This window comes from Poecile atricapillus, chromosome 7 (genome assembly GCF_030490865.1).
Source record: "Poecile atricapillus isolate bPoeAtr1 chromosome 7, bPoeAtr1.hap1, whole genome shotgun sequence".
NCBI classification, from domain to species: domain Eukaryota; kingdom Metazoa; phylum Chordata; class Aves; order Passeriformes; family Paridae; genus Poecile; species Poecile atricapillus.
Window position 1 is genome coordinate 7,696,603 of NC_081255.1, and position 142,082 is coordinate 7,838,684.

General features: G+C 48.0%; 4 protein-coding genes across 6 annotated transcripts in view; 3 read left to right on the forward strand and 1 right to left on the reverse strand.

Moving 5' to 3' along the window:
- The first annotated feature begins 1,389 nt into the window (after positions 1-1,389).
- QSOX1 (quiescin sulfhydryl oxidase 1) lies at positions 1,390-12,713 on the forward strand. The gene is made up of 12 exons (XM_058843144.1): positions 1,390-1,790; positions 3,921-4,021; positions 5,357-5,405; positions 5,510-5,612; positions 6,391-6,481; positions 6,699-6,844; positions 7,265-7,402; positions 7,528-7,657; positions 9,479-9,601; positions 9,711-9,855; positions 10,099-10,278; positions 10,633-12,713. The coding sequence occupies exons 1-12, from the start codon at positions 1,523-1,525 to the stop codon at positions 11,361-11,363; spliced, it is 2,205 nt and encodes a 734-aa protein (XP_058699127.1). The 5' UTR covers positions 1,390-1,522; the 3' UTR covers positions 11,364-12,713.
- Positions 12,714-17,191: 4,478 nt separating this feature from the next.
- On the forward strand, positions 17,192-27,878 carry LHX4 (LIM homeobox 4). Of its 2 annotated transcripts, XM_058842929.1 has the most exons (6): positions 17,192-17,282; positions 22,895-23,066; positions 25,839-26,041; positions 26,177-26,331; positions 27,219-27,390; positions 27,481-27,878. In XM_058842929.1, the coding sequence occupies exons 1-6, from the start codon at positions 17,207-17,209 to the stop codon at positions 27,876-27,878; spliced, it is 1,176 nt and encodes a 391-aa protein (XP_058698912.1). In that variant the 5' UTR covers positions 17,192-17,206. The 2 variants fall into 2 exon arrangements, with proteins under 2 accessions (XP_058698912.1, XP_058698911.1); XM_058842928.1 differs by lacking the exon at positions 17,192-17,282 and having other exon boundaries at positions 22,743-23,066.
- Positions 27,879-31,491: 3,613 nt separating this feature from the next.
- On the reverse strand, positions 31,492-113,086 carry ACBD6 (acyl-CoA binding domain containing 6). 2 transcript variants are annotated; one of them, XM_058843091.1, is made up of 9 exons: positions 112,847-113,086; positions 106,415-106,479; positions 105,819-105,915; positions 87,178-87,263; positions 77,744-77,849; positions 71,393-71,482; positions 63,434-63,574; positions 35,900-35,930; positions 31,492-32,098 (listed from the first exon to the last, which is right to left on the reverse strand). In XM_058843091.1, the coding sequence occupies exons 1-9, from the start codon at positions 113,042-113,044 to the stop codon at positions 31,944-31,946; spliced, it is 969 nt and encodes a 322-aa protein (XP_058699074.1). In that variant the 5' UTR covers positions 113,045-113,086; the 3' UTR covers positions 31,492-31,943. The 2 variants fall into 2 exon arrangements, with proteins under 2 accessions (XP_058699074.1, XP_058699075.1); XM_058843092.1 differs by lacking the exon at positions 63,434-63,574.
- A 14,365-nt stretch (positions 113,087-127,451) lies between these two features.
- Positions 127,452-142,082, forward strand: part of XPR1 (xenotropic and polytropic retrovirus receptor 1) — a 100,366-nt gene continuing 85,735 nt past the window's right edge. The window contains exons 1-2 of the mRNA XM_058843331.1: positions 127,452-127,759; positions 134,571-134,622. Coding sequence (XP_058699314.1) covers positions 127,691-127,759; positions 134,571-134,622 — 121 coding nt within the window. The 5' untranslated portion in view covers positions 127,452-127,690. The remainder of the gene's footprint in view (positions 127,760-134,570; positions 134,623-142,082) is intronic.

Sequence of the window (142,082 nt, forward strand, 5' to 3'; positions counted from 1 at the left end):
CCCTCCTGGTTAGACAACGAGGCGTGATAATCCCTTAAGGACTTAATTATAGCTGACAGGGCTGGAGCAGACCATCTTCAGCCCCATTCCCATCAGCCTGGACCCACAGAAGACGCGTGGGAGCAATCCCATGGGTTGTGTCCACCATGGTCCAGCCCCCCAGGCCAGGCTGTGTGAGGGAGCTTTGTTGTTTCCCGGAGTTTGCCCTGTGTGGAGCCCCTGCCCTCCACTGCCCTGGCGAGCCTGGGCTCTGGCAGGCTTGTTTTTCTAGCATGGCGAGTCCGCCTAAAATGCCTAGGTGGGGCCCAGCATGGATAATGGCCTTCCTGGGGACAGAGCCAGCAACAGGCCCTCAGCAGCCATGGGCACCCCAGTGCCAGAGGTTCCCTGGCCTCAGGGGCTGGGGAGGGAGCAGAGAGCTGGATTTTGGGGCTGTGTCCATCCTGGCAGTGCCTGGCTCTGCCCCGGGGCACTGAGCAACGGGCACCTTCCGTCTGGGAGCCGGTGACGCGTGTGCGTGCGTGAGTAAAGGCACGGCTGGGCCTGGCCGGGAGGATGGAATCACAGAATCCTGGAATGGTCTGGGTTGGAAAGGACCTTAAAGAACGTCTAATTCCATCATCCTGCCGACCCTTCCACTAGACCAGGTTGCTCCAAGTTCCATCCAGCCTGGCCCTGAACATTTCCAGGAATGGGGCATCCACAACTTTCTGCTCGGCCTGTGCCAGGGCCTCACTGCCCTCACAGGGAGGATTTTTTTGTTAATATCTAATCTAACTCTGAGTTTGAAGACGTTCCATTGAAGGGGCCACTGTGGGTGGAAGGCAGCTTTTTTTTAGATGTAGAGCTGGATTTTGTGGGTGTCACTGGATATCCTTGCTGGGCATCCCTGGCAGGACTGGGGAGAGGAGAGGGATCTCTGCAGGGTCCCCATTCCGCAGGGTGTCCAGTGGTGCTGGCTGATGTCAGGGCGTCTGACCTCGGGGTGCCCATGGTGGTGACAACGTGTGTTTTGGGGCTGAACCAGCTGCCTTTTGCCATTGCAGAATCACAGGTTCATTTAGGTTAGAAAAGACTTAAATCATCGAGTCCAGCCTGTGACCCAACATCACCCTGTCAAACAGACCACGGCACTCAGTGCCACGTCCGCTCTTTCCTTAAACACCTCCAGGGACGATGGATTCCACCCTGGCAGTCCTCACTTTATCAGAATCGTACAATTTGATGCCGTTTGTCCCCTCACGGAAGAGGACAGCAGCAAAGGGGGGAGGAGGAGGAGGAGGAGGAGGGGAGAACTGGGCCCCTCCCCGTGACAGGGGGGCGCTGAGGGGGGGCTGGAGGCCTGCTGTGGGCCCGCCGCCGGTGGGTGCTGTGGCCGGGCGCTGCGGGTGGGTGTTCGTGCCCGGTCCCGGTGTGAGGCTCCCCGCCTTGTCCCCGCCCCGGCCCCGCCCCAGGGGCGGTGCTGCGGGCGGCTCCGGGCGCTAAAGGCGGCTCCGGGCGGTGCCGCCCGGCCTGGCGGGCGATGTGGCGGCGGCGGGCGCGGGCCGGGGGCCGCGGGGGCCCGGCGGCTCTCCCGCCGCTCCTGCTGCTTTTCCTGCTGCTCCGGGTGCCCGCGGTGCGGCCCGGCCCCCTCTACTCGGCCTCTGACCCCCTGGAGCTGCTGGGGCCGGGGGCGGAGGGGCGGCTGCTGGGCTCCAGCAGCGCCTGGGCCGTCGAGTTCTTCGCCTCCTGGTGCGGGCACTGCATCCACTTCGCGCCCACATGGCGGGCCCTGGCCCACGACATCCGCGGTGAGTCCCCAGCCCCGCTGGCTCCCCCTTCTCCTCATCCCCGCCTGCCCGCCCCATCGGCTTCCCCGATCCCTCCCTCTGGCCTTGACCTTGTTAACCCGCACCCCTTATCCCTGTCTCCGTCCTCTTCTGTCAGCACCCAGTGGCTCTGCCCCTGCGCTCTCAAATTCCCACTGCATCTCTGTCTGTTCACCCCTAAATCCTCCTTGCTGTGCCCCTGCGCAGGGGGTCCCGCTTCCCCCAAGACCAGGAGCATCCTGCAGTCCCTCCTGCGTCCTTTCCCCGTCGTTCTCCTCCTCTCCGCCCGCATTCTTAAACCCCCCCCCTGCATCCCGGGCTCTGCATCCTCGTCCTCGTGAGCATCCCTTCATCCTCTCTGTGTCCTTCCCACCGCCATCCCTCAATCCGCTCTGCCCTTCCCTCTATCAGCTCCCCAAACCCCCCTGCGGCCCATCTCCAGCCTCCCTGGAACATCAGCCTGGTGGGAAGGCCCAGCTCCCTCCCGGTGTCCAGGTTTTCTCCCCCGCTATCCAGGCCTGGCTTAGCAGCATCCCTGGACCTCCTTTGGCAGGGAGAAGCTCAGGCTGAGCCCGCCCCAGCCATGGGGGGGTCCCGCTGCCCCCCAGACCTTCCCTCAGCCCCGCTCCTCCCGGTGCCTGCAGGGACAGGGATGGCAGGTTGCTGGGCACTGATCCCAGCTGGTTTGTTCCCGGCTTTGACCTTGATGGCTGGCCGGTGCCAGCCCTGCCTGGGGACCCGCACACCCCGCCGCTGGGCCCCTCGTCCTGCCGGGACTCATCGTGCCTTCCCCGGCATCCCGGGGTGCTTCTCCTCCCTGTTATTGCCCTAATTGATCCAGCGCGGTGGCTGCCGCATGAGTCAGGCGGGCATTCCGTCCCTCCGAGGGGATGCCGTCCCTCCCTGGGGATGCCGTCAGAGCTCCCCAACGGGCAGGATGTGAGGAATGGGGTGCGTGCCCGGGCCCCGCGGGGTAATGCCGGCTCTCCTGGCCCCTCTCCAAAAGAGGGCTCCCCCAGGGCTCCCCGCTCCGGAGGCCGGGCTGTGGATGGTGTGCCCATGGAGGCAGGGCAGGGAAACCGCCCCCGTGCTGCTCAGCATCCTCGCTGCCATTCCCACGGCTGGATTTTCGTAGGAGTGGGCTGGACGGGGAGGATGCTGGGGTGACCTGCGGGCACCACGTGCAGATGAGTGCAGAAACGTGCCTGGCTCCCTGCAGCAGGGCTCGTCACCAGTCCTCTTGTGCCACGAGTGCCAGGGCAGTGGGAAGGAGCTCACCTGTCCTGTCACCTGAGACGGGGACAGTGTGTCCCTGCCTCCAGCATTCTCCTGCCTAGGGCAGCATGGGCTCCATCTGCGTGCCATGTCCCTCCTTGTCCTACTCTGAGGATCTGCGGGACATTCTCCAGCTTGTGTCCTTTACACTAAAAAGAAGCCATTTCAGAGCTTTATTCTCCGTTTTCCTGCTGCTGCTTAAAATGCCTCCATTCCACCTTTTGTCCATCTGTTTTACCCCAGGGGCTTGCTGGTCTTCACTGGGGAGTCAGAAATGGGGAGTGGATGCTCAGAACTGGGGCAGGCTCTGCTGCAGTGCCCTGGCCTGCCTGCTGGTTTTGGGTTATTCCCTCTTGGTTATCAGCTGTGCCCTTGGTCTGGGGTGAGACAAGCTGGAGCCAGTGTTCCTTGCTCTCCCTGAGCTGTGGCTAGCAATCTCTCTCCTTCTCCTGGTGTCCTCTTCCCAGGAGCTGGGGCAGAGGCTGGACAGGCAGAACCAGCCAGGCAGGCAGTGTCGGGCAGAGCTGTCTGTGCTCCTTCACTGGCAGAGCAGGGCGTGCAAAGCCGGCTCCCGCCTCGCACGGTTTTCCCTGTGTTCCTGCTGCCTGGAAAGTAGGGCACCATGCACCAGTACAGACCACAGCCCTGGGTGTTTGGGCTTGGAAACCATCGGTCACTGTCCTGCGAAGGGCAAGCAGTGATTTTGGGACAGGAGGATCTCTGCTGCTGGCACAACAGGAGATCCCTCCTGTCTCTGCAAGCGCTCCTGGGGAGGAGGGTGGTTTTTGGGGCCGTGGGGGTGCTGAGCTGTGCTGTCCTCATCCTCTGTTCCCACAGAGTGGAGGCCTGCAGTGATCCTGGCGGCCATCGACTGTGCTGACGAGGAAAACCAGCAAGTGTGCTCCGATTTCGGGATAACCGGCTTCCCCACCATGAAGGTGAGACTGCGTGTGCCGGGTACTTGCTGGGTTTCACTGTGCTTTGCCTTTTGGCCAATCCCTCTCTTGCCCAATCAGATTGACAGGGGTATTGCACCAAAATACTCCCCTTGGGGCTTTGCAGGCTGAAGCTGTTTCACCCTTCCCCAAAACAGTGCTGTGTCCTGGCTGCAGCTGGTACAACTGCTGGGTGATGGAGCAACAAGGAGGGGGGAAAAACCAAAACGGTGTTTTGTGGCGAAATACAGGGGCTGGATCTCTGCTAGGATGAGGGAGAGTCTGAATCCTGAGTTGGAAACACTCAAGAAAGGCAGTTTGAGTGCAGAGAGAGGTTGCAGGCACATGTTTTGGAGGAGGGCATGGGGATGCTGCGGGAGGTTGCAACTCCTGGGAGCCTCCTGTGGTGGCTGGCAAGGAGCCACCCCTCCTCCTCCTGGGCCTGTGCCCAGCCCTTTAGCTGTGTCAACACACTGTTCTGCAGAGCTTCCCGCTGCAAACAGAGCCTTGCTCCAACACAAGCAGTGAAGCCAAAGCACTCCAGGTGCCACAGTCAGCAGTTAAAACCAGGATTGCCTTGAGGTGGAATGGGTAGGGATGAGGGTTTTATCAGACATGCCCTCAGTCCCAGCTTGCAGGCTCTGCTCCAGGTGAGGTCAAAATTGGGGTTTTCCAAGCAGATTGGCTCAGCCCCAGCCCTGCCCTTAGGTCTCACCAGGTGCCCACTGCCCGGGGACTCTGATGGAAACATCTCCTGGGGCAGGGAGGTGTTGCTGTGTTGTGTGGCTGATGTGGCCATGCCAAGATGCCACTTGCTTCACATCCCATGTCCCTGCCGAGCACCTTTTGCAAACAGCCCCAGCTCCCAGCCCAGCCTGCAAAGCAAACACCTGGCTGATGCAACCTGGTGTTGCTGCTCTGGCTCTGCCCTGGTTACTGGAGACACTGTGGGAGGCTGGGAGTGGGGAAACCCCCTTTTTCCTGCTTTGTCAGAGCTCTGGAGCAGGGAGTTGGATTTGCAGGACTGGGGAGGTTCCAGCTGCCTCCCTGGAACCCCTGAAGACACCTGCTGCACTATCTGCCAGTGCTCAGCCCTTGGCTGGATATGGCTTCCAGCCCATACCTGCATCCCTCCCTTCTGGGGATGCCCCAAAAGATGGGGACATGGCTGGGGGCTCCCTCTGTGCTCACTGATGTCAGTTGGTATGCTGCAGTGTTGTGGGGAAACTGAGGCAGAGCTGATCTACAGGGAGCCCCAGCATGCTGGGTTGCACTCCCTCCTGTCCCACTCCAAACACTCACGCCAGTTTCCCCTTGTGTTTTTTTTTCCCCTTTCAGTTCTTCAGAGCTTTTAGCAAGAAGCCAGAGGATGGGATAAGGATTACCAGTGAGTATCCAGAGCTGGGGGGCAGCTCCAAGCAACTTCCCTTGGCTCAACCCCTGGGATTGGCTTCCCCAGGACTGACCCCTCGGTGTCCTGTCCCCCTGCAGATCCCAGTGCCACTGTTGAGGAGCTGCGCCATGCCATCATCACCAACCTTGAGAAGAGCCAGGATGCCTGGCCACCTGCCTGTCCTCCGCTGGAGCCAGCAAGGTAGGGGCAGCAGGAGGCCAGGATGGCCTCTGTCCCATGGGGAGCAGATTTCTGGGGAAATCCTGATCCCAAAATGAGCAAGGAGCAGCTACTGCATCACCCACGTGCCAGGGGGACACAGATGACCTGGCCAGGGTAGAGATATTTCCATGCCCAGATGAGGATGGGCCATATTAATACATCTCCTAACAAACCTGCTCATCAGCCTTACTTGGAACAAACAACTCCTGGGCCCCAAATCCTTTGGGACATCGCAGTGTCATGCCATGCTGAGTGAGGCTGCGTTAGAAGCTTTCTCCTGTCCTGAAAAAGGGTTTTCTTGATTCTGTACAATTTTGCTGGTGTTTGAGTTGTCCTTGCTGGATGCAAGCAGTTGCTGCATTGTCATGAGAAGAAGCCTTTGGATTTCCCAAAGCAATGGTTGAGCCAGGTACTCTGGTGCCTCTGTGTCTTAGCCAAAAAAAACCTCAAGCCCTGGTTCAAATTCTTTGCTGTTTTATCCCCGGGCGTGCGTACAGCTCCCTCCTGCCCTGCCCTGCCTGTGCTTTGTTTTTAACCTCCTTGGCCAAGCGCAGTGGGTTTTCTCAAAGCCTGTGAACCAGAGCATAAAACTAGGCTGGAAACTTCAGCAGGAGGAATTGCCTGCTCAGTGGGGCTGATCCTGCACCAGCATTCCCTGCCAAATCCCAGTGGTCAAGGATCAAACCCCTTGTGAGGGGGAGGGCAGAGCATCCTGCTGATGCCGAGGCACCTGCTGCTGTCCTCCTGTCTCTTGCAGCGCCGAGGAGGTTCGCACCTTCTTCCAGAGGAACAAGGACCAGTACTTGGCACTCATCTTCGAGAAGAGCAACTCCTTTGTGGGAAGAGAGGTGGGCACTGCTGCCTTTATCCCCCACTTTTCTTGGAGCCTGTGTCCCTGGTGCCTGATAACTCCTGGGTGCCTTTGGCGGGGCAGCTCTCCGGGAAGCCTCCCTGCTTAGCTTAGCCAGTGCCAAACATTACACAGGGCACTGAACAGCTCTGCTACCTCCCTGATGGGGCTGGGGAATCCCTCTGCACCCCCCCATCTGACCCTGGGGTTTGCAGGTGACCCTGGACATGCTGCAGTACGAGAACATCGCGGTGAGGAGGGTGCTGAGCAGCGAGGAGGAGCTCGTGGAGAAGTTCGGTGTCACCTCCTTCCCCTCTGGATACCTGCTCCTCCGCAATGGCTCCTTCTCCCGCCTGCCTGTGTGAGTGTGGGACACATCCCACATCTGGGGATGCTGGTGGGGTGTCAGCCTTGTGCCCCATCTCTGTGCTCAATTGTACTTGTGGGAAGGTGCATTAGGAAGGAGACAGTGGCTGGGCAGGGGAGGCTGGTGAGAGGTTGCTGGTGGTCATTGAGCTGCACTGCCAGCCCTGGATGGAGCTGAAAGAAGGGAAAATCCTTGTGACTGAGCCATTCCCTTCCCACACCTGCCCAGAGGTGACATGATATGACTACCTGGGGCTCAACTCTGCTCCAGGATGCAGGAGGAGACTATGGAGCACCCCACACTCCCTCCCCAGGCTGAACTACCCACTTGGCTAAGCCTTCATCTCCTTTGCTTCCTTCCTTGGGGTCAGGGTTCGTGAGGGAAGAGGCACTTAGGGCTTCTCCTTCCTGGCAGGCACATGGAGGCGCGCTCCTTCTACACCTACTACCTGCGCACGCTCACGGGCATCACCCGCGGCTCCTACAAGCTGAACGCCACGGCCAGCACCTTCAACGAGACCGACCGCGTGTCACATCCTCTGCGAGCCGACCGGTCAGACCCCTCACCCTGCTGGGCAAACTGGGCAAACTGGGGAGGCCAAGGGCTGGGACCTGGGAGGACCCTCGGGGTGAGGATTAAGGGGCTGACGGAGCCTCGTGTTGCGCTGCCCTCCCCAGCTCCAAGCTGTACATGGCCGACCTGGAGTCCGCGCTGCACTACTCGCTGCGGGTGGAGGCTGCCCGTGCCTCCTCGCTGTCGGGAGCACAGCTGGCTGCCTTCAAGTGCTACGTGGCCACGCTGGTGAAGGTGAGGAGCTCTGGCTGTCAGGAGAGGAACTGCCTGTGCCTCCCTTTGTTTGTTTATCAAGTGCAAACACACACTGCGAGCCACCATGTCCCAGTACTCGCAGGCAGTGAAGCGTGGCAGTCTCAGGTGTGGGCCCTATGTCCTGGTTGCTGAGTGTATCCCCTGGCTGCTGCCAGGCAGTCCCCATCCATGTGGATCTCCAAACTCAGCCCAGAGTCCCAGTGGGATCTAAGAGGGAGTGCTGGACTGCTTTAAATGCTGGCTTTGGTGGCAGTGGGACCATCGCTTGGAGGAGGTGTCGAGGCAGGAGGTCTTTTCAGAAGAGAGGCAGTCACCTGCTGGGGTGTCAGAGATGGTCCCAGGGGTTTGTCACTGATCTGGATGCTCAACTCAGGGAGCCAGTCTCTGCAGGCTCCTTTGGTAATAGTCCAGGAGAGGAACTCCCACTCCGAGTCAGGCTCCAGACAAGCCTAATTTAAGGTCTCCTTTTTTCTTCTATGTTAGGCCTGGCACAGCTGAAGTGACTGAGAGCTTTGAGCCAGCACAAGCAGGGCAGTTTAATTTCCTGCTGTGATGGAGTCCTGCTGCATTTGGCTGTTTCCTCCACTGGGCCAGCAGGAGCCCTGTCTCCATCCCAGTCCTTGTCACAGTCCAGGCTACTTGGCAGACGGGGGCCATGAGCTCCTTCTTTGCTCCCTCCTTTGTCACCAAGGGTCTCACGCTCAGTTTGGACCTTGCATGGCCCTCACTGATGTACAAGACACCCTCTGCTCCCACCCCCATCTGCTCTCCCCCAGGAAAGAGCTCCAGACACATGCCTAAAGTCCTCAGACCTTCATGTGGCTCCTCTGCCTGCCTCCAACCATTGCCCTCATTCTTTCTCCCTTCAATGTGAACTTCAGAGAAAGGGAAATAAATCCCTGTGGCACCAGCTCCCTGCTCATGGGTACAGCTGTGCTGGGGTGGTGGGCAGCAGCAATGGTTTTATTTGATCCATTTTTAATTCTTCCTGCAAACCTTCCCCTGGGTGCTGCTGCTTCCCCGGGGACGCTGAGCCAGCACTGCCATTGCCCTGCTCATCCACAGGACGGAGCAGCATCCCCAGGATTGCCAGCCCAGGGCTCAGCCTGGGGGAGCTCAGCCAGCAGGTCCCAGCCTTAACTCTTGCATTCCCAAGAGGTATTAAAGGAAAGGAGGGGGGGGGGGGAAAGTCCTAACGTGGAAAAAAGTGGAGGCAGGGAATCGCACAGCAAAGCCTTCTGTCCGAGGAGTTGAGAGACACTGTTTGCAGCACAACTGCTACTTTCCCCTGCAAATTTGGGTCTTTGCATCTGGTTCACCTTGGGCCTGGGAGGAAGAACAGCTCAGACTCAGCAAAATCCTCCTTCTTTTCTCTTTTCCATCACTTCTCCTGTGTGCTGGTGTTTCCTCCTCCCCACAGGTCGGTCCCTCTGTCTGTCTGTCTGTTGGTGGCACAGGCTGCCAGGCTGCTCCTCTTCCAGGAGTGGTTTTAAAGTGCAGCTGCTAATCGGCTTTGCCAGACTTATGGACAGAGTGGCTTTTTGCCTCCCTCAGTTGGGGCTGGGGTTTGAAGCCTGAACATACACACAAGGGACTTGTCACCTGGGGGTGGGTGACAAGCTGCAACCCCCAGCCCCTCGGAGATGGGCACCAAAACCTTGCCAGGGCCACGCTGCTCTCCAGCAGAGAGGATGCTGGTGCTGCCTGGTGCCTGTGCTGGTGAGCCAGGGGTGCCTGTGGGCTGCTCTGTTGCTCCCAACGTGGAATCTGTGTTTTCTCACCCCTCTCCCTGCTCTGCAGTACTTCCCAGGGCGCCCCTGCGTGCAGACCTACCTGCAGACCCTGGATGCCTGGCTGAGGAACTGGACAGAGCCTGAGCTGCCCCGCACAGTTTTGAAGGAGGCCATGAAGAATAACAGAGATGTAAGATGCCCATGGGGACCCCCAACCCCTGCTCTCCTTACCCCTGCCCCTTGCCCCCCAGCTGGCACTGCCTACCAGCCCCATCATGCCGTGTCCATCTGTCCACCAGGCCTCCCACCCCTCCGTGCTCCCCACCAACGTGACCTGGGTGGGCTGCCAGGGCAGTGAACGCCACTTCCGTGGTTACCCCTGTGGGCTCTGGACCATCTTCCATCTGCTGACTGTCCAGGCTGCCCAGAATGGCCCTGACAAAGGTACTGGTGTCCCTGGGGGCGTCAGGGGCTCAGGGAGGGAGTGTCCAGCTGAGCTCTGGCATGGGTAGGGATGCTGTATGTGGACAAAGGCTTGTTTCTTCCCCTTTCTTCATCTCATCCAGGAGTAGTTTCCATGGGGTAGAGGAGACGCAGAGCTGGGGTGTGGGGTTGCTAGCTCAGCTGTGGGACTGTGGTGGTGGCACTGGGGGGTCCAGACTCACCCCTGTGCTCTGCCTCCCCCAGAGTTACCCCTGGAGGTGCTGAGCACCATGCGCTGCTACGTCCGGCACTTCTTCGGCTGCCAGGAGTGCGCCGAGCACTTTGAGGCCATGGCAGCCAAGTCCATGGACAAGGTGGCGAGCAGGGAGGAGGCCATCCTCTGGCTCTGGTCCCACCACAACGAGGTCAACGCTCGCCTGGCGGGTAAGGGGGGGAAAAGGGGAGGTGAGGTGGAGGAGCATCACTCCTCCTGGATGAGTCTGGCAGCTGGCTGCAGGCTGTAGCAGTGGGGACATCCTGTTGTCATTGTCCCCCATCCCAGGGGACAGCAGCTGGTCACACAGCATCAGACTGCCCCGGAGATACAGTTGGATCTTAGATGCTCCTTACAGGGAGCTTCCCAAAGCTGCTGTTTGCCCTCAGAGAACCCCTCCTCCCGAGGTGGCTCATCCAAATGTCCCCATCCTCAGCTGCTGGATTCCCCAGGGTGTTTATACAGGGGGAGGGAGCATCACGTGTCCCCTCTAACCCCACCCTCGCTGGCTCCGGTCCCTGCAGGAGGTGACACGGAGGACCCCAAGTTCCCCAAGCTGCAGTGGCCTCCGCCGGACTTGTGTCCCCAGTGCCACAAGGAGGAGCGGGGGGTCCATGCCTGGGAGGAGCCGGCCGTGGTCACGTTCCTCAAGGCACACTTCTCCCCGGCCAACATCTACATGGACTTCGCCGAGCCCGACCCCATCCCCGTGGCCAGGGAAGGGCCGGGAGCCAGGCTGGGCACGGAGGGCCCGCGAGAGGAGAGGGGGAGAGAAGAGGAGGAAAAGGAGCCAGAGGGAGAGGCGAGAATCCCGGGGCGCCCGGGCTCCCCAGAGCCGCGGCGGCCCAGCATCGTGCGGCTGAACCCCAAATTGCGGGAGGGGGGCGAGGACATCGTGGACCTGGATTCCTTCAGCGAGCAGCACTTCAAGAGCCAGGCGCTGCGAGCGGCCGCGGGCCGGCGTCGGCGCATCAGCAAGCGGGACACCATGGCCCTGCCCCGGGATGCTGCGGCGGGCAGGGAGCGCCGGCGGGCCCCCGGCGTCCTGCTCCGGGAGGAGGAGGAGGAGGATATTGGGGAGGGCCTGCGGAGGAGCCCCTGGCTGCGGGTGCTTGGATTGGGCTTCTCCCGCCTGGACATCAGCCTGTGCGTGGCTCTCTACTTCCTCTCCTCCATGTGCCTCCTGGGCATGTACACCTTCTTCCGCCTCCGCACCCGCGCTCGGAAAGGCCGCCCCGGCTTCCCCATGGCCTGAGAGGGGTTGGGGGGCCTGGGGGTTTTTCCCAGGGGTGGGTGGGCTGCTAAGGCAGGACACCCCTGGAACAGCGTTTTGTGCCACAGCGGGCAGGGATCTGGCACATCCCCCCTCCAGGGTAGGGGGTTGAGGGCTGTTTTTGGGAGGAAGGAGGTGTCAGAGCATCCCCCTCTCGAGTCATAGTGCCATGTTTCTGGGTGTGTGGGAGCCGGGACATGAACGGTGGTTTGTGTTTTGGCACCCAGCTGCCCTCGGGAGCTCCCTGGCACGGGGCTGGTTTCAAACTGGGAAGCCCAGTCCCGGGCTGGAGGGCAGCCCATTGGGATCCAACCACTAGTGGGGCCAGGAGAGTGGAGGTTTAGCCACCCCCAAAAAGCGGCCAGTGCTGGGTGGGGGCAGCACTCATGGGTTCAGATGCATTTTCTGTCCTCTCTCTTTGAGATGTGGCCCAGGGCCTCCCCACCTGTCCTTGCCCCTTCTCCATGCTCTTGTTCGTTCTCTGCTTGTCTTAGTGGAATAAATTATTTTTGCCGATGCCTGCCCTGCTGTTTTGGCTGGTCCCTGCCACGTGGTCATGCTGGACTACCACACCCCATTCCTGATGTCCCTGTTCCTGCTTCCACCCCACCGTGAGAAGAGCACTCAGTTTAAAAATCCTTTCAATATTTTTTTATCATTACTGTATGTTTTCTCCTGCCTTCTGCTTGGGGATGATGCACTTTTGGGCAGCTGCCCCCCTGTACAGCTGGTACATCCCCAGGCCTGGGATGGCTCCTGGTTTCTCCTCAAGCAGGGGGAGGCAGAGGGAGCATTTGGGGGCCAGGAAGCTGCTGGAAAAAAAGTTGGCAGGAGCTGTGGAGCTTCAGTTCAGTGCTGCCCATGCCCGTGGTCCGGAGCAGGGAGACACACGGCAGCATCCCTCGGGACCAGGACTTCCGTGGGTGTGGGCCCCCTGCGCCTGTCCCCGATTCTCTCTGCCCTTTTATCCTTGTTAGGAATCATTAAGGAAAATGGTTGTTTTCCAGAGCCAGGCCCGGGGCCATCTGCTCTCCCAGCGCTGTCTAAATCCCCCTGTAACAAATTCATTGGGATTACGCTGCCCTCCCCTAATCCTGGCCCATCCCCCCGCGTGGGGGATTTAAAAGGATTAGAGCCCGGCCGATAATAAACTTTATTAAGGGGGAGGGGGGGTGTCAATCCGATTTGGAGCCTTTTTCTTGATATCTTCACTTTGCCCAGGTGGGAGGCGAGGGCCGGGCGGGATAGGGAGGAGGGTGCCCAGCTCTGCTGCTGCTCTGGCTCCTCCAGCCCTTCCTCCCTTACCTGCCCGTGAAATAAATTGTCTCTCTCCATCTTTCCTTTAATGTTTGTGTGTGGTCACGCTTCTAGGCGTTGTGGGGCTGGCACCCCTGTCCCTCTCGGCCTTGGCCGTGTCCCGTAAGCCGGCGCTCAGCAGCCTCGTCCCAGCCCAGAGCGGGGCTGGGTCCCCCGAGCCGGGGGCCGGCCCTGCCCATCTCCGGGTGATGGATGGGGAAGGTCTCATTGCTGCAGCCCTGCTGCCTCCTTCTCCGTGATTTCCCTGGGGGATTCACCCCCAGCATCAATAACCCCGCCCCGTGCACCCCCTTCCTTCCCCGCCAGCTGCTCCTCCGTGTGGGACCGAGGGACTGCGATGTGGGGCTGCCCGCCATCACCTCAGCCCCAAAATATCTCCGTGGGGTGGGCAGGGGGTGCAGCAGGTGGAGGGAGAGGGGGATTAGGGCCGGGCAGGTGGGCTCTGCCGGAAGGGGGTTAGCGGGATGCCCAGATTAGCGTCCTTGACAGGCCCGCAGCCTAAAGCTGCTGTGCACCCAGGAAAAAGAGAGTCTAGTAAATAGACTTTCCGTAATCCTGTTTGGTGCAGTCCCAATCCTCCCGGCCCCGGCTCTGCCGGCCTGTGGCACCGGGGTGTCCCCCTCCAACAGCTGGGGAGCCCCAGCGCAGGCACAAAGAGGCTGCTGCAGGGTTTGGAGTGTCCCCATCATTGTGTCCCCCTCTCGGGATGTCCTGGGGACAGGTCCCCCGTCAGCCTTGCACTGCGGGAGCATCAAACTGCTGTGGCCACACTCACAGGTGGAACAGGCTGTCCTGGGGGCCCAGCCCGAGCCCCCGAGCTGCCCTCCCTGATGGGGTCACCCCTTCCCGGCACTGCCAGGAGCCCGGGGGTCCCTGGGGCTAATTACCCAAATGGCCTCAGGCTGCCGCGAGGCCGCCGCTATTCCCTAATACAATTTACCCTCAAGTGCAATTTAATTTTCCGCGAGGCCGGTGGCCAGCCCCCCGCACACCCAGCCACCTTCCCACCCCTTCAGCGCTCGCTCCTTCCAGCCTTGCCCCTCTTCCCTTTCCCTCCTCGGCACACGGAAGAACATTTCTCCTCCGGCATCCCCTCTCCACCCGCGCTCCGGCCATAAAATCACCGGGGGTTCGCTGAGCGCCGATTAATTTTCAATTACGATTAGCAACGCCCCTGCCTGCGAGGGGAGAGGCTTTCCCTGGCTGCTGGTGAGTACCCGGCTCTCGATGTGCTTGTCCTCACTCCAGGCCGGTCCTGGCAATAGGGATGTCAGTGGGAGGGGGAAATTATTGGGATAATTCAGAGGTGGGGAGCGGGTGGGGCTCAGGGTGCTACGGCTGATGCTGCCGAGGGGAGGTGGCTTCATGCCAAAGGGTGGCTGTGGCAGCTTTGGACTTGCAAGGACGTCCCCACCTCGGTCTGGGGGAGCTGTTTTTGTCACACGAGGGGACTCTGGGAGCTGGGCTGACACCTGGCAAACTCTCTGCACGAGTGGCACAAAGCCTCAGCTCCCTGGCACCTCCAAACCCGTTTGGGGTTTGCTGACTGGGACAGAGCTGCACTCGCAGCCCCCAGACATGAGCCAGGAGTAGGTTTTCCTTAGATTTCCTTATATTCCTTTACATTTCCCCCAATTCTGCCTTGAAACTCCCTTATTGCACCAGGGGACAATTCACTGATGTCCCCCTCGGTGACACAGTGTCCAAGCCAACCCTAATTCCAGTGTGCCCCAGGCTGGGCCACACAAGGGGAGGCTGGGTTTGTATCTTGTCACAGGTTCTGGGATTTACCTGCATTTTATTAATGATTAATAGCAGGGAACGTGTGGGAGCACCATCCCTGCTCATCTGTGGGTTTTGCATCATCGCCTGGTGCTGCTCGTGTCTTCCTCTGGCTGCAGGGCCAGAGGGCTCCAGGCAATGCCAAGAAAGGAGCAGGGCATCTGCAGGGGGCCAGAGCCCCCCAAAAGTGCCCCAGAAATGCAACCTGATGAAAATCGACATTCACCCTTCTGCAGGCTGCTCACCATCGAGCCTTAGCTCTGGTTTAGCTCTGGGAGGAGGAGAAAGGCTGGAGGGGGGCATTTCACACCCACCACACATAACCCCCCCCCTCTCTGGGCGCCAGCAGGACCCAGCAGCGTTTTGGGTGGCACAGAGAGGATTTGCTGGGCAAGCACCTCATGCTCATCTCAAGCACCCTCTCCTTCCTGTGAGATGGGAAAAACAAACTCAAAAGAGACTCAAAGAGCCCAAAGTGATCAAAAAAATCCCTAAAGAGACCAAAAGACCCCCACCAACATAAGGAACAGATGGACAGCAGGAAGGATGGAGGGGAACAAAGCAATGCTACCAGGAGAGGAAGCCCAGGAGGGCTCTACTGGGAAGATGTGTGAGCGAGCACGGGGAAGATGCTGCTGGGGTGTTTTATTTTGGATGGTGGCAGCCTCTCAACCCCCTCCCTCCCCCCCTGACAGCATGATGCTTCCCCAAGGTGAAGGCTCGGTGCTGTGTGGCTCCCTTTGCCCACTCACCACTTCCATGAGTGATCCAGGGCAGGGCAGAGGGGGCTGGATCAATCTGGCAAAGCAGAAAAATGAATGAAAATTGAATTCCCCGAGGAGAAGGGGGTGGGGGGAGCTGTTATCCCGGCTGAGAGATAAATCAGAGCGTGCCAGAGAGCTGGGAGACCGCGGTGACTCCCAGCAGCGGTGGAATAATTAGGGAAATAGGTTGGAAATGCAGAGCAGCAGAAAAGGCAGGCGACGGGGCAGTGTCCGTCTGTCCGTCTGTCCGTCTGTCCGCGATTCCGGCTAAACTTCTGCCGTAAATCTGCTTTAGGGACCTGCCTTTCTGCGTGTTGGGAGCCACGCTCTGGCTGCCTGGGGGCTGGGGGGACACGGTGGCCCCTCCCCAAGGGGCTGCGGAGCGCAGGTGGCCGGGGCCGGCGGGGGTCTGGCGGTGCTTAATGCACTTAATGCGTGATTTAGGGGATGGGACGGGTTGGGGTTCACCTCCCTGCGGTGGGAGGCAGATTTTGGCGCTCCGTGAACTGCAGGGTTGAGCTCACTCCTGTGATGAGTGCACACCAGTCTCTCTACACAGAGCTGCGATATGAAGGGGACTGGGGTTTGCTCATAAAAATGAAGCTTCGAGGGATCAAACCTCAGCATCTCATAGAAAAACTTTAATTTTTTCCCAAGGAACCATCAGGCTTAATACATTTCTTAGGTTTTATTGCTTTTATCTTGAAACAGTTTTTTCCCAGTTGCTGGCTTGTCCCACCCGCACATTTCCTGACGAGGCAGGGTTTCAGCTTTTTTTTTCAGGCGGGAAAATCCTCTTCCTAACAGAGTGGAAACGAAGGCTTGGGATGGGCACACCTGAGCTGAGGGTGGCCGTGCTCTTGGCTGGGTGAGCATCCTCCCTCACTTGCCAGAAGCTGCCGTGTGCCTCGGGGGCCTCACCCTGCTCTCTGAGCAGAGCGGGACGGCCCGGCACATCGGGGCTGTTTGGCACTGTTGTCCCCAAGCTGGTGACACGGTGAGCATCGGGAAGGGCGATGCTCGGGGCACCCCCTGTCACTTCAGCTCCATTTCAGGGAGTTTCCGTGCTCAGCCCTTGGCTGCCAGGCGCCGCCACGAGTTTCCCGGCGTTGTCCCAGGGTTTTCCCTCAGCAGAGCCTCACGGGGATTCTCATGGAAGCCGCAGCCACTCCGAGCCCTTTCCCCCGTGACTTTGGCATCGCCACCCTTGTGCCGGGTGTAGGGCTGGGCACGCTGCAGCAACGCCGAGTTGGGCTGGCTCTTTGCATGCCCAGGTGTGTCCTTGGGGAGGCAGCACTGGGATGGGCCCCAGGGATGTGTTACAGCGCCCTGTGGAAGCCGGGTGCCAGCTGGGCAATAACTCATCCCGGCGCGGGATGCGCCGGTGTCCGCCGGAGCCGGGGAAGTGTCCCTTGGCTAAGCCTCCATTCCATTCTATTCCATTCTATTCCATTCTATTCCATTCTATTCCATTCACGCCCCATGTGGGGACTCTCCAACGCCTTCCATGGAGCGGGAGAAGGTCCTTGAGCCCCGAGAGCGGAGCCCGCCCGCGGCCTTGGGCTCGTCCCTCTCTGTCCCCAAAGGCACCGCCGGCCACAGCCCGGCCCGGCCCCGCCCCTTCCCCGCAGGCCCCGCCCCCGCCGCACAAGCCCCGCCCTCCCCCAGCAGGCCCCGCCCCCGGCGGCGCGGAGCGGGCGCTGATTGGCTGCGGGGGGCCCGGCCCGCCCCCGCCCCCCTGCGGGCGGTGACGTCAGGCGCGCTCCCCGCAGGGGAATGAATGGGAGGCGGGCGGCACCGGCGGGCACCGGCACCGGGACACGGCACCGGGACACGGCACCGGGACACGGCACCGGGACACGGCACCGGGACACGGCAGCTCCCGCCGCCGGGCTCCGCCGGCCCGGCCCGCCGCTCTCCCGCCCCTCTTCTCTCCCCTCCGCCGCCCCCCGGGCCAATAAAATGATGCAAAGCTCCGCGCTCGCTGCCGAAGGGGCTGTCAAGGGGCTTCCCGAGATCCTCGGTGTGCCGGTGCAACGTAAGGACGCTTTTCTCTTCTCCTTCCTTCGCTCCGTGCCGCAAAGGCGGCCCCGGGCCGGCGGGGCAGCGCCCTGCGGGTGGGCAGGTGCCTCCGCTCCCGGTCGCTCCCGGTTCTGCACTTTCCGTTTATTTTCCCCAGTGTGTGGCACCGTTCACGGATGTGAAAATGCGGAGGGTGCGGGAGGGAGAGCGGTGGCCCGGGGCGGGCGGGCAGCGGAGCGATGCGGGCCCGGCCCCGACGGGGAGGACGGCGCGGCTCCGGCTGTGTGTGAGTGTGAGTGAGTGTGTGTTTGAGTGTGAGTGTGAGTGAGTGTCTGTGAGTGTGTGTTTGAGTGTGAGTGTGTGAGTCTACGGCCACGGCACCCCCGCGCATCCCCGGCCCGCTTCTATCGTTTATCGCGACAGGCGGCGGAGCGGCGGCGGTGGGAATGGAGCCGGGGCCGTGGTACCGGGCTGGCGAGCCCGGCTGGGCCCCCGGAGCGATTCCGCCGCATCCGCGTCTACCCAAAAATCCCTGGCGTGTCTCTATGGGCGCGTACCTGCCCTGCAGCCACAGGTAGCGCGTCCGTGGGGGTGCGCACAGGCGCGGCTTGGGGGGCGCACCCACGGCTGGACGGTGCACCCCGAGGGGGGATGGTGCACCCCAAGGGGGGACGGCGCACCCCAAGGGGGGATGCTGGACCCCAGTGAACCCCAGGGGCACTCAGCCCCGTTCCTATAGTGCCGAGCCCCACGCGGGGGCGCATCCCGTGGGCACTGTGGATGGTTCCTATGGATGGTGGGGGTCGGCCGTGCCCCAGCTCGCCCCCGGCCCGGTGCGCCCGGAGGCTGCGCGGGGGGGGCTCCGCGGGCGGCCACCTGCGCGGGCATTGCTGCTGTTGTTGTTGTTATCATTATTGTTTTTTTTATTATTATTATTATTTCTCCCCGTTTGCAAACGGTTCCAGGGATCCGGGAATGGGGGGGACCCCAGCGGGGCCAACAGGGCGATGCTCGCCCCCCCCCCGCCCCCCAAACAGCGGCGCCGAGAAAGTTGAGGGGAGGGACCTCGGGCGGTGGCGGAGGAGGGGCGAGACGGGCCCGGACCGCGGGACAGGGTCCGGCCGCACTTCGGGGGACACGGGGGGACACGGGGTGTCGGCTCCGGGACACGTTCCCCCACCTGTGGCCGCTGCCCCGCGGAGCCCCCGCTCCGCTCCGCGCCCCGCACGGGGCCCCGGCCCCACCAGCGGCTGGAATTCGTTTTCCGTGGGTTTTTCGGTGGTGCCTCCTCCCGCTGCTCTTTGGGGGACCCCGTTATCCCCCGATATCCCCCTTTATCCCCCGTTATCCCCCGTTTCGGTCCCTTTGCCGAGCTGCTGGGGGAGGCGGACGGGCCCCTTGAAGCAATTTCACCGCAGCAGAGGGGAGGAAAAATCCCGGTCGGGAGCACAGAGCCGGTGCAGGGACAGGGACGGGGACACGCAGGGTCTGTCCCACCACCGTATCCCGAGTCACGCCGCCGGTTCAGGGTCGCTGGGTCACTTCTGTGGCCTCGGAATCCCTTGATTTAGGAAAAAAAATGAGGTGCCTAAACCACCGTGGAGCAACATTGCCCCAGAACAGCTCCCTGCTCTGAGAGGGGCCACCAAACTGCCTTGGTCATGACAATGTCATTCCTGTACTGACTGATGGATATCAAGAATTAGCAGGAAAGAATCCTAGGAGAAATAATTTATTATTATTATTATTATTATTATTATTATTATTATTATTATTATTATTATTATTATTATTATTATTATTATTATTGCTATTTGTACATCTATTAATGCTATTATTAATAATAATTATTATTATTATTATAGTTATTTATGCGCAAAAATTGGCAGAAAGAAAAATAAATGAGGCTGGGCTGCTGAAATCCATCCTTCAGTGGTTTTCCCGCTGCCCCAGCCCGAGCCCTGCCAGCTCTCAGCCGCCTGCTTTCATGTCGTGACAGATTTGGGACCTGATCGTGCCTCAGTGACACAGAACACAGCCCCCTCCGAGCCAAAGGAAATTGCTCCTGGGCAGGGAACCCCTTCCCAAGAGCCAGCCAGGGTCTCTCCCCATCACCCAGCAGCACCTCGATATTTCATCGTGTGTGAGAGGAAAATCCGTGACATTTCAATTTTTAATCACTATTAAATCACAGTTTTTCCTCTCTCTTTAGCCATCAGCCTCCCTGTTTTAGCAGAGGCTTTTCCAGCATCTTTTTTTCCTGCAGGATTTTGGGGAGCCGAGCTACCTCTCCCCGCACCCCCGCCCCGCGACAGACCTTGCTCAGCCTTGCAGACGGGATGGTTAAAAATAAAATCCCGAATATTATTTATGAATATTGTTTTGCAAATCTCACCGAAGTCAAAACTTGTGCCAAAGCCTGCGGGAACAGTGCCCGTGTGCCGGCAGGCTCTGGCCAAGGGGCTGGAGAGGGGGGAGTGATTAATCGCCGCCGAGAAAGTCGTTTGCCCGCAGCAGAGAAATGAATTGCAAGGTTTTTTTGCATGTGAAGGAATGAGGTTTCCTCCCCGCAGAAAGACTTTTGAAGGAAGCCCAGCACTGATGCTTTGCTCGGGTTCGATGCAGGCTCCGGTACCGGCGGACCGGGGCCACCTTTGTGATCCCCTTTTCCCCCCACATTCCCTGGCACCCGTTCCTCAGCATCCATCCCTTCCCCCCAAAAAAGCAGAACGCAGCCCCAGCATCCATCCCTTCCCCCCAAAAAAGCAGAACGCAGCCCCAGCATCCATCCCTTCCCCCCCAAAAAGCAGAACGCAGCCCCAGCATCCATCCCTTCCCCCCAAAAAAGCAGAACGCAGCCCCAGCATCCATCCCTTCCCCCCCAAAAAAGCAGAACGCAGCCCCAGCATCCATCCCTTCCATCCCTTCCATCCCTTCCATTCCTTCCATCCCTTCCCCCCAAAAATGCAGAACGCAGCCCCAAAGCCGGGGGTGTTTCGGAGCTCATCCCCCGGCGCTGCCCCCGCTCGCTTTCAGAGGGGGTTTTGCGGTCTCAGGGATTGCCGAGTTTGTTTCGTTTCAATCGTTCTTTCTTTAATTTTTCCCGTCGGGGAGAGAGGCGGGGGAATGGGGAGATGGACCCGCCGCTAATAAATCACGGTGCTCAGGCCAGAGCCCCCGGGCGTGGGAGGGGAGCCGGGGGATTGCGGATCTACCCACGGCCTTTAATGGGATCGGGCCAAATCCCGCCCGGGAGGCTGCCGGGGATGCACATGTGCCGTCCCCTCCCGGGAATGTGGCCCCGGGACAGGGGGGGACACCCCAAAACTTCTCTGCCGAGGTTTGCACCGAGGCCGCTGCACCGCCGGGTGGTCCCCGGATGGAGGGGGGGGACCCCGCTGCTGTGTCCCCCCCACCCCCCAAAACATCCTCTGCACAGAGCCAGGAGGGCAAAGACAGAGAGAGAGCAGCTCGTTCCTCATGTACCAATTGTCTCCATTAACTTTATTCCCGCTCTATAAAATAATTCCGTTCAAACGAGTGCAATACATGCGAGGCAGGGAGGGAGCTGCCGGCGTGGCAAAGCACAAAGCGGGGTGCAGGGCTTGAATTTTAGATGTTTTTTCTCTGCAAACCACAGAGACATCTCTTGGTTTCCCTGGCAGTTCCCCTTTTTGTTATTATTGTTATTATTATTATTATTATTGTTATCCCTGTGTGTGCACAGAGGCATCATTGCACCCACAGGCGCCTGTGCGTGGGGTTGGTGCCGCGCATCTACAGCGAAATTTGAGGGAAAACCGGTCTCTTCTTTTAAAAAAATTACAATTTTTCTTTGGAAATTTGAAGGGAGATGTTGTATTCTCGGCTGCAGATATTTACTTGTTGAAATTGAGCTGCGTCGCTGCTTTTTTTGGAAAGGACAAGCTCTTTGTTGGCTTGTAAGAGTGCAGGATGGGTGCATGGAAATCCACACGTGTTTACATAAATAACCATTTAGACACAAAACCTGTTTCCTGAAGGTGCAGGAGAAGGATTTCGCGGTGCTCTCAAACCAAATTTAACAAATCCAGCATGGAAAACGTGGCTGGTGGCGACCTGCAGCAGCTGGAGGGAAGGGAACGAAGCGTCCAGATGTTCCCAAAACAAGAAGGGGAAGAGGGACCTCTGGAAGCCGTAGAATTATTATTATTATTATTATTATTAATTATTTTTAATTTCTCGCCTGGTTAATGCTGCAGAGGCTCGAATGGCAGCAATAGCTGTGGTGTGAGGGTTTGTAATGGATGGAATCAGCCGCCTTCACGTGAGGTTCGTGGCAGGACCCCAAAGGATTTTGGAATAATGGTGTTTGAGGCTGTAACAATATGAGATTTTCCTGTGCTCTTTTCCTCCTTCCCCCCACTCCTCCCCCCTTTATTTCCTTCTTTGCCCGGTCGTTCCTCTTCCCCCCGCCTTTCTTTTCTATTCCCCCTCTTTTTCTTCCTTTCCTTCCTCTTTCCTTCCCTTTCTCCCCTCTTTCTCTCCCTTTTCCCTTTCCCTTTTTTTCTCTTTCCTTCCCTTGTACCATTCCTTTCCTCTCACGATTTTTGTTTCTCCTCTTTTTGCTATTTTTTTTGTTTGTTTCTGCTTTATTTTCTCCTTTTTCCCGTTTCCTTTTTGAATCTTTCCTTCCTTTCCATTTTTAAAAAATATTTTTACTTCTTGTGATTTTTTTCCTCCTTAAATATTTTTTCTTTTAAAAAATCTTCCCCCTTTTTTTGTTTTCCTCGCTTTTTATTTATTTTTTCTCTTTTTAATATTTTTTCATTCTATACCTTCCTTTCCTTTTTAAAGTACATTTTTTCTTTTTAAATAATTTTCCTTTTTCTTAATCTTTTTCCGTTTTCGTATTTTTTTATTTTTTTCTATTTTTTCTTTTTAAAATCTTGCCTTCTTTTAAAATTCCCTTCCCCCCCCTTTTTTTGCTGCTTTTAAATTTTTCTATTTTTTCTTTTTAAAAATATTGCTTCCTTTTAAAATCCCTTCCATTTTTTTTGCTGCTTTTTTTATTTATATTTTTTCTTTTTAAAAATCTTGCTTCCTTTTAAAATTCCCTTCCCCCCCGCCTTTTTTTTACTGCTTTTTTTATTTATATTTTTTATTTTTAAAAGTATTGCTTCCTTTTAAAATCCTTTCCCTTTTTTTTGCTGCTTTTTTATTTATATTTTTTCTTTTAAAAATATAGTTCCCTTTTAAAATTCCCTTTCCCACCCCCCCCTTTTTTTTGCCGCTTTTTTTTTTTTTTTAAGTGTATTTTTTTTCCCTTTTTTAAACCTTTTCCATTTCTTTTTTTTCCCCCCTCCCAAATCCATCTGATTCCATCTGTGCGGGGCAACCCCTGCTCGATGCTTGTGCCATTCCAGTGGCAGAGAGCAGGACACGGCTTGAAAAACGGGATGCAGGGATGAAAACAATCCCTCGTGCGTGCCAAATATTTGCAAAGCGAGATGCGCTGGAGCACCGAGGGGTTGAGAAGTGGCATCTCCTCACCCCAAAAACCCCCAGAAAGTGCCGGGACAGAGCTTTGGGAGCCCTCCGGGTGGTGTCGGTGGCTGACGCTGCTCTTCTCTCCATCCCCCCGAGCAGAGATCCCCCAGTGCGCCGGCTGTAACCAGCACATCCTGGACAAGTTCATCCTCAAGGTGCTGGACCGCCACTGGCACAGCTCCTGCCTCAAGTGCGCCGACTGCCAGATGCAGCTGGCCGATCGCTGCTTCTCCAGGGCCGGCAGCGTTTACTGCAAGGAGGATTTCTTCAAGTGAGTATCCCCCCCTCCGAAATCAGCACCTCCCTGCCCGCCCAGCAAGCGCACAGCCTGATTTTATGCGTCGTTTCTTCAGGATTCTTCCTACAACTTGTTGTTTGTTGTTGTGGAAATGAAGGGAATGTCGGTGTTTTGCAGCTGCTGCTGTTTGGATGCTGGGAGTTGGGGTTTAAGCACGGGGAAGCTCCAGATCTCCCTGATGCTGCTGTCCCTGCCCTGTGCTGGTGTTCAGGTCCCCGGGGATGACATCCTGCTCCGCTCGGAGCTAGAGGGCAGGAGAAACCCGTGCAAGGCTCTTCCTCCCGAGTGTCTCCCTCGCCTCCTCGGGATTTGCTGATGCTGTTTCTCTCCCTTCACCTTTTACCTTTTTTTTTTTTTTAATCTATCCTTTTTTTGCTCCCATTAGTGTGAAAACCTCATTTGGTTGCCTTGGCAGCTGCCTGTGAGCTGTGCGATGCCCCAGCCTTGGCATTTCCCTGCTCCCATGAGACAGGACAACCCGTTCCCCATTACAAAAATGGACTTTGCCTTTAGGATGCTCTGGTCCTTGGCTGCCGGTGAAATTTGGGAGTTTTCCCAAGGGATAGGGAAGGTTTTTTGCTGGGATTGAATTACAGTGAAGCAGAGGGGTTGGATCCTGGCCGGTGGGTGCCTGGATTCAGGACTCAGCCCTAAGGCAGCTGCTGCCCCTCGGGGACTAAAGCCACCTCCTCTTGCCACCATCTCCCCTCCGAACCAGCCCCACGGGCTGTCCCCACCGGCCTAAAGCCACCAGGATCAGTCCCTAGACAGGACTTCCCCTGCCTTCCCATCCCCAGGCTCTCCCAGATCCTCACCAGGACCAAAGATGCAGCTTGGATTTCTCCTTCCCGGAGCCGGTCAAAGCGGCCACTCCAGCCTGGGTAATAACACTTCACTTCTGATATTTTCCAGCCTATTAATCTCCGAGTCATTTAAATAGTCGCCCAAAAGGTGCGGGTAATCAATGTTAATTGGAGTTGAAAGATCAGCGACTTTCTCAGATGAGGTCCTGCCTGGATTATTTGGTGCCAATCAATAGCAGCTCGGCGCTCACACCTCACCTTTCCTTAACCGCTCATTGATCTCGGGGTAGGGAACCTGCAGGGGACGTGAGGATTTTAGCCCAACTTCAGAGGCACTTGGCAATGCAGGAGCTGCTTTGGAAAGGATCAGATCGATTTTGGATTTTTTTTTTTTTTTTTTTTTTGTTTTCTTTTTTTTTTTCCCTTCCCCCAAATTGCAGCTCTTGGTCCTCGGCTCTGTCCTGGGTCCTCTGTCCCCAGATGATGTGGGAACACCCCAGGGTTTCAGGACAGTTGTTAAAATGGCTTTTATAGCGTTCTGGGAGAGGGAGTGGATGGGCTGCAGAGAGGGCACCAGCTCAGCCTTGGGAGCAGAAAAGCATCCTCTGTCCATCCTATCCCTCTCTCACGCTGCCTTCCTCCTTCCCTCCATTCCCACCCTGCCTGCATCCCTCCCTTTATTCTCCATTCCATCATTCCTCCCTCCTCCTCTCTTGTCCATCTCCTCTCCACCCCTCTCCCACTTCCTCCCTCCCTCTCCCTCCTTCCCTCCCCGTCTGACTCCAGGAGAGCTGAGGTGTCCCCAGCAGATGTCCAGGGACTCTCCCTGTAGGATACAAGTCCAGAAAATGAGACAAACCGGGTTTTTCCTTCTCATTTTCCGCTTCCAACACCCCGAAAATCGTGCTGGCACCACTCGTGCCCAGTACCACCGTCCCTGGGTGACACCTGCGTGGCTCAGGGACAGTCTCAGAGACCCAGCTTTGGCGGCTGTGCCCTGGATTTCTGGAGGGGATGGGTGGCCACGAGGCTTGAGGCTGATTTTGCACGACTGGGGGATTTTCAGGCCTCAGGGGACAGTGAGAGGTGTCCGGAGTGGCTGCAGTCCCTGGGCCACTGCCTGTCCCTGCAGCCTTGGGGCAGGGGCCGGAGGGATTTGGGGGTTCCTTCAAAGCAGATGGGGGCAGATTTATTCTGGCAGCTTTGTCACCTGGGCTGCTGCAGCAGCACGATGGCTCTGTGGGCTCTGGGGTGTTTGGGGCTGCTCTGGGGAGCAGGGGACACCTCACAGAGCCCTGTGGTGCCAGTGGGAGGTGGGGACCTGCCCCAGGTCAGTCCCACAGCATCTGTTGCCAAAAGCACCGGTGGAATATCCACTTCCTTTTGACTTCTCATGGCACATGTCACCCTTGTGCCATTCATTCAGTGAATTCTCTTCTTGCACACTTCCTGCACCATTCTTGCACGCTCCTTGCACACTTCTTTTCCCACTCTTAACCCTTGCCTTGCTGCCACGCTTTTCTCACGTCCCTTGCACACTCCCTGCAGCCGTGCTGGTGGCTTTGCTGGCTCCCCACACCCCTGTCAGGCCGTCCTTATGGTGTAAGAGCCCCATCATTCTGCATTAATCTGGGATTCATCATGCCAGAGGGGCGGTGTAATTAATTTATTTGGTATTAATGTGGATGAAATATGTACTGTCCTTGCAGGGGAAAAAATCAGGCAGCCTATAAGCATTAGTTAAAAGAATCATTAAAATCAAAACCTTCCTCGGCTCCATTAGGCCGGTCTCTCACTCTGAGGAAGATAAACCCCCGCCGTGTGAAGTGTCATGCATAATAAGGTTGATTGCTGGTTTAAACTCTGCCCTGTCTCCTGCTCCCCCATCCCGGCAAACCTCACCTGGCCGCGGGGCTCAGGCTTCTCCCGCTTCTCCTGGCAGGCGTTTCGGGACCAAATGCACGGCGTGCCAGCAGGGCATCCCCCCGACTCAGGTGGTCCGCAAAGCCCAGGACTTCGTGTACCACCTGCACTGCTTCGCCTGCATCATCTGCAGCCGGCAGCTGGCCACGGGAGACGAGTTCTACCTGATGGAGGACGGGCGGCTGGTCTGCAAGGAGGACTACGAGACTGCCAAGCAGAACGGTAGGAGCCCCAAAAAGGCTGCGAGGGGCAGGGCGAGCGCAGGGTGCCCCCGTGGGAAGGGCGGCAGCTTTGGGGAGATATTCCCCGGTGGTTTGTGCTGCTGCTTGGGGCTGGTACCGCTTCCTTCGCTCGCAGATGACTCCGAGGCGGGGGCGAAGCGGCCCCGGACCACCATCACTGCCAAGCAGCTGGAAACGCTGAAGAACGCCTACAAAAACTCCCCCAAGCCCGCCCGGCACGTCCGGGAGCAGCTCTCCTCCGAGACGGGGCTTGACATGAGGGTCGTGCAGGTGAGGGTGCCCCTCTCCACCCTGCCCCAAGAGAAGGGAGACAAAGGAGCTGCTCTGGGCTGCTGGGGTTTAGGGGGGACAGGGGTTATTGGGGTGATGTGGGTGCCTGGAAGCTGGGCTGAGGGAGTGATGGTGGGGCTGTGGGAGCAGGGGGGAAGGAGTGCTGGCATGTGGGTTTGCAGGGGTTTAGGGATGCCGGGTTGCATGGGGGTGTAGGTGTTGGCATAGCAGGATGTTGGTGTGCCAGGGTGCTGGCATGCTGGGATGTAGGGCTGCTGGGATGGATGTGGGGCTGCTGGGATGGATGTGGGGGGTGCTGGGATGGATGTGGGGCTGCTGGGATGGATGTGGGGGTGCTGGGATGGACGTGGGGCTGCTGGGATGGATGCGGGGGTGCTGGGATGGACGTGGGGGCTGCTGGAATGGATGTGGGGGTGCTGGGATGGACGTGGGGGCTGCTGGAATGGATGTGGGGGTGCTGGGATGGACGTGAGGGCTGCTGGGATGGACGTGGGGCTGCTGGGATGGATGTGGGGGTGGTGGGATGGACGTGGGGGTGCTGGGATGGATGTGGGGGTGGTGGGATGGATGTGGGGGTGTTGGGATGGATGTTGGGGCTGCTGGGATGGATGTGGGGGGTGCTGGGATGGACGTGGGGGTGTTAGGATGGATGTTGGGGCTGCTGGGATGGATGTTGGGGCTGCTGGGATGGACGTGGGGCTGCTGGGATGGACGTGGGGGTGTTGGGATGGATGTGGAGGTGTTGGGATGGATGTGGGGGTGCCAGAATGCTGGAGCACAGGGTTTCATGGGCGCTGGGTTACAGGGGTGCTGCCAGCGTGGCGGGGGTGCCGTGGTGCCACCCGCGTCCCCATTGCCTGCTCCAGGTGTGGTTCCAGAACCGGCGGGCCAAGGAGAAGCGGCTGAAGAAGGACGCGGGGCGGCATCGCTGGGGGCAGTTCTACAAGAGTGTGAAGAGGAGCCGCGGGGGAGGGAAGCTGGAGAAGGAGAGCTCAGCCGAGGATTGCGGCATCAGCGACAGCGAGCTCAGCTTCCGCGGTGAGCGCGGCGCCCGAGCGGGGCCGGGGGGCCGCGGGGCTCCCCCCGCCGCTGACCCCCCGCCTCCGCTCTCCCTCCTGTCCCCGGCAGAAGAGCAGATCCTCTCCGAGCTCGGCCACAACAACAGGGTGTACGGCTCCGTGGGGGACGTGGCAGGCGGACAATTGCTGAACGGCGGCTTCTCCATGGAGGGCACGGGACAGACGTACCAGGACTTGCGGGACGGCAGCCCCTACGGCCTCCCGCAGTCGCCCTCCTCCATCTCGTCCCTGCCGGCCCATCCGCCCTTGCTCAACGGGCTGGACTACGCCATGGACGGCAGCCTGGGGCTGGTGGCCCACGGGGCGCAGGGGGTGAGTCAGACGCTGCGGGCCATGGCCGGGGGGGGCCCCACCTCCGACATCTCCACGGGGAGCAGCGTCGGGTACCCAGACTTTCCCACCAGCCCGGGCTCCTGGCTGGACGACATGGATCACCCCCCTTTCTAAGCGCTGCTCGCCCCCCGCCCCGGCCCCCCCCGCGCTCCCCCCGGCCCGCAAGAGCAGCACTGAGGGCGCCCGCCGGCCGCTGACCTTTCCAGGATTTTCCCGAGGGAATTGGCCCTGGAGGGCTGGAGGGATGGGGGGACAGCAGCGGCGGTGCTGGGGGGGCTGTGCTCGGGCGGGGGGCACGGATGCCTTCGGGTGTAAGCACAAGAGAGGTGGCGGCGCACGGGGACCCCGGCGGGAGGGCAAGAAGGACAATCAGGGGTGGCAGAGTCCATCCCGCACCCCCCCTGCCGAGCACCGCTGCTATTTTCAAGAGTTATTTTTCCATATGGTGTTGAAACGCAACTCGGCGCTGCCCGGAGGCTCCGCGAAAAGAGAAGTCTATATTGTAGAAGGGTTTATTTTGCCGGGAACACGTCCGGGGCAGGGCCATTGCGGGAGCTGCCTGCTCCTGGCTTAGTGGCCGTGATTTATCCCTGGGCACGCAGGAGCATCGCTGCTTTGTACCGTGGTCACGCGAGGGGAAGGAATTTTAAAATAATCGCCTCCGGCCCGGGATGCCCGGGGCTGGCACCTGCAGGGCAGCCACGGGAGAGGTGGGTGAGAGCAGCCTTTGCTCTGAGGGAGATGCAAAAAAATCCCTCCCAAACAGGGGAAAGGGAATTTCGTCAGCTGCAGAAGCACCCGCGGGGTGGGAAGGGGAGGCGATCGGGGCGTGAGATGCTCCTGGCATGGGTCCCCCTCCTGCTTTGGTGCCGCGGGTCTGATGGTACCGAAGGGTGAGTGCAGGCGGCCAGGAAGGATCGCGGTGGCTTTGGCACATCCCACAAGGCCCATGGGGTCTGCTCCTGGCCAGGCTCACTCAGCACTAGCCCTTGCTCGAAACCCACTTGCCCATCTCCCCCAGCACAGCCGCACCCCTACCCTCAGGCATTCAGCCCCATGGATGAGATCCAGCTCCACACTCTCTGCCCGGGGTGCCCAGCTCTGCCCCAGCCCCACAGGGATGCCCTGGCTGTCCCTGCCATCCTCTCTGTCTCTGGGGTGATGCTGATCCTTCAGGGAGGGCTGGGGGTGGATCCAGTTAGTCAGCTCCTTCCAGAGGTGTGGAGGCTCCAGAAGCAGAGATAAAAAAAAAAAAAAAGAATAAAAATTAAAAAAAAAAAAAAAGCCACACAAGAAAGCACATCACTGGTCTGTCCTTGTCCTTCCTTGCCTCCCCTGCCCCCAGCTGGGTGCCTTGGTGCTGCAGGAGCTGCCCCAGCTGCATCCATGTGCCTCCCCCCTCCCCAGCCTTGGGTGCTGCTTTGTGCCAAGCTCCCGGCCCTGCCGGTGCTGGTGGGGAGGGGGACGGGGGAGAGCTGTGCCTGCTGCTCTCCATCCCCCCTCGACAAGGCCAAATGCCTCCTCCCCTCGCTGTGTAAATTTTGTACAGTTCCAGAAAGTGAGAGTCTTGTTTCCTGGGGGAATAAAAACAAAATAAAACCCAACAAATAATAATAATAATAATGATAATAATAATAAATTTTAAAGAATTATTTATTGCCATGTCTCGGGGAGAAATGATCTCCCCAAATTGCCCCCGGATTCGGGCTTAGGGCGTTGCTTTTGTACCCTGCCTCTGGTGTGTTGGCATGAGATGTGTACAGTCACCCCCTCCGCCGCGAGGGAAAGCGATGGCAAATAAACTCGGGATGCTCTTTAGCAGCTGCTGTCTTTGAGATTTTCTTCCTCAGTGGGAGGGCAGTGGGTCACCACTGGCATCGCCTGCTCCGGCACCGCTGGCTTTTTGGGGTCAGGATTCCCTGGATGGTGGAACTGCCATCCCTGGCTGATGGAACGAGTGCCACCGGTCCTGGTGTCCTGGCCTCCTGCTGGCACCCAGAGGTTTGGGGTGGGGATGTCTGTGGGTGGCACCCCAAGGTGGCACAGCTTTCCTGCCACCACGCAGGGACAGCCTGGCTGTGCCACCACAGGTGAGATGGAAGGGCCATGCCAGGCAGGAGGGGCGAGTCCAAGCCCCTCCGTGGGCACCGGTGTGTTGGCTTTCTGTATTTTAATCATTTTAACATTTAATGCTTCTCAATTAAAGTGATTTCCTGGAGTAGATGCCAAGCTTAGGGCGAATGCACATTAACCACTTTCTGTATCAGTAGTTAAAGGCACCGAGGGATTTAACAGCAATCCGCAAGGCTGCTGGGGAAAGGTTTGGCTGAATAAAGCAGATTATAAACAATAATATATGTCTTTCTCTCCTCCCGCCCCCCACCCCCGCTTTCTTTTTTTTTTTTGGAAAGGCTCCAACCTCACAAACAGACCTAAAGTGCTATAAACATCTCAGGGCTGAGCGCTCAGGCCCCAAATGTGCTCTCTGAAAGCACCGGCACCGCGGCTGCTGCTTTTCATCCCAGCTTTAACAGAGATTTTTTTATTACCCAGCGTGTCCATCAAGCCAGGCAGTGGCTGTGCATTACAGCCCTGCACAGGGGTGGCCTTGCTTGTCCCCAACCTTGGTGCCACCGTGTCTCCCTCACAAAGTCGACTGCAATATTGGGGTTGGCATCTTTGCGTCCTCTGAATCCAGATGTAAAAGTGCCAGGCTGTGATGAGCCCGGCCACTGCCAGCCTGCAGCTGCCCTGGGCAGGAGCAGGGGAGCAGAAGCCATTGGGGGAGTCTTACTTAATATTAAGTTAATGGAAAATAACCTGTCCAAGCTGTTTTGTCCCCAGCACAGAGCCTGGCCTGTGACTTTGTCAGCGTCAGCGAACGCTGGCAGGAGCCACAGACGCTGTGAGGGGCCAAAACCCACGTGTGCCTGCTGCCCAGCCAGTTAGCCAAGGGAATGTTCCCATTTATTCTCCTGAGGCTGGATGTGCTGCAGAACCTGATGGCAAGCAGCTTCCTGTCACAGCCATGGAGATTTCCTCTGCTCCCCCCAGGCTGTAAATCTCAGCTGGGAAAAGCAAACTCGTGGCAATATCCTGCAGGGCAGCCACATTCTCCTCTTGCACCCAGTGCAGCAGCCTCCCTCGCAGCTTGGAGCTATCCCACGGCACAAACCCACCCCTGGCAGCTCCCGTGGGCACAGCTGGGATGCTGAAGAGGAAACACTAAACCCCCATGATCATCCCACATCACTCCAGCACCGGGGCATGGCCACGAGGCACATTTTTCCCCCCTTTCTGGGTACTTGGCCAGCTGAGAAGATCATGAAGTGTCTGAGCCAGACCCAGAGGGGTGACAGGGTGGGTGCAGGTTTATCTGAGCTCAGCTGAGCCCTGAAGGAGCCGCTCCAGGGATGGACACACAGCGGGAGGCCCTGGAGCCGCTGACAGAGGTGGGGTTTAAAGGCATTTGATTCAGCAAAGAGGTAAAAGTCCTGTCAGCTTGGAGAGGCCGATTAGCAGCGTGTGTTGTGTGAGAAGCAGAGGGACAGACAGACACCTGTATGACCCTGCTGTCTTTGCAGCTCTCCCTCCCCAGGACAAGAGCTCAAGCAGAACTTCCCAAGCCTTATGGCTGCACTGAGCTGCCTCCCATTCTTATGGCTTCCAAATCACCCCCTGCAAAAAAACCCCAAAAAACCCCAAAACTCAAACAAACACACCGAGCCTCAATCCCAACACTGTGCTTTTATTTATATTATTTGTTTGGACCCAGGGGGGGAAAAAAAAAAAAAAAACAACCAAAATTCAACCTGAATGGGAGAGATGAACATCTCACCTGGCCCTGCATCCCCATGGAGGACCCGACTGGTCAGCCCATGCTGCTCTGGTGAGACAGCCCATACAGTACTCGTGTTTGAAACCTTAAAAGAATACCTGGGGCGTCTTCCAGGCCCTCTCCCCTCTCCCCCTCCCCCCAAATACTGATAAACCTCAGAGCATGCCAAACTCTGATGCCATCCTGCTCAGGGCATGCGCTTGGCCCTCGTGCTGGAGAGCCCAACCAGACCCTGTGCTTTGAAAGGTCCCCTCGAAGCCCCGGGGTGTTTGGGGAGGGCAGCAGGGAGGGGAGGGGGTTAGAGGTGTTATTGCAGAGCCTCTCTGTGCCCCTCAGAGGGCTCAGGGCTCGCCGGTGCCGTGCTGCTGCAGAGCAGAAGTGATGGCTTTGGAGTCCGTCACCTCCTCGGGCAGGCAGCCCTCCTGGTCCCGCAGCCTGGGGTCGGCTCCCGACTGCAGCAGCAGCTCCACGATGTCCAAAAACTCGCAGGTGGCAGCTGTGGGGGAGAAAGGGAAGGGTTAGTGTGGCGATGCTGGCCCCAGGAGGCGGTGACAGGAGGTTTTGGAGCGGTGGCTGTCGCTGGCCAGAGGCAGCAAACGCTGGCTCAGCTGCTGGCCCGGCAGAGCATCCCTGGGACAGCGCTCGGGACACACCGGATCGCTTTGGATTTAATAGTGCCAAGGAAGGAGAAAAGACAGAGTGACAGCAATGCAAAGCCAGAAGTCCTGAGGGGGTGCCACTGGTGCAACCAGAGCCCACAGCCCAGTCAGAGGCGCTGGGAGGGATCTGCAGGGACACAGAGGGACCTGGGACACAGAGGGAGCTTGGGAACAGCTTGGCTAAGGTTTCTTCACGTCCAGGACTGGAGACTGACCCTGGGAAGGGCCCCAGAGTGTTACTGCAGCACTGCAGAGACCCCCAAAATGCCACCTGGGAAAGCATTCCCTGCCTGCTTTTGTACCTGGGATTTATAATGTGTTCACCATCTATGATGGATCTGTGAGCCTTTGCCCCTCACCTGCCCCCCGAATCTCCCAGGGAGCAGGCAGCACATCCCAGGCACAACAGCTTCAGTGCTCCTGACTTTTGTCCATTGCTTCTCTTTGGACAAAATTCAGATGGTTTACAGCTGCTGGCCACCACTTCCTCCAGCACCAGCTCCAGGTGACTGTGCCCATGGCCTGGGACAGGGCACACATTTTATTCCTCACACCTCTACTAGGAACTGTTTTTGCATCCCTCATTTCCTCTGCCAAGATAGTCAGGTTTGACCTGAGCTCTTCTCAGTCCTAGGATGTCTTACCTAAGGATGATAAAAAAAAGAGCCAGGAAAATTAGGAAAACTCTTAATGCTGGACTTGGCTGACAGCGGCAGAAGTCCCAGATCCTGGATTTTCCCTTCAGCCTCTGCAACTCAGACCCTAGTGAAGCCAAAACCTGCTTTACAAGGCCGTGAAGCTGGCAGCTTCCTCTTGCGTTGGTAGCAATTGGTTTTATTCATATTTTGGGTGTTTTTATAAAGCAACCGACTGACTCCTTTAGTAATTAAGTGTCTTTTGCATTACTCTGCAGTCTTCTACTGATCCAAAAGGACAAGCAGTAATGTGTCATTAAAATAAATTCAGTGTGTGATTGGAGTTTATATTAAAAAGATAAAAAAGGGGTCAAAAAGGGGAAACAGTTTGGTGAGGAAGCAGGTGGGGGTGTGGGTGAGGCTGAGCTGAAGGGGGGCACATCCCTCTGCAGAAAATAGACTTCCAGAGGTGCCGAAGAGGGTATGGTGGCAGCTTCTAGGGATGGGGAGCTGGTCCCCACAGGGAAAGGTGGCTTACTCCTCCGGTGCTGTGTCCTTGAGCAGGCTGGGGACATCCCTGGGGACAAGCACAGCTGCTGGATTTATCACACCCTGGGACCCTCGATTTGTCAAGGGCCAGAGCGGCAGCCCTGACACTGGCACGGGTGAAGATGAATTTCCATTCAGCGCAGTTTGCCTCCCGACTCCATTAATCCTCAGGGTTCAGATGATGAATTTTTTTTTATTATTTATTTTCCTTGCAGCATCCCCTCCCACTGCCCTGCCAGGGCGCAGACAGAGCCGAACAGATGGTGCTTTGCAGGGAAGCAGGAGCGCCCAGGAGGATACAGAACCTGCCCACTCCGCGGCCACGTGCTCGGAGAAGCCTTGATTTCCTCTGGGAGAGGCAGCAGTGATGATTTCAGTATTCCCAGTGGGTGGGTGGATGGAGAGGAGCTGAGAAGGGGCTGTTCAGCAGGGACAGTGTGCACACAGCCGTGGGTCCTGGCGGGCCGTGCTGCCGCTGGCCTCCACTTAACCCCCGATTAAAGCCGGGGTCAGCGGCGATCGGAAGGAGCCGGGATTTATAACCCCCAGCAGGATGCGGTTTGACACTGGCTGTAATCAGGAGAGCTGTCACCACAAGGACAGCTGTCAGGCCATGCTGGCTCATAAAAAGGGATGCAGACACCCTAAAAAGCAGGGGCTGCCTTGCTGATGGGATTTAACCCTTCCCTGAACTCCATGAAAGTGTTCATAGGAGCTGTCCCGCTTCTCCGCTGCAATTAATGACTTGGTGGTGAAGTGCTGACTGAAATGGGACTGGGAAGTGACAGTGAGCTCCAGTTTTAGGCCAACAGCCACTTGAATCAAACCCAGGCCCCCATTTGAGAAGCTGCTTCCAAGCTCGGGGTGATTTATGGACAGATCAGCAAGAAGGGAATGAGGATGTCCTGGGGGCAGTGATGTGCCCCAGGAACAGCTGGGCACCCATGGGAACACCAAGCCCATGTGCCAGTGACTCAGAGAGGCTTCCTAAAGATGACAAACAGGGAGTAGAGAGGGGATAATATTCAGGGGGAAGAAAAAGTTTCAACACTTAAACTTTTGGGAAGAAAATTCTGGGAAACTGTCATTATTGAAACATCTGAACTGGCAGGGTGGATCAGAGAAACCATTTCTGAAATAATGTTCATTGTATCAGTTATGTTTGCTTGTGTTGAACCCAGCCAGAGGGATCCACCTGCATGGAATTTAAACTCAGGTGATGCATCCACCTTCTCCTTTCACATAATTTTCCTTTCACATACTGGGCTTGCTTGAAGCAAGTGCTCTTGGATAACTTACATGTGTGCTAAGCTTTTGCACAACCTATTATAATCTACTGTGCACCCCTCAGTCCTGGAGCTGGGAAAGCATCTTCCCAGGAGAGAGAAAACCCAAGCTGTGGAATGGCTTAGGAAGAGAAAGAAGCAATGTGGCATTTTAAGTGCTGTCCATCTGCGGACAAAGCTGTGCTAAGCAACAGATTCACCATTCCAGTCACAGTGATAGGAATTTGAAAAATTGAGAATCCTACAGGAAAGGTCCCACAGGGAGAAATGAAATGACACATTTTAGTATCTACAGTCTTGGTTCAGGGGCCCTGGAATCTGGGAGTTCAGCTCCAGGTCCAAATGCTGTGCTTTGGACTGATGTCTGCAAAGCAATTTTGCCATCCTGCTAATGTCCTTGTGGAGAGATTGAGAAGAGAGAGAAAGACACAAACACTTCAGAATGACAAGTATGCTCTTAATTACAGTGACAGGCATCAAGAGAGAGTACAAGATAATAACTGGCTATGTCTTAATTTTGGGAAAAAGATTATGATCCAGATTAAATTGATACTTTTTTTTCCTATTCCCTGCACATCAGCACCGCACACGTCACTTCAGTCTCTTACTTTTCTCATTTGGAGATAGAACAATCTTTCAATTAAATCACGTATCTAATTAGCCTGTAATTGTAGGAGGGACACCAACTGTGACTTGCCTCTGCTGATTTTGGTAGCAGAGAAGCTGCTGCTCTCTCAGCTGTGATCAAACCAGGACACATGAAGGTGGAGGCCACCTTGTTTGTCCCCTTCCCCTGACCTGTTCAAACGGGCACAGACCCTCCCTGAAGGCCAAGGGATTTGGCATCCCCTAACCAGGGTCTGCAGGTGGCACACCAACATCCTGGAGACACAGAGGTGTACAGGGGAACTCTGCATTATTAACTGGGGGAAAAGGAAGGGCTTTAAGGTGACATTTGCAGAGGAGAACGAAGGGAGGGCAGCAATCTTCTCCCAAGGCTCCTACCCCTACCATCCTGGGATTTGCTAGTGGAGGGAGCCACTGGTTAATCAAATCCAGTTTCCTTGCTCATTTTTCTCCTGAAATTTGCTTTCTGTGTATAGAACATTTACCCCAGCTGCAAATCCATGCTGCTAAGGAGGAACAGCCAAGCTTAGAGGCAGCTTACCATAATGGAGTGCAGTCTGGCCTTCCCCATCCTGAAAAACAGAGAGACTTGATTTTAGAGGTATAGGTAACATCGTGGCAATACAAAGAAATCCCAGTTTTAAATAAATAGGAATGAATCACAGCAATGATTTAATTGACTAGACAAACAGCCAGGACACCCAGCTACCTGACAGCTGAGATTTGAATCATCATCCACCATGACTCCCTATTGATGGATAATCAATATCTATCCACCCGTGAGAGTGCGTGGATCACGTCATGACGTGAGTATAATTCAGTTCACACCGTTATCACTTCCAGCACATAAAAATGAAGGATTTCAGTCCTATGGCCTCACTCTGGGAGTCTCACTACTCCTGATGCTTTAGTGCAAGATGTTTCAGGGCAAACCCAGCTTTGGTCAACTATTTGAGAGACGGGTAAAGCACTGGGATGCTCACACAGCTCAGTGCACTGTGCTCTTCAGCACAAGGGAGCACACAGGGAAAAAAACTCAGTTCCTTCCACCTAAATACATCTTAGGTCCCTGCCTTCAGAATTTAGGTCTACCCCAATAGCCAGGTTAAGCTCTGTCAAGTCAGGAAAGGGCACAGTGCTCAGGGATGAGAGCCAAGTTGCCAAACTCATCCTTGTGAAACACCTGCAGTGCAAGGGCAAAGCAAACTGCGTGATTTGTAGGTGCTGGCACACAGCTCCCTGTTCCAGAGAACATTTAAGCCACTGCATCAGCTGCAATGCTTTGGGAAGTGTGTCCCCATCCCAGATTCCTGTGTCCTCTCCCCAGGGCTCTGCCACAGTTGATGCCTCACATCCAGCACTGCAAACCCAGGCATCTCACCCTGACACAGCCTCATCCTGCCACCAGAACAGGTGAAATAACAGAAGGAAAGAATTACTGGCCCCTTTGCTTTCACTAACCCAACCAGGATTAGCCTCTAATTCAGTTCTTTGCCTCTTTAATTTATTTGCATCTGTCTGTGGAGACTTAATTACTATCATCTTTGTGATTAAGGTGCAAATTCTACAGTTTGCCATAGATTCTGGAGCAGGTGAAAAAGAACAGGAGAACAGGTAGAAATTCCACTCATAGCTGGAAGTCTCCTGCTTTCCCAGTGTGTTATTCTGTTTGATATTAAGCCTGTGAGCTGAGGAATTAGGAATGACCTGTGTTTTGGGGTGGGAGATACCATACTTTACTCTGGGACACTGCACCAACATGACAACCACGGCAGCAACAGGGAAAAAAAGCCAGATGTAACAGGCACTTGCTGCCTAAATATCCACTTCATATCTTTTCCAAGCAAAGAGGTGGGAGGGTCAGATTTTTCTTTCCAAGTGTCACTACGTTGTTTGGAGACACCTCGTTTCAGGAGCCTATTTCTGCCCAGACTGAGGGGAGTGGAATGCAAATGGGTGTCTTTAGGTGGTACCACAAACCAAAGAACTGAGGCAATCATGGACAGCATCCATTGATTATTCCACACTAATAAGGTAACCAATGTGAGCCAGTGCCCCTGAGCTCTCCTTAAGCACATGCCTGCTCTGAGGAGTGACAGGGCCAGCACTGACTTCAGCAAAATACGGAGCAGGGCAGGGGAAGGAGAGGTGGGAGTGCTCTGAATGAGTTATTGGAAAGGCAGGATGTCAAATGTGTGGGCTGGGGGATGGGAATCCAGCTCCCCTCTGCATCACCACCTCCAAGACTGCAGCCAACAAAACCCACAGGTGAATGGGACTGGAGCTGTGCAGCAGAAACCCCTTCCCACGGGAACACTTTGCTGCAGAACTCCCTATTAAAACACACAGGACTGCTCCAGGAATCCTGAAGACATTTGTTCCTCTTCCAAAGGCCTGCAGAAAGCACTGCTGTTTCAGCAGCTGGCTGGGGATAACAAGGTTTTTTATTTCTCTTAGATGTACTTCCTGGCATCTGCTGGGCTAAGGAGGGAGCACAGGTCCTGGCATAGGAAATGCGTCTCTTTAATCCCAGTGTGGTTTTTAAAAAGAACTATTAATCCAATGTTATGCAAACATGGTTTGCACTTTATTTACGCTGCGGATTTTCCCCCTGCTTTGAGCCTGCCCAATGGTCAAATGCTATTTGTTACACTTCTCAGATGCCGTGCTGTTTGCTTCTATTTTCCTCTGTGACAAATTTTAATCCAGGTAAATGGAAAAAGCTCCAGTGTGGTCACTCACTAAAGGCCTTGAAAGCCCTCGGGAAGCTGCTGATCTCAATCCCTCTTTGATTTGGCTTTTTGGAGCACCGTGGCTAATTGCAGCCTGATGTACCCGGCTGCTCCAGGTACAGCAACGCTGAGCTTTGGAGCAAAATGGTCACACCTGGAGACTAATCAAAGATGGGCTGTGAAAGTCAGGATTACAGCTCCCTTTGTGGGAATTATGTGAAACAAATATTGCCTGCCAGGCACTGGAAATGTCTGTTTTGTAATCAAACACTTTGTACAGATGAGTGAATTGTAGCTGGCCTTGATGCAAGGGATATTTCCTGACGTGCAACAGAAAGCAGAGGCCCCTTGAGCATCTTAGGGTCCTTCTCCTGAGCTGTGTCTGTGTAGGGATGAATGATCCCAAACAGTAATGGTCAGGTACAAGCCTCTGTCCTCATCCCACTGGCACCAGCCAGGAACAGAGCATCCTCTGCAGCCGGGAGGAACACAGAGATGCTGGCAGTGATCAGATGGATCCTCTCAGCAGATGGACCAAAGAGAAGGTGCTGAGTAAGGAAGGTGATGTTGGTGAGTGGGGAAGAGGAGGTAGGCAGCTCTAGGCCAACACTGAGCCAGGATGCCTCTGAGGAGTGCCCTTTCATGCCTCTGTATCAGCTGGGAAAATCTCACTGTCACGGGTTAAAAAGAAGAAAACCTGCTCTGATTCGGTAAACTTCAACATAAAAGAGGGAAAAAGCCAGGTTCAGAGCAGCAACACACCTTCTGTAAAGGCTTACAGGGCATCGGTAGGCCCTTGTTCCAGAGCCCTTTCAGCAATTCTCCATCTGTAAAAAGGAGGAGCTCATGGAAATGGCAGAACCCACACAGGCAGAAAGTGACCAGGAAGGAAAGAAAGACCACGACATACTCAAATGTAAGAATGTCCAGTGCCAGATACGTTACTGACCAACAACAGATCTGATTCCAAGATTTCCTCTTGCCTCCTAATGCCATTGTGCCATCCCTGGTGGCTTCTCCAGCCTCCTGGCACATCTGGCCATGTCAGGGTGACAGCTGAGCTGGGAGATGAAAACCCAAACGTCCATGTCTACCAAACCCATCTAAACAAAGATGCTACAAAATCACTGGTACTTCCTACATGCATGGTCTGTGACAGATGTCACTCAATGAAAATCCAACTACCAGTGGATAACTTATTGGATAACAGGATTTCATTCTGCTCCTGAGAAATTTAAGCAAGAGAAATGGGAGAAGATGGACCGAGCGCAGATGGACCAACTGTTTTATCTGCTAAGTGCTGCAATGGCTGCTGCACATGAATTCTGTTTTAGAAGTGATAGGATTATATCGGTGTTGCCATCCCATGTTCATTCCTTGGCAATTCCTGTTCCCTGCTTAACCTCACACAAGTTCTGGACTGAAGGGCAGAGACAAGGAAATGGCTTGGCTAAAGCTGCTGAGATGCTGTGCACTCTGTAACACGATTGCTGCTGCTTTGCCATTTCAAGTAGACTTTGACTGGCCAGTGTCTGACCGTGGTTTCATGGGACAGTTTTAAAAACAGGGCTGTATAAACACTGATAGCTCAGAGCTGCTTCATTCGCTCTCCAGGCTGTGTGCAGTGGTGGGGTGGACTGGAGGGAGACACAGCCTCTTCCTCCATCTCCCCTGTTTCATTTAGCATCAGTGGAGAAAAGAGGATAAACAAATCCATGCTGGTTACCTGGGTGAGCTTTGGTCCAGCCTGACCCTGTATTGGTGATGAAGCTGGGGCTGGACCCTCCACACCAGCACAAGGGTCTGTAGGGGACCCCAAACCTCCTTGAGTGCTGCTCCACACCGAGACCTCACCTTGATGCCTTCAATCACCTCCCCAGGCACAGACACCGTGGATTTGAAAAGCACAGCAGCAAAGCTCTACAATAGCCCTGCCCTTTGAGGGGTAGCACGTGTGCTCTTTATTTTCAGGTATTTTTTTCCCTATCACCTCTGCTTTCTGCTCATTTGTGGCACCTTTTAAGGTGCTCGGCTTGTTCCCATTGACAGACTCCAAATGCTGGCAGGGATCGAAGGAGATAAGAACGATGAGGTGATAAGAGTGTTTAACAGCACTGGGTCCTGGGCAGCACGATGGGCAAGAGGGAAGATAAATATTTACACTACATCTTTAGAAGGCGAGAGAATAAAAAGGGCTGGAATAATACAGACCCTGAACAAGCACTGGTGCTTAGGAGCTGTAATATAAATCTCTGCAGCCTCACAACACACACTCACTCAAGCCAGGGAGATGAAAAATAGCAAGAAAATACTTCCCTCCACTTTTAAAAAGGGTTTTATTTCTCATTTGTTTCTACTTTAGACTTCAACTTCCCAACAACTTACATTAACTTCATTGTCATATTATTCTCTCTGAAATTTTCTCTCCAAGAAGACAGAGGGTAAGGGTACAGCTCAACACACCAGAATTTACATTACTAAATTTACAGAATTTACAATACTAAAACCAGGCAGTGGGGGCTAATATAACCAGTCTGAACTCCACCAGATGATTCAGCAGGAGACATCCCCATGTGCATCCTTGGCTCCAGCTCCAAGGCAGCTCAGGCACTCCCCAAGGACCAACACCACGGGACAAAGGATAGAGAGCAACTTCTGCTAGAGGCAAAACCAAAGAGCACACACTGGTCATGAACAGCTGTTTTTTAGGGATTGCAAATAACCCAGGCTGACAAGTGCAGGGCATCCTCTTAAGTTCAGTTCCTCAATTAACTCTCACCTCCCCTGTGTGCAGGTTTGGCAGGGATCCCTTTCTCACCGAGCTGTCCCTCTCCAAGAGTTCTCAGCTTTCTCCTCTGCTCACTTCCTCCCATTCTGACCATTCCCTGCACTGTGCCAGGCAGATATCCCCGAGGATGGAAGGTGCTAGACAGATTTTTATCATCACCTCTTGGGCCCTTCTCCAGAGCCTACTGCCAGGCTATCATTTGGCCTATCTTCTAAGTGCCTCACAGATAAATTAGATCTGCATAGAGAAGCAATTATTACATTTCTAATGGCATGAACCCTTACAGCAGAATCTGCTACTGAAAGGCAAAGAAAATTGCATTAGCTTTTGTTTGATTCAAAATTATGATCAAGGGAAGAGGGATGTTGAAGCCCTTTAAAGCCAAACCTCTGAGCTGGGGATTTTTCTGTCTGGGGACCTCCCTGCTTGTATTCACTGCTGGAGCTCATACTCGTGGTTCATTTAGGAGCACTAATTTGGAGAAGCCTCTGCTCACAAAGCTGCTGTTAAAAGCAGATCTAAGAAAGCTCAGAGAGAAGAGGATGCCCAGGAAGCACCACTGGCTCCCTCCTGGAGCCTGCATCTGCTAATGCTCCCAAACGCCCCCAGCCCGAGGAGTTCAGTGTGCCAGGGTTACGCTAATCCCTCATCGCCCTAGTTTCTAACTGGTGCTGTACCTAAATTTCCAAGTGCAATTTCAGTGGGATTTATCACATCTCCTATGATCAGCATGTAGTGCTGCTGGCACAGATACAGGCTCTCAATATCCCACCGCAGACATGGCTGTCATTAATTGCAGAACAAACTGACTTCTGAACCCACGCAGCAGCTCATGCAGCAACACTGAAACTCTCAGGGACGTTTTGCTGTTGAGCATTTTCAACCCATTTTGCAGCTGGCACTCTGTGCCCAGCTGTGTGTTTGGACATATTTATAGGTTATCCAAATAATATTTGCTACTGCCTGTTACTTCCAGCACCAGGAATCTTGCTGCTCATCAAACAAGTGTGTTGGTGCAATAGAAAAGCTGCCAGGAAGCTGCAGGGATCAAAAAATGTGTTTGGAGAAGTCAATGCCTAAAGCTGTAACAAGTGGCACGGCGCTGTGGCTGAGCCAGCTCCCGACAAACCACGCAAATGCCATCCCAAACTGTGGACAGGATGATATTCCAAAGGGCAGGATGCTAAAACCTCTCTTCTCAGGATGCTTCCCTGCCCCCTCCCTGCATAAAAGTTAGTGCTCCTCTACTGCTTTATCACTTTAGCATGGCTGAGGCAGATACCTGCTTATTTAAGGGGCAGGATAAATGGGCTGAGACAGCTTTCCCATCCCCAATTCACTAGGGAACGCTTGGAAATTCCACCTGACACCGGGACCGCTCTGTGCTCTTAAACAATCTCCCGTCTGATCCGATTGTTCCCCAGTGGGGAGGCAGGCTGCAGCTAGCTCAAGAGTCATTGATTGGATTAACAGCCTAATTCCCAACAGATGAATAGAATACTGATGTCTTGTCAGCCCACATCATAGAAGGAAAACACAATCTGCTTCTACAGCCCCGAAATTTAACCCTTTGCTCCCCTTCTCCCCCCTCCCCGGGGCTGGATGCAGGGTCCAGCACTTTCAGCTGGAGATCCTACCTATTTGAATGAGAAAAAGATTTATTAACCTTTGGGACACATCGACATGCCATGGGATCACATGGTATTTTCTGTAAGAAACCCTCTTTTTCAGAAGAGATTAATAGCAGGGACCTTTATTATTTTTTCTTCTCTCTTTCCCCCACCTGCCAATACAGGGAATGCTGTATGCTTCACAGTAAGCTGCTGAAAATTCATCATACTTATCCTGAAATATACAGATATTGAACGTTTTCTGAGTCTATCATTTGATCAGGAGGATGGACCTTGCCTGGAAGGGAACATTGAGCTGTGCAGCAGGAGAGGCATCCCTGCAATGCCCTCTCCCTCCAGCAGCTCTTGGCAAGCTGTGGGGCAGGGGAATGAAGCTGGGCACATCATTTGCTCCCGTTCTCCACTTCCTAATGGAGACACTAATGTTTTCTTACCTCATAGAAAGACTGTGATAAGAAATTAATTGCTACTGGTCAAATGTTCACTACCACAGAAGCAGGACTGTGTGAATATTAAAGAGATTCTCCAAGAACAAAATTTATTTATGGACTCCTTGGCACTGTCTGCATTTATTTCCCTGTTCAGGAGACAAGAATAAATAAAAATAATCTAATTTTAAGGAATTCACTCAAAATGACCCTATTTTTTTCTCAGATCACTGGGGTCCATAATGCTGTGGGGGTTTTTGCTTCCAACACTCACCTTTTATTGCTTGCATTTACAAAACAGGCAGGTATACTGTGAGGGTGGGGAGGCCCTGGCACAGCTTTCCCAGAGAAACTGTGGCTGCCCCATCCCTGGAAGTGTTCAAGGCTGGGCTGGATGGGGCTCTGAGCAACCTGGGATGGTGGGAGGTGTCCTTGCCCATAGCTGGGGGTTGGATCTGTATGGGCCTTAAGGTCCCTTCCAACCCATTCTGAGATTCTATACACTTTTGAATGTGTGCATCACCAGGTTGTGCTGTAAAGAAATAAGAAATAAGGTATTTCTGGTTTTATTTGCGTTTTACAGCTCATGTGCAGAGTGGAAACACTCCCTCCATCACTCCCTAACTCTAACAAACTAATTAGCCCAGAAGTAACATGACTAATAGGAGAGAAAGCATGAAAGGATGGAAGTGCACACCCTTTTTTTCCCCCTTCTACAACCAATACCTGCTAGTCACAACAGTTCTCTAGACTACAGGGTTTCATAACATCATTATACACATAATAAACTTGCTAGGAGACTGAATGAAACAGTCCTTCCCTCTCCTGGCTTCCAGCACATCAACCTTACAGACAGTCCTGTCTCCAGAGAACCAGGGGATCTCTGTGCTTACAACATGGGCAGTGGGGAGGCATTAATGACAGAGCTGCCCTAACTGAAATAATTAGCCAGAGATGCCTCATCAACTCAAACAATTCAATTAATGCCCTAATAGTATTTTAAAGTGGTTCAAATTATTAGCTCTTTTTACAATTTGAAACCATAATGTTTAATTTTCATTCCAGATGTGAATTGTTCCAGAATGGCAATAAATAAATCAATCCAAGGAGTCCTGTCCAGTCCAGCCCCTGTCCTGCAATACGGGTGCGTTGTATATTCACAAATCCAGGTTAAGGATGGGGACTGGGGCAGTTGTGCCCTGGAACTAGCAGACTGGAGGTTTTATAAATACATACAGAAATAATTAAAATCTAAGGGGTTTAGAAGGGTTAATCTCCTTTAAATAATCTCTGCCACAAAGCCTGTAAAGTCACTGCTGGCACGATGCCCGCATGGGACCGGCTGTCGGATATCAGGACAGCACGTGTGGATGGGAGCAGGGAGATTAGGAGACAGCCCCATCAATGCTGCTGCCCCACAGATGGCTGCCCTGGGCACTGCCCAGGGGCTGCAAACTCCAGAGCAGGGCCAGATCCAGCGCCAAGCAGCAAGTCAACATGCCACTTGCTCCACCTGAATAAAGAGACAGAAGGAAGCTTGGTTAGGCTGCTAAATTTAGCAGGCTGGACAGGAGATGGAGTCAGCCGAGAGCGTTGCTGCCACTGCTTGGTTCATCTCAGCCCTTGCTGGCTGCAGGGCAAATGCTGGCTGATATTTATTTAAAGGGATTCAGGGCTTTGGAAGTAACCCCTTTTCCTCTGTAGGCTTGAACCTAAAGCCCTGCATGATGAAAGAGATGTTGCACTTTTAAATGTTGACTATAATGGCTCAGAGCTGCCTCTCTGCCTTTCCAGATGTCCTCTTTGTAGAAACTGTCATTTAAATGCAACAACTGAGTGACCAAGAGAGAGAAAGAAATCCAGAAGAAAGCAGAGAAACCACCCCTGTGTGGGCCAAAGCAGTGCCTCTCCCAAACCCATGGGTTTGATTCCCTTGATTTGGGCAAAGGCAGGCTCAGCTGAAATGCCCAGGAATGCTGTGGCAGAGCTGGAGCACTGTCAGAGAGGCAGAGCTGCAATAAAAGTCAGGTCACCATGTGCTGCAAGAGGTACAGAGGTGCTGCTAACAGCCCAGGGAGCTTTTTCTCCTTCAAGTCAGTGAGGATAAAGACTATGGAGACTCTTTTAGTCCCATAAACCTTCCTCAGCTTGCTATGCAAAATCAGCACTTTCCACCTTGAGACATTCGGAAACATCCTCTGAACTCATCAGATGAGATCTGGATTTTATTAAGCCAAGCTTGAGAAAGCCTGGGCTAGCAGGGAAGCTGAGTTCCAGTGCCATACAGCCCTCAGCATGAAAGGCACATTTTTTTCTCTTCTCCTTTTGTGCTGGGAACCCTGCTCAGACATCTCAAAGCAGCTGAGGATAGTGCTGTGCCCTGCAGCCTCCAGACAGCCTTTCGTTTCCATGCATGCCTGTTTCTTAAGGATGATGACTCCTCTTTGTGGCTAATCTGGAATTAGAGAGGACATTCCACACACTCACAGCCGTCTGCCAGAGGGGGGAAGGTATCAGAGCCTGGATCCTGCCCTGAAGTGGACCATTGCCAGGGAGAAGCCAACTGCATGTGTTGACTTAAGAAGCTCCCATCTCATCACCTCCAAGGGTTGCTGTTTTTGTGACATCCAGCAGCCTTTTAGCAGCCTCTGTGAATTGTATTAGTAGCTGATTTACCATTTGTTATTTTATAAGGCATGAAGCTGCTCTTTCATTTGCTCATGCACCACCAAGTATAACTACACGCCAGACTCTGAAAACTCAGTCTGTGATCACTGGGGCTGTTTCCCAGTGGAATAAAGGAGGAATAAATAGTGAGGGAAAAGGTTTATTGGTACTGCTTATTCACAGACAGTCAGGTTTCCAAACAGCTATTAATGAAGTGCTACTACTAAAGAAAGGAAAAGGAAAAATGTCTGGAGAAAACTGCCTCAGGATATCAAACTGTATCAGTAACTGGGATTTCTCGATGGAGCCACAGTGCTATTAAAATACAGCTGAACTAAGTACTTGCAGTTTGGTCTGTCATTAGATATTTAGTGAGATGCAAAATTGATCTTCACTTTAAAGGGCTCTTTCAAAGTCTAGAGGCAGCACTTGCTCTCTCCTTGTGCTGTATAATAGAGATGTTCCTAATGAAATTCAGCAGGAACTGGAGGCAACAAGGGAAAACCGCAGCCAACTTTATAACAGACAGATTTATGTTCAGGGCTGTCCTGCTCTTTGAATGAGTTATTCTGCACAGGGCAGGGATAACAGGTTCTCCATTCATGGGTTGTACAAGCGTGGCAGAAGGTCAAGTTCCCTGGTGGTGCTCGGTCTGAGCCGGGGGCTGGGGCTGCCGTCACATCTGGGGCTGGGCTGAGCAGCTCCATCCCATTTCCTACTAAAGCAGCCCTGGGAGCCCACTGGGACCAGCTGGGCCTAAAACTGGGCCCAGCCCACTGGAGCAGATGGCAGGTGCTGGTGGTGGCAGCCGACGTGGGGCAGTGCTGAACCAGTGACCTAGAGGTGAAAGGCTCCACATCTCCCATTATCAATCCCCAGAGCCTCCTCCCAAGTAAGTGTTGATACATTAATCTTTCTGACTGATGGAAACAAACTGCAGATATAACATTCCACAGGGGAATCTTTATTTATATGGAGCCCAAATCATGCTTAAAAACATAAAAGTTAAGGGCAGGCTTAGGTTTCAGCCTTCCATCAGAAATGTTCCTGGTTAATGCCACCCTTTTTCCCTTCCAAATACCGAATTTAAAGAGCACGCCATCACGCATTAGTCTGAGCACAGCCCCGGTGTGGATGGCTGCAGTAAATAATAAACTGGTGTTTGTGTTTCCTGCTGTGCATGCTGCCCTCCTAAATAGTTTAATAACAAAGGAGTGTATTTCCAAGCACTGCTGGAGTGCCTCGATGAAGCATGTGGTGTAGGATAAATACCTCCACATCAGGACACTTTTCAAAGCCATCAGGCAGAGGGGTCAGTCTGTTGTGGGTTTTTTTAAAACTGCACAAGCTAATGCTTTAAGAGTGTCTTGATGGAATCAGGGAAATTGGATTGTCCCCCCATTTGCTGGCCTAAAACAAGCCTTTTTTTATTTATCCCATTAGAGGAACACAAGAGAAACCTTTTAAATGTCACTAAAATTTTCCCTGCATTGCAAAACCCAGTCAAAAGGGTTTTAATTTTCCCTGAGACCTCTTAAGTAATGCAGTATGTCAAGATTTAATACCTTGTGTGTAGGGGATTGTCTGTACTCTGTGCTGTTTCACCAGGGTGACTCCATAGGGTCGGTCCTGGTCACTGGATTTGGTCCCTGTCAGCACTGAGCTGCTTGAACAGCCCACAACACTTCAGATCAGGTCTGCTGAACAAACAGGCAAGTGAAAACGAGATGAGACACAGCTTTCCCTGAACCAGACTGGTACTACCAAAAATTCAGCAGTGCTGCTCACTCTCCGGTGATTTTTTTCTATGAATTGAGACCCTCAGGTTTGGGGAAAGCCTGTAATTTTTTAGGTTTTATTCACTTATTTATAGGAGAACCAGGGGGAATTGTCAAGAGGCACTTTTGTACATAAGACTCCACATTCCCCAGGGATATTTAATAAGACAAACAGGGCAATATCACAAGCAGAGCCCAGGACTGTAAATTGGCAGTGCACAACACACTAAAGCACATTGGTTAAAGATGGCAACAGGACCATAAATCCTTTGAAGGCTGGGCTGGTGCTCACTCCAACCCTGCTGTCCCCCAAGGGCTGAGGGCATTAATGCCAAAACAGCTTCTCAGGGCCCCTTGGAGCTCATCCCACTTGTCAGTCAGCCTGGAGCTATGGGTGATCCCACCTCCCAAAGTAATCCCAACTAGTAACATTTGCTACTAAAACACACCATTATTTCAGTGCTGTGGGATATGGGAGTTCCCTATCCATGCTGCCCATGTTTCTTTTTGAAGACAGTGAACTTGTCATGCCACAGTGGAAGAGGACCTGGGATGCCAGATCATTTTGGGCTGAGTGTGTCATTCTCCCCAAACCTGGTTTAGCAGAGAAAAGAGGAATTGGAGGGCAATGAGCATCCAGGCTGGGGTATGTGAAACTCCAGTCTCTCATCCCTGAATTCACACAGGTGCACCAAGAGCTGGGAAAGGTGCAGAGCCCAGGAGATCGAGGAAGAGGAGGCACATCCCAGCCTCTCAAACAGTCCCAATAAAACCCAGTCCTGAAACCAAGACACTGCCTACTGATCTTCCCTGTAGGGTTGCATAATCTATTTTACAAAATGTCAAAATCCAGCACGAAAATTGGAAAAAGGGAGTAGGGGAAAAAAAGGAAAAGAATCAGACTGGCTGGTTATTGGACCAGGGGCTGTGTTAAAAGGATCAGGAGGTGGTGGGCCAAGCAGTGGGGGAGGGAATGGGATAAAGTAGTGGGTCTAATCAAATCAGTTTAAAAAGCTGCAGCCTCTCCGAGTTAACCTTGCCAATCAGGGAGTGAGCGGGAGCATGTCTGCGCACATTAAAGCGGGAGCGCGTCCTTGAACCCGCCGCGTTCTCTGTCCTCCCCCCCAGCCCAGGCACCCCACACCCTCAGCAGACAGCAGCAGAAAAACCCAGGATTAGGCTCCCTCCTCAGCCTCACTCCAGTGGAAGTCAGCACAGCAAAGCTCGGATGCTTCCCTGTGATTAGAGGTGAGTCCACAGGATTAAACTGGCAAGAGTTGGATAGATGTTAAAAAACAAACAAACCAAAAAACAGGGAACAAAAGGAGAAGCCCTCCCATTGACAAATGCTGTTGCATTGAGCCTGGCAGCTGTGAGAGGCATTAGGAGCCTTCACTAATGACTAAGGGCACTGAAGTCACTTTAAAATAAATATTCACTAGGAATTACACGGGTAATCTAAAGGGATTATCCTGCTGCCTTAACAGGTCCATAACCTAAACATTAAATGGTCTACACAAGTGTTTGCATTAATTTTGACCCAAATCAAGCCTTCTGCTAAAAGCTTTAGAAAGCCAGATTGAACTTTGGAAACCACGTGTCTGCTCTGAGTTAGCATTCTTATAAATTCCTCCAGATCCTCTCTTTTCTGAAGGAAAACCAGGGCTGAGCTCTTGGAAGTCAGGAGCCTGCCAGCAGCCAGGGCAAGGCTTTAGCAGAAACACAATCTCAGAACATGAAGCAGCAAGCACAAATCCAGTCTGCCACATAATCCAGTCCCTGTGGTAAAAGAATCTGTGTTCAGAGTCTTGGCTCCAGCCTGGCTATCCTGGGAATGCCCAGCATCCGGAGGAGTTCTGCTACAGAGAACGGGACAAACCCCGTGCCTCAGTTTCTACACCTGTAAAATGTCATGTGCCCTCCAGCTGGGGCACTTGTCCCTGTGCCTCAAACTCCTGGAGGGCATTTTCAGCTGGATCAGGGCTGTGAGTTTGAGTGAGGCTCAGCAGTTTGTTCTCAGGCAGGTCAGGAGAGCAGGAGTTGAGGCCAGAGGGGCTGAATGGTGAGCTGAGAGCAGCTTCTGTGCACCAGGTAAAGCTCCTGAATAACTTCATTGGCTGTACCTGAAAAAGCACAGTCTAAAAACACACAGATGCCTTAAAGCCACCATTCACAATGCCCAAATTGCATTAGAATCCAAAGATCCTATCAGACAGAAGGAGGGAATAAATAAAAGTACATCAGTGTTTTCCTTCCAGCAGGCATTTCAGACCCAGACCTGGATAAAAGACTCAGGGTCTTCCTCATTTTCCAGTCTTGTAGAAAATTAGGAAAGTGAGAGACATGATCAGGATGCTTGAAGCACAAAAATACACAACACCAATGGATCTGAAGTCCTTGGAGTCCTTCTGGGCCCTCTGTACAACACAGGGTAAAAAAAGAGTCAAACACAATGGGAAGGTGGCAGGGAAAGCAGTCCAGGAAAAAGCTCAGTTATTAAAAAGCTCATTATTACTGATGGAGGAAAGAAAAACATGTGGAACTTTAATATTTTCTAAAGACTTTTTTCAGAAGTTCCTGCCTTTTTTTTATTTTTTTAGGTTAGAAAAAGCCATGAAAATCTAACATGGAACCTAATTTCACAGGAAATCTCCTTTGAAAGCCTTGGCAATACAAGTGGAAGTGCTGTCTGAAGGCAATGTGGAACAGTGCTCTAACAGCAGCATTTTCAACTCAAATGCCAGGCAAACAGTGAGAGCAGGTGAAGCCAGTTTTACACAACTTCAAATGAAAAATCGTCCCACTAAATGAAATTTCTTCCCTCTGAAATACACATTTTTATGAACTCCTGAATATATGTTAGAAAAAAAAATTAACAGATAAAAATAACTTCTGTCTTTAAAGAAGATGATTTCTCCCCCTTACTTTTGAAGTAAATAAATAGCCTCAAAGTTTTCTTTATGTGGCATAAACAAATGATAAATGGGAATAAATCACCGTCCTCCTCAGTGAGGAGACCTGAAACCTTAAACAGGGATCCAGGGTACCTATAGAGGATTTCAGGCTTAAAACTGGCAGAAATCACATTCAGGTGTCTGTGAACAGGGAATATCCATGGGACTGACTAATATTTACTGGTTTGTGTTGCAGACACCAAGGATGTGAGTGGGAGATATTTTAGCAGTCAGTCACTTCTGCTGCAGCCTTCCTCAAAGCAACAGGAAGACTCCTAGTCACATTAAATATGGATATATATAATCCATATTTATATATAAAAATATAAATTTGTATAAATTTATATAAAATACAGATATTTATATAAATATATAAATATATAAATATATATAAATATATAAATTTATATATAATAGAAAATATAAATTTAAATAATTTTATACATATGTATCCTAGGCACCTTAAATATTCAAAAGATCCATCGGAAAGCCATCAATCAGTCCAGGAAAACTCACCCTACTGCACATCCTGGTCATGCCACAAAACCTCCCAGGACCTAAATCAGACTGGAAATGATGGCTCAAGAGCTTCAGTTTGTACTGAATGCAGCAGCCCTGAACACCTAATTCCATCTACCAAGAGTTTATGCAAGTAAAGCCCTTCTGTGGGCTGAATCAATGTCTGGTGCCTACTGAATACTAAACTTGGATCTACAAATGCACTGATCACTGGATTTCTCTGGGCTGATACAGGCAGCAAGGTTGGGAAAATATCTGGAAACAAAGTTTTGATTTATTTTCTTCTCAGGACACCCAAGGTTACCTAAGGAAAATGGCTGATTATTGACTTTGACTACCCTCCTTTTCTACAGAACTTCAAGTTCTGTAAAACCAGGACTTCTAGTTCCCACAATCCTTTTGCTATTCTATTAATTGTTCTCCAAATCTCTCCCCACATCTCATGACCATGTGAAGGGAGAAGTCCCCAGGTCCCTGTGATTTTTATGCAGTTGTAGCTCCCAACAGAGCAACTGTGCAACAGCATAAAATTCAAAGATAGACAGCTTCCCTGGGTGGCTTTTCACACCTTGAGTGCTCAGGAGACAATACCCTTCTCTGAGAGGAGGCACAGTAGTGGGGAGAGATGGTACATATTAATTTCTAAAAGAGGATTTTAATCATGCAACGTCCTCTGCAGTCGCACAGAATTTAATCTCATTGCTGACGGTGGGTGATGGGGGAGCATGTTAAGTGGAAAAGTTGTATTCAAGACCTTCTTGCAGATATGTGCTACAGGCAGTCCCCTGGGAGGAAGAAAATGACCCAAACCTGTCTGTGTGGTGCTGACCACCCTGACCTGGGCTCCATCTACTCACAGAGCAGAAATTCAGGCGAATTCCCAAAGTTCTGCACAGGGTTCAAGTACACGTGGTAATACAGTTAGCATTTATCAAGCCTTACTTTACAAATATTGATTTATTAATCTAGGCAAGACCCAGGGATATATACACACAGTATTCCCATGTTGGTTACAGAGACTGAGACACACAAAAAAACCCCATTGTCTGACTTGCTCAAGGTCAAACGAGGAAAAGCACCCACAGCCAGGATTAGTTTTGGGATGCTGAGCTCCCAGCGCTGTGACTCTCAGGTCACACTGTCCTTTTCCACACTTCTAAGATCTGGCTTCACCTAAGTCTGCATTTAAGGACACTTTTACTTTGTGATATGGGAAGAAAACACTGAAGTTGAAAACCATAAGTTGAGAATTCAGACTCTCCCAGCGACTACGGAGAGCCACCATGACTGGGCTGGCACCTGCTTTTGCACAATTATCTTCAGTCTTTTTCCTCCTCTGCTTGCAGGTAGCTTAACCACTCTTGGTCAATGAAACAATTAAGTGTTAAAGACAAAAAACTCAAAGGAATTAATAGAATTTGTTTCACCAGCTTTTAACGGGACCTTCAAGTTTATATAAGAAGTTGTACTTGGAATCATGAAACAATTCTTTTTTAGAAGCTTCCATGAGAACAAAGAATGTTGGTGACAATCAATGCCTAGGATGGGTGAAATCCAATGCTTTTTTGCCTCTCTAAAATAAAAAATACTTCCCTAATAGAATCAAAGTTCAAACACCCCAAGTGACGACCCAGCAGAAAATACAATTCCATAAAATCCTTATGTTCAATGAAAAAGGATGTGTGTTTTCAAGCAGCACACATCTGACAGCTGCTTTCTAAAGCAAGTCAAACTACTGACCAGGTAAGTCACCCTAAGCATCCTTTTGAGGTATTAGACCAGCTTTGGACTCCTAATGGATAAAAATTAAGTATGAGACAACAACAGATCTACTTTAAAATGCTGAGGAATTGGAAAGAATGACCACATGCTTTTGTATACAACAACCTTGCCCATAGCATGGGAGAACTGTAAAAAGTTAAAGCATCTGAGTCATAAATACAGACTAAATCTGAAAGAATGGCTTTTAGAAGACAAAGAATTCAGAGAATCCTGCAGAACTCCTCAGGAAAATCATGGCAAGGCTCTAGGCACAATTCTCTGTGATTTATGCTGCTGAATGCACGGGATGTTCTGTCCACTCTCGGCTGGCCTGGAACACGGGAAGTGTTGCTGCTCAGGCAGCCAAAGTCGAGCCCAAAGTCTCAGGGTAGACAACAGCCAGTGTGAAAAAAGAGGATACAAATTTATCCAACACTGAATGCTTAATGACAGAATTGTGGCCTATGTTTGGTCCTCATCTTCCTCCAGTTGCTCCTTGCTTTTCCTCCTGAAATCCCTGGTTTTTGTTACCAAAACCTGAGAAAAGTTGACTACCTGAATATGGCAGACATAATCTCCTTTAAGTAGTATGTAATTCAGAAATACAAAGAAAATTCTATTTAGTTTTCCCTTTCAAAACCAAACACACCATACTTTTGATGTGATTTTGATTTATTTTTAAGAAGCATTTTAAAATTTCCTAGTAAAGGTGTTTTAAAAATGAAATTCCAATTCCATTCAGATGTACTTGGGCACAAGACAAAATAAAAAACCTAATAGTCTAACAGAGAAGAAATGTCTCATTTGTTGTTTTCTATCCTGATTCAAATGTAAAAATTAAGAATGTTAATAGACTAGGTTAAACTACATAATTAAGCAAACATGGGCAGATACTGTGTACTTGATTATCAAATGAAGAATTAAATTTACTATAAAGGCTATATTTAGCTGCAAATTAACATATTTTAATGACTACTAACCAATGAAAATCAACCTTTCCTTAAAAAAATAAGCAAGAACTAGATATAAATTGATTATCAAATCAATTAAGTCAATCTTAACCTGTCAGAATCTCCCTCATTAGAGTCACTGTTGGATGCAGAGCTGCTGCTCCATGGTACGGCCACCCAGGCAAACACAAAATGATGCAGTGACAAAGGTACAGTGACACACAGCATCCTCCCAGCACATCCAGCCCAAATTACACCATAGGCTCCCAAACTAAGCATGGAGCCCCTTAATTTGTCCTATTTTCCTCTATTAAACAACAAAAAAAAAGTGGTCCCTGTAAGAGCCTGAGTTATTTTGAGAGTCTGGTGAAGCCTGACTGATTTTCATTTATTAGGCAAAAAAGAATAAAATAAAGAAAAAATTGTGTTTAAATGTAAAGCAACTGGTTGCAGCATTGTGGGATTAGTTGGATGAATCCTTCTGTGGATATAATCAGCTTAATGGCAACAAAGATCACAGTGCAGTTAGTGCAGCTGTGACACTCAGAGCATTTCACCGAAGGGAAAGGTTTGCACCAGGCTGGAACAGTGCCTTTTTATTTCCAACCTCTTTTATTTCCAACCTCTCTCTCTGCAGTCAACATCCCATCAGCTCCATTAGCATGAGAGAATTAAGGAGGGAAATGGGTAGGGTGGAGCAATTTACGTCTGTGGGTCAGCATACTTACACAGCATCATATAATTCAATTAAATGGACAAATAAAGTGGTGCTAGTTGTTTTCCAAACTCAGGTTAATTTTAACTTAATTCCCACAGTGCTGTGGGCCAAAGGGTTGTCTGAGGCTGCCTTACACATGGCTAAATGGCCAGCTGTCTGTTATGGAATACACATGCTCTTAAGAGCATCCTTACTCTCAGGATATTCTTAGTATCCTCATCTTCCCACCAGAAAAAAAAAAAATTGAGCTTCAGACTAAAACTGAAGACTCGATTTCCCTAATTACAGCTCTATTTGCACTGGCAAATTAATTGTTTTATATTATACCTTCTCTCAGTGTTATATTGCAGAAACACCCCAAACAGCAGAATATAATGAGTGGGAGATTTTAGCTTGTCCTGTAAGAAATTAAGAAATGCTATTTTCTAGACTTCTTAAATTAAGACTTAAACCCACTGATCTACACAGCACAGACAATATTAACACTTACAAAAAATAAACAACTAAATCCTAATTTATTAACCACTAACTATTCTCTTAATGGGTTTTGCTTCTTCCTGAAATGCAGGTGAATGCACTAATGACTGAAAACAGCTGAGGATAAATACAGAAGACCCACAAATCTATTATATGGAGGAAACTGATGGATATGTTGCTTTAGGAAGAAGCTGATTGTGTAGGGCTTGCTAAGGTCTTCCCTCTCCGTTGGTACCACTCAGGCCCATGCAGTTGCTCTATGGAACCAAACCCATGAAGAACAACTAATTTCCATTTGTGGAAGACCTTTTTCAGTACCACAATGTTTTGAAGCCCTTAAAATAAATCAGTGTTTGAAGATCCACTGCACTTTCCATAAATAATGCAAGTGCTCCTCCCCTACCTCAGCCAAAATTTCCTGTCTCCAAAACGTCGGTGCAACATCCCGCTGTCAACCTTCCCCACCAGGAACACTTGCACTTCAGCACTTCTGCATGGATATAATTTGTAAAGTGCTAGGCAAATAAGCACACTCTGAACTGGGAAATGTTCTTGACAGACTACCTGGCAGGAAGCTTTCAAGCCCACCAGGAATGCAGGGAGGCCAGATCTGCACGTGTCAAGTCCATCACCTTAGGAGGCTTTCAAAGTTTTGCTTTTTGTGACGCTACAAAATGCATCTCCAGAGCCATTACATGAATTAGTTGGAAAGGGGTAGGGGGGAAGGAGGAGTAGCTAAGAACAGCAATGCACCCTATGAGGACATTTAGAAGCATCTGGCTCGGAGATATTAAAAAAGGAAGGAAAAATTAATCATGCCGGCTTGGAAAAAAAGCCTGGCATCAGCACAGCCACCTTGTCATAAGGCAGATATTAATAATGTGAACCCCCAGGGAACACTCAGACATCTGAAAGATCCACTTGTTGGCTCTCACTGAGCAGGCAGGTTTAACTGATGTCTCTTTGAAACCTTCTGAATCCTATGCTAAAACACTGCTTAGCATTTTGTTTTATTTTGTGGCTTTTGTTTTTAGCAGAAAAGAACCCTCAGTGCTAAAGATCAGATATTTCCTGCATTCCTCTCTTTTTCCTAAATGGTATCAAAGAGACAACACCTAACATTTTGTAGACCTGTAGGTCGGCTGCCCAGTAGCTACGAAGAGCACGGGGGAGAAATGGAGGTGAAAACTGGTTGAGTGTTTTGAAAAGAGAAGAAGCAAGAAAGTGCTTGCTGGAACAGGGAAAACCAACCTGGCCAGGACACCACAATTCAGATATTGGATTAGATTAGGGTTAGAATAGTGGCAGTAACAATAACTAGAACTCACATTTTCAAGAGAATTTATTAAGCCAACAAAGCAGGGTGAAACACTCCTTTTTTTGTGCCTTGTTACTTCTCCACAGCAATGTTACCTGAAAGCCAACATGATAAAAGAACCTCTGATCTGCCTGGATTTGGGAAATGAGGAGTGTTGCTAAAACCAGGCACCCCCAATATTGTATTTTTGATCTCTTGGACCACCTGTGACTTGCTACAACTCCAGATTCCCAGGAGACACAGCTGAGCCACTGAGGTGTAGCACCAGCTACAAACCAAATGTCTCAAAGACCAGATGATGATAGAAAAGATATTTCTGCGCTATCTGATAATGCAGGAAATGCTACCATTGAAGCAGCCACTTCAAACAAGATGGGTTGTGGCTGGCAAATCTAGGTGGACAATTCCCCCAGTTTGGGAATAGTGCTCAGAAATTCTTTGTTTATAAACAGCAACTCCTGTTTAACTGGAAGATGATGTCCTGGAGACCAGAACTCTAGCAGGTGTTTTCAGTATCTGGGCACAAGATTGAAAGCCTCATCCATCCAGAAAAGAGTGCCATTGTCTGCTTGAGTCACAACCAATTTTGCAGCTGGGTGACTGTGTTTTTAAACCACCCTATCCCAGAAGGAAATATTTTCTGCATGGGGTACAGCTGTGACACATTCCTATGCAAATGAAGCAATTTTCTCTTTTTCTCTATGAAAAGTCTCCCATTTCTTCTCCATCACTGATTCTTCCTCCCAATGGACTTGGTAAAATGCAGCACTTGCAGGGTTTAACTGATCCCAGCAAAAGACACACTCAGCCTTAGGACACATGCCAGTAAAAGTCCCATTGACTTAAGCGAGGAATTCACGTGTTTATCCTTTGCCAGAAGTCCTCAGTAATGACACCTTCCCATCCTTTAAATCCTCAGTAAGATTCCTTCTGCCATGACCCTCCGTGTCACCTCTGTCTGGCATCGCCTGGGGAAGCCATGAGCCAAGAAAACCATTTTTCTGCTGATCTCTGTTTTGTTCTCTTACTTCCATTCACTCAGCCTTTCCATTTGCACTACCTGTGGCACTGCATCTGATGCCAAGATCATCTCTTTGGGACAGGGATGGTCTTTGCTCTTGCTTAATGCTTTGACTTATAATTTAAATGGGCACAAGAGGAACACTTGAACTGACAGACAAAAAAAGAAAGATGATTTAAACCATGTCTAAATGACTAGTTTATATAATCTTCCATTTTTCACTCCACATTATGTTGTGGTTTATCCCAACTAACTGGGCTTAGCAAGTTGTTTCTTTCCAGCTGATGAGAGCAAAGTGACCACATCCATGCTTAACTTTTCCATCTGAGAAGTAAAATAAATGATTTAAAGTCACCACAGCTCTGAGTTTTCCTGCTGCTGTGAAAGATCCAGATCAAAACTGCCTCCAAGGTTTAAATTACCCTCTTTTACTCTGCAATTAGCACTGGAGGTGAGGGTGTATATGTGATTCCTTCCCATCACTCCAAAAACAAGCCCTTGGTTATTAAGCTGTGAAAAATGGATCATTTGCAATTGCTGAGCCGTAACTTTACAAATCTCTTCTGACCACTGGAATTCAAAGTGTAATGCTCAATTTCATAGCACTTCAGAAGCCAAATTACCATGTAATCTGTGAGCACTGCTTGAAAATATCCCCACAATAGCAGCAGGAATAGGACATCACAGAGAAGGGAACCAGGCAGCTTTGGCAGATCTGGCTTCTGACTCAGATTTCATCTGCACAGTCCAAGTGTGATTAAAATTTGAGTTTAAAAAAAAACAAAAACAAACAGAAAAGAAGAGGAAATTGAGGTTTCCTGAACACAGGTAACCTGGCCTCTGGCTGAGTCCCAGCACACATGTCAAAGTTTCTTTGGAGCACATTCCAGCCTATTGCTTTCTGAAACACTTTGCTTGTCTTCCTTCTGTGTTAGATAAAGTCAACCAGTTCAAACTCCTTCCTTCCTGTTTTGTTCATTAATCCTTACCTGGATTTGAGAGCTATGCTGAAAGAGAGACTTTCTCATCCAGGCACCAAGCCAGGGAAGCAAAATGCCCACAGTCTGAGCTGGGGCTTTCCTCCTCTTCCAGCACCTCACAAACACACAAAGCTCATCACTAACCGTGCTCAGCCTTGTTGCCAGCAGCAGGGACATGCAGGGTTTGCTCCACCAGACCTCCAAACCAGTCCTGGACAAGAATAACCTTTAACTTTATTCCCATTCCTTTCCCCTGCTTCACAAAAATACTGCTGGATACACAGTAAAGGCAGGAAATATCACAGGGAGGGGAGGGAGAAAAAAAAAAATCAATTAAAAGAAATCTGCAAACCATTGTGTTAGAGCATCTCATTTAAAGTGGCCACTTTTTATCTGCAGGGCAAGTTAATTGCAGTACTATCATGGCAGTAACATTGAGCATCACAGAAGGTGACAAAATTTTTAAGGGTATTTATTGTGAGGATACTAAATTCAGGACTGTACCCCACAAATTAATTTACAAGGGTGGCAGAAGTCAGCTGGCTAGAGCTGCTATTGCTAATAGCTAGAAAAGACCCACTTAATCACTTTGCATTTTTATTTGCAGAAGATAAAGAAACATTTCTTTCACTAATAGTTTCATGCTTGTTTCATCTCATTTTATCCGGACTGCAGGATCTGTTTAATTTCATTTCATCAGTTTTCTAAGGTTCTTAAAAGTACCATATTTTTATAATCTTGTTATATCCATGAGATAAAAAACGATTATTTGCCCCACCATTTCCCAAATGGGAAACCACGACAGAAAGAAATCAAGTGACTTGTTCAAGGTCACGCTGGGATTCTGGAGCAAAACAGGAGGATTAGAAACCTAAACTTGACTCTGAAAAGAGCCATAAGTAGAATTTCTTCACTGAATCCACACATATTCTACAGATCTGGGCATCTACTGCTATGTTTTTTGATAACATATATAACTGTGGAAACTCAGCTCTGAATGGACAGATCTTGTTATTTCTCTCAGATAAAAAAAAATTAAAAAAAAGCAAATTCTCTCACCTGCATCACAGGTGTGGCTCTATGAAGAGGAAAAAATGCTTATGTTCATCTTTTAATTTATTTTCCTCCTAAACCTTAGCAGAGCCATAACTCAAGCTAAAGTGCAATATCAAAGTTCTGTATGTTCAGGATGTGTTGCTCTTCTTGCTGTTAAGTCACAAATTGTTCAGTACTTGGATTTTTCTGTTAAGTTTTTATATACAGCAAAATAAATCACTCAGCCCCTTCTCCCCTTGATGACAGTTGCCAGCTCAGTTTTGTTTGCATTGTTTAACAGCCTCAGGAACTTTTTGCTCTTGTACAGGCTGGGCAGGAATGAAGCAGGAGCATACAAATAATTCAACAGGAATCTGGAGAGTGAAACCACAAGCTTAGAGGGAGGAGGTTGTGCCATGGATGGGACACAAATGAGGAAAGTAGTAGAATAGCAAGTATTAGGTGATAAGAGTAGTATATAGTAAAAAAATTAATATTAATATATATGAATATATATATAAAAAAATAAATATATATATGTTATATATATATATATATATATATATATGTGTGTTTGTACTGAAGAGCTGCCTTATTCACTGCATTCTGTCCACACAAAGCAAATACCCTGCAGTAGAAAACAAGAGGTGTTTCCCAGAGACAGTGTCAAAAGGGTGTGAGGGTACAGAAGTACCATTTATACACCCAAAAAACCCAACAGTTGCTCATCACAATAAAACCTGGACACCTGACCAGCCAAGGCTTTTGCCCTACGCATGGAAACCTGACCTGTGGAGCCAAAGAGATCTTCTGAACATTTCTGGCAAGCTGGACAAGAGCAGATGCTTTAGGCTCATGCAGTGTTAATGGGAGGAGCAGGTGTGTCAAACGAAGCCCCTGGCTGTGTCCAAGCTGCGGTTTCCATCTCTCTTCCAAGCTGTGTTGAAGTGCATTGGCAGAACAACATCCATCTGGGATGTATCGAGTGCTGACCACAGCAGTATTTGTCCTCTGCAAAGAGGATACGAGCAGAGCCGTCCAATCTGCATAAACCTCGCATTAATAACGGCCCAGGGGAAGATTGCATTTTAATTCTGAGCTCCAGCTAAAGGACCCTGCTCGTTTCAAAGTTCAGAGAAACTTCTTCAGTTGCTGGTATTGATGAGGATTTCAGTGCCCACTCCCAGGGAAGGCTGTGTGCACAGTGCAAGGCCACAGATCCCAGGCCAGGACCTTGGGCTTCCTCTCTGGTTTAGGAGTTCAGGCAACACCCAAACTTGCTTGGGCAAGGGTTTGGGAAAGCAGCCATCCTTAGCACATGCAAACCCCTTGGAACAGAACATTTTGGAGGTCACAGTAGATACTGGATGCTTTTCTGAAGAACAGGCAGCACCACATCTGCCTCTGCTGTTTTCTCTCACACTACAAACCCACCTTAATGATTATTTACACTTCCAACTTTCCTCTCTCCTCCTATGTAAACATGCTATAAATACAGACTTGGCTTAAAGCCCACCCATCCATGGTTCAGTTTCCCCTGATCCTAAAGGTCTTTTTCTGGACAAGCTTGTGATTTAGCTCCAAGTTCCTGTAAGTCTGAGCAACTTCTTCCAGCCTCCATCAGCACTAATGTGACACCTGCCCTTGTGCTACTGATGAGACACCTTGAGAAACCAAATTTCAGCGTGACTCATGTGGACTTCTGTATGGACATCTTTCTCCTGAGGGTCCCATGAGTCCTTCAAGAGTTGTTTGGGGTTTTGGAGGGAACACTGGCAAAAGTCACCCTCTGCTGTACATACCACAGGACTTTGCCCTGAACAAGACCAAGACCTCTGGCCAGTGTCAGATAATCCGTCACTGTAAGCTACTTGCATCCAAGCCAGATATTTATTGCTATTGATCTGCCTGGTCCCAGTGAAAGACTTTTGTTCTCCCAACCCAGGACTTTGACCTCAATTAAGTTATGAATTTCAATCCGATAGACTGCTCCACTTACCCTGCTGCTCTCCCTGACTGGATTAATTAGAATTAGCTAGGCTGGGAGTCACCCCGAGCGCCTCATGGATCATGTTATTTTAATAATAAATAAAGAGACAGCAGCGGCATACAAGGAAGGATTTTGAAAGATTGTTCATCCAAGAGCATCATTCAGGACCTGCCAATACTAATTTCTCTGAGTTTGATTACCTCATTTACTTCTTTTTATTTCTATTCATTAATTGAGTTTTATCCCCCATTACTTCAGCTCCCCAAATGTGCCCTTCCTATAAAGGAACCAGACACACGCTTCGCTGTTACAAAGTTTTATTACTGTGGCTCATCAAAAGTATAGTTAGCAGGAATGGAATAGTCATTAAGCATTTAATAATCTAATAGTGCTGAAAAAAAAAATAAATATATATATATATATATAATAGGGGAGGGGGAAGGGAGGGAGAGGGACAAGACATGCCTGTCTGTTGCCATAAAATGTGCACTGAGGGCTGGCTGGTGGACAAAACCAAGAAGGTAACATCCAACCCTGGAGAGAATGCATATATCCATCAGGATATTTTCTGACAGCACAATAATGCCTTTGGAACAAGCCTAAAACTGGTTGAATACCAAAGGAATTTGATTGGCAAGGGGAAGTTTCTGAACTAGTGAGTCGGGGCCTGATAGCTGCATTATCCTTATTACTTCCCTTTCCCTATAAAAGCAATTACACAGCTGAGGATGTTGGGCTGCCCAGGCCTGCACTGAAATGGATTGTCTCGAGCAGCCATGTCACTGCCATACTCCAGAGTTACTGACCCATAAACAAACACTTATTTGTCACGCTCATTTTAATGTTTAATTGGCTGGAACAGCAGAAACGGATTTAGATGATGGAAGTTCAACAGTTCTTCCAATGCTGGTACCCAGCTGTAGACAGGCACCTCCTAACCTGAGGATGAACACCACAGACAGCCTCAACACACCTTTGTGGATGTTCAGGCCTTTGTTTTATAACAAACTTCTATTCCAGCCTAGCTGAGCATTGTTCAAAGACGAGGGAAGACTCATTGCAACATGGAATGTCTAAGGTGGTACAGTCCATTAGTGTGTTAGATAAACTAGATTTCTCTAAGATAGGATTTACTTGTTTTGCTACGAAAGGAAGCAACTGAGTAGTTTTTCTGTGACAGGCAGGGAGAGGATGGCACCAGCCTTTGCTACCCACCAAGACTTCTGCTATCCCACTGTAGTAGTTTAGATTTGCTAATTTAAAAAATGACATCCCATCTTAACTCATTAACCCATTAACACACCTCAGAATAATGTGAAATAAGAAGAAAAATACTGATAACAGAATTTCCAAGCAGCTGACATCAAAGAAATAAAAAGCCATGAAGGAAATAGTTTTCTTGTGAAAAACTCCATAAATTAGCAAAAAAACCCTTCTTTTTCTCTACAAAAACTGGTAAAAAGACTACAGCAAAATTGAGACTATTTTAGCCACCAAGTTTTTTGTCTCTATGTTGTCATGTAAACAAAAGAATGATTAAGTAGTGAAGAAAAAAAGGTTTCTGTAAGTTTTATTCTGGTTTCTTATTCTTACAGTTGTTGTTAATAAACTTTCTTTGTTCCTTTTAAGTTTTAAATCTGTTTTGCTCTTGTTCCAATCCATATCTCACAACAAAAAATAAGGAAGTTTTCTAGTAATTTCTTTAGCTAATACTTTAAAACCACAACACCCACACGAGCAGGAATGCCTGTTCACATGGATTTCCAAAAGCCTTTGGACACACCCTCTCACCAAAGACTATTAAATGATGCTGTCATAGAGCAAGAGGGAAGGCCATTGCTTGAGAACTGATTACAAAATTAGAAATTGAATAGGAGTAAACAACCAGCTTGCACAATTGTTGCTGAGAGCTGGAGCTCTGAGGGATCTGTGTAAAGGCCTGGGTTCTTCAGCCCACAGAAGGGAACAGGGGAAGCAGGCTGGGAGTGAATCATCCAAGTCCTTTAAACCAAAAGCTGCCTGTAAAATGCTACAAAAGGATCTCAAGGTGACAGGATGAAAAGCCTGCAGATGAAATTCAGCTCTAATAAACACCGAGTAATACACATGTGGAAAAACAATCTTCAGCCTAAATCCAGAGCAAGGGGCTCTGATCCAGCTATTACTACCACTGTGTAGAAAGATTATGAGTTATTACAGACAGCTCTATAACACCAGCTCAGTATTTAAGGTAGTTAAAAAACAAACAACAAGGAGGCATTGGGGGAAAAAAGGGAAATAAGAAAACACATCACTATATTGCTTCATTATATCTGATATTGCACTTACAGCTTGGGTGCTGGGAGAAGTGCTGCTCTCTTCATCTGAAAGCAAAAAGGAAGAACTAGAAATGACCCAAAGAATGACAAGTGGCAAAGTTACTGAGCTGATTCCAAATGGGGCAGGATTAAACAGGTAAAACTCCTCAGTCTGAAAAAGAAGTGATCAAGGGGAATCAAGGAGGCCAGTAAAGTCAAAAGCAGGACAGAGGAGGTAACTGGTGAAACAATTAATGTTTCTCATTACACAAGAAAGGGCTCTCACATGAAATAATCATGGCAAGTGCAAAGCAAATGCACAGTTAAACGACAGGACTCCCACTAGCATAAAGTTAGGGAATCCAAAGAGAGATGAAAGAAATTAATCAAATTAAAATCCAGAAGTGCAAAGATAGTAACAGTGGCTCAGGAAGCCTACAAGCCATGGATTCTGGGAAAATATATGAAATTATCACTGTATGCTCACCCTACTCTGTCTCCTCAGCATTCACTCTTCCCTGTCACTGGAGACATGATTCTGAGCTAGAAAGTCTCCTGCACCAACACTGTCCTCATGGATGCAAAAGTAACATGTACCAGTTGAGAAATGGAAACTTACTAAATTAGCTTTGTCATTTTCAGTGCTGCCCTGCCACTTACAATCCATGGAGCTATAATAATGAAAAATCTTAAAATCTAACCAAAATAAGCTTCAAGAGTTACTGCCCCAGCATCTAAAGTATTAGAACAATCTTATTTAGCAAAACTTAACAAATAACTTTGTACTGAAGACTGCAAATTTGAGATGTCTCAATGATTTACCTAGAACTGGAGGTGGGTTTTTTTTTGTTGTTTTTTGTTCTGTGTGGGTTTGTTTGGTTTTGGTTTCTAGAACAAACTGGAAGAAACAACTGCTGACAACAGATGAATACAAAATTCCATTTGAAAGGAAAGCCTTGAGGCTTTTTTCAAATTGAGGAGTCCTCAGGGAGAAGGTGAGTGGCAGAACTTCTTCAAAACAGGGGAAGCTTTTCCAAGAGGCTGAGAAAAGAGCAGTCTCTCCTGAGCAAAGAGTAGCTGATGGCTTGGTGATTCCTCAGGCAGGGACAGGTGAAGACAAAGCCATAGGAAATGAAGCAAGGCTGGAGACCATTCCTAGGGTGATTAGAGACCATTCCTAGGGTGATTAGAGACCACTCCTAGGGTGATGTGTTCACCTGAAGAACCAGCTTGGCTGCCAGTGGTATCCTGTTTGTGCAGTTAACCAAACACCTTAATGAGGGGCTAAAGCATTTCCAACAATGACCTCAGGAATTACAGGTGTTTTAACACATGCTGATTTCAAAGATGACCCTGGGACCAAGGGCCATGGGGCCATCCCATGTCCTTGCAGGGAGGCATTCAAGGCTCTTTCCTGCCTCTACAGGGACACATGAACACAGTGGGGAGCAAGATAACCTGTTTCTCCTCCATGGTGCCACCTGCACTGACCTCAAAGCTCGCTGCTGCTGCTTGCTTCTTACTCCTGTGAGCATAGACAGGGAGTGTACCACAAAAGAGCTGTGCTGTCAGGCATGGAATCAAGCACAGGGCTCCCTAAGCTAAAACTATGTGCCTTCTGCCAGACTGCATTCCTGCCCCAGCACAGGCCATGGGAAGTGCCTCCCTCTGCACAGCACAGCCCTCGGTACAAGGTGATGCCCACAAGCAACTAAAATGTGCCACCGTCCCTGGTCCTGGCTTTTTAAACCCTGCCTTTTGATTACCCCAAAAGCAGCTTTAGACTTTGAGGGCAAAGCAGCAGAGATCACTGTGAGTTTCTTCAGGACCAGCTCTTGGATTTCACTTTTCAAACACTGGTTTTGCAGGACACAGGAGCCTGCAGCAGTTCCTGGCTGGTGAGCTGCTTTGCAGGCAGTGCTGCACATGGGCTGCCTGTGCAAGGATGCCAACTGCTTGTGCTGCATCAGCCATGAAGCAATGATTCATCTGTCTACAGGGAGCAGAAGAAACAAAGAATGGACATGTCAAGCTGGAAGATAGGAAGAAACAATGCTAAAAAGCCCAGCCTGGACAAGCAGAAGGAAACATCTCTGTACAACTGATGGTTAGTGTTGGTGAGGCCTGAGGTGGCTTCAGAAGCTAAGGAGCAAACCAGGGATAAATCTCTGCCTTTCCCAGCATATATTTAGTGTGCAAATATTTTGCAAACGTTTCTGCTGAAAGGGACTTTTCTCCCAGTAGGTAAAAACAGCATCTGCTGAGTGGTGACCATTTAACATTCAACCTGCTGCCAACCTACATTCCACAGAGAGACCCGCAGGAGAGACGTGGAGCTGTGCCACTTGTAATAACTGTGACTGGCACCATGTCAATGCTCTAATGTAGAATGCTACCCTCTGTCACTAAGCAGATCTCTCCTTTCTTTTGGCTAATGGCTCTCACACCCACTGGCAGCACTGTCAAGACTGAAGGGGTACGAGGCTGCAGAGTCTTCAGAGATCTGCTTGACAAAACTGACCATGGAAATACTGAGACAGGGATGGGGGGTGGTTAAGGGAAGAAGGACACTACTGTGGTTAATAAATCTGCCCTCATTGCTTTGCTTTTCATCTCTGTTTAGTGTCCCCCATGTGTTTGCCGCTGTAGCTCCCTCCCACAGCAGTGATCAATTCAGCATTGCCTGTGACATCCTCTGGTTGTTGTGAGTGTACCCATGCCAAAGCTTCTGCTGCAGTATCAGGTCCAGGACAGGGCCCCTCACAGCTTTCTGAGTCAGGCTTTTAGTATATTTAGGGAGAAATTGATCCTAGGGACATTAACTGCAAGGCCATGAGGCTGTCATGTTCCTATTTAATCTCAGCCAGGTTTAGAGAATGCTCATAACAGCAGAGGACTTTGGCAGCTGGCAGCCTACCCACAAGTGTGTTTGCATCCCCCATCCCACTGGGGAGGGGGAAAGATGTGTAGATGGAGCTCGTGGTCCTTGGTCACAACAGTCAAAACATCCACATCAATTTCTCCATCTCCCTACAGGCACAGGATCATGAAGGCATGACTAATGTTTAGTGCAGGAGGCAAGGAAGGGATGCACATTTGCTGAGACCAGCTTAATTTTTAAATATCTACCTGCCTCCAACACAAGACCCTTGCTGTGAAATCCAAATTAAGAAGGCTGGAAAAAAAAACAAAAAACCAGGCATGCAAGCAGGCCTGACTATTCCTTGCTTCTTTTTATCCTCTACAGACACAAACCTTTTAAGAGTCAGGCAGGAAAACAGAAAACCCACACAAACACACAAAACTAACAGACCACCAATCTTAGCAATCTTCGACATATCCATAATTTCTACTTCATTTTTAGCTAATGATGGAAATTAGTCTTTGGATAGTTGATAAAAATCAACCTGTCTCTGCTGGGTTAGTACTGTGATCTGTGGCCCAGCAACTACTTCTAGTACAATTGATTTTCCTTTTTGGCAACCAATAGGTCAGTCAATAATAATGTTGTTTGAAAAGGATTGAGTCATGAAGGAGATGAACCCTCCCTGCCATTTATTATGTTTGTATTGTCTTCATTTGAAAAGGTTTTTTTCTTTTTTTTTTTTTATCCCCAGTCAAGGAAGGTATTACAAGGGGATGGCTGCTCCATGCTCCATGTGTCCAGGAACACTCTGATCACCAGTGTTAGGATACAAACAGAGGAGGGAAGTTGGGAACTTGGAAAAAGACAGTCTGGGGAGGCAACCATGCTCCTCCTGTTACCCTAAGTGATTCACAAGAGAATAAAAACCCCAATCTAACTCAAAATATGCTGACAAGCATCATCTCAGTTCATAAATATGACTGAGCAGCATTGCATGAATCAGTACAAGATACAAATCCAACACTGGTACCAAAAATCAACCAATGCTCTCTGCACACAGCACAGACACCAGATGCTTCTCACCACAATTACTACTATATAGAAATGAATAAAATAAACCCCACATGCTAGTAACAGACTTCTTAACCTGATGATTTTCAGCTTTGGTCTCACATTTCCTTCTCAAACACCTGAAGGGTCCACAAGTGACTATTGAGAACTTGCTGACCAGTGGTTTAAAGTCTTAGTGCACTGATCTGCACTTTACCAGGAAAGTGAAAAATCAAGAAATAAAAACTGAAGATCAGTTATAGCTTTTTTCATCCTTTTAGTCATTATTTCAGAAAAATTTCAGCACAGAAAGTTATTACCATAACATTGATAATTGCACAATGATGCAGTTTAAAAATCATAAAATACTTAAGATATGGTTTAAATTCAGCTGCTCACAGATATGTACACAGCCCTTAATTATCCTGTGTGTCTAATGATCCAGTTCCCTTTACAACTCACAATATTAATGTTAAGACTTGCTCACATGGCCAGATAGGCCTGAAAAGCTTTACCACAGTAAGTGGAGCTGCTTAGCACCACTCCCAGATAGTTCCCCACACACTCCCAAGGGCATGACATGAACACATGGATTATTATTTTGGAGTATGGAGTACCCACAATCAAAACAAAATGCAGCCACAGGAAGTCCAGGAGGAAAGTCTATGGTTTATGTCCCCCAGATTCACTAAAGGAGCTCCTCTGAAAGCTGCTTGAGCAGCACTTCACATCCAGGTGCTACTCTCCCCATAGAGGAAAGGGGTTTTCCTTTGTTGCTCATCCTCTGCAAGGAAAATTCATGTCTTCTTATGTGTTAAAGCTAGAAACAGATATTAATGGATTTCTTATGTTAGCACTGAGTTATGCTTAAAATCTTTTACCTTTACATTATGTTACTGTTATGTTGCTGGTTTAGGCAAACAGTTCCAGTGAAGGAGGCTGCTCTCAGACTGAGTCCCAAGCTCTGGGTTTTTCCAGCAGAGCTCCAAAACACCATCCCACCACCCACTTTGACATGGCCCCTGGCACTGGAGATTTAGGTAATTCCATTACACAAATGCCCCTTCTCAACAAAGCAGAGCAGCCTGTTGCCTTTCTGTATCCCCTGGCCCATGGCAATTGCTTTACCACCTCTTTTCAAATGTGCTATTAGAGCTAATTATGAACAAGCAAAGAATTCAGTGGCTGCAGCTTTTCAGTGACATTAGCAAACCACCCTGTGGAAACTGCAGCACCACTGTTGAAACAAAAAGCACAGGCACTGGATCACTGCAGTCCAGGGGCATGGGGTTATTCCCAGAATTAAAGTGGGTTTGAGCATGCTACAAGAATGAGCAGAGCCAGGAGACCTCTCCTCCTGCTCCCAAAGCTGTTTATCAACAAAGAGCAATAAACTGACCCTTGTAGATCCTCTTGATTGAGAGACTGTAGTACTTTGACAATAGATAGTATAAAGGTAACTAAAATAAGGCAGGAAAAAGGTATTAAGGCACATCTACAGGCACAGTGAACAGGTAAGACTTGCTGCAGGTCACCCAGGAGAGCAGCACTGTCACTGCCTGCTTAGGGCAGCTAAATCCTTTAGCACACTGCAAAAGAGCCAAGATGGAAGATCATTTATTAAAAAGGTAATGGAAAAGAGAATAAATCTGTCATGCTGTTTGACTAACTATTTGGAAGCATACTAAAACATAGGCAATTAAAAAAGAAGTGGTCTGTAACATTCCTCTCCTTCACTACCTGCTCATGACCCTTGTAATCCCTAATTTATTCTTTATCTCTCATGCTAACCTGCATGAAGGTGCTGCTGCAAAATTAAACAAGACAGAAGAATTCCTGAAGACCTGGAGAGGTGGGATTGTGGAGGCTGCTTGGACAGAGGTGTGAAGGAAACCTCTGCTGGGAGCACATCACTCTGGAAAAACAGCATCACCCATTCACCAGATATCCCCTCACACTGAAGCCACTGTTCTTTACAGCCTACACATTAACTGATAGTGCCTTTGGTAATGTGTTATAGCAGGTGCTGTGGTGTTTATGGCCTGTTAGGAAGCCAGAGTTTTTCCCTCTCCCTTTTTCTTCTGGTTTCTCTTAAAATTTCTCCTGTTTTGGATGTGAATTCTTTCCAGGTAAAGGCCAAAATTTTAAAAAAATAAAAAAAAAAAAAAATTGAAGTCACAAAGTCTTGGAATGTTATTGTAATTTATATATGGCTGAGAATAAAAATGTGTCTGCTCTCTCTGGGAACACACCTACGTGCAAACAGAGACCTTTATAAAAAATTCTCCTTTATTACCTTGGTGGGGAAAAACATATCAAAGATTGATTTTTCTTTTTATGGCTATTATTAACCTTTTGTTACTGGCCAAAAATAATCTGGTTAGAAAATGTGCAATGCATCAAAAAGAAAAGCGAAGAATTTAACAGAAAATTAATACTCAGGGGAAAAAAAAAATACAATAATTCTCTCTTCTGCTTTTTCTTCTAAGAGTCAGACTTTACCTCAAAGGAATCAGACAAGTGTCAAAGAGAAGAAATGTTTCAGAGAGAACCCAGAACCATCTCCCAGGCTGCCAGGGTGAAGGGAATGGGCATGTGCCTGATTCCACTCCTTCCCAATTTCAGTGCAAAGCTGTTCTGTCTGTATCCAACACACCATTCACTAGCTCTGACTGAAAGGAGATGAAAGGTCCTGAAAGGACAGGATGTGCAAAGCCCCACATTTGCACTGGCTTCACTCTACCCCTCTTCTGGGTAAGGAAGAACTCCTATTAAATCCATTAAAAGACCTAAGCACAAACACACACATCTCACCAGCCACTGCAGAGCTGTTCTTCCTCATACCCATCCCACCAGAAATTCTGCCCAGGGAAGGGCAAGACAGACTTTTTTACAATAATTTTCTGTGTGTGTAAATACCAACACAGCTTTCTATATCCTGTGAACATTACAGCTCTGCCCACAAGCCTTCAGACTGCAGCTCTGCTTCACATCCACTTCTTACAAATTCCTGAAGCATTTATTGAAGATCTCATCAGTAAGAGCTCAAAGATTCATCAGCAAAGGTGTATCTATGTCAAAACTGGGAAGGAGAGCAGAGCCAAAATGTGCCACGATAGTAAAGAGCAGGCAATCATAATCTGACAGAAATGTGTTGGACAATTATTTCTGAATATGACCAAATTTACACAGGTCAGCCCTTAATTGCAACAAGCTGACAAAACTGGGAGTGTTGACTCAGGAGCACTGGCAGACCCAGGCTGGTTGGCTGGAAGAAACCATTTGCAAAGTGGTTGCTGCACCAGTTTAGGTCAAAACCTGGTCTATTTAGATACCTAAAACTGGTGCTTGCTAAGCTCAGACATCTGGGCTGAAAAACTCAGTGGCTCAAAATTCTGTTATTTTTCCCAGGTTACCTTTTTTGGATATTCTTATAAGGGAATCCCAGAATGGCTTGGGTTGAAAAGGATATTAGAGATCATCTAGTTCCAAACCCCTGCTATGGGCAGCAACACCTTCCATGAGATCAGGCTCCTCCAAGCTCTGTCCAACCTGCCTTTGAACACTTCCAGGGATGGAGCAGCCACAGCTTCTCAGGGCAACCTGTGCCAGGGCCTCACCACCCTCACAGGGAAGAATTTTTTTCCTAATAGCTAATCTAAACCTACTCTCTTTCAATTTAAGTCATTCCCCCTTTTCCTGTCACTATGTGACCCTGTAAACAGTCTCACTCCATCTATCTGGTAGGTTCTAGAAGGCTGTAATTAGGTCACCCTGAAGCTTTCTCTTTTCCAAGCTGAACAATCCCAGTTCTCTCAGCCTCATAGGAGAGGTGCTCCATCCCTCTAATCAACTTTGTAGCCTCCTCTGGATTTGCTCCAAGAGGTCCATGTCCTTCCTGTGCTTCCCCAGAGCTGGATGCAGCACTGCAGATGGGGTCTCACCAGAATGGAGCAGCTTTTCTGTGATAAATACCCTGAGAGAACTCACTGTGGAGTTTTGGAGGAAGTTTCACAGAAACATTTGGTCAGGAGGCTGTGTAGCACATCAATTTGCCTCTGTGTTCCCTCTTACCTGGATGTTCACATCGGCAGCGTTCTGTAACAGAACTGAAACCAGCTCCTTGTGTCCTCTGTCACACGCCCAGTGGAGCAGAGCCCGGCCCTGAAACAGCCAGGAGAAAATCAACAAAGCCAAGCAAAAAAAAAAAAAAAAACCTGGAAAATCAGTCTTGCTATTAAGTAATAAGCATCTATACCAAAATTAACAGACTTTAAAAAAAAAACAAACAACAGATATTAGTGTGCCACTTCCTGGTGATTTGGACTTATACACTAATGCTAGAAATGTCAAAATCAACACATAGTTCAATTTTTTATTAATTTAGCACCACACCCACAAGCCAGCAAAAAATTTAGAGGGGAAAAGCAGCAATGTATGAAACACAGGAGCCAGCACATTATTTGTTTTCCTATATATATTTAGGATTTTGGCACCTCTGACTTTTCTGGGAGCAATGACTTACACAGCAAGGGCAGGATATTCAGTGCTGCCTAAGTCACCTGGATGCCAAGTCCCCAAACGCTTGTTCCTCTGGCAAGTTTGAAACACTCAACCTGTCTCTGCTGGAAGAAAAGACTAAAACTGGGTGTCTGGGCAGGCAGCCCTCACTGTCCTCTCTTGGGCAGGCTTCTGCATCCATAACTCCCAAACCTCCACAGTTTTCTTCCCATCCCCTTTCTACAGGTGCCTGCCACCATGGGGAGGGATGTAATGGAAGTTCAAATCTTCCTGCACGCCCAAGGGCATGAGGAGTAGCTTAGGATCCATGAGAAAGGTAACTCAAAGTGATTTGAGATAGCAAACAAAGAAAACCTTCTAGGTACACTTAGTAAATTAGCCTTAATGTTCTATTAGTCTCTCCTGGTTTAGGACAGCACACAGAACACTTGTAGGGGATTTCTTGGAAATCACCCTGCAGATGAGCAGGAATCACCTCCCTCAAGCTGTGACACCATCAGACTAACCTGTGTTTTTCAATATGCCACAGAAAACAGTCACAGACCCTCAGAGAAGAAATCATTTCAATTAGCCCATGCCTGGTTATAAATCTCTTGACAAAGCAGTGGGGAACAAGGTGAGTAACTCATTTATCTGCTAATGGGAACTGTGAGCCAAATTTCCTGGCCACAGTGCCAGAAAGCAGGAGGGGCAGAAGACACCTGTGACCAAAGCTCACACTGCTTCTGCTGGATATTCCTGGGCATGGCAGCAGAGGTAGAGCATGACTTTAAGTCAGGAAATTCACACTTTTTGACCCAGAGACTAATTAATTTTTTAACATGCAATTTTAATGTTACACTAATTAACCTTGCATTTGAATGAATTTTCTGACAGTGACTTTCTATGGAAGCACTGATGACATGCACAGGCCATTTAATGATTCATATTCTTGCACTCAGCACCCCTAGCAAAGTCTACAAGGGGGAAAGAGTACAACTTAAAACAATAGGTAAATATGGAGAGATCTTTAATTCATGTTTAGCATTGTTAATTTATCTCTGGACTGGTAATTAGTATTTCAGTTGGACAAATACCAACTTTTTTCAAGCCACAGATGTTTATCTCAAAAGGAAGGGGCACATCTGCAATATACACAATAGCAATGAATACTTCAACAGATGATTACCGGGTCTTGATATATGTGTAGAGGAATAATATTGCAATTATTCAATGTATTTATTGCACAATTACATGATAAAATAAAGTCACTTCTATGCTTTGTATAAAAACTCATGCTACAGATTAGTGGCTAAAATATGTTGGTTTGTATTTGTCTCTGGACAAGGAGAATCTTATTTTATTGGTGCTGAACTTGCCTGAGACCAATAAAGGAAAAACAACAGTTAATTGTGACAGCTCAGGAGTACCAGAGCACTGTGCAACTGGTCCAGCCCATGACACTGGCAGGCTGGTTCTGCTACACATGGTGCCTTTTGAACAAGACAAAACCCTGAAGCTTGATCATCTACAGTCATTAAAAATCTCCTTGTGCTATTTGCAGGAGTATGGATTTCAAGTCTTGGGCCAATTCCACTTTGGGTAATTACACTCTGCTTACCTATATATTCTCTCTGCAACTCTAAATGGATACAATATTTTCTAATTAGTGCCTTAAATGGCTCTGCATTGTAATTGTGCACTATTAAACAGCTGACATGTTCCACCCAAGAAATATCTGCAGCATGCTACACCCTTGACATGGGGTGTAAGGGGCTTTGGAGACCTTCTGTGCAAGAGCACACCAGGAGATGGGGAAGAAAAAATACCTCCAGGAGAATCTCAACCTACTTATTGTGTAACAAAAAGCATTGCTACAAATTTGGTATTTAAAATGGTTGGACTTGATGATCTTAGAGGTCTTTTTCAACCTTAATGGCTCTATGGAAATATTTAAAACTATTTGTAGAGCGTCAGGCAAGTTAACAATGATCAACAGTTCTAGCTAACATACTCAGGCAGCTATACAGCTACAAAATCCACTTGTTTCCCATGTCTTTCTTAAAATAAACCTTAGTGATAAGACAACCTTAAACTGAACGTACAGTCACAGTCTTTATAGAGGGGATATCACCTCTGCACGCTGAAAAACTCTTTAGTCTGCACAGCTGCTGCTTTATATCAGCATATAGCATGTGTTTGTGTGTTTAAATAATGTGGCAGAAATCTTCAGCGCCACAGATTGAGCTTTCCCAAAACAATTCCCACGTGACTATTTCATTAAGCAGTGAGAGACTCAAAGCAACAAGAATAATTTCACGTAGGAAAGCGCTGCACCAGTGAGGTTTGGCTAGATACAGTCAAACATCAAGGTATTCCCTCCCTGCAATTCAAACACAACAGTTGTTGCAGAAGTTACTTGAGAGGATGCATTTCCCCCCCACCTTTGAATTATTTAATAATAATAAAAAAAAGCATAAAAATAGCCCCAGTGCACTAACCCTGCCTCTTAAATCTTCTGTGCTTTGCTTGGCTAACTGCTGCCAGCTTGGCCAGCTCCTGCAGCAGCTTCTCAAGCCAACAGCACATCAATTTTGCTCAGCTCCAAGTCACAGGGTGTTCACAAACAAAGCACAGGACAGGGATTTGTCTCCCATACACCGAGCTGGCAGACAAATGGATGGGAATGATTTTCACATCAATTAGCTCGAGCAGAGAAAGGGGAGAACAAAGCCAAACGGAATGGATGTGATACAGTATAAAGCTGCACTTCCAGGCACGATGTTTGCAGCTGTAATGGCTGGATAGCAATGAGCCACTCTAACTTGTGGCAAGTGTTCTGTGAGCAGTAATTAAGAAAAGACAGATATCTACAGAATGGCTGCATCCCCCTGTGACAGCAGAAACAGTGAATGGAAGGGTTGTTGTTACAATTACACAGGTAAATTTGACTTGGAAGTCAATCACTTTCAGAGCTCTGAAATGTTTGGTGAAGCTTTCCTAATGGGAGAAAGCCTATAAATCCAGAACTGTGTGACCCTTCTTCAAATCCATTTTCCGCCCTGTCCTTTTCTTGGCAAGCTGGCACCGGTTTGGCTCTTGCTGTCTCAAAAGCACAAGGATCGGGGTCTAAATGAGCATCCTGTCAGATGCCTTTCATTAAAGTTTTGGCAAGGGCTTAAACACTGCACACAGGTAACATGTTTGTTTACTGGGATTTATCCAACAATTAAAAAAAAATTATCTAGCTACAACCTCCACAGCCCTTGGCACAAATTACAAAAGCAACTCATCTCTGCCTTCGAGCAGCTCCTGGTTTGTTCCAAGCTGAAGAAATACTATTTTCAAACAGGCAGCAAGTGAGCCACACTCCCAGGATGTGCCTGGGGTGACTTCACAGCCACAGTCCATTTCTTATTCCATTAGTCCTGCTGACATACACAAGGAAAACAGGTTGCTTTAGTCTGTGCTACTTCTTATAAGTGAATGCAATTCTGCTGAACTCTGGGCAATTTAGATACAGTAAATGGAAGCCTGTACATGATTACTGTCATTAGGTTCTTTGTTTAATTCTAAATTGAAGTTTATCATATCCAAACTGTTAGCAGGTATGCTGGCTTGAATGTTGCACATGAAGAGCTTTACTTCTTGTGGGGAGAAGGCCACTTATGCTTTGGAAGTTTCCCAGTGCAACTATCTACACCCCAGAATCTCCTGCTGCCCTTTCTGAAATCCTTTTGCTTTGACTAAGTTGGCTCATCCCCACTTTACATTTTTATTCTTGATTTCCTTTCTCCTTTCACCGACTACTTCCAGGTTTGCATGGAATGGGGGGGTGGGATACAATTAGATGGAGTACTACCATATCACATAAAAATAAAATCTAAACACCCTACAACTCCAGCCAAGTCTTTATTGTCCACGGAAAGGCTGAGCTGAGCGTCTTTGCAGCTTAGCACGAGCCTATTTGGTACTTCAGTAGATTTTGTTTCATAAGAAGTTAACTCTTTGTATGTACCCTGCTGACATTTTAAATTTATAGGCATTTAAATCAAAGGATTGATAGTGTGAATTATGTCCAGAAGCCAGGTGAGGCAGCTTTTGGATTTGGCAGGATGTATTTACACAGTAACACTAAAATAGTTAATAAAAATGACAAGATTATGCTTGCATACACTTCACAAAAGGCTCAGTCTGGGTTATCTCTAGTCTAAAATGGGTTCTAAAACTTCAATCAACCTGCATGATATTGGAAAACAAGTCACCTCCCACACTGGGAAGAACATGTTTGAGTACCAAACACTGGCGATGCTTTCAGTTCCATAACATAAAATGAAACAATTATTTCTTTCAGATTCTTCCTTTTGGTATGCTATTTTTTTTGCATTTGTTGAGGTAATCCAAAATTGTTGAAGCTGTGAGAATTTCATCTATAGGAAAATTCTGTCCCAGTGGGAATCCTCTCACAAGTCCTTCACAGGTAGGCAGATGTTTTTGGCTCCTGCCTGTGCTGAAGCAATTCCATACTCTGTAACATCCATCTGCTAATATCCATCAGTTAGAAATAAGACATCTTCTACATCAGGGAATCATGGATAATTCCCAAAGAGGATACAATCTGGTAGTTTTTTATACAGTTTGGATACTTAAGCTTCCACAAAATATTTTGATTTTTTTTTTTAAACAGTATTTCTTTGGCTGAAAACAAGCACATTTGTTACTTGAATGGAAAAGAAAATACAAAGTGCACCTTGGCAGTGGAAACAAAGCAATGCTAACATGCACTTAATTGCAAGCATGTGATCCTAAAAATGAGCTTTTATTAATTAACAGACTCCAGCTGTATTTTTTGTGGGGCTGCCTTGGACATCTCCTTCTGTAACCTGTGATCTGCAGAAGGAGGATGGAGCCCAGAAACAGCACTGGTGCAGCGGCTGTGTGGCACATGACGGTTTCAGTTCATTGGATTTATGATGTGAAATTTCAGCCCTGATTGTGAACACCCCTCCCTTCTCTCCTCTGAAAATTAATTCACATGAATTCCTGATTAATAATAAAAGGCCCTGCCATCAGCATTCAGAGCCCCAGCCGGGGATGTCATGGCTCAGAGGGCAGAAATCTGCTTAGAGCTACAGGAGAACCCAACTGAATTTGTGGCGTCTCAGTCTATGAATGTCTAAGCACTTCATCTGTTCACCAAAACACAACGTGCTGGAAGGAGCTGTGCTCCTTTCCCACTCAGGGCTAGGTGGCAGTGTGCAAGCAGGGAAACAAGGTGACAAACCTGGTGCACCCACAACTCCTGAAGGATCAACAGGAAACTGCACCCACCACGTGTTTACACTTGCCAAAAAAAGGATGAAGCCAATTCAGTTTTAGACTGGTTTTTCTTGGGGTTTCTGGCAATTCCTGTATTACCTCCTTGTGGGGAAATGGTGTTTTGAGTTTGATGAGCAGAGAAAGACTGGACAATGCCACTGTTTTTGGGAAGCCAGTGTCACTCATTTCCCATCCATCTGAGGATGATGAAAAGCTTGTGGCATGTCAGAAATCCTCCTTCAACCTGAACAGACTTCATGGTCAAAAAAGCTGTTTCCCTCATTTCTTACTTCTGTTTGACCACACTTAATGTACAAAGTAGGGCAAGGGAGATATTCAGAAGATCTTACTCTGCAAGTGGTTGCTGGTATTGCTGAAAATAATGTAGAAACTAAGCTTCTGATGTCACATGCTACATCCACACTACCAGAAATCCAGCGGAAAGCTGTTTCCAAACAGATTACCCTGTCTCAATGACCAAGTGTTTGTTCAACTGTTGCAGCACCTTGTTACAAAAATCCTAACCATGGAATTCTAAAAAGGAGTAGCAGTGAATTAATACACAAAACAGATGAAAGATTGATGGTCCTTATCTTTTCTCCATACCTCTTCATCTGTGACATTCACATCCACTTTTTTTGATTGAATGGCTTTGGTTACATAGTCAATGTTGTTTTCTCTGCAGTAATCAAAAATGTTCTTGTCCTCTTCCCTATCAGGAAACAAAAGAAAAGAAGCACCACGTTACTGCACAACACAAAGGCCACATGCACATTATATGCTCTAACTTTGTTACAGACATTGCAGTGCTGTCATTGGATTGAAACAGGCATCTAGTACTGCACATGCAGAATAATGTGCTTTTCCCCACCCCCACCAAGTTAAGAAACAGAAGATTCTGCTCCCTAGAAGAATAAAGGTTGTTTTTAACAGTATTATGTCTGGACAAATGTCAGTTTATTCCTGTGAAATGGCACAAAAAATGTATGAAGTTAGCCAGAAAAATCCATGTTTGAGTTCTGGTATAAATCACTGCAATCCCACGAATGAGAAAAGGCTAAAGCTACTCTTCTTGTAAGAGCCACTCTGGGTCACACCAAAGCCCCATCCAATGCCATCCATCCTGGACAAAGGCCACTAATGTGGCTTGGAGAAAACAGCAGGACAAACAGGACACCTGCAACAATCTGTCCCTGGCTAAACACACGTTGGATCCTGGATACAACACAGTAAGTGCTCACTTAGAACTGCTTGCAGGCAGAAAAATCAAATGATGGTGCTACAGGTGCTTCAATCACACCTACAGCTCCTTGTACAGCTAAAAGCAATACTCTGGCTTCAGACACAGTAAAATTTCCATCCTTACCTACCAAACAAACAGAACCTCTAACAAAGTTAAGACCCTTCACAGATTCTTATAAGAATAATACCTTTAGGCATAAGTACAGTGATACCAGTGCACTGTTAGCAGGGAATAAAGAGGCCATTGGTTTTCCAGAAGTAAGCCAAAAACCCATATAATCCTCTCTCTTTCTAGTTTCCAGATAAAAACCACGGTTCAAATGAGCCCATCAGCACTGCTAAGGAACTTGGCAGCTTCACAAGAGTTAAACACAGAGTCGTTGCCTCACATGACATCCCCAGTTTTCAATCACCTTAACTAAAGACCTTCTGGATGTTCAGCAGAACTCGGACTGACAGCTTTAGTCACTCAGAAAAAAGGAAGCTTGCTGGAGCTGGTCAGACCCAGTAAGGAGGTCAGTCTGCTGTGGGCAGGAGAAATGCAACAGGGAAATTGGAGAACCAATCCCCTGGTGCTAAAATGCAACAGCACTTCTGCATTGCTCTTGAACTCGCAGGCTGAAGAAGTGCAGCAAGGAAAAGTAAAATCTAGATAACATCTGTGTTTCTGAGCAATGGGTTACAAACAAAGTGACACTCTTTGACCTCTAGTCCCCCAAAAATGAAATGCCAGCAAGGCCATGTCCTCTGCTCCCATCAGGGCAGGCAGAGCCATGATCTAACTTTGACTTTGTCTTTTATTGTCATGCATCTACTGAGTTACACTGATTCTTCAGACTTCAAGCATCTGTGCCCTGCCACGGTGCCAGAAAAAGGTGGGAAAAAGCACTGATACTTCGCTCCAGTGGCAGATCACTGCTTTGTCCAAAGAAGTCACTTCCTCTGCCCTCCCTCAGTAGCACTGCTCTCCATCACACCACCCCTCCTCTTTGTACACAGACAGTCCCTGCAGAGACACCCGAGCTGCAGCTGCTGCTCTTTTGGGAGCCACATGGGATTTCCCACTCCGTGTTTAGGCCTAAGGACTTCACAGGAGGCTCCCAGTTTCTTGACCAGTTTGTCATGAACTCATTCGTTGGAGGTCTTGCCTGCTCCTTCCACACAAGCTCCTGGGAAACAGATCACTGCATGCTTTAAATGCAATTACCTTGAATTCCAGGAAAAAAAGAACCTCACAGCGGGATTAGAAAAGGCAAAAGCTTACACTGCTCGAGATGGAGCTTGACAGACTCATGATGGAGGTCACAAGACATGTCTGCCCCTGCTAACAAAGGCTGATGTGATATGCTGGGAAGTCCCTCCAGTCCTACCTCGTTAGTCCAACCTCTCCAACACAACCCTGGCTGCTGACAGCAGCCTTTTGGGAGAAGCTGCTTTTCAGACAACGCTGTACAGGAACTTGGTTCCCCACTGCACTCCCTCATTTATTACAGCAACCCTCACCTACCACAACCAGCCCATTTCCCCACCACAGCCTCCAGACAGGACTTTTAAAGTCTTTTCCCAAGGATATTATTGTCTGTAAGGGGAAAATGACCTGACACAGCTATTTGGATATGATTTAGTTTTCTGGAATAACCAACTCTGCAAATGCTCTATATATCCCCATTCCAAAAAACCACTTTTCTTTCAGAATTCTCCACAATGGAATTAATCCAGAATACCAATTTCCCCACCCGAAGATAAGGTTTCGGGAAATTTCGTTCTACTCTGCATTTATTTCTCTATCTTTAAACCATCCCTTTGCTCCTGATGCCCTCCTTAAAAAAGTTAAGCATATATTATATCCAATTTTTCTATAAATATTAACAGAGAGAAACAAGCCCTTTCCGGTCACAATGAGAACATTTTACCTACAAATAAAGTAGTCATATGAAGCTGCACTCCACACACTTAAAATAATCTGATCCAGCTAAAACCAGGAAGGGAAATTGAGGAAAGAGCTCAGAGGAGTTACAACTCAGATTTTTTGAGGGACCATTACTAGGGGGGACATCCTTCTTGAGTGGTGTGAATGGAATAATGACAAATTACTGTTACTTGTCTCTGCATTGAAAACCACATAGTACAAATAACAAACAGCTTGAAAACTTGGCAACTCGTTTTTTCCCCTTCCTTTACTTCACATGTGTGTATGTGTACAGAATAATACCTCCACCATAGTAGGTACAGGAAAAGAAAAAGGATGTAATGATTTTATCAGACCTGCTCCGAGCAGGAATTTGCACTCCTCATAAAAACGGGTAAGAGTTAGCAGCAAGGCCCAGAAAGTGGTAGAAACAGGCAAAAACCAGACAGAAACATGTGAGAAAAACAGAAGTGACAGTGCAAAGACATAGATAATGCTATGGGGGAGAGAACCCATAGAATTTCTATCAGTATTTTCCAAAAAATCTCAATTTACATAATAAATACAGTATTCAGGACATCCATGAAACTCAACCTAATGGAGATATGCAAAATAATGCAAAACCTACAGCTAAAAGGAAGACTTGGATACAATTTTCTCTCCATGTCAAATTGTTGAGATAAAAAGTCAAAATATAAAAAGACAATGTTGAGTCTTCAAGTCAACAAAAGCACCTGACTGTCAGTAAAGGCAGGTAGAGTTTTTATATCTCTTTCCTGAGGATGGCCAGAGGGTTTCTCTTCTCCCTTGCTGATGGCCCCCAAAGCTATTTCCTTGTGCTCTCCCCCATCCCCAGTAAGAGACGGTAATTCTGATTTAAAGATGAGTTGAAGCATACCTGTTGCCTGCAAGTAACACATGGGCAGCTTTTTCCATCCTTGAATAAAAGGATTTAGAAGAACTTAAACCAAGTCATCTCTCCCCAGGCTTAGAAGGCTTTGCAAGCCTTCTCCATAGGCTGTCCAAAACACACGTGTTGAGCCAACAGGTTTAAAACAGCTCATGGAAAAGATCTGCTGCCAGTTGATCATTTCCTTCTTATCTGGAGTGCTGTAAAACTCCTTGCTTTCTAAACAGCACCAAGGCTGCCACTGAAAAAGTCAAAGAAGAGATTTGAAACTCACATTATTTTACCCTCGTGCAGACAATACCCTCTCCAGGTTTGCCCTGTCCCCTTCCTCCCCCTCCGCAGGTTACCTCCAGCGCAAAGCTCAGGGCAGAGGGCTGAGACCAGGTTTTTTGGGCATCCTTTCCCCTTTTCCTGGGGCTGGTCCAAGGCACATCCCAATGGATTTGCTGTGGAGTGGCCCCGGGTGCCGCTAACAGGTGGCTTCGCCCGTGTGCTTGGCACGGCGCTGGCGAGCGAGCGGCGCGGCGGCGGAGCGGAACGGGACGTGTGCGGGGAGCCGAGAGGGCTCGAAACACTCACTGTTTATGTCAGGGCCCTCGGCCCCCCCAAGGGACCCATTTTCACATAATCTATAATTATCTCTTCGCTTTAATCGCCTCGTCACTTCGGAGGCTCTCCTGGGCACAGGAAGAGGAAAAGCTCATTAACTGAACCTTTTCTCCTCTCTCCAGCCACCCATAGCTTTTAATTGCTTGGTGTTGTTATTATCTATCAGTGCAACTGGGATCATTTTCATAAGAAAGGGTGGTGGGAGGGAGGGAGGCAGGAGCAGGTCCCTGAGGTACGCTCCACAGACAAACCTTTGCTTTCTCAATTATTTATGCCAGCTGAGGTTTTACAAGCTGAATAAATCCATAACTCAAGTTTATTTTGAGCCGGCAGGCCGTCCCGAGGGAAGTGTTGCCCACTTGCCGGCACACTGGTGTGCCATCCCTCCGAGAGCCGCCGGGACGTGGCGGGACGCGTGTCATCCAATTCCCCACCGCAGAGGAGGCGGTCGAGTGGGAGCCACCACGGAAGGATGTGCTCTCCAAAGGGAAGGCAGGCCTGAACCCTTTGCACAACAAAGCAAAGCCCCAAAGGTCACTGCTCCAGGGACAGTAAAAAGGGGGGAAGCAATAAACTTGGCAATCATCTTGAAGTCAAAAGATTGGTCTGCTGAACATTGGTCTGCTGAACAGTGACCTGAAAAAACCCAAAATCCCAGCTGCCAGGACCAGCTGCAGGTGTTTTGCCTGAGCACTCTGTGGGCTGCCTGGGCTCCACAGAAGCAGGAAAGCTCTTCCACAGCCCAGCACTTGAGAGTGACACATGTGATGCAGCCACCCACATGCACAACGCCAGCCTGTAATTCCCAATACAGATATCGCATGTCTCTGCAGCTTTCCACTCATTTCCAGTGCTGGTGTTCCCAAAAGTAGGGCTGGAGGGAGACAACAAAACCCCAGCCCTGCTCTGGAGCACTGGGCTCATCCCAAAAGCCATCGCTGCTCTGAAATAGCATCCTTGCAATGGATGCTGGAAGCAGCTCTTTAAAATTCAGCAGCCTTTGTGCCTGACCACATGCAGCGACCTCTGGTATTTTCTGCCAAAACAGTTCATTTGTCTCACACAACAACTAATCAATTCCCAGGGCCATCCATCATGGGGGCTCTCATGAGCCGGCCCGGCAGCAGGACCAGATGGCGGCTTCGTTAGTGGGATTAATACAATTCTGATGGATTGCACGGCATCAGGCAGGTCCTGCACACCAGGGGTGCCCGCTCCGCACCCACATCCTAAATGTTTCCCCACTCACGACTGGGGTTGCTCCCAAATGTCTGGGGAAGGGTGGTAGTTTCGACCAGGAAAGGGCTTCTTCAGCATCCCTGTGGATGGGAGAAGTGTAAAACACAGCTCAGGGAGGCCTCTGTGCTGACTGGCAGATGTCATTCCCATCCTGGCATGCCAAGGCCCTGCGGAAGCAGATCGTGGCAGAGCACAGGAGGGCTCCTCCAGTGGAAGTGGAAAGGGACACGGACATTTGGCAGCGTTATTTCTCATTCTCCACCTGCCAAATCAATGTATTTGTTTCCTGAAAACACTTATAAACTGCCTACTCTTTGCCTCGGCTTTAAAAAAAATACTGAAAGATAAAGCTGGATTTCCAAGGCTACGGCGTTTTTGGCGTATCTCTCAGATTGTGTCTTAGATGAGATTTATACTGCTAACACATCAGTCAACTTCAGATCACTGGTCGTGTCCCAGGTTTGTGAAACTCCAATGATAGTGCTTTGATCACAAAAGACCTCCACTACTACTGCTTTGTTCTGGTAATAAGACCAGAAAAGGGACATAAAAGCTTTATGTAGCAGTAAAAAAATAGACAAACCACCACTATACCCAGCTTGAAATCACTGATAATTTCTAAATTTTTCCTTCCAAGGGAACCTCGGAGTCCCATCATCAGTCACCAGCATGCAGGAGTTTTATGCAGTGCCCAAGGGGAGATAAGTGATTTGCAGAGAAACCCAGAGGCAGAGCACTATGCTAATACATCCTGCAACTGCTCCCCATTACTCACTGGGGGTACTCGAGCTCTTTATTGCAAGGGTTTATTAATGACTCCTAATTGATGACCGGTGCCCAGTACCCCAAAGTAAATAACTGCTACGCCTCATTAGCTCAAGAGACCTTCTCCTGATTTGAGGGCTGATCTATGAACACACAAATTGCACTGATTTAACCGAATCTCTTTCTAAATTGATTTAATTAGATCGGTATAACCTGTTTCTGTGGATGCTCTTGAATTTATTTGGAATCAGTGCAATGTGCTGTGAGCCAGACTGACCATTTTTCTATCTTGTTCTCAGTTAGAAACGTTTGAGATAATTAGTGATAAGGAAAAAAAAAAAAGTGGCCCTGGCACCAGCCATGTTCCTCCTATTGCTAATCCATGTTAGGGCAGGGTATGGTAACTTCATTTAGTCCATCCTTTACAGATCTGCATCCTAAACCCCCAAGTATTTCATTCCACAAAAGGAATGTAAGTACTATTTAGGCATAATTTTAGACACTCAGTTTGAAATCAATGGCACCACTGCTTTTTTGCTACCTACTGCTGATGGCAAACCAGGGGTTTATTCTATTTAAAACAAAACCTCTCCTCTTCAAACAACACAGCAACAGCTTGGAGGGCTTTAATCATTTATGATAAACTGTTCAAAAGGTTCTGGTAAAGAATAAAACAAGTGAACCTGCTTAGGTGACCCTTCAAAACTCTGCACCTGGATTCTTGTCTATCTCCTGGTGCAAGCTGAGGTTGTGGCTCCAGATAAATCAGCAGCCTTTTCCTGCCTTTGGATCAGCAGAATCCTAAAGTGCACACGGTAGGCTGTGTTTGGCAGAGTAATACCTGCTGAGAAATTGCTCCCAGCAATCTGTTAGGGCTGATGAGGACTCGAGTTTTAGCTTTTAGTATACAAAATAAGGGGTTTTTCTTACTCTGGGCTTCTTTAGTGATCCTGTAACAAGAAGATACTTATCCCATCAACAGAGCTGGGAAACAAACTAAAGTGGTTTGATTTCTATTATTTACATTTTTGCAAGCTTGTTGCAAAGCTTCAGACAAACTCCACCATGCAACTAAGTCAATAAGAGTCTGCATCAAAGTTTCTTTTCTCAGATAGCAGGTGTTGAGGGAGCACACACATACACACTGAACTGACAGCAGGGGACTTACCCCGAACTACCAATGTGTTAAAGCTTATCTTGGCTCAAGTTAATCAGTTTCCTTTCTCCTTAAAATATTTCATGTTCTTCCTCTACAGAAAGTGCCTTAATTTTTTTAAAGGCAATATTCTGTTTTATGAAGAATTACTGAATGTTAAACTTATGTTTTTGTAAGTAACCACTCACAGCCTCACAAAAGTCACCTTTCTCAGGTGAACCAGTACTTGCTCTAGACAAACTTGGATACCAAACCTAATGTTTTGAGCCACTCCCTCTTTGGTTTATTGGAATGTGCATTACCAGTTTATCTGCTTGATTGGTTTGGTACCAGAGCAATTTTGCTGTTTAAGGCTATGCTCTTATTAGTGGAATTATCATACCAAAGATGTGCCTATACTTGCATGTTTATTCCCTATTCCAGGAAGAGAATGAACAACAGACAAAAGAACCAGGAAATGCAAAGCTGTAAAACTCTGTGGGTAGATGATGATGCCACTTGCTCATTCCTGTCTTGCAAGGAAGACACTGATGCCTGGGAGTCAAATTGTGCTGACAGACTACACGAGTTTCCACTCTGCCAGCAGAGTCAGGACACTTCATTCAACAAATTTCAGCAGATTCACCCTATTCCGGCTGTGTGGGAGACTACACCTGCCTACAGCCTCATTTGTAAGGACAGCTGTGCTGTGTTAAACAAACAGCACCTATGTTCCTCATGGTATGTTTGGGAAAAAAGTATTTGCAGCTGTATTTTTGGAAATAAAAACAAACCTACGAAAAGATTTAGGCTGGTCAGGTCAACCAGAGCAAATTCTGTTTTTCTGTACATTATGCTGTATTTCAAACCCAAGAAAGGGCATAGGCAGCATTTGGGATAGCCAAGACTCTGAGAGCACTTTAGGGATGTGCTCCACCCCTGCAAGGAGAGCTTGAACAGGATTTAAACCACAAAGTCAAACTGTGAGATCAAGGATGTTGGCTGAGACCTGCACTGCTAGAGCAGGGCCAAAAAAGGAGCTGCAGAAGTGCCATTCCTCAGTGTGTTAAACCAAGGTCACACCTGACCACCTCTGCTCAAGGGCCAGGGCAAGTCAAAGACGTGTTGTCTCTCCAAGCAAGGTTAGGAAACCATTCCTGGCCAAGGAATCCACTCTAAAGTGGATTGCAATCCTGAGGGAAATGCCTGCATTGCTGCCAAGCACCACAACTGCCACCCTGCCTGCTTACAACAGCTGCCTCCATTCCTACCTGAGCTCTTTGCAAAGGGTTTGGAGCCACCTGATCAAGATTTCTGTTCCTTGGGTTGTGACAACAAGTCAAAGAAATGCTGTGCTAGAGTTTTAACTCTTTAGGTAAGTTCTCAGCTGGAGACTGCATGTCCTGAAATCAGTGTTTACACTTCCTGGATGTAAAAAGATGCAAGACATTAATTAAAAAATGGGATCATACACATGTAAATGGGTGACTGCATGTCAGGAAACACTGTCAAAAATTTAGTCTTCTCTGTTAATTTTAACTAAAAATATGAGACAGTATTTTAAAATTTCCTCCACAAAATCATTTAGATATTGCTGTTTAATATTATATCAATGATTAGTAGCCTGGAACAGCAAAAAAAAAACAAAAAAAAACCAACCAAACAAAAACCATCCAGGTGTCCTTATTCAGTAGCTAATGTCACTTACTACTTGCACCTTGACAGTTTTAAGTAGCAGCCACTCTAGTTCAGTAAATGCAGAGCTGGCTTTTCTAGCTGGAGAGCCCAGAAAAAAATTAATTTGATATAAGGCACAAACTGTCCCTGAAGGCAAACATTGTCCAACACTAAAACCTTCACTGAACAGTCCCTAATGAATGTATTGGTAAAGAAATAACTATTTGGAAAAGGTAGTGCCTGAATAGCTTTCTATTAAAAATATCCAATATTACCTTTTTTTTTAAGCCATATAACTGAAAAATGGGAAGCCTTGCCCTTCCCCCACATCTTGTGCTAGGGAAAGGTTACTACCTGGCAATGATACAGGCAGATATTGATTTAAATGATTATGGACCTGAAAAGTTCTTTCCTGTCATTTATTATCCTACTGTAGCTGCCACCACACTTGTGCAATATTAAAAAAAAAAAAAAAAAAAAAAGCAAAAAAAAAGCTTAACAAAATGACATTAGAAAAACACTGTTTTTAACCGAATTCCAGCACAGATAATCACCTGATTATTTCTTCTTCTTGATATAATGAGCTGATGACTGGGCCTCCAAATACAGTTTTGCTTTCCTTTCCCCTCTTCTCTGTTGTCTGAAAGAAAAAGAAAGATTGGTCCAGCATCCCAGCTCCCACCATATTCCCAACTCTCATTCCCAGCCCTGGCCCCTCAGGACCCAAAAGCTGAGCCTCTGTGAGGCAGCATAATATTCTGTTACTAGATTGCAAAACTTGCCTTTATAAATCTATTTAATATAGATTTAAAATTAAATTTTATAATGGGCAGCATTTCCAAATGATTTACTCCCAGGAACTCTAGGATTCTGAATGATTCCCACCATAATAGAAATGAACAATTAGAATAATGATTGATCGATATGGAGCCCCAGGCCTACCTTTTCAAAAAAACCTTCCTGCAGCCTGGGATCTTCAATTGCCTGACTTTTCATTGATGCCAGACTTTCAGCAGGGGTAAGTGCCTGCTGTCTGAAAGCCTGACCCAATTAGGGGGTGCAGGGAACCAGAAACCTCAACTCTTCCACGGCATTAAGTATTTTGGTTTTCAGATAAGCAGCCAAAACTCGTTTGGAATTTGCAGCAGCAATTCCTTACAAAACCAACCCATTAATTGCAACTTGCTGCTGCCAGTGGACAGGTCTGAGGCTTTCTGTGATGGCAGTGTCACACCTAGGGTGAAAAAGGTCAGGATAAAAGTCCCAGCCTCTTGCAACTTCTCTGTAGCTGTATCACAGAAACCTGGAATGATTTGGGTTGGAAGGGACCTTAAAAATCGTCTAGTTTCACTCTCCTGTCTTGAGCAGGGACACCTAGACCAGGGTGCTCCAAGCCCTGTGCCACCTGGTCTGGAACACTCCCACGCCAGCGGCAGCCACAGCTTCTCTGGGCAACCTGTGCCAGGGTCTCCCCAGCCTCCCAGGGGAGAATTTTTTTCTGATATTTAATCTAAATCTACTCTCTTTCAATTTGAAGTCATTCCTTCTTGTCCTGTCACTCCAGCTATTGTAAATAATCTTTCTGCTTCTTTTTTGTAGATTCTCTTCAGGTACTGGAAGGCCACAACTGGATCACATCGAAGCCTTCTCTTGTCCAGGCTGAACAATCCCAGCTCTCAGCCTTTCCACATAGGAGAGGTTCCCCATCCCTCTCATCAGCTCCATTACACACAAAAGCATTGCTGTCCCATCAGAATTCTACCTAGAAAGATGTTGATTTTTTTTTTTTTATTTTTAATAATGCAGCCTTACATTTGTTTTCCTGCTCCTCAGGTTGCTTTTGTTTTAAATCAGTGTACTAGTTCCCTATAACACATTTATTTTTACATTCTACCCAGCTTGAGCCAACCAGTTCTACCTTTCAGTTCTCCTGTAGCAGCCCAAAGCCATAACATGGGGTTTGCAGATAATCACAGACATACTTCTTTATAAAAACACATGGAAAGAAAATTGCCTTTGGTGACTATTCCATGGCAAGTAGGCTCTCTCTAATTTAGAGAAGGTGACATGAAGTTCTCCTTTCTTCAAGGGAAAGGGCTTCAGAGTCTTTACAGTGCAGTGCCCCTCTTAGAAAAGTTATTTAGCAGGGAACCTTACTGTCCATCAATTACTTAGATTCCACTAATAAAATAAAATTAATTTCAGATCACCTGAAAGTGCACAGAAGAGTTATTCCTATACAATGAAGCTGTACTCACTACTAGCCTATCCTGTTTGATACTGAGGGATGATGGCCATTCAATCAGTGTCAGGAACTGCAAAAAAATTTTTAATCTATATTCTTTCATCTCTTCCCACTCTAGTTCTTGGTTGTTGCTTTTATTCCTAGTCAGAAAAAACATTTGAAAAAATACATTTAATCTTTCTAGAGGCAGAAATTGTTAAAAAAAGAAAAAAGATTTCTAGGATTAAGTTCACCTTCTTTGCACAACAAATGCATTTCTACCAAAGATTAATCACATTGATTGAGTACACATAAGGTCATTGGGAAACTTAGTGATAAAGGCTTTCCCAAAAACACTCAGGCAAAAACTTCTCTGGCTTTTAATCCATATACAAGTTACTTTGTCCAAGTAGCTTTTATCTCATCTCTTTCACACAGAAATAAGTAATTCAATATTCAATTTATGAACGTTGAAGCAAGCTTATTCCATCACAGTCCTTGATATGTAGAACAAGTTTATTTTCCTGGACCTTCTTCATATTCTGTTTTCTCAGTATTTAGCCATGAAGACAGAGAAAAGGTTCCACCATTCATCCTCACTGAGCTTTCAAAGGGGAATGTGTCCAGGCTTCCCAAAAAAGTTGAGTCTGTTGCAGCACAGATACAAACTGGTTTCTTTCCAGCTGCCTTTGACAACCTGCCTGTCCATGAGCTCATCTGACCACTTCCAAAATCCTTGCTGCCCAGCCTGCCAGAACTTCCACGCAATATCTGAGCACGATGTTCCAAAGTCAGTGACACAAAAAGAGGGGGAAGAAGCAGCAGCTCCCTCCAAATCACGTCACAGCTACTGACATCACTGACAGCAACTGGTGTTTTTATTTGTTGCTCATCCTGGCTGAAGGGATCAGTAATACACAGATGCCCTTTTCCTCCTTAAATCTCTTGACAGTTGTACAGCAAAAGAGGGTTCTTAGGGCTACCTATATGCAGATAATGACTCATGAGTTTAAAGTCACATTACCCTGCAAACCACAATGAAATTAAAAACTGACACAGCAAATTTCCCGTCTCCTCTGTTAAAAAGGCACTGATAATTAACTATGTGGCTCTCAATTAAGCCAGCTCCATTTCTTTCACTGCTGGCAGCGCTGTCCAGAAGCACTGCAGATGCACGGGTAACTACTGATAGTTAAGGAACAGGACAATCCAGGACTTCCATAATTTGGAACCTGAACCCAAGGGAGATGAGAGCAGTAGATCTGTGGTTGGACCACACAAGAGAGGTGCTGTAGGAAAGGCAGAATTGCTGTGGATTCCACAAGAACAATACACTGCTCTTAAAATGCCAGTTAAAAACTGTGGGAATAAAGAGGGATTTGTGACAGCATGTGAAGACACCCTGGAGGATTGTACCTGTGTGCCAAAGCACAGGCAGTGGCATGTAAGAAATAGGGGAAAAGATGATAGAGAAGTGTAAGACATGCCTTAAACAGTGAAATTTCTCATGTTTTCCCCTTGCCCACTGATCCTTTGTGGCTGGTGTACAATTAGGGCTGATGTCAAAGCCACTGCTGCTGTGACAGTTAAGTTTGGTGGGCGGGTCTGGCTGGCCAAAGCCAGCATAAATCACGGGCACATCGGGGCTTCAGTATGCAGCAAACGTACTCCTGAAGAGACATCTTCAACTCCCCTGACTCCAGATGGGCTCGGGGACTGGTGCAGGGAACTCCACTAAGCCCAGAACGATCCTTTTCAAATGTCACCAGGAATGCCAGGAGAAAAACCACACTCCTCCAGGAACAGACAGTGGAGCATCCTCGTCCCTGCCTCAGTGCACTGGATTTGTCAATAAGAGCCCAGCTCGATCCAAGGGACAATTGCATCCCGGCTGGCTGTCACTGGCAATGCTGCTCCAGGCAGCCTCAAAGCCTGACAACCACTTTTGGAACAAAATGGAAATACAGGGACTAATATTTGCTAACATCATTAATTCTTTTTTTTTTTCCCTCCCACTCCCCCTTCTTCCTTTATCCACCATGTCAAGATGTATAATTTTAAATTGTTGTCAGCCATAAAACAGACGTCGTGTCTCAGTTCAGAGGTTAACATATAATGACAGACACATTAAAAACCCTGTCCAATGCCTCACTGAAAATTTCAGCTCCATCTTCTCTTCAACAAGACAGTGGCTCAAACTCACTTATAAGCTTTAACAGCATTAAAGCCTAATCATGATTGAAAAATAAAGGAGAAAGAGAAGATGGTTTTATCATAGTAAGCATTATGAAAATGCAAAACAATTAGAGACAAACATTTTCTTTGTGTGGGTTTTGTCACAAAACTCTCCTGTGATTGCAAAATGATCCGTTTCTCCTCTGGCATTTTTGGGGAGCGGGATGAAAATTATCATTTAAGAGGAGGAGCAGTAGTTTCCTGATGGGGGTTGGTTTGGTGGATCACTCTCCTGCTCTATCCCTGAAGAAAGGACTGGCATGGTTTGTTTTTCATTTCCACACCCAAGCTTTGTTCCAATCTACAAAGCTACAACAGATTTAACAAGATGGCAAATTCATGGGTCCTCCCAATGACCCACTTCAAGCTGGAGAGGCAGAAGTTGCCATAGAAATGCAAATGAACTCACTCTCAGTGATTAGCTGGGATGGAATGGGACACAGCTATTTACATGCAGGGCAAGGGACTCCTGATCCGGACAAGGAAGGTACAGAGAAGACTACAGAAATACTACAAAACACCAGGAACAGCACAAGTTTCAGTAAAGCCTTTAAAAAAATGGAAGACCATAATTTCGAGTTAACAGAAGAGCTAGATCCCAAGCATGGGTTAAATGTAGGGCCATCCCAGTTTTATGCAGAGCAACATGGGAACTCTGCCTGGCTGGTTTTGCATGGCCAGACACCCAGCAAATACAGCAATAGCCATTTGGCAAGGCACGTGGCTGTGCTGCACATCTATCATCCCCCCAATTCCCTCACATCTCGCTCTGGCTTTTTTCCACACCCAAAACCTTTAAATAACTTCTCATAAATACATAATTAAGAAGAAGAGAAAGGCATCAGCAAAAAAAGGTTCATCTCATCAAAATACTTATCTTCAAAGTTACCCTGACTAATGCCTTAAAATGGTCAAGACTGAGGTTTTTCATCATCACGCACCTTGGAAATAGAAAAGTGAGACAACTTAAACAAGAGTGATATATCAGGATCTCACACCTGAGCCACCACACCACATGGAAGAAGTCTGCATTACTTATTGTATTATTTTCCTCTTCCTCTGAGCCTGATGCAGCTTAAGTCAGAGCAGCAGCTGCATCCAGCTTTGTGGGATGCAGACAAGGAACGCTCCAAACAAAATGATTCCACTCAAAGCTTCTCAAGCATTTCAGCAGCAGCAAATGCGTAGTGCAGATTCCAGTCTGCATTTGTGCTGCACAATTCACATGTTCCTCCAGTGCAGGTGTCAGCCTGGCACATTCCCTGGGGACAGGGACACACCACTTTGCTCTGTACCTGTCTGGGATGTGCACACACAGCAGGAGAGTGGTGAAACCCTCTCCTTGGCAGGAATGTGGCAGCCTTCAGCAGCCACCAAAATCTGTCATGGCCTTTCAAAGTGCTGCAGGGCTTTGAAGTGCAACCAAGGGTGCTGAGCCACCATGGCTGGAGGAGCTGCATTTGCTGGGTGCTCACAGAGGTTTGTTTGGCAGGGGTAGGAGAAACCCTGGCCCATGTCCCAGCTCCCTGAACTACACCTGAGAGATGCAGCAACTCCAGTCTGGCAGGACAGGTGATGTGCTGGAACCCTGTCAGGATCACAGGAAAGTGCCAGTAAATCCCTGACAAGTGCTGATTGAATTGTAATTAAACTGGTATCGTCTCAGGCGAGAAATTTCACAGAAGACACTTCAGACACAAGAGCAGACCTGCTCTGCTGGCCATCATGTTCCCTTAATGCTCTGGATTAACATTTCTCTATTTGAGGAGTGAGGATTATCAGGACAACAACAAGAAAATGTAAACTCTCCTAAAGTTTCAGACACTCACTCCCCTCCTCTCCTGTGTGCCTGGCCTGGCCATCCCCCTGGGAAGGGAACTTGGGTAGAGACTAATTGTATTTGACAGCAGCAATTACACACAAGGCTGGAGATTAGAAGCTCGTTAATTGCGTGTGCCATAATTGCTGCCGTCTTTTCCTTTGCTAGTTAAGGCCAGTGCCAGGAGAGCCGAGGGGAGGAGGGTGCTCTCCACCCCAAACGCAGGTGGTCCGAAGATGAGAGCCCTGGGATGGGGAGGAGATGTCCCTTGTCCCCCAGGTGGTCCGAGGATGAGAGCCCTGGGATGGGGAGGAGATGTCCCTTGTCCCCCAGGTGGTCCGAGGATGAGAGCCCTGGGATGGGGAGGAGATGTCCCTTGTCCCCCAGGTGGTCCGAGGATGAGAGCCCTGGGATGGGGAGGAGATGTCCCTTGTCCCCCAGGTGGTCCGAAGATGAGAGCCCTGGGATGGGGAGGAGATGTCCCTTGTCCCCGGAACAATGCGGGAGGCTCCTCCGGCGGTGCCGCTAATGAGGCGTGAAATGAGGACAAACAATGTTCTCTTCCAAAGGTATTTTCCACCTGTATCCCTCTGACTTTACAGCTCGGCTGAACTTCACACTACCTGCAGCGGGAGCGAAATATTAACCCTAAATATTAAACCTAAATATTCACCCTAAATATCAACCCTTTGGAGGTGATGCTACTATAGGAAATACATCTTGAAGTATTTATAAAATTAGGCATCGTTTTACATGGTTTAAATTGATCAGATCCTTCCTTCCTGACTAAGATATGAGCTCAGCATTTCTCCCAGCTCTTTAGTGGTGTGAAAAACGAGGTTCACATGTTTTTTTATAGAATTTAAAAGTTTAATAGAAAGACAATTAGGAGATAAAAATAAAGTGTACAGATATGGCCGGGTGTCTCTGCATTCAGCCAAGAGAGCACACCTTGCTAACAAAGGATTGTCCCTTAAAAACAGAACCTTCCTGCATATTCATAAATTCTCATTCATATTCAAACATTCTTCTTAAGTTTTGGATGTTTCTTTGTTTAGTTTTTGACTCGCCCCCTTCCCAATAAATCGATCTTCTTGGCTCCACCGAGTTTCACATTCCCTGATAACAGAAATGCAATAAATTCCTCCCCCAGAGCTCTGGTCACTGCTGTCCTCATCTGGACAAGATAATCTAAGAATGGAGGGGGGTCTCTAACCATCTTTTTCAGTCTTTGGGTTGTACAAGCAAAAGTAGTTTTTGTTTTAATACTATGCCACAGCTCAACATATATGTATATTATACCACTATTTCTAAGTTTCATCAATAACAGAAATAGAAGGAACTATATTAATATAACAAAGTTTTCTGACCTTATACATATAACATTCATTTTAATATTTGCAAAAAGCCAACAATGCAATGTGTATCTATAACACTGAGTAAGGCAGTAAAACCCAAATAAGATACAAATCCCTCCTGGCTGAGGGCAAAGCCACCTTTCACAAAAGGCTGCTGTACCCTCCCCACAGCCCTATTAATAACTGTCATAAACAGAATATTTTATTATTCCTCTGTCCAAAATCCTTCTTGGCTCCCAGCAGCAGTGTGCACATGACTCAGCACCTGGAGCCTTTTCAAGAACCCACTGAGGAGCTGAACAATCTGAGCAAACTGCCCGTGAAAAATAGCAGCACACTCTGCAAGATAACATGGGGTTGAGGTGTTTTTTTTGTTTGTTTTAAATATTGAAGGGGAAGTTTAATTAATATTCCAATAAGGTCTATGTAAAGTTTTCCAGTTCTCATCACAGAATTTCCCTTTGAAAAAAAACCCCAATTTAAGACAGGGAAAATATTTTCCAGATTACAGTCAAAAAATAAAAACAAACATACCGTAAGTAATGTCATAGTTAAATAGCGCTGCGATCTAAAGCAAAGCCTGGCAGATTACTCATTTAACTGTAACGACTTAATTAATAACTGCACCATAATCATAGCTGGAAATTAGTAGTAAAGACACTCAGAGGAAGGGAAATAAATGTAAAACACATAACATAATTTTGAGCAAGTCTTATGCTTGCTAGGAGCTGTGATTTCATGACTCACTGTACACATTTTAGCATATGCATGGAAGGAAATACCACACTTAATAAAAAGCCCTGAAGCAGTGACTTCCCAGTTTTTGGTTTGTGGAGCTCTTTTTTTAAAAGGAAAAGCAGACATAGAGGTGGCAAACACAAGACCACCAGCAGGCTCCTTTCCTCACGTTCTTTTTGTGGGCTCTGACAAAACCTGCAGACTCCCAGTGTCTGCAGCCCAAAGGGTGAAGTGAGTGGTGTCATTTGGATCTTTCCGAGGTGAAGGAAACCAGGTCAGTCCTGGAGCAATCAATCCCTTCTGTCCCATCACCTGCATGAAAATCCATGGATGCCCAAGCAGAGGGAACCAAGCTACAAACACAGCCTGCACTGTAATTGTTGGGGGTTTTCATTAATCTAAAACAAGGTATTTATAGAGATTTACACAGACATTTGTAGGAGCAATATATTCTGAGCCAAGCTGGAAATACTGAACAACTCTGTGGCTTGGGATGATACAGGTGCTCTGAAGCCTGAAAACTGCAGGTAACCCTAATTTTTGATAAATAAATGACATCAGCAGCCATCCTCTGCTTTCTGAAGTGACACTGGGCCAGACATCACTGCAGTGGCCAACATCCCCACTGGCAAAAGGAAAAGCTCCAAGGCTGCTTGACCAGTGCCATGGACATTTGTCTCCCCCAGCAGATCTCAGTTGTGAAGGCAGAGAGTGGATTTATGAGGTCTGCAGGCACAGAAATGAAGAGATCTTCGCTGGTCACAAGCAGGAACAAGAAGGATTCCAAATGTTCAGTGCAACCCAGAACACTCAGCCAGAGGGATGCAGGATCTGGATGCAGCTGCCTGTGGAACAGCCCTTAGTGCTGAGCACTGGGGCTGTATCTGAGCCTTTCCCTGCCTTTATGTTGGTTACTTCAGCTCAAAGTACCTGCAGGATGCTCCAGAGATGTTTGAGTGCCACCTCTCCTTAGAATAGGAGTAATTTGGTACAACAGTGTCCAAGTATCCAAGCAGGAGACAATAGCTGCCCTTTTAAAGGAAAACTTTTTCCAATCTAAGAGACAAATAGTGTTTACATGACATTAACCAATGTGTTAGTTAACATCCAAACAAAATCTTAATCTCCAGTAATTACACTCAATACTTCCTTGATATTTCCTCTAAAGAACAAGCTAAACATAACCACTTAACCTTTTCCTAACTCAAAAAGCAGTATTTTCACTAAAGAAACAGCTTAATTATGCTACAGCTTATGTTATACATAAAACAATTACAGCTGGTTTCTCCTACCCAAAAGCATATGCTATTTTTAATTAACACACATTCCCTCTTTTAAACCAGCTTTTGCCTTGCCATGTCAAGCAGCAGGGTACACAGACCCTTCCTGTGTTTAAATACTCAAGGAAATGTCTACAGCTCCACACCTAAACATCAATGTATGACATATTCCACATTAAGATAAACCTGCTGCAATTTCTACCCAAGTTCCTGACTTTTTTTTTAAGAGCTTCTGACACAGCAAGCTGAGAATCTTACACCTTCAATTACTTGGAAAAATCAGATTTTTTTTCTTTTTTTTTTTTTTTTTTTTTCTTAAATGAGAGGTTGAGCCCTTCCCCATTTAAAGCAGTCAAGCTGCTTCTGCCCAGCCTGGTGGGTTGCTGGCCAAAACAGGAGCAGGAGTTTGAGGAGGGGCTGCCACAGCTCCCAGGAGAGCAGCAGAGAAAGTCAAAGCCCCTCTCTGGAATGTCCACCAAGTGCCACGAACAGAGGAGTCAGTCCCTGCTCCTCCCACCTTCACTCACCATCACACTTGACTATCCCAAGAGACAGGATTTTTCCATGTTTCTGGGCTCTCTGGGAAACACTGGGGTCCACAGGTGTCAGGAAGGCTCTCTCTTGCTGAGGAAGCGATGTGAGCAGCAGCAATCATCACAGAACCACAGAATGGTTTGGGTAGGAAAGCTCCTTAAAGATCATCTACTTCCAACCCCAGCTAAAACTGGGCAGAGAAGGCAGATCTTGCCCTCCTGGTCATCCTCACTTCACCTTACAATTTCCTATTTATTTTTCCTCCCCTTCCAAAGCTCCTGTTTCACCAGAGGCTCTGCTCTCTGCCCCAAGCTCCTGAACTGCCCATGACAGATTCCTGCTTGGTTCAACACCCCTGCCCTGCCAGCCCATCCTGCAGCTTTCCCAGCCCTCACTTTTGTCATGTCAGCACTACCAAAAAGCATCATGCATCCATTTGTTTTAGCCAGAGGAGTTTTCAGGACAGAACCTCACAGGAAAGTTTTGGTTGCTGGTGGAGTCACTTCTCATGTCACAACACTGCTCTTTCCTGCTTCCAGCCTCACACAGCTACTTCACAAAAAAGAGCTTTTCAATGCTTTCATCATTCACATTTTTGTGGCTGAGGGGCAGCAGCATTGCTGCTAAAATCTGCAACAAATAAAAACTGCACTTGGCATTTAAACACGTTCTTTGCCTTGACAGAAACTGCCACCTCAAGGCAGAAATGACAGAGGGCACCTCTGGTTGCATCTCAGTCATTTCAGCTTCTGGTCTGAAATTTTAACAAATTCAAACTTGCCGTCTCAGTTTAAGCCAAAATCTTGGGCCCTCCCTGGAAATATCAGTATTTAACCATTTTCTGTCAACCCAGCCACAGAAGCAACAACCTTCAGCAGAGGATCTGTGGCAACTGACACCTGATCTGGTGATCCTTCCCTGACACTGAGATGTTTTCTCAGCTAGGAGAGCAATTGCTCAAGTGAAGTTTTGAGATCCCAGAGCTCAGCTGCATCTCCTGCTTCCAATCCCACAGCCATGGGATGACAGAAGAACCAGGTGCTGTGGGACTGCAGCCAAACAGCAGAACCTGTTACTTCTGGACAATGATTACATTGATAAGAAAAAAGCAACAAATTCCCTGCTGCACAGAAAATTACACAGTAAAGTGTTTTGGCTCACTCTGTTACATCTTCCCATCACTGTATGCCAGTAGTTTGAGATTTTATAGATATAAATTTACTTGCTCCTTTTTTTTTCAATTGCTTCTGGTGTATCTGGCCAGCATGCAGTGTCTTCATCCACCTGCAAGCCAGGAATCATGATACTGGGATGTCACACACATCACTTTGCTGCAGCAGCACACTCAGCAAGGCAGAGCTACACCTCTAGTTATTCTTTTTTTTTCTGTATACATCCCAAATTGTATATTCTGTAATATTTCTGTAATCAGGTAGTGAAAATTATTTAAGTGATGTATAAAAAAAATAAATATTAAATATTAATATTTAACTAAAATCACTAATGGTGATTTCCCACAATTTTTTGGTTGGATTTATCAAAACCCACTACTGTTACATCCAAGTAGCTGCAAGAGGATATGTTATGCTACTCACAGCCCAGTAACAACAGAGTGCATTGACACTGCTGGGTCTGAGCTGGAAAAACGAGGACTAGCATCTCTACAAGCCAAAGTCAGCCCTTAGAGGGCTGGTAAGATTGCATATTTAACATCCAGTATGTTTTCAGCAAGAACAGGCACCTTGAAAGGAGGGACAGAGAAGAGGCATAACCCTTGTCATGATAATTCTCTCCTTTGAAAAAGCTTAGGGGCATAGAAATGTGGGCAACCTCTGTAGAGGATTCCAGTGCAGCCTTCAATCCACGACTGCATTGCTGGTTTGCTGCCTAAGCTTCAGCCTCTCTGAAATACAGACTTGCAGCTTGGCACTGTTGTATTTCAATCAATCGCTTGGTCGAGGATCAGAATGTCATAAATAAAAGAAGCTGAGACCATAAATTTCTGCAGAGATGTAAAATCAAAGGGAACAATCCAACAGACTCCCAAGGGGTAGGAGGCTGACACATATTCCAGCTGTTTATATTTCTGCTATGAGATGCTTGTTCATTTTAACTTCTTCACTTCTGCACAGATTGCCAGAGCCACAATTCCAAACAACTGAAAATACCAGTGTGGGTCTGGCATTTTGTTTTGTGCTCTACAATAAAAGGCTGCAGAAGAAAAAAAAAAAACCTGTGATTGATCAAATTTGTCCACAGCTGAAATCCCAGCCCCACCAGCACAGCACCCCAATGCCTGGCAGGTGAGTTACTTGCAAAGACAGGGACAGAAAGGCAGCAAATCACCTATGGACACAGCTTTATCTACATCAAGGACTTAAAGCATCAGCACACACTCCTCATGAGAAGATGCAGCAAAGTAACGCTACCCACCTTTATTGAGGAAGAATGGGGAAATTTAGCTTGTATTTGTAGTGTGGTATTTTTGTTTCTGACACAAAAGGAACTACAAAACATCCCCTTGCTAATAAGAAAAATTAGTTCTGAAAGCATGCTCCAAAAGCAAAGCACCTAAAGCCTAATTTTGCACATAATAAAGTGTCTTTTTTCCAACTGGGATAAAATAAGGTGGGTCACTCCACCTCCAGTCTCACAAGTAGGAGTGAAATGTACCCAAACTGCAAGATTTTGGGAGCCATGCACAGTAAATAACTGCATCCTCCACTAATTCCACTTGCATGCTAAAGATTGTCCCTCATAGAGCTGGCAAAAGGCAGAAGAATCCTTCTGTGTGCTAAGATCTAAACCTTTTCAGGATATAAAAACCCTCAAAAGATATTACATACCCCAGTGTGGCTCAAAAAAACAACTCAGTAGTTTGTCTAAAACCAGAGGACCCTGTAGTCTTACATGCCCAAAATCCAGAAGCCTGGGGTGGATCAATTTTCTGGTTTTAATCTTAATTTCTAGTGTTCCGTTTTCTGCTAAAAAAATAATAATAATAAAAAATACAGGCTTGATCGTTTGGCTTTGCTCTGTTTTGTTTTCAAAGGGGAAGAGCTTGATTGGAGTTTACAAATTGTTCCAGTGATATGCTTCTTCCAGTGTGGTCACCACCAAAATAAGAGCTTTCAAAAATAAGGTAGAGCAAAGAGTGATCTTTGTTTTCCGTATTTTGTTAGAAAATATTATTTTTGTTATCAATATTTGGGTTAAAAAAAAACAAACAAAAAATCAGATATTAAATTCCCTAAAGGTGAATTACCACAGCAGGATCCATATAAAAAATGTGCAGAGCAAAGCCACTGCAGCACTGTGGCTCCTCTTCCCACTGTGCTGCATTAGCACAGGACAGCAAGCTTTAGGGAGCACAGCCATAATTTGATTAGTGCCCACTTTACACGACACAATTAAATTGCTTTTATACTACAAAAGAAATAAAGTTGCTATTTTTTCAAAGTTTTTGACCTCGTAGCACGGCAAGCCATAAATTGAGATATTTCCCCAAACAAAGCAGGTATGTGAGCTCACTGCTGCTGGTGACAGGCAGAGAGAGACCCAAACAGGTCTTTTCCCTTCCTCCTCTTCCCATCCCCCTTGTAATCCTGCCCACACCACTCTGCTGCTCTTTCCCAACCACAAACAGTGGCTGCTGGGCCAGATTATCAAGGGAGACATCTGTTTGACTGATAGACAAAACAGGAAAACACCATGGGCACACTCGTTTTGTTTACAGACAACAGTTTTTCTAATTCATCTCTTAATTTCCAGAAGAAATTCTGCTGGCCTGTAGAACTAACCAAGAAATCTACAGATTTCAGCCTGAAACTGCATTTTAATCTAATTCTTAGAAGTTGACCAGACATAAAACCTGTACACTGCAAAAGATTTAAGCTTCTCATTCCAGGTATCAACAGGGCAGACTTGAGCAATGAATCCGAAATTAAGAAAAATTCAAGTTTTGATTTCCAATTTTTTTTAATGTCATTGGAAACAGTTTGTATTTGAGTCATTACAGAAATTTTTCAGTTCTCTTGGAGATTCTACACTACAGAGATTCTAAGTTGCATGGGAAAGCTTACTTAAATACAAGAGGCTCATTAGTTTAAATAAATTGTTAAAATAATTCAGTTACCACCTGGTACAACCTGCCAAAAGCACACATAGACCTCAGCTCTTCTGCAAATCTGGGAACTGTTTCTCCTGCTTTTCACTGTTATCCCTGAACTGCAAATTCTCTTTCCCACATTTTAGTTTCAACCTGCTTATTGCATATAAATGTGACAGAGAAAGGTTATTTCATCAGAAGGCAGAAGGGAGGGAGCCCAGCCCTGGGCACAGGGTACCTGGCCACCCACCTTATCAAATATTGCCCCCTGCAGTACTTCCTGCAAAAACATCCAATGGACAAATCCATCTGTTTTACTCCTGAAGATTTTCCAGCTTACTGGACTGCTCTGAGCCTGCAGCAATCGTGAATTTGCTATTTTATTCACTCTGAAGTTCGTTTTCTGTTTCATGAGCCTTTTTGTTCCCCCAAGGGTCCTCTCCTGGCATGACCTGGTGCTCCCACATCAACCCACCAAAGGAGAGATTTTATTCCCATTCACTATTTGGGCCAGAGTAAAGAGAATTAAATCCTGCCCTACTCAAACAAGGCACAGAACAGTACCTAAAAAAAACACAACTTAAAGGCAACTTACTCTCCTGTAACCATTAGAAGTGGGACTTCACACCTTTAAAAGCCTAAAAAAATATTTGGTAAATGCCTATTTTCTTTCAGGTGGAGCTCTCTTTCCCTTAGAGAGAAGTCTCTGCTCTTCAGATACCTGGTCTCCAACTTTCCTCATTACACAGCAGAAATTTTACTAACTGCATTATTGGTCGAGTCAAACAAGTTAAAATGCCAACTTTTTAAACTTTGACATATAAATAGAAAATCTTCAAGTCCTCCTGTGAGTTTCAGCACTCAAACCAAATAGGAAGAGGCATCTAAGTGTTTAGGAAAGGATGCCACTGAAGTTAGTAGTGACAAGCTGTTCAGATTGGAACTGGTAAATACGCAATATAAGAAATAGGAAAAGGAAATATTTAGAACCGAGCGATGCCAAAATTGCAATCAGCAAATGGAAGGCTAAATGTGCTGAGCAAATCTGGATGCTTTTTTTATTATTTATTTTTATTGTTTGAGCTGTGCCATATAACCATCTCGTTACAAGAACGGATCAATAACAGCTCCCGGCCACCCCGCTGCAGTGTCGTGTCACACCTCCAACAGGATTTCGGTGGAAGGGATGTGTTCAACTCCACTGAGAAAAGAAGTGCTGGCCTGTTTCTGCTTCTTTGGGTTTGAAAAACCTGGATGCTTGAAGCCAGTGGGGATTTGTGATATCCAAGACACGAGAGAGATGAGGATTTTAGAATGTGTGGGGGGCTGCGAACAGTCACTACCACGCACTGAAGTTCTCGATCATGCAGCGATGTAGGTGAGAACAAAGTGACTGCATGAAGGTGCCTGACACCCATCTTCTGGAGGTGACACTCCCCAAATCCCTGAGCCCAGTGCTGAGGCTGCAGTGGGAATGCAGAGCCAGAGGGACACACATGTGGTGGCTGGCAGGGAGGGCAGGTGAGTGTCACCACCTCGCTCATGCCAGCCAAAGCCACCAAAAGCAGCTTTTTACTGCCATTTATTGCCAGTAAAGCTCCATTTACTGCCAGTAAAGCAGGAAGAGGACAGGTGAACATAGGAGGAGAGAAGCAGCGGGGACACATCTTCCTTTGTAGAGATCCAGAAGCAGTGGGAGGTGTTGATGGCATGAAATGTTTCTGTTTCAGGCTGGAGAATGCAAAAGAATGGCTTCATAAATTATTCTCTGTTCTGAAGGAAGAGTGAATAGACTTGAAGGACAGGTGATGTCTCTGAAATATGCAAATAGAGCTGAGCTGGTCCAAGCAATTACCTTTCCACTGCCTGGAACTTCAGACTGAAAGGAATGACTCACAAGAAACAAAAGACATGCTAAAAGGTAGAAGATGACGAAGGAAGACTGCATCAAGAGGAGAATGGAGACAGCATGGAAAAGAATATTCCTGACCTCCTACTAACAGCTGTTCTTGGGAAAAAGAACAAAACAACCCACAACACACAGTAAGACCATGCCAACACAGAAGGGCTGAATTGCAAAACATCCTGAAAGGCAGTTGTGATTACTGGTTCTAGACAAACACAGCCATGAGATTCCCTGGCTTCATGGATGTAAAGACAATGGACCTCACCTCAAATATCCTCAAGGTTACTTGTTAATTTTAAAGATTTTCCAGCAAATAAAATTGCTGAAAGTAAGTGCAGTATGATCATTTCTTCCCAGGTTTTAGACAAAGCTCTGAAAGTGAAGATTAGCCAGAACTATGGGACAAACTGCAGACAGCAAGGGTGAAAAAAGCCACGAAACCACATTGAAAACAATGATACTGTCAAAAAGATACTGTCAAAAATGGCACAGAAACTTCAGAGAGAAGAGAACAGCTATGCTGCTGCCTCTCCACATTCAGCTGTCTCCTAATGAAGTCTGGGTCCTCCAAAGTCAGTGCAGGAACAGGAAGCAGCAGGTGAGATTTGGGCTGCTGTTAGAGTTCTCATTGCTTCTGGACACAAATTCACTGCATCAGAACTCTTTTACTTTGATTTTTTTTTTTTTCTTAAACCATCCAAAACAAAGATACCAAATTAAAGCAGGTTACTCTGATGTGTTATAATAAAGAAACTTCAATATGAAAGAATGAATCAATGGTGAAACAAGAAAAATGAATAAAGAAGTGGATCTATTTGGACTGCACAAGAAATACTGCATTTAGTTCCATTCTATTTATTAACACAAACACTGACAGCCTGAAGGCTGCAGAACAGCAGCAAATCTGCTGAAGGAAAAATGAACCTATGAAAAAAAAAAAAAGCAGTTTTAAGCTTAAAATGTTACTAAAGGATCAAAACAATAAAGCCCTTTTGCAGATATACGGAACAGGAGACTGAGGAGGATTTAAAATAACACAAAACAACAACTTTAATGGATGAGATGAACGGCTGAAGAAAAAGTAAGTTGGGAACATTGAGAAAGCTTTAAAATAGCAAAATCCACGAGGATGCACAATAAGAAATTGAAGGCTGTTGTACTATAATTACTATTTATGATTCATAATGATATGAAAGCCAAACTTTTCAAATTTGTAAGGTGCACTTTATGCTGCTTTTAACCCAGCATTTGGAGTATTTAATTCACAATCTATGGAACGTAAGAAAAACCTGAAGGAACCCAGCAGATGAGCACGTAAAGAAGACACAATGACAGTGATGAAGCACCTTGTAATGTACCCACAGCTCTTTTCTATAAATCCAATTTGAAATTTGAAGACTAAAGTAGCTATTTTATCTCCATCCCCTGACAGATGCATCTCCATCATTTTAAAGAACAGAGCTCCCTCTCGTGGCTCCAGAACGTGGATTTGGTGAGGAGAAGGAAAACCAGGAGAGCAGCATGAGATGCACCAGAGAGGACTCCTGAGAGCATTTTGCTCCTATAAAAGTGGAATTAAAAGGATGATGTAGTAAGGACAGGTGAACTCTTGTGAAGAATTTGTTGTTAAGGTAACCTCTTCACCTTAGGGGAAGAGGGGAGGAACAGTGCTGACAACCTTTCTTTGTTTGCTGTATGGGTTCTTTAAAATATTTGTTTTGTAAAAACATATTACTCCTTTTTCCTGGCTCACAATTTTTTAACCTGAAGCTCACAACTCTGACAGTAAGCATTTCTCTGAGGCAAGGAAGTGAATACCCAAAAAAGCTAAGCCTTTCACCGTGCTGAAAAATCTGTTCAGGAAAGCACTGAGTGTTTTGTTTGAACTGTTTATTTTCATTTAAAAATTAATATTCATGTGTTTCACTTGACACATACTTCATTCAGGATTATACACGGATGTTTACAAATTACTTTATTTCTGTATGAGAATTTTAGCCTGGACAAGAATTTACCCAGAAAGCAGCCAACTTTAGCTAACTGCACAGCACATGAAACTATTTCCTCCAAGGGCATTAAAAAGGATTTTTTTCTACATGACAACCTTTCTTTGCTGCAAAAACACTATGAATGGCATGAAAAATGAATTAGTGAAGAAAAAAAAATTAACCTTAAGTCTCAAGAACATCATCAGAAGTCAACTCAAAATCAAATTCTTGATTCATAGGGTTGTGCCCACACAAGATTTTGCTTCCAAAGCACAGGAGCAGAGAAGAACAAATTTCCTACCATGTGAAGAAATTACCATGCCTACAGAATTTTACTATTAGTGAAATATCTCCACTCTATTTCCAAAGGTTATACTTTTTCTAAAGAGCAATCCTCTTTAAAAATTGTATAAAAGTCAGTCTATAAACAGGAGATATCCTTAAGGATTCAATCAAGTAATAAACCTGGTAGACGAAAGACAAATTAATTAAAATGACAGTACAGTCTCCCTGTAACACACAGCTACAGACTTGTTATGTTGGAGTACCTAATCATAATCAGATTTGGTAATTTGCTGCATGGAAACAAAAAGGAAACATTTTTAGAATTGATCATTCAGTTCATGTCACTTTCATGGAGATTGCTTTCTATTGATCAACATTTTAAATAGTAGTTGAAAAGAGAAGGATGAGAAAAGGATAAAAAGTATCTTTACATGCTAAATACAGCATGAACCAATAAGAGCAAAATAAATTAGATCACTACAGCCAAACCGACCCTGTGCATGCGCTCGCTGTAAAATGAAGACCATTATGAATGAAAGAGATGGTTCTTCATGCTTCAATCATAACAAAAGGAGAGTTTTAAAAACGAATTTAGACTTTAATCTGCTCAGAATGAAGTTTTCCATGCAGCAATTAAAGCCTGTGAGAAGCTGAACCATTGTCAGCTTCACGAAGAGAAACGCTGGTTTGTTTTCCGAACAGTATTTCCACGCTTCCTACCTGTGGATTCCAACTGGGGTCGAGTTTTTTCACGGCAGCGATGTACTCCTGCATGGCTTGGTGAGGGCTGGTATCTCCCAGGGCTTTCCAAGCCTCCCTAGGAGCAACAGCAAAACAACAGTGAGCCCCCCAGAGACAGCACAAGGTGTTTTTATAGTGACATCAACACAGCAAACAGATTCATCAAAGTCCTTTCAGGGCATGCAAAGCCATCTTTCATTCAGCTTGAAATGGTCAACTTTTCTCTGAGGCTATGAATGGCCACTGTCAGTGCAGCTCTGTTGTGAAAAGATCTTTCAGGGGATCCTGATCCAGGCTGGAACACACTTTGTGTTCACAGAGCTGCAGCTATTTTCACATTTTTGCTGTATGCACATCAGTTCTGGATGAAGACAGTAAATACAGGAATCTGGTATTTCACATCTCTATCAGGCATAGCAGCAAAGATTTCCCTGTTAATCAAAGGGTTTTAAAGCCATCTCAGTGGTGGCTCTGCGAGCTGACATCCCCTAGGTCCATAATTTGTCAACAGATGAGACAAGATGCAACAAAAAGGAGAGCCAGAACTGCTAGGAATGACAAGGATTTCCTCTTACCATTTCTGCTTTCCCTCAAAATCAAAGAAGCCTGGCTTGGGGGTGTTACAGGTTCCAAGTTTCACCTAGAGAAAAGAAATTTCCTTCTGTCAGAACAAAACAAAGGGGACTTGTGCAAGGAAGATTCTGTGTTCTGATGGCTTCAGGGTAATAGTGTCATAAGGCCAGAAGAAAGGTTTTTTTGGGAAACAACTTCACCAACCCCATCTTACCCCTGCTTTAGCACCTCTGCATCCCTGGGTTTTCTTTGCATCATGCACAGGAAGCAATTTTGCTGTGCAGCTCATTTCTTTTGCATGCATTACCCACAGGGATAACCAGTGAGTGATTTCTCACTAATGTCATGTTTATTACCCAGCCAAATGCCTCATCCTCCACCAGTATAAAGAAAAATTCTGTTGATTAGGGTTTCTACAGAGATGATTATTTGTTACGGCTGAAATTCACCTGCTTCCGCACAAAGCTCGAGTAAACAGACTTTGCTTAATTATTTTCAAGGTCCCCTGGAAGGCAAGGGGACAAACTTGGAGCAAAGGAATGCCAGGCAGCTCCTGAATTTGCTCCGAGGCACCTGGCTGCAGGAAGCACTGCATGAGAGACAAGTCAAGGCCTGAGTGCCAGAGATGAAGCAATCTGTCAGAAGCAAGGCAGAAATTAATATGTGTGTGTGTGGAGGTGAAATTAAAAAAAAAAAAACCACAAGGAAGAAAGGGAACGAGCCAGAACCCAGGGATAGATATATGGAAAAAAGTGTCATAGCCAGTGTAAACCAGACTTGGTGTCAGTGGGATTCAGGCCGTTTTCCACAGGTAAAATTTTGTTTTTAACACAAGGATGACGGGTGAAAGGCTAGAAGTGAGAGCTGAAGCAGAGCAGCAGCTCCTGGGAAGAAGTTATCACAGCAAGGCTGGGCACAGACCCCAGGGAGGGGACACAGGCACATCCTGGAGGTGGGCAAAGGCTTCTGGAGAAATGTTTTGTTAGCCAAGCAAAACCAAACTGCATCCAGCAAATATTTTATGAAATATGCTCAAGTGTTCAGGCAGGTGAAGTGCTTAAATCAACTAACAATTCTTCACCTTAACAGGGTGGGGATTTTATGCTGAGGATGGAAGCATTAATCAGGCTTTAAAGAGAGCATGCCCATGCTGAGAGATATTTATTAGTTACACTATGTTTTCATTTAAAGTGTTAGAGGATATGAGTGACTGTAACTGAAATTAATTTTCTGTACATCTGACTGTCTCCCAGTGAGCAATTCATCCAAATTAGAACATCTTAGCTGGCCTTTCAAACAACATACTGCATTTCATGGAGAAATAGGAGAATAGGCTAGCAACAGTTAAGTTCTATAAATCAGTCACAATTCATGTAGTCTAAATGTTTTTTTTTTTCTATGCTCTGAGGTGGATTGGGCCACTTGTTTTAAAAAGCAAAACAAGCTAGGGAATAAAATGCAAATTCATTATGTGTATGGAAAATGCCTGCTTGGCAATTCTTTAGTTCAACAGCCAACCTGCAGAAATTGGCCAAGATAGATAAAAAAATAAATCTGTTTTAATACTAATTTTCCACTGTCATCATCAAAACACGACAGCAGTTTCCTCTCTGGAGATTTGGCACTCAAAGGCTGTTCTAGCATTGGGGAAGACTCTTAGTAACATTGATAGTAATACAAATCAAGGAACAGTAGTTAAATTTCATCCATCAAGAGGGGAAAAAAGTGCACTTGTGCCCTGCTTGCTATTTTAAGGTACATTAAAAAGGCTTGCAGTGGTTTTGTTGGAAAGAATAAAACACGAGATTTTGGCTCCTCTCTTTTTGCTGCAAGACTCAAAATGCAGGTAAAACCAACGAGGAATTTAATATATAAGGACACCTGAGCCTGACAGCTGAGGAAGGAGTTAAACATGTCAATACTGACAAAAATGGCAAAATTTTGTGCAGGACTCTGTTCTCCTGCTACTTCCCTAGAGGACCTCAAAATGTGTTTTACTCCATAGCCAGCACAAAGCCAAAAGCCTGTATTAGTATTTTAAATTAAGACTTTCTCATTCTGTGTCCAGAAAATAATTATTGAAGGTCTCTAGGGTGCTGACTGGTTACTTGATGCTCAGCTCTGCTCATTTACAGTTCATCAGCTGCATTAAAAGAACATGACAGCCAGAATGCATTAAAAACTTCCTGGTATTTGTTCTGCATGCAGAGTTGCCTGCAGGCACTATTCTCCTGAGCTGCACAAATGTGACTCAGGCAGTGTCTGCAGTTATCTCCATCTGTGGCCAAAATAAATTTGTAAACCTTGGATGAGGCCTCCACCTGAGAGCTGAAGGTCAGTGACATTCAGAAAAGGGAGAGTGCTCAGAGGTGTGTTAATGCTGCTCACCATCCCCAAACACCTTCAGCTGCTGCTCCACACCGTGAGAAACCTTGAGATTCTCCTCACACCTTACTCCACCACTGGTTCTCCCTCCCTGGTGGTGGTTAAATGGCTCTTTGCTAATTTTTCTGCCAATATATTTATACAATGGTGTGTTCCAGCCAAATATTCCTACCTGACTGTAAATCTTGTAAGGTGAATTGTATTTGCAGCCTTCCTGTGGAGCAGTAACAGGAACAGAACCTCCATGGACAGCAGGACTAAGCTCTCACTGTACACAAGCCAAGGAAGCTAAATTGCTTTTTCAAGACAGCAATTCCTGCCTGTTCCTGCCCACAGCTCTGCCCCAAGCCATGGGAAAGCCCTGACTGAAAATGGGGTGTAAGGAAGGACAAGCAAACACCAGCCACAGAAAAAGGGTCATGATGGCCAAGGGACTGCAGATCCCAGAGACACAGAAAGTGACACTGGTAACAACCAAGTCAGTGCCATCACACTGGAACCTGCAGGCAGAAATTCTTGTGTTCAGGGCAGGCTCGTGGCATCACATTCCACAACACCTGTGAGACATCATGCAGAATTGGTATTATATCCTTGAGCCCATGCTCAGAGACACTACAGGCCCTGTTTTGCCATCAACACTGGATTTCCAGCTTGCCAGCACCTCTCAGCATTTCCATAGACACATCCTCCTCCTCCTGGCAGGGCAGTTTTTCCAGCTCAATAATTCCCAGCAAGTTCTGGATCTCCTCCCCTACCTAAATCACCACATTGGTCTCCCTTACTGCATCTTCTGAACATCAGATTTTTACATCCTCCTCTTGATGGGCAAGCACTCCCTTCACTTCACCACCACACACACAAGGTCCAGACTAGTGATTTGCCCAAAGCCACACAGAAAGCAGAGGAAGGAAAGAAAAATCCCTCCCAGTCCAGAGCCTTATGACTAGTCTGTTCCTCCTGTTGTGGGACAGAGTCATAAACTCAGCAACATCTTCTGAAAACCTCACTGGAGATGACAACCAAGCAATTCCCCTATTTTCAGGTCTCTGACACATAAACAAAATCAGAGAGAAAAGTAATAAAATCCTGAAATGGCCTCCAATAAAAGGTAATAAAATTCCAGGAAAATGCCTATATACCCAAATAGTTTGAAATAAATAATATCCAGTATTTTAACAGAGAGCTCAGCTGTTACTGTCACCTCTTTTATGACGGTGCTGTATCTTAAATCAAAGCTTTTAGTGACACAAACCACTAAACTGGGAAAAGACAAGGATGCCAAATCAAGGACAGTGGACAGATCTGAGTCAGCACCTTTTGTGTGCCAGCAATTCCACCGTCCACTGGGGTAATATATTAGCAGCTCATTATGCACCCTGATACGGCTGCTGTAATTAAATCCAGAAAACTTGCATGAAGCACCCTCGTTTTCATTTAAAGCACAAAATGCTACAAAACTTAAAGATAGCAGGGGATATAATCCTGCAGTGGCTGTGCCAGCAAACCTCTCCCATTGCCAGTGGCAGCCCTACACTTCCAGGCACTCTGTAACAGGGGGGGCACCTTTCCGAACTGGGAAGGCACAGAAATCCAGGAGCCAAGCACAGCCTGAAACCAAGGAGCACAAAAGCACTTGCTGTCACATCCTGCTTGCTCAGGGACACAGGAGAAGGACACAGAAGTGCCCTGTTCTTCTCAGTGAAAGGCAACTGGAAATCCGTGCTGACAAAGTGTTAATTGTCAGCTTTTCCTGACTCTTGTGAGACAGCTTCTGATTTTTGCAATTTTTAACATTAAACTCTTATTGGTCTTACAGAGCTAACATCAGGAAACCCTCTGTAGTCTGTGCACAATCACGAGCTGACAAGCAAGCAATCCCTTCCTATTTCCACCCAGGATAGTCACAAAGCATTTGAAACAGAGCAAAAAATAAAGATGTTATTTGCAACAAGCATCCTGAGAATACAGACAAAAAAAAACATAGAAAAGACACCGTTTTCTTCTCATCCTGGGCATTGTAAAATTCTCTTCATATTTTTTTTCTACCCTCCTTCTTCTTACAAGGGAAAGAGAAACCTGGAGTCCTGTTTAAGCGCTAAGACAGTCTGAAAACAAAACCTCACGTGACCAGCCTGCTTTTAACATAATTACTGGTCCACAAACCACAGCCTGGGAGCTGCCAGCTTAGAGGATAATTAAATACTGCACTAAAACATTGAGAGCACTTCTATCTGCATGGCAGTAGTAGGACACAGGTAATCCATATGGGAGGGAAATAAATGGAAGATGTGCACACCCAACTTTGTCTGTTCATCCAAATGAGTGGGATTCACTTCTCAAGCTCCTCTTGCCACACGCTTGAGCCACAGAATCACAGAAGGGTTTGGGTTGAAAGATCACCTAGATCCACCCCCCTGGCATGGACAGGGACACCTTCCACTAGAACAGGTTGCTCAGAGCTCCATCCAGCCTATATTTGTAGTTTTACTCTTTCCTCATCTGGGTGTAACAACACTTAGAGTTTTCTGTTTGTCCAAGTTAAGTGATTGTCCCAGTCCTTTGCAACTGGTGCTTTGTTTGGTTTGTTTTATGTAAGTTCTCCTGCAGGAGCAGGAATAAGTTACATTGTGCGCTCTGACAGGATGCATCCCATAGCTCACAGGGACTGAAGGGAAACGGGGGTTGTGTTCAAAGTTATAACCAGAATCAACCAGCTCAGTTTTGGAGTTGGTTCTCCACACCAATTTCAACATCCACAGTCTGTGCTGAAGCCAAATCAATGCCACAGAATCATTTAGGTGGGAAAATACCTCCAGGATCACTCAGTCCTGCCTTTGGCCAAACACCACCATTCCCACCAAAACCATACGGCAAAGTGTCACATCTTCTTGGTTTCTGAACACTTCCAGGGATGATCATTCCCTGGACAGCCCATTCCAGTGTTTTCCCATTCTCTCAGGCAAGAAGTTTTTCCTAATATCCAACCTGGACCTCTGCTGGCAGAACTTGAGTCTGGTTCCTGTTGTTCAAAGGATGCAGCGTCAGGGCCGCCCACATTGAGCGAGGGTGAGAGGAACAACCACCAGGGTGACGGATTTACAGAATCATTTGGTTTGGAAAAGACCTCTGAGATCACCGAGTCCCACCTTAGACTGATCACCACCTTGACAACCAGACCACGGCGCTAAGGGCCACGTCCAGTTGTTTTTTAAACACCTCTAAGAACAGTGATTCCATCACCGCCCTCCTTCCAATGCCTGATCACCCTTTCAGTGAGGAATTCTTCCTGAAGTCCAACCTGAACTGCACCTGCTCCAGAACATTTCCTTTTGTCCTGGCACATGTTACTCCGGAGAACCCAACCTCCACCTGGCCACAGCCTCCTCTCAGGTGGTTGGAGAAAGCAACAAAGTTCCCCCAGAGCCCCCTTTACTCCAGGCTGAGCTCCCTCAGCTCCTCTTCACCAGATTTGTGCTCCAGACCCTTCCCCAGCTCTGTTCCCTTTCCTGGACATGCTCCACAACCTCAATGTCCTTCCTGAATCGAGGAGCCCAAAACTGAAGGCAGAATTTGAGATGTGGCCTCACCCATGCCCAGCACAGGAGGTCGGTCACTGCCCCGGTCCTGCTGGAACTGAAAATTTCTATTTTCTGTGTTATTTATCACCGGTCACACTATGGCTGATACAGCCTAGGATGCCCTTGGCCTTCTCGGGCTCATGTCAGCATCGCCAGCTCCTTTCCCGCTGGGGCACTTCCCAACCACTCTTCCCCCAAATTTCTCGGGGCTCTATCCCCCCGGACTCCATCCACCTCCACCGCAAGCACAGCCGGCGTCGTCCCGGAGGAAAACACCCCCGCTCCCGCCATCATCCGGGACGCAACTTTCCTCCTCGCCACCGCTGCCACATTTTGGGCCTCAGCCCCGCAGGCAGGTGGCCCCGGGAGAGCCCCAGGCCCGGCCCCTCGGGGCACCGCACCGGTGTCGCCCCTCAGCCCGGCCCGCCCGCCCCGGGGCCGCGCTCAGCCCGCGGGCCGGTCCCGCCTCACCTGCTTGTAGCGGGCGTACAGGTAGAGCAGCTGCTCCTTGCTGGCGTTGGGCAGCAGCGAGGGGAGCCGCTCGGCCGCCTGCTCGAAGAGCGCGGACAGGTCCCGGCCCGGCAGCGCCGCGCCCGTGGCCGCCGCCTCGGAGCCCGAGCTGAGCTCGCCGCCGCTCCCGCCCGCCGCCGACAGCGGGGGCGACGCCATGGCGGCCCGCGCCCGCCCCGGTCCGCCCGGCAACGCGCTCCCCCGCCGCGCCTCGGTACGCGCGGCCGCGCCGCCCGCGGGAAACGCGCGCCGCGCACCAGAGTTCCGGGCGGAGACCTGAACTGAAGGAAATGCCAAAATCGCTGAGGTTTGGGAAAGATCTCCAAGGACATCGAGCCCAAACCTCCCCCCAGCAGCACCAATGTGCTCGTCACTAAACCGTGTCAGCGGTTTTTAGCGCTTACAGGGATGGTGCCGGCCCTCGGCAGGTTGTCCCAAAGATCGACTGCCCTCTCCGTATAAAAACTGTGAAAACCAAAATGCGCTCTTTAAAATTTTTAAAAGTTTCATGAGGGATAAAAGGGATAAAATCTAGCCCTGGGGTGCTTGGCTATCTGCCAAAAGCACACCCTTAGCTTAAAATACTGTTCTTTAGATACTATTACCTTATAGGAGAACATGCATATTCATAAGAATTTATACATATTCACACATTCCTTTAAGTTTTGATGTTCTTTTGCTTGGTTTTAACCTTTGACTTGTGCCGTCTTGTAGATTAAACCGATATATTTTATTTCTTCTCGTGGTTCCATCCTGTTGTTTTTACACTCCCTGATAACGACAAGTCGGTAAATTGGGTTCTGGTTTTTTTTTTTACTCTTATCAAACAGATAGTCTACAAATGCGAGGAACTACCTAATTATCTCACACCATCCTCTGAGTTAGTTACATAAAAGCATTTTAACATCACATAGTCTCTATTTTAATACTATGCTACAGCTTAAGACATAAGATGTTTATTAAATTATTTACAGTGTACATAAGCTATACAGTGCATAAATAAACTCACAGATTATACTATACCAAAAACTAAATAGAAATTGCACCACATCAACATCGTTCTGATTAATAATAACACGCAAAAGCCAATACATAAATGTGAAAGCCAATACTATATTGTCATTTTATAACGAAACTCCCCCAATATCAAATCTAAACCTCTCCTGTCGCAGCTTGAGGCTGTTTCCTCTCATCCTGTCGAGGATGGGAGAAGAGGCTGACACTGAGCTCATCCTTCCCTGGACTTGCTCCAGCACCTCAATGTCCATCCTGAATTGAGGGCCCCAGGATTGAGGGTGTGACGGATCCAGGGATGGATTAAGGGGGTGGATCCTAAAATTCATCCAGCCCCGCTCCCCGCCCTGTGCAGGGACACCTCCCACGATCCCGGGTTGCTCCAAGCCCCATCCAACCCGGCCTTGGACACCTCCAGGGATGGGGCAGCCACAGCTTCTCTGGGCAACCCCTCCTGCGGCTCCAAAGCCCCTCTGTGCCCGGCTGCCACCCCCGGGGCTGCCGCTGGCCTCCCCTCCTCATCATCATCTTCCTCCTCGTCATCATCTTCCTCCTCATCATCTTCCTCCTCATCATCATCTTCCTCCTCGTCATCATCTTCCTCGTCATCATCTTCCTCCTCCTCATCATCTTCCTCATCATCATCTTCCTCCTCATCTTCCTCCTCCTCATCATCTTCCTCCTCGTCATCATCTTCCTCCTCGTCATCATCTTCCTCCTCCTCCTCTTCCTCCTCCTCCTCTTCCTCCTCCTCTTCCTCCCGGGACCACTGGAGGGCACTCGCGGGCCGCTCCGAAACCATCCCGGGGAGAGTGTGGCGGGTCCCGGGACACAGTGCCCGGTACCGGCCGGGATCACCCCGGGACACAGCGCCCGGTACCGGCCGGGATCATCCCGGGACACAGTGCCCGGTACCGGCCGGGATCACCCCGGGACACAGTGCCCGGTACCGGCCGGGATCATCCCGGGACACAGCGCCCGGTACCGGCCGGGATCACCCCGGGACACAGTGCCCGGTACCGGCCGGGATCCCCCCAGGATCCCGTCGGGATCCCCCGCCGGGATGAAGCCGGTCCGCGATGTCAGCCGGGATCCGCCGGGATGCGGTGCCGGGTTCCCAGGGGTGACCCTGCCCTGCCCGGTGGTCCCGGCCAAGAGCTATCCCAAAGCAGTTTATATTTATCCCGGTATCCGCTTCGGGCGGAAAGTTTCCCTCTCCCGGGCACAGCTGTCGAGTCCCGTCTCCCTCCTTCCTCCACCCCCGGCCGTGGCGAATGGCAGCCCCGAGATCCCCGGGAGCCCTTGGCCACCCCCCAGCCCCGGCCCGCTCCGTGCTGACAGCTGGGGTCTCGGTTTTGGGGTCCCTGTGTCACCCCGAGACACTGGGTGATGATGAAGATGCTTCCAGCACCCTTGGTCTCCCCGTGTGGCAAATCCCAGCCACATCCAACTCACCCACAGAACAGAAAATACCCTGAGTTGGGAGGGCCACGCAAGGATCATTGAGTCCAACTCCTGGCCCTGCACAGAACAGCCCCAAGAGCCACACCATGTGCCTGAGAGTGTTGTCCAAATGTTTCTTGAGCTCTGTCAGCCTCGATGCTGTGACCACTTCCCTGGGGAGCCTGTTCCAGTGCCCAGCCCCCCTCGGGGTCAGGAACCTTTCTCTAATATCTCTATATATCTCTATATATTTCTATATCTCTATGTATTTCTATATTTCTTTATCTCTATGTATTTCCATATTTCTATATCTCTATATATTTCTATATCTCTATATATTTCTATATATTTCTGTATTTCTCTAATGTCTTTAATATATCAGCCTAATCCTCCCCTGACACAGCTCCATGCCATTCCCTCAGGCCCTGTCACTGTGATGCTCCACCTTGCTGCCTGGGCTATGTTGGGGCTTTTTCCACCTCTAAGAAAAGCCTCTGGCACCCAATGAGGCTGTGAAGAGAGAAAGAGGAAAAAAGCCAACCTTTTCCATTCAGCAGCCTGTGTGCAATGCATGCACCCACTTTTCCATCCAGGGACTTCCAGAGGAAAATGCAGGAGCTGTGGGGGGGAAAAAAGACATTCCATGAGAGGCAGGGATGGTTTGGCTTTTATGCTCTCACTCTCTTCACAACCGCACTGGGTGCCAGAGGATTTACTTGGCGGGGGGAAAGCCCCAAAATAGCCCAGGCAGCAAGCTGGAGCATCACAGTGACAGGCCCTGGGGGAATGGCATGGAGCTGTGTCAGGGGAGGTTTAGGATGGATGTCAGAGAAAGATTCCTCACCCCGAGGGTGGCTGGGCACTGGAACAGGCTCCCCAGAGAAGTGGTCACAGCACCAAGCCTGACAGAATTCAAGAAACATTGAGACAACACTCTCAGGCACATGGTGGGAATTTTGGGGCTGTCCTGTGCAAGGCCAGGAGTTGGACTCGATGATCCTTGTGTGTGTCTCTTCCAATTCAGAATATTCGATGTTTCTATGATCACTGAAGCACCTGAAAACAGCCATGCAGGGACATCAAACCGTGGCACTGAAGGTGGCATGAGTGCAGGCACACCACAGCCCTCCATGAAAAAGGAGTGGATCCCTGTATCCCAGCTTTTCCAAGCGGGGCAGGGGGGCCCAGCCTCTGCTCAGCATCAGACTGGGCACAGATTTGGCTGTGCCAAAGCCAGGAATGTTCTTGCAAGCATCCCTCTTCCCCCAGCTGCTTTCTGTGGGGACAAAGGGTGCCTTGCTAATCTATGACCCCCACAGCTTGTGCAGCGGGGATGAAGCCCTGGTTTGAAAAGAAACGGGAAAAATGCTGAACCAACCAAAAAATTATAAAAAAATTAAATAAAAAGAAAAAAAAAATATATACATGACTGACTAACATCCAGCCTGATAAAAAAACTGCAATATTTATACACACTCGTCCTCCCACTGCCCCCCAGCAGCCCCGTTCGGCTCCATCCAGCTGTGCCAGCTGTGCCAGCTGTGCCAGCCCTGCTCTGTGCGGGGCAGCCGCGCCCGGCCCGACCCCGCCGGGGCTCCCGGGCAGCCGGGCGGGCTGGCAGAGCCGAATCCGCTTCCAACAGCTCCGGAAAAGTACTCGAAAAAAAGCAGCGAATGAGCCGGAGCACGGAGCCTCCGCACGCTCCCCGCCCCGTCTCCATGGTGAGAGAAGCCTCCCTGCCTCGCCGGGTTTCTTCTCCAGAGCACTTGCAGCTCCTACCAGCTCTCTTTCACTTTTTCCTTGCCTTTTTTAAAAAAAAAATTATTTTTTTTTTTTTAATTTTTTGCACCGAAGGTCTGATCCTTCCTCGCACCCCCTCGCTCTGGCAGGCGTGGGAGCAGGTTTGATGCAAGGCGCCCGTGGAGGTTTTGGGAACCTGGCGTGGGAACACGGAGGATGGGGATGCTGGGCTCAGACATGCTGCTCCTGCTCTGCTGGGTAATGTTGATTTGGAATTGGAACCCAGTGCCAATGCCCTTGTGCTGGGTGCACCCACCACCCCTGGAAACATGAGGTGGTGCAGGGCTGGGAGAGCCCCCCATCATCCCAGTATGAGCCAGGTCCAACTTGGCCCATTCCCCCAGCCCTGGGCTGCAGAGCACACAAAACCAGAAGCATTACAAGCACCAAGTGGTTAAAAATAAAATAAATCATGCAGGGCCCTTGCACGGGCTGCATAATGTGGGTCTGCCCCAGGTCCCACGCTGGGATAGCAAAGGCACAGTAACAGGCAATGCCAAGCAGGGAAAAAATATCCCTGCATAATTATCATATCCATCCTGCTGGCCAGCCTGGAGACCTGTCATTGTCCCTGTGCTGAGGGCAGAGGCCACTGCACGCCCCGAGCCTCGGCCAGCCTGAGAGCAACATCTGAAGGGATCCCTGCGAGCTAAGCTGTGATTACTTCTTTTTTTTTCCCACCACAACAAAAGGAGAAGGAGGCAATTAAGAGCTGGTTCGTTTGTAGATGTGCCTTTCACTGTGGGAGACACCTGCCTTTGGAGGAGGAGCAGGCTGGGGATGTGTGTGGCCCCCGAGGATGAGTGGCACGGCCCCCAGCACACCTCAACCTGGCATATGTCACCCCTGCTGTGGACAGAGCTGCTCCTCTGGTTAATAAATGTCCCCTCCTGTCCCCAGAGCTCCTCCAGACCACCCACTGCTTATGTTCTCATCCTGTTGCTCTCCTTTCCTTTGTGTCCCTCATGGCTTTTTGGGAGATTTGGTCCCTGAACCAATGTCCCTGGGGGAAAAACCTCCTCTCCATCGTGCCTCCCACCATCTCCCTGCCAGGGCACAGGAGGAACCAAGAGGGACTCACTCCTGACTGAACCTTTGCCAAACATCCCTGTAAGGCACCACCAAGCCCTGTCAAAGCCAAGCAACCCCATGCCTTGCCTGCATATGGAGCCTGGAGCTGCGTGGGTGGCAGCTGCCTGCCAAAGCCATTTCTTGGCAGAACACGAGGTTAATGGCTGAGAACTTTTTCCCTGGCCCCCAAGATGACAAAATTCTCACTGTGAGAACCCAAGCTGTGCTGCCAGTTTCGGGCAGGCAGCACTCTGCTGCGATGCTTTGGTGTCCATGCTTTACCCCACCTTCTCTTCCACGCTGCTACCACCTCTTGTATCTGCTACATGTCCTGCACCCAGAAGGTCCTTTCCTGCTCTGGTGGCTCCCCAAATCCCACGTGCCTCCTGCAGAAAGCAGAGCACAGAGTTCTGCACTGAGCAGAGCCACCCTCCTTCCCTGCTTGGAGCACGGGAGCGCTGGTGGTGGGGCTGAGGCTCATCAGGCAGTGATGGGGCAGAGTGTGCCTGTGATTTCCACCAGCAATATTGATTTTTTACATGTATTGCTACACATATCACAGCACCTGGCTCGCCTTCACCCCTGCAGTGGGAGAGGGAGGAGGGGAGACAAGCACTGAGCGCTGCCCCTCTCCTCTGCACGCTCACTGCTTCAGAAAGAGGATAAAAAAAACCCCTGCTCCTTCTTCCCCCTGTGTGTCCCCTCTTAGCAAGGCACAGCAAGTTGCACACCCTGCTCAGGATTTTTGGGAACCAATACCTGCTGTAGCAGTGTGGCTGCAAGACCTGTGCCCTCCTGTTCCTGATTTCCATGGAATGGAAATGGAGTCACAGGCAACAGGAAACCAAAACTCAATACTGGCCAGGGAAGAAGTTAAACAAAGAACTGAGGTCTCTGCCCTGGCATTAGCCAGGCCCCCCTCTCATGCATCACCTCCAAGGAGCTTGGCTCTGTTGCACATTTCCCCTGCATGTGTTAAAGCAGCAGGGCCATTTGTTTGTGTATAATAAAGGGAGTCTGGGAGAAAAAATGTGTAATTAGCACATCCATCATATAGGTTTTTTTAGATATCAATAAAACATCGATCCCCTCCTTCCATAAATTCCTGTGCAGCGCTGAATACAAATCAGTGGGAATGCATAACCCCCCTCAGACGTGCATAAATCTGCCTTTTCCTGGCATATCATTAAACCTCTTAAACACTGATGGAAAAACTCCTCTGGCAGGTGCTGAGCACTGATCCCCAAGCGTACCCAAAGCCCTGCTGGGCTGACATCAGCACCAGCGTGGTTGCAACACAGAAATTGGCCAGAGGTACAAAGGTTGCTGGAGCTGGAGCTGTTCAAATAGTGAATCTTTCCGTGGAGAGAGATATCTCAGCACTAGATCTTTTAGTTTTGGGTCAGCCAGATGAAATGTTGTGTGTATTCTGTTTTCTAAATGGAAATGGAGATACTTTGTTTTGGTTGACCTAGAGGCTTTTATTTTGCACGAAGCAAACACAAAAATCTTTCTTTTTGTTTCATTTTATTTGGCCTCCTGCTTCTTCTATCCTATTTCCCATCTTTTTTTTTCTTCACCAGGAAAGTCTGGCTGTTTGACCTGGAGAAAAGGAGGCTCAGGGGAGACCTCATTGCTCTCTACAACTCTCTAAGAGGAGGCTGTGACCAGGTGGAGATCATCTCTACGCCCAGGCTGCAAGAGATAGGATGAGAGGAAATGGCCTCAAACTGCACTAGGAGAGGTTCAGGTTAGATATTAGGAAAAATTCCTTCAGGAAAAAGGTTGTGAAATGCTGGAATACGCTGTCCAGGGATGTGGTGGCGTCACCACACAACAACCACAGCAGAGCCCTTAGCTGTGAAACAAACCCCATGGTGTTATTCACCGAAAAGAGCAAAAGAAAAAGACACTTTTTATGTGTGGGGGTTTTCACTAGGATAATGATGAACTTTAGCTCAATTTGGATGTTTCACTTCCCCAGAAACTGTGTGGAGAAACAGACCTGAGGTGTCGAGCAGGAAAGCCCAGCTGGGTTTGGGCTGCCACCTCCACACTGCCCTGCCTCTCGTCAGCTCCCCCTCGGCTCACATTGAGTGAGTAATGGCTTTATTTGTCACTGCCCTGCCACTGTGAGACTATGGATGTCCTTCATTTTCCTCTCCATCTCCCCTGGCAGGGTTCTCTGGTGCTCAGCTCTCAAATTCCCTGACAGTTCTCTGGCCACTGTGGCTGCTGGCACCGCAGTGCTGACCCATCTGGAAAACACCAAACACCCCCCAGGCAGGAGATCTAGGCTGTGCTGCTGGAAAGAAATGCCCAGCAGTGATCCTGCAGGATGCTGCCCTCACCTGAACCCCACCTTGGGCTTATGCAGGGCCACCTGGAGGGTTTTTCCCCAGTGAGAGTTTGGCTCTCCTGTAGAGCCCCTGGATAATGCCCTGTCCTGCCCATGGAGATGAACACCAGCTGATGAGCTCTCCTTACATCCTTCATCCCTCCCCAAACCCTCCTGAGATGGGGTTACCCCCCATCCTACCCCTCCATCCCTGGAACCCTCCCTGAGCACTGTTCAGGTGCACTGGAGCAGGGCTGCAGCTCTGGAAAAGCTGTTCCTGGCGCTGGCTCCGCTCTCCCCCAGAGTGCAGGGATGGAAGGGAGTGCCTGTAATTGCAGCTGTCAGGAGTAACAATCACAGTGCTGCCGTTATAAATGGCTCCAGCCTGACTTTTACTTACAGATTTCCCTCACGTGATGCCACAAGTCATGCAGGATAAAAACTTGCACCACAGAAAAGCGTTTTCACCTCCCAGCTCTGTGAAGGGGGAATTTATGGTTTGTTCAGGCTAATTCCTGCCAGACTTATAAAAACCAAGATGATGTCTGGAGACAGAGAGGATCTGCAGGGCATGGGGGGGTCTCAGGGTGTGAGGGTGACCCTTGCCAAATCTGCTGGCATTTCTTGGAGTCACTGAGAAATGCCAGGGAGTTCCACACGTGTGTGGTTTGATCCAGGGCTAATTTCTGTGGTGAGGACAAAGCCAGGCTGTGTCTGGCCCAGGGCTGCCATCAGAGATCAGAGATGTTCTGCTCCCAGCAGAGCATGGAGCTCCCAGCATGGACCCAGTCCAGAGCTGGTTTGGGAATCCAGCTGATGTGCTACCCTTGCTCTGTGTCCTGGTGGCACAAGGACCTCTGGGACACTTCCCCACTTGCTTTAAATGATTCTTTCTGATCTGACATCTCTCCTGAGGCTGCAGGACCTGGAGCTGTATGTTATGGTACCTGCAAATGGTTCACACTCAGCCCTGGTGCGTAAGCAAATGACCTGGAGATATGCAATCCATCCTCCAGGCCAAATGAGACCCTCCAGAGAGGAACAGTCAAGCCAATGCTGTCCCAGGAGATGTCCCAGCAGACTGGAGCACAACATCTGGCATCTGCAACCCACTGGGGACATCAGCAGGAGCTGACAGCCTACGGATGCCTGTGAGCCAGGGCTCAAGCTAGGCAGGGTCAGGCCAGGTTTGGCAGGAGCAGCTGTTCTTTCTCTAAAACCACAGGATCCTTAAGGCTGGAAAAACCTCTAAGATCATTGGGTCCAACCATTAACTCAGGACTGCCTTGTTCACCACTAAACATGTCCCTAAGCATCACACCCACACTTTTTTGGAACATTTCTAGGGACCTTGATTCTACCACTGCCTTGGGAAGCCTGTTCCAATTCTTGGCCACCATTTCAATGAAGAAATTTTTCCTAATATCCAATCTAAACCTCCTCTGGAGTAACCTGAGGCCATTTCCTCCAGTCCTGTCACACAGGAGAAGAGATTTACTCCCAGGAGAAGAGATTTACTCCCACCTGGCTATAACCTCTGACCACAGCCCTTGCAAATAGGAAGCCTGTGGCCTTTCATGCACTTTGATAAGGTCCAGAGGTTGTTGAAAACCCCACAAAGCTATGCCAGGGTTTCCAAAAACTCCTAGGAAGTCCAGCCAGCTTTAGAAATCTATTACCACACACCTCAAGCTCGATGGCACTCAACTTTATGTTGCCATTACTGACACGCTGGACAAGGGACACAAGTTCAGTGCAGAGAATTGCAGTGACACATCCTCCAGCTCATGGTGTCACACATGGGCATGGGCTGCTCTTCCAAGCAGGACCACTCACTTGTCACAGGGGTGACACAGGGATGAGGGGCTCCCCCAGCTTTTAAAATCTGCTTGTGGCAGCTTGGTGCACTGAGAAATGCCAATATCTCGTGTTTCCAGAGCAGCCTGCTGTGACTCTGGTGTGATCCTGGCCTTGGCTGTGTGACCCAGCAGCAGCAGCAGCAGCTCCATGGGTGCTGTTTTTTGTCCCAGGTCACCTCCCTTGCTGCTGTTTGGTGGGTGCTGCCCTGTTTCCTTCACTCCCCTCGTGTGGTGCATTCCCCTGGGAAAGGGCCAGCAGTCAGGACTGAGGCGAAGGGGAGGCAGAGGTGTGTTTAACAAGGCAAGTGAGGTTGGGGTAAACAGGACAGGAACGGCCCCAAGGCCACCTGGCACTTTACCAGCCCCTGTCCCCTGGAAAACATCCCAAAGGGATAAGGGTCTGTGCTGCCCCAGAGCACGGTGGGGCAATCCTACAGACACGGTGAGGTGCAGCGGGGACAGGCTCCCTTCAGCTTCAGGACGGGGATTTAGTAGTGGGGCAGCCCTGGGGGTGGATCAGGGAGGTTGGAGGCACTTCCCAAGCTCTCCTGGAAGCAGCCCAGGCAGCTTTGGGGCTTGGAGGAAGCAGCTCTTATTTCTTCTCTAATTTTAGACCTTTTCAGGGTGTTCAGTTTTCTTAACCACTGGTCAGCTGCTGTCTTCTCACACAAAGCAAGCGTGCATAAATTAAAGCAGGCACATATATGTGGATTGGAAACCATCCAGGAGCAATCACTTACACACCAGGGAAGGGCGTGAAACCCCCCATCTGCTCCCAGATTGAGGCAGCACAGCGAGATCCCAGCCCAGCCAGCACTGGCACAGCTCCCAGGGCTCATCCCTCTGTGACACCAGGGCACGCTGCACTCCTGGAGGCCACATGGCAGGGGCACTGAACTGCCTGGGCAGATGGGTTATTTCAGATTCCCTGGCTGGGCTGGCAGGCAGGATGCTGCTGGGAGCTCGGCAAAGCGGAGGGGACACGTGTGAGCGGTGAGGAGCTGCCGCCTGCTCGTGGCCGTGAGTCAGTCCCCAAAAGGTCACCCAGTGCCGAGGCAGCTCGGCTCCCAGCATGGGGAACACTCCTGGAAAAAGGGGAGCTGCTTCTTTCCTTGTATATCTGCATCCCTGGGGGTTCCAGCAGCAACCAAACCTCCAGGTGGGCTTCCAGTCAGGGCAATCCCTGATGTTGGGATTTTAGTGGACACTGGATGAGTGATGAATGGGAAAAATCCTGCCCTGAGGAGTGCAGGGTAGATGATACCCAAGCTCAGCAGGGCATGGTTACAGCTCACAGACCCACATCTGCATGAGCTGCCCCATCCCTGGGGCTGGCTTTTGGGAATACCAAGTCCTAAATCCACCTCTGTGATGGACTCAAGTCCCAACAGATCAAATTCAACCAGTGGATAAATTGATCCTACTGCATCCAAGGTAGAGGAAGGCACGGCCCCTCCTGGCAGGTTTCATCCTGAAACAGGGACGAAAGCATCATCTTACCCACCTTGGAAAATCTGCATGAGCTGCCAGGATGGATGGATACCAACATCCCTGCCACTGGAATCACACCAATTCACTGCACTATTATGTCCTAGAAGCCACTTCTCCTCCTGGCTTGAAAGAGCTTTCTGTGGGCAGCTAACTTGGCTGTATAAACACCCTGACATCTCCCAGTGGATTGGGCTGCTCCCAGTCTGACCTTGTGCACTGCCTCTTCTCTGGGACCCCCCAGCTCCTGATGCTCATCATCACACCTTCATTCTCTGCCAGCAGGGAGGGGAAATACGAGAAAAATCAATAGCTCCAGCTCAGGCTGCCGGAGGATTTGTGCATTTTTGCACTGGGAAATCTGATCTATCGACCCCCTTCCTCAAGACTTCCATCGATGGAGCTGATAATGGCAGGGCTCAGGGCTGGCCAGCAGGTGCAGGGGGTGTCCAAGCCCAGGGCTGATGCTCTATTGATCCTGGAAGTCAGGGCAGCATCTCTTGGTGTGATTTACTCAATTTTATCGTTGATCCACGCCAAGCTCGCTCCCGACTTGCTTTTACTTCTGTATTTATTTATTTATTCCCTGTCTTCCTTTCCAAGCAGTGGCAGTGAAGCCTCTGGTTGTGCTCATCAAGCATTTCCATGCCAAACCAAGCCCCTAAATATCCAGACATCTTAAAATCCTTTTGCCCGGGGAGGAGGTCCATGGGTTTCCTGCATTGTCTCCTGTGATGGAAAATCCTCCTATTTGTGATTTTATGAATGCCAGTAAAGCAAATTTTCCCTCGGCAAGACTCTTCTTTCTAAAGCCTTTTTCGAAGACTCCTTTTCCCCAGTTATGCAGGAGCTTTAAAAGTATAATTATATATTTTTAAAAAAATCCCACCATGCTATTTATAAATTATTCTATATGCTCCCAACAAAGCAAGTGCCAGACTGCACTGGCGGAAAGCCCACTCTGGCTTCTCCTTGCTTGGTTTCAAAATGCAAATAACATTGCTTCTATGATTTTTTTTTTTCCCTAACTACAACAGCACGGGGGAAATCACAATGCAAACTCTTTCCTGGAAAAAAGAGAGAGAGAGAGAGAGAGAGAGAGAGAGAGAGAGAGAGAGATGAGGAAAATGTGGCAGCCTGGTGAAAGGGAGGTATGGGGAGTGAGATCTAGACCTAAGGCACAGAGACTGGGATCCAAACTTGAGCTGTGGAGGCTGAGATTCAGATCCAAGACTAGGATTGTTTGGGACCAGCATCTCTCATCAGAGCTGCCTGGATTCCCCCTGCCTGCCCTCCACCCAGCCTTGGGCAGAAGGCAGTAGAGGCAGGCAATGGTTGTGGCCTTTTCTCTTTCATTTAAGGCTTCTCTTTGCCCTCTCTCCCTTCCTGCATTCCTCCCCCAAGCCTGGATATGCAGAGCTGAGAGTTTCGAAACCTTTAGAGGAGTTGGAAAGCCCCAAGTCCCAGCAGAGCAGTGAAACTCTAGGATGGTAAGTGTGGTCCCAAAGGGTGTCTGATAACGGGAGGCAGGGATTTGCCAATCAGATATTTGAACAGAGCTGTTTCTACTGGGCAACGGTAAGCAAAGAGCCCAGCCTCTGCTCTGCCTCTCCTGTTACCATCTGCCTTCCTTTAATGATATGAAAAATAGCATTTATTGCTAAAAAATAAATAAAGAGAAGGTGGGAGAGGGGGATTACCGGTTGCTTTCCATCATGAAATTTCCTAGCCATCATACAAGACATTTCTTTATTATACATCCCAGTACGTATTCCAGGCAATGCCTCCCGCAAATAACAAAGAGAATATTTATTTCTTAATCCCCTTTCCTGCCCCCCCTCGGCTGCAAATTACCTCTGGGAGCCCGACAGCATTCAAAGGGTCGGGGCTGTAACATCGCAGCTCGCGTGGGGAGCAGGCTCAGCCGATGTTATCGGGCACAGCGATGCCTGCCAAGGTGAGGCACTGAAAAAGCCAAGCTGTGACACCGGTGCTGGGGTCAGCGCCGACAAGGCTTGCTGAGCGAGAGGTTTGCCATGAAGGGCACTAAAGCTGCGTGCATTAAAGGGGTTGCTGCAAATGTAATTAAGAGATGGTATCAGCGAGCGCCGCTGTGGCTGCCAGGCGAATCTCAGCCCTCGCAAATCACGGATCCCACCCGGGCCTGCCACAGGACCCCCATAAATCTCCGCAGCAAACGAGCTCTGCGGGTGTCAGGGGGAGCGATGCTCCAGCAGCTGCTGCTGGGGAGGGACCTTGCGGTGTGGAGATGGGATCGGCCCTGCGAGGGTGGGGGAAAGCTGGAAACTGCCACCTGAAGTTGTGCTGAGGGTCGGGAGGCTTGAAAGAAACCAAAATTAATCCCAAATGCGGCGAATCTCCAAAATGAAGGAATTGGGGAGGGGCAGGGTTAGGGCCACTGAGAATCCTTGGGATAACCAAGGGTTGCAACCCCATTCCCAGTTGGGTCTTTCAGGCCACGACCCAGCGGGTACCGAATCCCCAGGGGTGTCTGTTCCGGGTGGGTTTGCTCCAAGAGCTGCTCTGGAGTCCCTGCTCCCCCTGTCCCAGCCCAGATGTGCACGGCATTGATGGGCAGTGCAAGGGCAAAGCTGGTGGAGATCATGCAACTTTTGGAAAATTTTCCCTTTCCCCTCCTCCCCATTTCTTTTCCACTCTTATCTTTCTTTCCCTTTTCTTCTGCTCTTTTGTGGCTGGTCAGCCCAGCTTCCCTCCTCCCTCAATCCTTATTCTTTCCTGCTCTTTCCCCCATCTTCACCCCTGTTCTCTGCCTTTCCTCTCCTTGATCCCTCCCCATCCTGCCACTTCTTTTCCCCCCTGCGCAGCACTCTCCCTGCTACACTTCTCCCCTTCCCACCCCCTTCCCGTTTCACTTCATCTTTCCATCACATCCCATTTGCATCCCATCATACGCCGATCTCATCCCATCCTACTCCTTTCCCAATCCCGTTCCCATCCCCATCCCCGTCCCCGTCCCCGTCCCCATCCCCGTCCCCATCCCCGTCCCCGTTCCCGTCCCCGTTCCCGTTCCCATCCCCGTCCCCATCCCCGTCCCCGTCCCCATCCCCATCCCCGTTCCCATCCCCGTTCCCATCCCCATCCCCATCCCCGTCCCCGTCCCCATCCCCATCCCCATCCCCATCCCCGTCCCCATCCCCGTCCCCATCCCCGTTCCCATCCCCGTTCCCGTCTCTCCCCGTGCAGCCCCGCTCTCCCCCGGGGCTGTCCCGTCCATCCCGGGGGTCTCGGCTGTCGCTCCCGCGCCCCGCACCTGACCCTGACCCTGACCCTGACCCCGCGCGCCCCGCGGCGCCCCCCGGCGGCCGGCGCGGGAACGGCGCCTCCCCTCAGGGCGGTGCCGGGCGGGGGCCCCGCCCCGGGGCGGCGGCGCGGCGGTGCCGCGGGGCGGGCGGGCGGGCCCGGGGCGGTGCCGGGAGCAGGCCCCGCCCCGCGGCTGTGGGCGGGCGGCGGTGCCGGGGACGCGCGGTGCCGGTGCCGGTTGGCTGCGGGCGGTGACGGCGGGAGGCGGTGGCGAACATGGCGGCGGCGGCGGCCGAGGAGGCGGCGGCAGCGGCGGGGCGGCGCTGAGGAGGCCCGAGGCGGGCTGAGGAGTGGCGGGGCGGGCGGGCGGGGGCCCATGTGCGGTGGCGGCGGACCCCCCCCGCCCCCCACTACCCGTTCGCAGCCAGGCGCCGCCGAGGCGGCTCTGCGGGCGCGGAGCGAGCGCGGCCCCGGCCCGCCGGCGGCGGCGGCGGCGGCGGCAGCAGCAGGATGAAGTTCGCCGAGCACCTCGCGGCGCACATCACCCCCGAGTGGCGGAAGCAATACATCCAGTATGAGGTACGGCCCCCGGCAGGGCTGCGGGCACCGGCACCCCGCGCCTCCCGCTGCCCGCCGTGCCGCGGGGAGGTGCTGATGGAGAGGCAGCGTGTGTGTATGTGTGTGTGTGTGTGTGTGTGTGTGTGTCCGGCACCCCTCGGCTGTCCGGTTCATTAATTAATGAATTAATTACCGCCTGTAACCTCTTGCCGGGGGACAGAGGTCGGGGCACACGCGCGGTGCGGAGCTCGGCACACCCGGGCACCGCCGGCCCCGCCGCAGCCCCGGCGGGGCTTCAGCACCAGCGCCGGTTCCCGGCCCCGGCGGCGGAGCAGCGGTGACTTTGAGAGGTTCCCGGCCTCCCAAGGACGATCCCGCTGGGCTGGGCAGCTCCGGACGCCCTGCCGGGCTCACCGGTAGCGCTCTCGGCTCCCCCGAGCCCCCCAAAACAGGGCACCAAACCCCCATCAACTCCCCCGAGCCCCCCAAAACAGGGCGCCAAACCCCCATCAACTCCCGTTTTATGATCATTTTTAAGTAAGGCTCTGCATCTCGCTGCTTCACACTCCAGTCGGGGCGTTTGTGAGCACTGTTTGCACCAAGTTCTGCTGCATTAATCGTGAATTATCTGCAGAATACAGCTTTTTTTTTGGCTTTATTTTGCCAGCCTGCTAAAGGTCACGCTGATTGCATAGTTTCAGATTTATCACACTGGTTCTGGGCTTGGGTTGAACTGGATGGAGCTGGAGGTGGTTATTTGTAGTAAAACCATTTCCTATTCTAGTGTCAGCAGTAAAAGTGGCAGGTGCCGGCGACGTCTTTTCCACAAGTAATAATTAAATCTAGACAACGGAAAGCTGATTATAGGACAGCCACAATCAGCAAAACTTCTTGACTGCTTGACTCAGTTAAAACCACGCAACATTTGTTATTGTTTGAGGGCCTGTATTTTCTCTCTCCCTAGCACTATAATAGCAATTTATTTATCTTATGCCTATTAATCTGTCTGCATTTGCAAGGAAAACCACATTTATCTTAGCTTGCTTTGTTATAACGTCATTCTTAAAAAGTTTATATCTGCCCTTTTCACTCTTCCTTTGTTTTCCTCTACCTGACTGCAGAGGAACGGATGTTTAAATAAAAAGTGCAGTTGGAATTGGCTTTACAGCAATATTGTGATCTCCTTGAGTTATGTGGAGAGCTAGATGGCCAAATAATGCCATCAGTCTTTAAGGAGGAAGAAAACCATTGTCTTGATAAAATAAAGGGCCAGTTCTGCATCATGTCTCTGATGGGTTATCCCTGTGAGAGTTGTCTTCTGTTCCTGGAAACAGAAAACTTGGATATCTTCCCAAGAGCAGCTTTGGAGGTGGGTTGGAGGGGAAGGCAAGGGGGAAATGAAAGGGTGAAAGATCTGAGGGTAAGAGGGTAAGGAGACCCAGTGAACTACAACACCTCGATTAATGTGTGAAGAGCTCCGCTGCTCCTCTGCCATTCTGTTTTCATTACGGGAGGTTAATTTTCATCTGTTTTAACTGGGGCACTATTATTATGTCATCCTCCCTTCCTCCATCCCAGTTTAAAATGTAGATTTCAGTAAAAACTTCCTTCAAGTTGTTACTCTTTCTAATCACAAGTAATCTCCTCCTAGGATAGACAGCTTAATGTGGGGTGAACGAAAACACAAACCTCACCCTCCCTTTCAGTAACAACTTTCAAACTCTTTGTTTGCCTTGTTGCAGCTGGCTGGATGTGAGTCAGCCTCCTGCTCATGCATTTTACAGTGATGGAATAGCCTGGCATTTATTATTCAGTAACTGGTGGTCGTGTGGGTGCAGTGCATAAAAGCCCAGCACTACCTCCGTTTACTTGTTGATTATTCCCGAGGCAAAAAGCACCCAGCCCTCCTTTGTCCAGAAAAATTCCCAGGCGTTTAGCAAATGTGAGGTTAAAACTTCGCCTTGTGTTACTTGTATGCAGCGCTGCTCACAGAAGGTGTCACAGTAACATTTTAAAACACTATTTGTATATTTAATAGTGTTATAATGTTTCTTCACCTCACAGTTTCTAGCTTTTCCTTCTTAATTAAAGCGGGAACCACCCTTTCAGAGTGAGAGATCTTCCCGGGTAGGTTTTTAACTCTGAAAAGATTCTTCCTGTTTCCAGCACGTCACCTTTAAGATGACACAATTCTGGAATGGTTTAGGTTGGAAGGGACCTTGAAAATCCTCTTGTCCATCCCCTGCCATGGGCAGGGACAGCTTCCACTATCCCAGGGTGCTCCAAACCCCATCCAGCCTGGCCTTGGACACTCCCAGGGATGTGGCAGCCACAGCTTCTCTTGGCAACCTGTGCCAGGGCCTCCCCACCCTCAGGGAAGATTTTTTTGCATAATATCTGATCTAACCCTGCTCTCTTTCAGTTTGAAGCTGTTCCCCATGAAAGGACTAAAAGATGATGTAAAAATTGTTTCCTCTAAGTCGTTCTGTGTTGTAAAGCTTACATACCCTCTTCTTAATTTTCTGCTCTGGTATTTGTAGTTATTTTCATTGGATTCCTGGAGTGTGGCAGGACCCAGGTAACCTGTGAGATCCTTGGATGGGGTTTGAAGTGTGCCTGGGGGAGCTTTGCCAGTCAGACCAGGTGTAATCTGTTGGTGATAACATCAGAAAGAGGAATGAGATTGTTGTGTTTTTAATACCTAAAAATGTAGTTTCAGTTTCAGGTGGTCTTTAACAATTGACAGTCCTCAAAACTTCTTACCATTAACATGCTCTTTCCCTCCAAAAATATTCAGTTTAAGTATTCTAAGTGTGCTTGCAGGAAGTATGGAAGTTGCCAGGGTTTAGGGGCTGGTAGTCAGGGTGAGAGCTTTAGGGAGAGAAAAATCCATTAATTTTCTTTTAACAGGCAAAAGTAAGATATATTTTAATAGGTGTGACTTAGATTCTTATTTTCTTTCAGCAAAAGCTCTGCAGTGACCATTACTGTACATCTGCTTTTTGAGAAGGAGCACTTGGCTTACAGAAAAGAGGGAAAATGGCAATGAATGCTATTCATATTTACACAAACCTTGATTGACTTGATTTGGCTTTCCATTCCAAATTTCCCTTCTAAAGATTGCATGAAATGATGTGGATGTGCCTTACCCTGGCAGCAGCAGTGAAAAGGTTTGCTCACCTTGTTGTAGGGGATCTGGCAGTGCATTTTCTTCTGTAAAGTGAATCACATTTTCCTAGCCTGGCAAACTATGGCCATTTTGCCTTAAAAGTTTTGTGCCATTCATTTACCCTTCAGTTCCTTTGGAAAACAGGAAAAATGGAAAACGGGAAAAGCATGAAAACAAACAAAATCCCAACTTTTTGTGTCAGATGACTAAATTCTCATTTCCACATACTGAAAAAATTCAGGTAACTCTCGCATGGATTTCAGCTGATGCTGCTTTTTTTTTTGGCTGAGAGTGTGCTCTGCTGCATATAATGCTCATTTTTGATGCAGTGAAATACTGGGGTTGTTGGTCCTGTTTATCCACAAACCCTCCTGGGTTCCTTTGCTCTCGTGTCCCTCTCTTTGGAGCGCTTTCAGGAGGAGAACATAGCTCTGCCTGCTCAGACTTTTAAATGTGTGTGTCTGCACGTCCAGCTGATGGAACTGTACAACTCACTTGCACAGTTGCCAGATGGCTGTTTGGTTGCAGTTAATCTGGCCTGAATTTGTTTCTCTGCAGAAATCTGGTGGCATTTTTATAGATAAAGTACATAATACCTTTGAAATTGCAGCAGCTGGGGAGGGAGGAGGAGCAGAACAGTTATTACAGGTGCAAAGTTCATGGGAGACATGGGTAAAGGTGTGAGCAGGTGACCTCTCTCCCCTTTGAGGGAGATTCCAGGTTTTTTAAGTCCTTTTGCTGCTGCAGAAGAGAAACAGGTTGTTGAGTTTTAGGCATCATTTCTCCCAGACACCACCTGCAGCAGGAAGTAGGTGGGGAGAGAGGAAACTGATAGCTGAGGTTGCCTGCTTGCCTTTAGAGTCTCTCTTGAAGAAACAGGCTTTCAGTTTTTGGGAAGTGGCCAATTCTGCTCGTCAAACCCAGCTTCATGATAGGCAGTTCACACCCAGGCTTGCCACCTCCTGACACAAATCTGTTGTGCTATTTCACTATTTGTCCTTCGGGCTGTTAGCGGACGAGCTTAGAGGAGCAGAAGTGGTTTGAAAGACTCCTTTTAAAACAGTAGGGTTTTTTGAGTGTTTTAAGGTTTTTGTCCTTGATTTTGTTCACTGTTAGGGTCTGATGGTTGCATTTTCAAGTGTTTTCTTTTTTTTTTTTTGTTCTCTCATATGTATTTCCACAAGTTTACTGATTGTGTGAGTTGTAGCACTGGCACAGTCTAAAGCAGGGAAATAACCCATTTTATTTAGTTTGAGGGCAGGAAGAGTAATTCCTAAGTGTTTCACATTGACAGTGATGGATAACTTTTGTAAACGATCGGCTCTGAAATTCTGTAATCTAGAGGACTAAATAGTTTAGGTGTGAAGGAGCACTGAGTCTTTCACTTTCAGGTTATTGGTTTACTTATATAGGTCAGGAAAGCAGTAACAAAATCTGCTGCCCTGCAGCTGCCAGATTGTACTATGTCAGTCTGCATGGGGAGAGGTCTCTGGGACGACTGACACCTTCAGCTTTCAAGATTGTTTAGTGCAGGACTGTCAGTGTTGTCCTTTTTAATTTGTTTTTTTTTTTTTTTTCTAAATGACTGATAAAGCCAGAGACAGGAATTACACTGAGTTTACCTCTGGGTGGGTTAAGAGATGAGTTATTACTACAGTGACTTTCAATGTGCTGTCTCTTTGGTTTGTTTAGCCTGTGGCATGTGGTTGTGGTTCATGGAAAAAGTTACTGGTAGGTGAGGATGACGAGTGGGATGGAAAAGGAGGAAGACTTTTTCACTGCTTGGTGTGCAGGGGCAGATCATGTGCTGCTGACCAGTGAGTCACGGGGGAAAGGGACTGAAGTGGCCAGTGCTCCTGAGGAATTTTAGAAAAGCACCAAGAGTAGAGGAGAGCTGTGCTGCTGGAACGAGGATCATCCAGCAGTGGCTTAGTTGGGAAAACAATTATGCAAGTGACCTTTGTTGAGACCTCTGTGGACTCAGGAGCCAGACCTTTGAGAGATGCCAGAGCTGCCGGTGTAAGCAGCCACCTTGGATATCTTGTGATAAACAGACTTGTCCTTTAGACCTTGTATTTACCCAACAGGATCGTAACCACCGTGTTACAACAGTGCTCAGTTCCCAGCTGCTGAGCTGGTGGTTTTTACCTCGAGGGTGTTGGGTGATTTGTCATTTAGGCTGTGAGGTTTTGTCCTGGGGTGCTGTGGCACACACCTCTGCTTCTGCTATCTTTCAGGTTTATACAAGTAAGGGATATGCTGAGATTCAGGCAGAATAGATAGGAACTAAGAAGACCTGAATGACTTTTTTGTGTTGGATTTCTGTGGGCTCAAAAGTGAGGGAATAAGTTTGGTTTTCTGTGGTGCTGGAAGAGGGCATACATTCAGTATGGGCTTTAAGATGTGAGGTGTAAGCAAATCACTTTGCAGTAGGAATGGGTCTTTCTCCTTGGCTTCTAATTCCCAAATTGTGGTTCAGGTTATTGATAAAACCCTAGAATGTTTTGGGTTGGATTTAAGATCATCTTGTTCTAACTCCCTGCCATGGGTCGGGGCACTTTCCACTAAACCAGGTTGTTTCAAGCTCTGTCCAACCTGGCCTTGAACACTTCCAGGACACTGGAACAGCTTCTCTGGACAACCTGTGCTAGGGCCTTACCACCCTCACAGGGAAGAACTTTTTTCCTAATATTTTATTCAAACCTGCACTCTGTCAGTTTGAATCCATTCTCTCTTGTCCTGTCATTCCTGGCTGTTGTCTGAAGTCCCTCCCCAGCTCTCTTGGAGCCCCTTTAGGCACTGGAAGGGGCACTGAGATCTCCCTGGAGCCCCAGCTGAGCACCCCCAGCTCTTTTTCACCCTGTCTCCATAGCAGACATGCTCCAACCCCCTGATCATCATTGAGACCCTCCCCTGAACTCACCTCATTCCTTCAGTCATTGGTCTGAATTCAGTTCATGGGGATGTGAGTGAGCAGATCTTTAATCTGTGCCTGGAGCGACACCAGCACCTTAACAACTGCCTGGGACAGAGGACTTCCAGAAAGGAGCTGCAAGGGAGCTCATGGTGCCTCCAGGACCTGAAACCTGATTAATTAATTAATTCTGCCTGGTGTTAATGTTGCCCTTTGGTTCCCCACCTCTAGAGAAGGCAGTCACCCTTGGTTCCATAATCTCCTTCATCATGTTGTCTATAGCTTTTAGAATGTATGTGTGGTTTTGTGCTCCTGTATAACAGTGGTGAGAAATCCCTGAGGCTGCTTTTCCTCCATTTGCCTTGACAAACTCCTCTGTGTCACGCAACACTTCAGGTTTTCTTGTTATTTCTTCATTTTTTTAATGTAAAGCCTTTAGCATCCTACTGACTGGGAAACATTTTTCCGAGGGAAGACGCTGAAATGTACGGTTGGAATAAATTTTATAGATTAGTAAGATAACAGGTTTCAGACAAAGCAGTCAGTAAACATGAATCTGTTTCACTTGTGAACAGAAATATCTGTGATAGCCTTGACATCACGTACCATAGCTTTCTGTGCCAGTCTGCAGGATAAAAGGGCTTTAATTGCTTTTGTTTTCAAACAGGTGTATCAAAACTGTGTAATTTTTTTTTTTTTTTACTTCTTAATACTAACTGTGTTCCTTGTTCTGTGCTTTTCCCTTGCAGGCTTTGAAAGAGATGCTATATGCAGCTGTGGACCAGGCCCCTTCTATAGAAGGTAAGCAAATTGTAACCCACAGTTGTGTTTTTCTTGGCACTGGGTGCTGGACACGTAGTCCTGCTACTTTTCTGTCCTCAGTCCTCCTAAATTGGTAAACTTAATATCCTGATGGGCAAATGCCTGGCCTTTCACAGCCTGCGTGCTATTTCTGATTGTTAGAACCCTTTGTCCTCTTTCATTGGGACAATAAATGTCTTTGTATAGTTTGAGACAGCAACAGCTGGATTCCTCTTGCTTATAAGGTCATTCAGTGGTGGAAGTATTTTCTTCATTGCTTGAGAATAGAGCTTTGTTTTCCTGTGAGAGCCAGCCACTCTGGGAGATAGCTGTGCTGGAGAGACACTGGTTCCTGGTTTGTTACTGGTGATTTGAGCTGGAAGAGTCTCATCCTTTTGTTCTGTTCCTCCCTGAATGCTGTGCTGCCTCTCCCATGTGGACATGAGTATCTCTTCTTATTTGCATGTGTTTATCGCCTCTGACTGCTCTAGGTTATTCCAGTAAGGTGTTTGGTTTTGAGCTCACTGCATTTTAAATAGTTTGTTTAATTAAGTGATGATCTGTGCAAAATTTCTTAATAGAGCCTTTTAATTTCTGTATCTTTCTTCCTTTTGTTGTCTTTAAAGTACTGAAGAGTTTTTGCCTCTGTGTTGCTTTACTCCTTACTTTCTTGCCCTTCATATGGATTTCCAACTGCTTCATAACCTCCTTACCTTTATTATTTTCACTTTGATTGCAGAGTTAATTTTACTAATTTCTGAACATGGCCCTAGGCTTCTTGTATATTTATAGAGAAGGAGAGCAAGTGCTGTTCCTTGTGAAGTCAGCTGTCTAACATCAGTAATGCTGGTCATTCTTCATGTTACTTCATTAATTACTTTCCTTTTGTTGATTAGAACTGGGAAATGAGGTGTGACGTAGTTAATAAAATGTGATCTTTTTTTTTTTTAATTTAACTTAACTCCACCTGCTCTTCAATTAGAATTTTAAAACCAGAGCTGCAATAATTAATAGTTTAAGAGAGTGTGTGTAGGATGGGGCAGTCTGTCCTTAAACTCTTCAGAGGTGCATTCCAAGCTGAAAACTTTGTGGAAGCAATGCTCAGGCAGGTGTAATTTTTAAATTTAACCTGACACTTCGTAGCTCACTCAACTCATCCTGCTAATTTTGTTAAAAGAATCAGACTTTTCTCTAAAGTACAGGTCCTAGAACTAGGTTTCTAAAGGTCCTAGAATCCAAAATCTATGGGTTATCTTTGGAAAACTCAGCATACACTGGCAAAGAGGAAAGTCTTGCTTTATTATTTTAAAGTAGCAAAATTGCATAAAACCCACCCACAAACCTTTCTCCCCAACAGAATTAGACTAAGAGGAACTGAAGTTTTCTGTGTAGGCCAAACTGACTACAGTAACTTTTAAAGACAATTTACTAATGTTATTGAAAATCCAGCAATATTTTTATGGGAGATTGTAGCAATTGTAAGACTTTTTTTTTTTTTATTTCCTCTCTTCTGTCCATTGGTTTATTATTGACAGTGTGAGCAAATGGTGTCTGTGCTAATGGAAGTTTGTAGTCTGATGCTGGAATGGGAATTCCTGGGCTTGGCTGGGGTTCTCTAGGGTTTCAAGGTGGGCTTGAGTTGCTCGTTCTAAATTCAGCATTTTGATTTCTTTAATTTCAGTGCTTGTGTTACAGTGGTGTTCTGTAATGTGCTGTGATGTTTGTGTGTAAACAGATTTGGCAAAGAAAGAGGAGGTGAATGAAATGACATTATATTTATGCTCTTTTAAACACTGTTAGAATTTTAACTTGTGCTTCTGCCTCCTTTGATGCTTTAAAAACCTCAACAAAAGGAAAGCAACTAAGACAGTTTCCATCAGTAGAACAATGTTCTGTTCATTTCTGGAGGGGTTGGGTCTTTTCCTCTTTACTGTAGAGAATATAATCCACACTGTTTTAAACCATTCTTATTGAAGTCTGTCTGCCTGACCCACCCTAAATTGAGGGCAGTTCCACTAATTCCTTCACCTTTTGTGCTTCACCTTTTTTCCATCCCTGTTGCTTACATCCTTTTTTTTTTTTTTAAGCCCTTCTGCATTTGTTCATAGAAACTTTAGGCCAGGTTTAGTAGGTGGCTGCACACAAATCATGCCCAGAACACTGCTCTAGTCCCTATCAGAGGAGATGGAGCACGTTCCTTGAATTTTGAGAGGGAATGTAGTAGCTACTGTCAGGGGCTGGCTGTTGGCCTGCATATTTCCAGTTTAATATGGATTTTGCAATGGATACTTCTGTGTTGTTGTGAGCTTAGCACAGAAACTACAGAGCTGTGCTACTGAAACCCAGCCTCCCAGTATGAGCCTAATGTAATCTCATTTTAGACTGGTCTAACTAAAATCCATTTATTAATTGATCTCGTTGATCACAGACACGCTGCAGAGCTCCAGGGTTGGCTCTGATTTACCTTGCATGAATTGTAAGCTAATCTTTGGATAATATATTGGATTGTGAAGACAAGGGAGTTTTGTTCAGCAAAGCTGGGGCTGTTCCTGGTTCTTATTCTGCTCGGCTGCATGTGTGATCTGGCATTTGTGAATGAATTTCTTCATTTTCTGCTGCAGGCTGCTTACTAAGTCAGTAAAATTTGTGTGTAGACAAGAAATGCTTCCTATTGCTTAGTGGAATGCTGAAAGCACTTTGGAAATTCTTTATAATAACTAAAAAAAGTGCTACCCAACCAAGGCATGTAAATAATAGGCAAGGCAAGGTAATAGGTGAGCCACCCATCATGAATAGCTTTCTTTGGGTTTGTATTTAGGCATTTTCTGTTTGTGGGTGGGTAAACAAACCTAACTTCAGAATGACTCTTAGAGTCTGCAAGGGAAAGTTGCTTGTGCTGCTTTAGTGGACAAAGTGCTGTTGGGAAGAGGATCTTGGCTCCAAATTGTGCAGTTCGTTCTGTGGATATATGGTGACCCTTCTCACTGTGCTACATTGAATCACACCCATGCCTATCTGCTTTTTCCTATTTTTGGGTAATATACAGACTGTGATTTTTAACAAAAAGCCTTGTAGAGGTGGATAAGCAAAACCAATCCAGGCTGTAGAGTAGGAAGAGGTTGTTTATAGCTGCCCCCTCAAACAATTGCAAGGTGCTGTGGCTCCCTATGTTCCACGTGAGTTATTCCAGACTGTAACATGTCATTTCTGGCAGTTTCTAGCTGTACACATAGATTTCTTTAATCTGTTCAAAGATACATTTTTTTTTCCATCCATCTGTCTCCTTTGTAATGACAGTTTTTATATGCCAGTGTTATTCCTCCAGATGCTCCTCATCTTTTTACAAGGCAATCCCCTGATGAAACCTGCACCATCTTTCCACCTGAGCAACATCTGTACTAAATTAGTGTTCAGTCTGTTAATTCAATCCCTTGCACATCACTGGAAAAGGTATCAAACCATGCTGGATTCCCAGTTGTATGATGAGACTTGCTTGGCTTCTGGAGAGTTCTCTGGAGCGTGTTTGCTTCCTTAGCTGTTTGGAGCGTTCTGCTCGCTGTTACTGGAACAAGGAGGGTGAGTGGATGCTGCTCCCAGGATATCATTCATGGCTCCTGAGTCCCTGTGGCATGGCAGGAAGGTCTGATTGCAAGTGTGCCAGACCAGGCAACCTTATTTGACCCTAAGATACCTTTAGCAAGAATCTGTGATGATTTAGAGGCAAAACCTGAGCGTAGCAAAAGCATGAAATTCTGACCTCGCTGGGGGCATGCTGTTTTGGTTTTCTTTTTCTTTGTTTTTTTTTGTTTTGGTTTTGTTTTGTTCTCTTGTTGTTTCCTTGTCCTCCCACTGCTTCCTGTTCCATTTGACACCTAAGTAAAACAGGTTACTGGACCACTCTTGCTTGGAGTGCTCCTGATTATTCCACTTGGTGAGCAGATGTGTCGGCATCTCCCCAAGCTCCTTACGATGCTGCGGACACAAAAGTGCAGCTGTAAATTATTCATCCTCATTATCTGCTTGAATGGACAGGAGCCACTCTAAATATTATTTCCTAGAATATTTGCCTTCCAGATATTTAAATTTATCCTTCCTTTAATACTTGTGTAAACAAATATTGTTGTTGAAATATCAGATGGTACAAGAGCGTCCTGTTGTATCCTCTTATTCTGGAAATTACTTAAACCCAATCCCCTGTTCCAGTGGCGCCTTTCAAACAAGGATCACACTGATTATGTGGGGATGGAATGGTGTATTGGGGTAGGAGTGGGGAGTACAGATGTTCTAGGGTAGAATTCAAACCCAAAGGTAAGAGCTGGTGTTAAAACAACATTAATTAGTGGGGGAAAAGCTTTAGTGGTGACAGATATCCTCTGCTGGGGCCCGTAATCTTCGTGGTCACCTGTTTACTCTTGATGGATTAGGAAAGCAAGAGGTGCAAGTTTGGGACATTCTGAGAGTGCCAGCACTGGCAGCCTGTCCCATGTTATTCCACCCTTGTTTCTGCTTTCATGTGAAAAGCACTTGCCCCGTTAACTGACAGCTACAGATCTTTAGTTTGGATTTATTTGTGTTACTGAATAAACAAAACAGTATTCTTTATGGGGATAAATAATCTTGGTGAATAAGTAGGGTGTGGGACATCACATTCTTTTTCTTTCCAGAGGAAGTTATGAGCCTGACAGTTTTTGTTACATGCAGACATGCTTTGGAGGGTTGATCAAAGGCTTAAGATTTGTCTGTATATATGCAGATGTCTTCTTTTTATTTCAAAATAAACATTTATTTCCAATTGCACAAGCTTACTTTGTAGCGGCTTGAGGTTTTGTTTACATGGGAATGCTTAAGGCTTAAAAGAGTCTTCAACAGAAGTGCTGCACATCAGAAGCAGCCACAAAGAGATTAATGCTTTGTCTTTATTTCAACGTGTTGTCACACACCCATGAGGACAATGGGTTGGTGTCCTACACCCCAGATGCAGCTCCTGGATTCTGTCTAGGCTGTAATTCAGTCTGTAGGCCTCTGTATTTATAATTAGTATGTAAACTAACAACAAAAAAAAAAAAATTACAATCCTGTGACAATCCCCTTCTCAGCTGGAGACCTGATGCCAGGTATTGCATTAGCTGTAGAAAAATAGGTTATTGGGCTTGTGGAAAACGTTAGCTCCCAGAGTGTGCAAACGGTGGACAGGAGGAGAAATTGGCAGCATACCAGCATTTAGAAGGAGATGATGTCTGGTTTCTCTTCCCTTGGAGCAATACAATTTGAAAGGTAAACAGTGCATATGGTTGGAGTAGGGTCCAGAGAGAACAGCTGGATGCTCACTAAAATATTTGGAGCACAGATGCCTGAGTGAAAACGTGGAGTACCGTTCATGTAGAAGTCATTTTGCTGTCAGAAGCGGTTCAGTGCTCACAGCAAGGCAGCACAGAGACTGCTTTGTACCAAGCCCTGCCACTTTCTGTGCCTTCAGAGCAGAGCACACCCACCCACGCTGCTGGTACAGTGACTTCCTCTGAGGTGATGAGCACCAAGAAGCTGAATTGTGCTTAACCAGTAATGAGAGTAACGTGGATGTAGAATAAAGGTCAGGTTAGGCACAGAGCTGGAGTCTCAGGGTGGAATCAGGGAGTGGTTTGGCTTGGAAGGGACTTATAAAGGTCATCTAGTCCAGCCCTCCTGCCATGGGCAGGGACACCTTCCACTGGACAGTGTTATTCTTCCAGATGCTCTTCATCTTTTTACAAGGCAATCCCCTGATGAAACCTGCATCATCTTTCCGCCTGAGCAACATCTGTACTAAATTAGTACAAAATTAGTAAATTAATTAGTAAAATTAATAAATTAAATTAGTAAAACACTAGACCAGGTTGCTCCAGGCTGTGTCCAGGCTGGTCTTGAACACTTTCAGGGATGGGGCAGACACAACTTCTCTGTACCAGGGTTTCCCCACCCTCACTGTGTAAAAAACATCTTCCTTATGTGTAATCTAAAGTGACCCTCTTTCACATTAAAACCATCACTAACACAACAGGCTCTGCTAGAAAGTCTATCCCCAGGCTAGTGAGTAGTGATTGAGTGATTGAAGGTGATTTGTTGGTTGTGGAGACAAGCAGCCAATACAAGGTTTGATGTCATTACTTTCCTGTAGACCACAGGTTCTGAAGCTGTGGTGTGAGAGTACTTTCAGGGCTGGCTGGTATGCTCAGGGTCCTGTCCTGCCTGCAGATGCTTGAGCTTTTTCACTTCTTATAAACCACTTGTTTCAGAAAATCTCCTGGAGCCAGTGGGAGCCTCTCTGGGGTTCTCAGGGTGGTGTGGGATCATGCAGGGTAACCAAGAAGGTCATGGAGGGTAGGTGGTTTGTTTAGCAGGTTGATCACTGTTTCTTTATGAAGGAAGCTTGTGATTGCGGTCAGTGGAAATGCTGGATTTCCTCACCCTTTCCATTTGCCCCATAGCCAGCTCGTGGCTGATTCTCTGCTTCATCTGTGTGGACAAGCCTGGAAACTTGAGCTGCTGCTGAGCAAGCCTTCTTCCTTTTTCCTCTGCTTTGTGGTGTGTCCTGTGCAGCTTCGGCAGCAGCTCAGGCTGCTCTGACACATTTCTGTTGAAGAACTCAAGTCCTAAGCATACCAAAAAGCAGGCTCAAGGCTTAGGAACAGGCAGTTAATTGAACCATCGAAAATTCTCAGTTGGGAGGATCTATGAGGATCATCCCTGCACAGGACCATCCCCAAGAGTGGCACTGTGTGCCTGAGAGCACTGTCCAAATGCTCCTTGAGCTCTGTCAGGCTTAGTGCTGTGACCACTTCTCTGGGGAGCCCATTCCAGTGCCCAGCCACCCTCTGGATGAGCAGCCTTTTCCTAATATCCAACCAAAAAAACACCAGGTCATTCCCACCCTGCTGTCCCTGGGCACCAGAGGGCAGAGATCAGTGTCTGCCCCTCTCCTTCCCCTCATGAGGAAGCTGTGGACTGTGCTGAGTCTCCTTTTCCCCAGGCTGAACACACCCAGTGGCCTCAGCCGCTCCTCATATGGTTTCCCCTCTAGACCCTTCACTGTTCCTCTCTGTCATTTTGTCCTGTGCCATTTTTTTCTTTACTTCAGCACCTTGGTATTGAGTGCTAAGAGGTGTTAAACCCAGGATAATCCAAGATCTGGGTGTAGAGCAGGAGGTAAAGGTGGGAGATGGACCTGGCAGTCCAGGCTGGGCCTGGAGACAGGTTTCTCTGGCAGGAAATGTTCAGCTGTGCCTTTTTTTCTTTTTTCCTTTTTCCCTTTTCCTACTTTTTCCTTTTCCCTTTTCCTACTTTTCCTGCTTTTCCCGCTTTTCCCCCTTTTCTCCTTTCCATTTTTCTTCTTTTTCTCTTTTTTCTCTTCCTGCATTTGCTTTCCCATACATTAAGATGCCAGTCTGTGGTTAGATGAATTAACACTGCTTGTAATTTGGCTG

Coding starts and splice junctions, on each gene's coding strand:
- QSOX1 (XM_058843144.1), top strand. CDS start 1,523: ATGTGGCGGCGGCGGGCGCGGGCCGGGGGCCGCGGGGGCCCGGCGGCT. Junction 5,406..5,509: donor GGATGGGATAAGGATTACCA/GTGAGTATCCAG, acceptor GTCCCCCTGCAG/ATCCCAGTGCCACTGTTGAG. Junction 6,845..7,264: donor TCCTTCTCCCGCCTGCCTGT/GTGAGTGTGGGA, acceptor CCTTCCTGGCAG/GCACATGGAGGCGCGCTCCT.
- LHX4 (XM_058842928.1), top strand. CDS start 22,756: ATGCGCTGGAGCACCGAGGGGTTGAGAAGTGGCATCTCCTCACCCCAA. Junction 26,042..26,176: donor CGAGACTGCCAAGCAGAACG/GTAGGAGCCCCA, acceptor CTTCGCTCGCAG/ATGACTCCGAGGCGGGGGCG. Junction 27,391..27,480: donor CAGCGAGCTCAGCTTCCGCG/GTGAGCGCGGCG, acceptor TGTCCCCGGCAG/AAGAGCAGATCCTCTCCGAG.
- ACBD6 (XM_058843091.1), bottom strand. CDS start 113,044: ATGGCGTCGCCCCCGCTGTCGGCGGCGGGCGGGAGCGGCGGCGAGCTC. Junction 105,916..106,414: donor TTTGAGGGAAAGCAGAAATG/GTAAGAGGAAAT, acceptor TGTTGCTCCTAG/GGAGGCTTGGAAAGCCCTGG. Junction 63,575..71,392: donor CTGCCGATGTGAACATCCAG/GTAAGAGGGAAC, acceptor CTTCTTTTTCAG/ACTGAGGAGTTTTACCTGTT.